The sequence below is a fragment of the Sturnus vulgaris genome, unplaced genomic scaffold (assembly GCF_052056855.1).
Source record: "Sturnus vulgaris isolate bStuVul1 unplaced genomic scaffold, bStuVul1.hap1 Scaffold_198, whole genome shotgun sequence".
Lineage (NCBI taxonomy): Eukaryota > Metazoa > Chordata > Aves > Passeriformes > Sturnidae > Sturnus > Sturnus vulgaris.
Genome location: NW_028276185.1, coordinates 3,938,583 through 4,080,168, shown reverse-complemented (window position 1 = coordinate 4,080,168; position 141,586 = coordinate 3,938,583). Strand labels below are relative to the sequence as shown.

Genomic DNA, 141,586 nt, shown 5'->3' with positions numbered 1-141,586 from the left:
AGAGTTCAATAGCTCTGAATCCATGTACTTACCTTCCAGAGAGACTTAAAACTCCATGAATTCCTCATCTTATCAACCCACAAAATGAAGTGGATAATGGCCACAGTAGCCTTTGTTATAGGACCCATTTTTAGATAAAGGGCTGCAAATGGGAGAGATGTAGCTGTGACCACGTGCAGCACAAACCAGGGTAAGCTGGACAACATGGTGCCACCTAAAACACAAAATCAGGTCACTCAAGAACTGTTATTGCTTTTCCAGCCTTTCCACTCAATGCCCACAGGTTCCACTGTTGGGTGCCAAAATCTGTCCTGGTTTGAATAAAAGACAGGTGTGTGCTAGGGAAAGCAGGGCCTTCCCTTGAAATGGAGAAAGCAAATCCCTCCCTCTGAATGAGTATAATTTTGAAATTAAAGGACTCTCAGGCCAAGATATGGGGATAGGAATGACAGTTCTTTACTAGTATATCTAAGAAGGCAAACAGAACAACAACTCAGGAATTAACAAGAAGCAGAACAGGAACCCAGTTCCAGTCCTTCTGGGCCTCAGGCTCTTTTCCCCTGTGCTGCAGTCACCGTCACCGCTGGCAGTGAGCGCTGGCAGATTCCCGGTGGACGGGGCAGATGTGACGATCCCGGCACCTGCAGGGGGCTGGGGGTGATGGCAGCTGTGTCCCAGATGGGAAGGGATGGAGGAGAGGCAGGATGCTGGGAAAACAGCAAGCTGAAGCAGGAGGGCGTCCAAGCAGGGCTGCGGGGTCCAAAACAGAGAGGCAGCTCCCGGCGTTGGGATGGTGGGGGGGTAGCAATGACCTTTCTGCTCCGAGAGCCAAAAGCGAGCGAGAGCCAGCAACTGCCCCCCACCCTCCTTTACCTGCTTCCAATTCCACAGTGTTCCCCCTTTCCCTCCCCCCGCCCTCCGAGAGAAACTCCCCAAAAAACCAGTGACGCTCTCCCTGGTGCTGGGACCCAACCATCAGTGCTTCTTAGCATGTCAATGGGAAAAAAATTCCACAGGCAGGGAGGAAAGGAAAAAACAACCCCCAACAGACGCTTATCCAGTTCTTCACTGATTTGAGGTTTATCAGCTGTTGCAGATACTGGGATGATGGTTTTAATGCTTGTTAATCATCTAATTTCACAAGTGTTATTATTTATATCTGTTATCAGAAATGTTTTGGATTGTTGTATCAGAATTATTCCCAATTACTTTAAGTTTTTGGTTTTACTACATGTATTGTTTTGTTTTGAACTTCCCTTCATGTTCATGGCAAGAATCATGCATGCTGTTTTTAAAACAAGGAAGGGAGAATTAGCTCCCAAATATTTATATATTTATAAAAATTTTTTTCGCAATAATTATACAAAAAATGTAAAATATTTTTATATAAGGCTCTTCAATTGAAGGTACAATGACAAAGTCTAATTAATTCATTAACTTAAGGAGAAGGTATGCATGTGTTTTTATCATCAACAAGTTCAAAGTAGTCACCTGTTCATTCAGCCAAACATCAGTTGCCTCCAAGAAAATGAAGCCCAGTGAGAAGAAAAAGAACCTAATCACCATGCAGCCTTCATGGCCATAACAAAACCAGAAGTAGGACTGCCAAGACATGGCTGTGTCTGGAAATTTACAGGCAAATTGCCAACAAAAGCCTTGTGTCAACATCATGGTATAGTGTTCCTACTAACCTTCTTCAGTTATTCCCTGTTCCAGGATCCAAGAGCACATTCAGTGATGTCCAAGATCAACATTTCCAGCTAATGGACTATTTGGACTTGAAAACAATGGTCATTTATTCCAATTTGCCTAGGAGACATTGGACAATATTCTTTTGTTTTCTCATGCTGTGAAACCCTGTGTCAATGACATGATAGAATTTGCTAAGTTTTGTTGATTGCAATCGGTCTTTTGTGTATCTTATCCCATATCTAACAGATAACCTTATCTAACCATATCTAACAGTAATAAACTTAATGAGATAACACCCTCACAAGAGAGAGCTATTTTAACATCAGAACATATGAACCTTCTTTGAATTAATTAAAAATTAATTAATTAAATTAACTTTGGGATTCTTCCCTGCACAAGCACGTGCAGTGCCTCAGTCATAAGTGCCTCAGAAATATCAGAAGTGTGTCTTCTTCAGAGTGTGGTCACAAGGGTTCAGAGTTGGAGCCAGTTCTGCGGGCAGGCTGATGAATAGTCTGGGGCTCCTCTGCAGAGCCCCATTCATTCTGGGGCTGCTTTCTGCTGGTTCTGCTGGACTGGCTCGAGTGAAACACACACCCAATTAACAGCAGTTAAATTACTCTGGCATGAAACAGTGGGGAACAGGCAGAGCAGTGAAGGGCAGCATGGACCAGTTGTTCTGGCAGGTCTGATGAGGTCTGGTTTGATACAGCACTCACAGAACTCTGCTCCACCTGTGACACTTCCACTTGCAGTAGATAACTGTTCCTCTTCACAATATCCAGCAAGGCAGGTCAAAGACACCTTTACCATTTTCATCCTCAAAAGGAAGAAGAAATCAGCAGCAAACATGAAGTAACCAGTCAGAGATCCCAGGAAGAAACAAAAGAACAAAGAGTGGGGGAAAAACCAGGTTGAGCAGTGATCCTTATTTCTGTGGGAGATATCCTCTGCTAATGGGCCATCTGGTAAAACCAGGTGGGGCAGTGTTCTTTATCTTTTCCACAACCCATCCTTCCTCCAGGAAGATATCTTCTGTTAATGGGCCATTGAGTGCCACTGCATGACTGATAAAATTCCATCATCCCATTGGGAGATGCTCCAGCCAGGGGGAGGAGCCAAGCCTTTCCTACCTAGATAAAATCTGACATTTGGAACACCAAGGCAGCCCTTACCCACTGGTTTCCAGAGGACAAGAGCTACCAGACCTTTCTACAGCATCACTACTACAACAAGACCACTTCATTGGGACTGCTACCACCACCCTAACTAGCGGGGAGTCAGGTTGTATTCTGATTCTGTCAGTTGTTTTCTTTTGTACTATTGCATGGATTTTATTTCTCTTATCTTTTTTCCTATAGAATTGTATTTCTGACTGATTCTCTCACAGGTTTTGCTTTCAAATCAGCACAATTTTGGAGTGGATTTTGGCTGAATCTTGATATTTGGGGAGGTTTTGATCTGTGTCTTAAACTTTGGAGGATTCTGGGTAGGAATCTTGTTGTTTGGGAGGTTATTAGAGACACAAGATGCTCAATGACTTCCAGACATGAACTTGGGCGAGGAAGAACACCCAGTTTATGGAGCTCTTTTCTTGTTATTTTCCCCTAAACCGGGAATTTTCATTCCCCAGGTGTACGCAGATGGAGGAGGCAGAAAAGCCCCGGAGATCTCTCACGAGGAGGGGCTGCAAACCCAGCCCAGGGAGCTGCGAGGAGGAAAGACCCTCCCTGAGCCGGGAAGGCGGCCGGAGATCCAGGCAGAGCTCAGAGCTGGTGGAGAAGCCTCCTGGAGGGGAGAAGCCCCACAAGTGCTTGGAATGTGGGAAGGGTTTCAGCCAGAGATCCAGGCTGATCCGGCACCGGAGGATCCACACTGGGGAAAAGCCCTATGAGTGTGGGGAATGTGGGAAGAGTTTTAGGGACAGCAACTACCTGATGCGGCACCAGGTGATCCACACAGGGGAACGGCCCTACAGCTGCTTGGAATGTGGGAAGAGCTTTGGATGGAGCTCCAACCTGAGAAAACACCAGCGCATCCACACCGGGGAGAGGCCCTACGAGTGTCCCAGGTGTGGGAAGAGGTTTCAGACCAGCTCCGGTGTCCTTCTACACGAGCGGATTCACACAGAGGAGAGGCCCTTCCGCTGCCCCGACTGTGGGAAGGGATTCAACCGCAACTCCCATCTCACTCTTCACCAGCGCATCCACACTGGGGAGAGGCCCTACGAGTGTCCTGAGTGTGGGAAGAGCTTCTCACAGAGCTCTCACTTGACCCAACACCAACGGAGGCTCCACTGAGGGAAGCCCAGTGAGTGCCCAAGTGTGGGAAGAGCTTTGTGATCTGTTCCAGCTCCAACCCCCATGGGAGGATCGGTGTTGGATGATCCCCAGTGACCCACGTTGGGCAGAGCCCTGGTGATCCGTGTTCCTGGTTATCCCCGTTGGGTGAGGGGGTAGGGGTTTGAGAGATTTCTGTCTCTTTTCCTTCTATTGCTATGATTTGGTTGGTAATAAATTTCCTTGCTGAGCCCAGGCTATGTCTGTGACATCCGTTTTGCTGTTTGCTGTGTTTGCTCGTCCTGTCTTAATCTGCTCCTGGAGCTCCTGGTTAAACTTTCTCTTCCCTTGCAGCTCGAGGGGTAGGGTCGGAGTGGCTCTGGTGGGTGCCTGGCATTGGTCCAGTGTCACCTTGTCTTGGTTTGAAAGACAGGTATTTTCTAAGGAAAGGCAAGAACCCCTTTCTGACACCTGTGTCCACAGGGACACGAGAGGGACCTTGTTCCCACCCCTCTCTTTGCAGGGACCTGCAGCAGGAGAAGGGATTTGGAGCCCCGAATACACCTGGGACTGGACTTGGCTCCTGACATCCATGGGGCTCCCAGAGCCTCTCACCCTGGAATATCCCAAAACCTCCCAGAGCCCTTGCTGCTCCACAGGGACACTGGGTGTCCCTAGAGCCCCCCAGTGCAAGGGAAGCCTTGGGGACAGCTCTGTCCACCGAACCCCAGCACATGGATCAGGGACAGCCCCCTCCATGTCCCTCTGACTTTCCCAAGCTCTGCCCACCCCAGAGGGCTCAAGAATCTGCCCTGGTCCCCGAGGATCTTTTGTGGGGCTGGAATCCGCCAAGATTTCTCACCAGGGCATCCAGAGGGGCAGCCGGGCATCACTCCTGCAGAAGCTCCACCTGCTCAGCCCCGAGGGGCTGGGGAGAAAGGGGGGGTTAGAGCCACACTGGGGGATACTGGGGCTGGTTGGGAGATACTGGGGCAGGCTGGGGTGTACTGGGGCACAGTGGGGTGTGCTGGGGTGTACTGGGGGTGATGACCAGGACAGGGGAAGCTCTGGGCCCAGCAGAACTGCGGGTACCCACCTCAGACCTCTTCACTCGTTGGACGCCGTTCTTCTTCTGCAGAGAGATGGGGAGATGTCACTGGTCACCGGGGTGTCCCCAGTCCCAGCAAGGCATGGGGGGACCCAACTGGCCCCCAGTTCCCACACTGGTGCCCCAATTCCAGGACTTACCGCAATGCATTCACCTGCAGCTCCTCCTATGACTACCTGCAGATGGAGAGCAAAGGTTTAGTCTGGAATGGCCCCTGTGGGAATTCAAGAGTCACAGGTGTCCCCACGCCCTGTGGCTGTCCCCAATCTGAGGGGGAAAATCCCTTCTGCTCCCCGCAGTCCCACTCCAGGCAGTTTCACCCGATCCCTGTTCCTGCAGGGACCACGGTGGGGATGGAGACGAGGAGAGCGAGGGGAACTTGGGCCCTCCAAGGAGGAGGGGATGGAGTGGGATGTGAGGGCCCCAAAGACACTGAACTGGGGGGAGTTTGGGGCCCCTCGGGATGGGGCTGGGGGTGCTGAAGGGATGGGAATGGGGGAATGCAGGTGGGGAGGCAGGAATTCCAGTGGGGGGACATGGGGGCTGAAGTGGGAGGTGGGTGGGACAGGGGAAAGAAGGGGCAGAGGACCAAAATTGTTGGGTTTGGGAGGGGCTTTGGGAGTCCAGGAGGGGGATTTGGGGATACTGTCATGGAGAATGAGAAAGGGAAGGGAGTGGAGGGAAAGAGGAGAGGAAGTGGACTGGGTATGGGGATCTTTGGGGTGCCTGGGGTGCACTGAGATGGGTGGGAATACAATGGGGACCCTGGGGAAGGGGCAGCCTTGGGAAGCTCTGGGATGTACAGGCACGCACTGGGGTGCACTGGGATGGCCTGGAGGGTCATGGCCATGAGAGGGGAGGCTCTGGTTCAGCAGAAAAATTCAGGATACTCACATCGCCAACAGCAATGCCACCAACTCGCTGTGGAGAGAGCATGAGATGTCACTGGGGTGTCCCCAGTCCTAGTAAAGATTGGGGGTGACCAAAGTTCCCCCCAGTTCCCACACTGGTGAACCCAGCTCCAGGACTTACCCCGACACATATAGCTCCACCACTGCCATCAAAGGTGGCCTGGGCAAAGAGAGCAAAAGGTTGGTCAGGATTGGCCCTTGAGGGGCTGGGGGGACACAGGAGTCCCCAGCCCCCCACCTCCCACCCATGGCTGTCCTCTGCTCTGAGCAGGGGGTGCCAGGGGATTTGGGAACATCACTGCAGGGTGGAAGGCAATGAACTGAGGGCAAAGATTGGAAAGAAGATCCTGGGAATCATCTGGGGGCTTGAGGGGACCAGGGGCAGAGGGGGAGGCATTTCCCAGTTTGTGCCAGCTCAGCCTGGTTTGGGACTGGAACAGTTCATCCCAGTTTGGCCGAGTTCAGCCTAGTCTGTACTTAAATGAGTTTGGACCTCTTGGTCCCACTTCAGCCTAGTTTGGGACTGGTCTTTGTTCTTGTGTGGGCAACAGAGGAGATGCTGGGGAGATGCCCGAGGGGATCAAGAGGATGGGATGGGATGGGATGGGATGGGATGGGATGGGATGGGATGGGATGGGATGGGATGGGATGGGATGGGGAGGCCCAAAAGGACGGGATTTGGGGATAGCAGCACAGGAAAGCTCTGGGGCCCTCGCAGGGAGGAGCCGGGTCTGAGCATCCGTGGGGAAGCCGGGCTCTGGCAGCGGGAGTTGAATTGCGGCAAGGGGAAGGACAGAGGCAATGGTGGCGAGGAGAAAGCGGCACGGCCCGGGGCCGGGGAGCCCGGCGGAGCCCCTGCATTGGGAAGAGCCCTCAGACCTGAGCCCAGCCCGTGGCTTTGGAGCCTCACCTCGCTCTGTGCCGGGAGGCACAGCAGGATGGAGAAGAGCAGGGCCACGCTGAGCACAGCCACCTTCATCTTCCTCTCGCACTGGGCAGCGCTGGCTGAGGCTGCAGCAGGGCAGGAGCACCTTTATCCCTGCCGGGACTCCTCCCTGCGCCCTCCCTGACAGCCCCCAGGCCAAAGCCCGGCTTGGCACAGCCCCAAGCCCTGGCCACAAGCCCAGCCCTGGCACAGAGTCCATCCCGGCTGTGGCACGGATCCAGCCCCGCTCCCCGCATCCCTGCAGCTTCCTGCACGGGGCAGCTGCCCCTGGAGGGGACCGGGCACCCGGGGGGCCGAGGGGGGCAGGCAGGGATCCAAAGGCAGCTGGGGACCCTGTGGGGACACCCCCACTCCAACACAATCCATCCTCCAACAGCCCCCAGCCCCACACCCCCCATCTCCCGGTACCCCTCCCCTCCCAGAGCGTTCCTTGCAGGACACCCCGGAGCTGAGCCCAGCCCCAAACCTGGAGTGTCAGAGCAGGATTGTCCCTGTTCCCTCTGCAGCCCCTGGGCTCATTGGGGCTGCACTGACCCCTCTTCCTGGGGCAGCAGCACCCCGGGATCAGGGAAAAGGGCAGGGGGAGCACAGCGGGGTCAGGGGCCATGGCAGCAGCTGGGGGACCGGGATCTCCAGTCCCTGCAGGTGCCCTGGGGAGCACTGGGCAATGGTGGCACTGGGACACCGGGGCTGGCCTTGTGGCAGTGCTGGGGTGGTGGCAGTGCCCGGCTCCAGCCCATTCCTGTCCCTGCAGCCCCAGACTGCTCCAGGCCCCCAGGGGAAGATCCCCGGGCAGAGCCCCTGGCACAGCCACGGCCACCGTGTCCTGCTGGATCAGCCCAACCCCGCTGTGCTGAGCTGGCCCAGCCATCGGCTCCCAGGGGCTCTGTGCCCAGCAGGGCTGTGGCTCCAGACCGGGCTGGCACTGGGACACAGCTCCCGCAGCTCCCCTGGCCCCAGGGATGGCCCTGCCCTGTCCTGCCCTGCTCCCAGCGCTGGCCCTGAGCTGGGGCTGACCTTCCCAGCCCAGGGTCCTGCGCTGCTCTCCCAGCTCAGAGGCCCCTGTCAGGGTCACCCCCGAGGACACAGATCAGTGACAGTCCCTGCCAGGGCTGCCACGAGCTGCCAGTGCCTCCATTCTCCACTGACATTCCGTGACATTTCCAGGAGATGTTCCCTCCTCACGGGACACTGACCTCACAGAAGGGACCTGTTGTGGCACAGGTCAGAAAATCCTTCAGGCACCTGACTTGACTGTTTGCATTGGATTTTCCTGCAGAGCCAGCAGTGACCTGGAAGATTTTCTCATCCCAGCAGGAATCACTGCCTGAGTGATTCATGGAGCTGGATCTGGCCCCTTCCCTCTTCCCAGGAAACCAAGAGCTGCCAGCACAGCTCATCCTGCTGCTCCCAGACACTCACAGCTTTTGCTAATGGATCCATTTCTGATTTTCCAGTATTTTAAATCCAAGAACCACAAATATTCACAATACTTCAGTTCTGGTGTGAAATTATCCTGCTTTGAGGCAATAAATCCTGCTTGGGGCAATAAATCCAGGTTCCTTCCTCCAGTGCCTGGCAGTTCCTCTCTGGGAGCCAGGAATGGGGACACTGGGGATAAGGATGGGGACACTAGGGGCAGGGTCGGGGACCGCAGAGTGGGATAAGGACAGCAGGGGCAGAGATGGGAACAGCAGGAATGGGAATGGGGACACCAGGAGTGGAATGGGGACAGCAGGAGCAGGATGGGGTCAGCAGGACTAGAATTGGGACTTGCCGACCACACCCAGCTCCATCCCTCAGGATTCATTTCCCACTCTGTGTCCCATGTCCGAGGTGTCCCCAGGAAGGTTTGGCCACGTTGGGCTCCTGGAGGGGCAGTGGGATGGGGGGAGGGGTCAGGCCAGGCCTCATTGTGCCCAAAGGTCCTTGAGCGTCCCAAAATTGGGGCTCAGGATCTTGGAGAAGTTCCCTGGCCATGACAGGAGCACGAGATGGCCGTAAGATGAGAGTGACCATGACACAACCACAACCCTGACCATGACATGATTTGGACCAAGAGATGACCATGGGTTGGCCATGGCAAAACCATGGCTTTGAGGTGACCCTGATGTGGTCGTGGCCATGAGATGACCATGAGGTGACCATGACATGATCATGAGATGACCATTACAGTGAGATGACCACAAGCATAAGATGATGGTGATCAGGAAATGACCATGACCATGAGATGGCTGTGACCATGAGATGACCACAAGATGACCTTGACACCACTATGGCCATGAAATACTGAAGGCTGTGAGATGACCATAACAGGATCTTGACCTAGAGGTGACCATGAGATGACCCCAACACACCATTGCTATGTGCTGATCAAGACCATGAGATGATCATGACACAACCATGGCTGTGAGATGATTGTGACCATGAGGTGGCTGTGAGATGACCATTAGGTGACCATGACCATGAGATAATGGTGATGACCATAACTGTAGGAAATAAGGAACGCCTTAGAGAATAAGGGCCTCTTCTATTTTTGTTAAATCCTGTTCACTATGTTCACTTTCATCCACCAAGAGGCACTCTGGGAAGGGCTCAGCTGCGGGTCAGATGGCCAGAGAGTGGCTTGGTGGTCACCTCGTGTGTGAGGCAGTGATGGGCTGGGGAGATGCGTGGACACCACATGATCAGAGAGCTGACTGGGTCAAGGGACACATCAACAGTGACACTGCAGTGACAGGCAGCCAATGTGGGCTTGTTTCAGTAAAGTTTGGGTTAAATTTCAGTTATGTTTGAATGACACAACATAAATGATGGGCCACCTAACCGGGGAAGGACAATTTAGCCAACCTGAGGAGCAAGCAGCAGCAGTCCCCAGGCAAGTATTCAATGAAGTTAAAAATTTTTGTTAAAAGCATTGGTCTATGTAGCAGATGGCAGCAATCCTAACTCAGAGTATACTAATATTAGGCAAGAGCCAGGAGAGACATACATGGAATTTATAGACCAGTTAAAACAAGCATTGGAAAAACAAATCCCTGATGATAGGACCAGCAACAAACTGTTAGAGACATTGGCAGTAGCTCATGGTAACTCTGAGTGTCCAAAGGTGTTGCACGCCCTGCCACGAGAAACACCACCAATGATCCTCCAGATGATCGAGGCATGCAATCGTCTCGGGATGAATGTGGCAGTGGTACAGGCCCCGGTCATGGGGCAAGGAGTTGCAAAAGCCCTGGTGGCTGTGCAGTTTCCTTTTAAAGCCCACAATCACAGTACCAACCCACATGCTTTGCATTTCTGAAAAGACTGTCCACAGAGAAAAGGGAGATACCCAGTTCCTGGTCAAAACGAACCCCCGGCTAAACAATTTTCTTTTAAAGGCAATTTCCCCAGGCTGCCATCAAAAAAACTTGCACTGGAGCATGAGCCGGCCTCGTGCTGTAACAGAAATCCACAAGCTGATGATGCTGATGACCACCAGTGTTAGTAAAAGAGCCTGAAACAAATCAAATTTTAGGACCATTTCAATTAATAACTGGGGGAAGGGATACAGTTGTGTCTCCACAGATAGAGGACCTCGGTGGATACCAGCCAAAACCATCAAACCTTACCTACAGCCATTAAAGGACTGCCCACCAGAAAATTCCAGTACTCACAACTCCTAACAGCAAGTCTTTAGCTAACATAACACACCAGGAGACTTTATGATTATCTGTTCCCACCCCAAATAACCCCTCTTCAACATGGCTGGTAGGTCTGGCAATAGATGAGTGGCCAGTAAATAAAAAGGCCATCTGTAATATGCAAAGGAACAGTCCCATGGGTAAGCTGAAATACAATCCTGTAGATTTTTGAGACTCGTGGCCTTGCAGCCTTCCACATGCACCATTAGAGGCTCAAGAATTGGAACTGTTTGGCTCAGCTCGAATGGATTACTGCTTTACCTTTCATTATAGAAAAAGAGTTCAATTGGTAACATCTAATGGTGCTAAGCCCCAAATTGTAAAACCAGATGAACCAGCACTGTGGGATGTTTCTCCCCACCATCCAAGGTATAAAAATGAGAGCCTATGGTGCAATTATACCTCATGACATCCATCTAAATCGATGCCCCTTTGCAATTACCACCAGGCACGTTTCTTATTTGTGGGGACAGAGCATGGCCTGCCATTCCATCTCGTATTAAAGGCAGCCCATGTAGCCTTGGTAGGCTTGCTTTACTAACTCCCAATGTCACAACACTAATTGGCAATGACAAAAATAGGGAAATAAACCGCTTTGCACATCAGTTCCAATTCGACTGTACCAGTGAAATAGAATTTTGGAATAGAGGACAGAGGATTGTTGCCTCTGCTTTTGTACCGTGGGTAGGTGCTGCACAAGCAATAACGCAATTAGGAAAATTAGGATGTTGGTTATGTAAATAAACCAATGCTACTTCTATCTCTAAATGACCTTTTAACAGATGTTGACAGCCTAAGACACACAACGTTACAAAACAGAGCTGCCATAGATTTCTTGCTGTTGGCACACGGATGCCAAGACCTCGAAGGCATGTGCTGCATGAACCTTTCAGACCATAGTGAGTCTATACACAAAAGTATTCAAGTCCTCAAAGATGGGAGTCAAAAAGTTAAGAATTTATGATGACAAAGACTGGTTTGATGGACTCTTTAAAAGTTGGGAAATCAAGGGGTAGGTGTTGTCTATAATGAATACGGGGTTACTTATCTTCATAATTGTTGTCATTATACTGTGAGTTGTTCCTTGTCTGTTAGGATGTTTTTACAGAGTTTTACAAAAATCTTTCAGTTCTATTTTTACAGTTAAACAGAAAGGGGGAGATGTGGGAGTCAGCCTGACCAGTATCCCAGGACAGGCAACCATCACCAAAGAAAAATTATATCCCAACCCTAAACTTTGGGAGGCATTTGTTTAAGTTGTGGTGACCTCAGAAGAATGTTATTAAGAGTTATGGGATTGCCTATGTTAATACCTCATGCATATTCCTAACCCTCATTTCCCCGTTAATTATCACCTCTCCCAGTTCCAGAATGTTCTCCCTTCCTTGTATCCCCATTGGCCCTCAGCTGATGCAATGTTCCACCCAACCTACCCCATTGGATCCTACCTGCCCTTACTCCACCTCTGCCCCACTTTCCCCTTTCCCCATTGGACCCTAAGCTCAACTCTACCCCCTCCCTTACCCCATATTTACACCTTGGACCTCCCTGTATCTTTGTCTTCAACCCCAGGCTCCTAAAGTGACCTTGTCCTCTCAGTTGTTGTATTTGGATTTTTGGGCCTCATCCCACATTTACTTTCATTATTAATAAATTTTTTTATGTTTCTGAGTTGTGGTTGTTGTTCCGCTCTTCTTTAATTTTTGCCACTTCTGCCCTGATATCCGCAAAGCCTAAAAAGGATTGTTGGGGACCACCCTCGACCCCTGATATGAGATGACCATGACAGAACTGTGGCCATGAGATGACCATGACCATGAGATGACCATGACACAACCATCACCCTGAGATGACTATTACAGTGAGACGACAATGGACATGAGATGATGGGGATCAGGAGATGACCAAGAACAAGAAATAACCATGATGCAACCATGACTGTGAACGAGATGATGGAGATCAGGAGATGACCATGAGGTGACCACAATATGACCACAGCTATGAAATAATTGTGGCCACAGGATGACCACGACCATGAGATGATGGTGATAAGGAGATGACCATGACCATGAGGTGACCATGACCATGAGGTGACCATTACTGAGAGTTGACCATGAAGATGAGATGATGGATATCAGGAAATAAATGACCATGACTGTGATGATGACATGACTGTGACTGTGAGATGACCAAGAGACGGCCATGACCATGAGAGGACTGTGACCATGAGATGATGATGACACAGCCATGTGGTGCCCAGGATCATGTAGTGACCATGAGATGACCATGACACAACCATGGCCATGAGGTGATCAAGAAATGTCCATGACTGTGACCATGACATGATGATGACTGTGAGATGACCATGGGCATGAGGTATTGTGACCAAGAGATGACCACGGCATGCCCATGACCATAACATGATCCTGGCCATGAGGCGACCATGAGCATGAGATGATGGTGACTGGGAGATGACCATAAGATGACCATGAGTGACCACGTGATGAACATGAGCTGACCACGATCTGGCAATGGTCTGGATCTCCCCAGATCCCATCACTCCTCTCACCTCCCAATTGTTATAAATGAGAGACAAAAGTCTCGATATTCAGCAAAATTTAGATTGCTTTATTTGATATAGAAAGAGCAAGCAGCGCGCTGGGGAACGTGAGGGGTCACCGCCCACTCCACGCTCCACCCAACCTTGGTTTGCAGCCTCTTCTTATACTATGGTTTCTCATTATAATCATTAATTTTGGGTTTTTTTCTGTCATAATTTTGCCAAGTAAGCAGTGGTGGTCGAATAAACATCTGTATCCAAACTCACAAAGCCTCTGGGCGATAGTCAGTCTCACAGATAAACATCTGGTCTTTGTAGACAACCACCAGGGAAATCTGGAAGTCTGGTCCTTGAGATAGGCAGCAGTGATCAAACAAAGGCAGGAAGGACTATCCGGAAGTGTGATTTTGCAAGCTGGCAGCAGATATAACTTATCTGGGAAACATAACACAACACAACATAACGTAACATGGTGATTTAAAACAGAACGATTTAATCATATATTTTCCTTTATCTAGCGTCCATGCTTCACTTCAGACCTTAGTATTCTGGTTTATACGAACCCCAAGACTTTTGTGATTAACACGAATCTTTTATCAATTACCACAACGGGAACCCCTGAACCCCCATTTTTGGCACGGGGACAGCCCCGTACTCCTTTCCCCTGCACCCCCTTATCCGAGACTGGGATTCCCCCGCACCCCCGTCAGTGCTCTGAGACACCCCTGCACTCCCATTCCCGGCCATGCTGCCCTTCCGAGACCCCAGATGCGCCCTCTTCCTCGGCTTTTGGACCCCCAGATCTCCAAAATTTCTGCGTCTCCCCAGTTCTCCATTCCCGGCGCTTCCTGGAAGGGCGTTTCAGAGGGTCCCCCGGGGTCCCGGGGGGTCCCAGGGGATCTCAGAGGAGATCCAGTGGGAACAGATGAATTCCCTGGAATTCCCCTTTCCTCCCGTCTCGATTTCCCTTCGCCCATCCTGTGTCCCCGGGATCCGCCCGCCTCTCCCAGCCCCAGCTCCCTCTTTCCCGTGACTCAGGGACCCCCTGGACCCCCATTCCTGCCTTTCCCAGCTCTCAAACTCCACTTTTCTCAAAACCGAGGACCTCTGGACCCCTTTCCTGGGCACAGTGACCCGCTGGAGCCCCCATCCCGCCTCTCCCAGTCCTTTCCTTGAACCTTGGAACCTTCCTGAATCTACCAGTTCTGCTCCTGACTCTTGAACGCCCCCAGACCCCCCAGTCTCTGCGTCCACCCCAGTTCTCCACCCTCTGCTCGTCCTGCGGGGGGTCCTGGGAGGTCCCGGAGGGGATTCAGAGGAATTCCCAGGGTTTCCTCTGTCTCCTCCCTCTCCTCGCGTTCCCCGATCACTTTCGCGTCTCCCGAGCTGCGGCTTCGGGATCCGCCCGGGGACCGGTGACCGCCCCCTGCACCGGGACCCCCCTGAAACCCCGTTGCTGGGAACAGGGACCCCCCTGCACTTCCAATTCCGGACGAACTCCCCTTCCTGGGCACAGAGACCCCCTTGAACGTTCATTTCGGGGCACCGAGACCCCCTGTACCCCCTTGCCCAGTCGAAAAATACCCTGAACCCCCTTACCTGGAACGTGGAACCCCCTGAAGCCCCATTCTCGTGCACGGAAACCCCCCCGAAACCCCATTTCCTGGGAACCGGGACCCCCTGAACCCCGAGTTACCGGCATGGGAACTCCTAGAAAATCCCATTTCTGGGCACGGGAACTTCCCTGAATCTTCATTTCGGAGGAACTGAGACCACCTTCCCCAGTTCCGGGACCCCCTGAACCCCCATATTCAGGACCGGAACTCCCCTGAACCCCCAATTCCCGCGCACCAGAACCCCCTGTATCCCCTTATCCAGCACCGGCACCCAACTGAACCCCTTCATCCAGCACCAATGTCCCCCCGCACCCCTTTCCCGACCCTCTCCCTCTCGGAGACCCCAGTCCCCCTTTTCCTCGACTCCGGGAGCCCCTGGACCCCCATTCCTGCCTTTCCCAGCCCCCACTCTCTATTTTCCTCAACCCGTGCCCCCCCTTTCCTGGGCACAGGGACCCTCTGGACCCCCCATTGCCCTCAACCCCCTTTCCTTGATCCTGGGACCCCCTGAACCCCCATTACTGGGCATGAGGACACCCCCTGCACCCCATTATTCGATACTGGGACCCCCTCCTGGATCCCCGTCACGTCTACTGGGACCCCCTGCACCCCCTTCTCGGGCATTTCGCCCTTCCCAGACCCCGGACCCTCCCTTTTCCTTCACCTTTGTACCCCTGGATCTCTCAAATTTCCGTGTCCCTCCAGTTCTCCACTCCCAGAGCTTTCTTAAGGAGGGTTTCAGGGAGTTGCAGATAGTTCTCAAAGGGCCGCCGGAGGTCGCAGCGGGGATCAGAGGGATCCAGAGGAATTCTCTGGGATTCCGCCGACCCCTCTCCCCACCGCGCTCCCTCGGTCTCTGTCGCTTCTGCGCCCCAACCTGCGAGACCGGGATCTACCCGGCGACTGATGACGTCACTGAGAGATACTGCTGCCATTGGCGGACAGGAACATGCGGCGCCAATGGAGGGGCCGGAGGCCGCCCTGGGGGCGGGGCCAGTGCTGGGGCGAAGCCGGGCGGGGGGAGCCGAGGGGAGCCGGGGGGAGCCGGGCGGGGGGAGCCGGGCGGAGCCGGGCGGAGCCGGGCGTGCCCGCAGCGGAGCAGCGCGATGGCTCCAGCGCTGGGTCTGGGGCCGCTTTTGGAGCTCCTGGGGCTCCTCTGGGACCCGGGGGGAGCGACGAAAGGTGAGTGGGACCCCTAAAACCGCGACCGCTCTGAACTTCCATTTCCGGGCTAAACCGTAAAACTTCATTCCTGGACTCGGGAACCTCCCATAGCCACATTTTGGGTTTTGTGACTCCCCCTTCCCCGGCACCGGGACCGCCCTGAACCCCCTCATCAGGCACCGGGACCGCCCTGAACCCCCATTCCTGGGCACTGGGACACCCCTGAATCTCCATTTCAAGGCCTGGGACACCCTGCACCTCCTTTTCCGCCATCCCCCTTTCCCAGACCTCAGTCTCGCCCTTCACCTTTGCCTCGGACCTCCCAACTTTCGTGTCTCCCCCGTTTTCCACTCCCGCCGCTATTTGAAACGGGGTCCCAGAGGGTCCCGGCCGCCCCAGGGGTCTCAGGGGATTCGCAGCGCGAATCCAATAAGATCCAGATGAACTCCCTGGAATTCGGCCTTTCCTTCCGTCCCCTCCCCCACCGCACTTCCTCGGTGTCTTTCCTGTCTCCCAGGCTGCGCCTCCAAGATCCGCTCGCCTCTCCCAGCCCCAGATTCCCCATTCCCCTGAACCAGGGACCCCCTGGACCCCCATTCCTGCCTTTCCCATCTCCGAAACCCCCCCTTTCCCTCAACACCGGGGACTCCTGAGCCCCGTTTCCAGGGCACAGGAATCCCCTGGAACTCCCATCCCACCTCTCACAGTCCTTGTATCCCCCTTTCCTTGATAGTGGGAGCCCCCTGAGCCACCATTCCTGGACACTGGGACCCCATGCACCCCCTTCCCGTCTCTCCCAGTTACCCTTTCATTGATCCATGACCCCCTCAATCCCCTCAAATCTCTGTGTCCCCCCAGTTCTTCACTCCCTGTATTACTTGGATGTGGCGGTGTCAGAGCCCAGCCCAGGGATCCCTCAGTTCATGATGATTGGGTACCTGGATGGGATCCCCTTCGTGCGCTACGACAGCGAGCGGGGCCGGATGGAGCCGCTGACGCAGTGGATAAAGGATAGAGTCGGGCCGGGATATTGGGATAGGGAGACCCAGATCTGCGTGGGGAACCAGAACATGGATGCCAGGAACCTGGATATACTGCGGGACCGGTACAACCAGAGCAGGGGTGAGTGGGGGGGATCTGTGGGGCTGGGATAGGATCTGTGGGGTTGGGGTGGCATCCATGGGGCTGGGATGGGTTTCCATGAGGCTAAGATGGGGATCCATAGGGCTGGAATGGGATTTATGAGGCTTGGATGTGGATTCACAAGGCACCAAGGGGCTGAGATGGGGATCCATTAGGCTGGTATGGGATATCTTGTGATCCATGGGTTGGGATGTGGATCCATGGGGCTGGGATGAGGCTCTGTGGGTCCCCATCAGACTCTGGGGCTCCATAGGGCTGGAATGGGGCTCTGTGGGACTGGGACTCTGTGGGTACAATTCCCCCAGGTCTCCACACCATACAATGGCTTTTTGGCTGTGAGCTCCTATCTGATGGGAGCGTGCGTGGGTCCTTCCGGAATGGCTACGATGGGCGGGAACTCATTTCCTTTGACCTGGGATCCAGGAGATTCGTGGCGGCCGACAGCGCTGCTGAGATCAGCAGGAGGTACTGGGAAAGTGAAACGAACGAGGTTGAGAGGCAGGCGAATTACCTGGAGCATGAATGCCCAGAGTGGCTCCAGAAATACATCAAATATGGACAGAAGGAGCTGGACCGCAAAGGTGGGAGCAGAATTCATGTGGGATTTGGGAATGGAGGACTTGGGAACGTGATAATTCCGGTGGGAATTCCACGGGCTGATCTCACCCCATCCTATTCCAGTGGAAATTCCATGGGCAGGTCTCACCCCCATCCAATTCCAGTGGGAATTCCAGGGGCAGATCTCACCCATGGACTCAATCGAATTCCATGGATGTCTCTCACCATTATCCCATTCCAGAGCCCCCTGATGTCCATGTGTCTGGAAAAGAGGAACACGGGACGCTGATCTTGTCCTGCCACGCGTACGGATTCTACCCCAGCTCCATCGCAGTCAACTGGATGAAGGGGGATGAAATCTGGGATCAGGAGACGGAGTGGGGCGGGATCGTTCCCAACAGCGACGGCACCTTCCACACCTGGGCCAGGATTGAGGCGCGGCCGGAGGAGCGGGAGCAGTACCGGTGCCGGGTGGAGCATCCCGGAATGTCAGAACCCGGGATCTACGCTTGGGGTGAGGCTGGGAATATGGAATGTGGGAATTTGGAATTCCCAAATGGGGATTCCCCTCCCCCTCCTCACCATCCCACATTTTTCAGAGCCAACATCTGGCAGGAATCTCACTGTGGTGGTCGCTGTGTCCATCGCTGCCATCATCATCTTCATTGCCCTCATTGGATTTGTCATCTGGAAGCGCCAATCTGGTAACACACGGGATGGGGGCCGGGAAGGGGCATGGATCCACCTGGCACTGTTCTGGGAATCCTGTGCCACCAACGCCGATCCCACTGTTTTTCCACAGGGAGGAGGGACAGGAATGGATGCAACATGGCAGCCGGTGAGTACCAGTGGTGGATCCAGCTCTGAATCCTCTCTGTTTGGATCCCAGGATGGATCCTGGAGTTATTCCCAGTGGATTAACTGGATCTGTGCTGGAATCTCATGGATCTTCTCTTTCTGCAGGAAATGACGTGGGAACCAACGCCTTGAGTGCAGGTACACAATGGGATCAGGGTGGGATTCCAGAGGAGAATCGGGGTAGGATGGACAGACTGGGATCAGGGAGGGATTCTGGATCAATGCAGGGGTCCAGAGCAGGATCAGATGGAATTGTGGAGTGGAATCGGGGCTGGATTCTGGAGTGGGATCAGGTGGGATGGATGGGGCAGGATTGGTGCAGGTTGGATGGAGCAGGGTGAGTTGGGGTGGATGGATGGATGGATGGATGGATGGATGGATGGATGGATGGATGGATGGATGGAGTAGGTGTGGGATGGATGGAGAGGGATTGGGTGGAATTCCAGAGTGGGATTAGGGCAGAATGAATGGGACGGGATCGCGTGGGATGGATGGAGCAAGATTGGGGCGGGATGAGGTGGGATTCTGAAACAGCTCCCACTCTCCATGGGCTCCAGCCAGGTCCATCCTGTGGGATGGGGACATGGAGAGGGTGACACCGTGACCCTCTCTCATCCCGACAGAAATCATTGCCTGAGCGATCCATGGAGCTGGATCCGGCCCCTTCCCTCTTCCCAGGAAACCAGGAGATGCCAGCAGAGCTCATCCCACTGTTCCCATCCACCCACAGCTTTTGCTAACAGATACATTTCCCATTTTCTAGTGTTTTAAAGCTAAGAATTACAAATATTCCCAATGCTTTTTTTCTGGTGTGAAATTATCCTACTTTGGGCAATAAATCCTTCTTGGGGCAATAAATCCGGGTTCCCTCCTCCAGTGGCCGACAGTTCCTCACTGGGAGCCAGGAGTGGGAATAGGGACACTGGGGACAGGGATAAGGACACTGGGGACAGGGATGGGGACACGGGGATTGAGACACCAGGATGGGATAGGGACAGCAAGGGACAGAGATGGGAACAGCAGGAATGGGAATGGGGACAGCAGGAATTGGGACGGGGACACCAGGAGCAGGATGGGAAGACCAGGACTAGGGTGGGGGACACATTCATGGGAATGGGGACACCAGGATCAGTGTGAGGACACCAGGACTGGGATGGGGACACATAAATGGGGACACCAGGACTGGGATGGGGACACCAGGAGCAAAATGAGGGCTTCTCAGCCACACCCAATTCCATCCCCCAGGTTTTGTTTCCTGCTCCATGTCCCATATCCCATGTGTCCCCAGGAGAGTCTGTGTAGCAGTCCATCCTGGAAGGGACGGGCTGGGAACCGGCCCCACAGCAGGTAACAACCCTGGACACTGAGGAGCCAAGACAGACAACATCCAGCCACACTATGGCGAGCAGTAGAGGAGAAGAAAAGGATTATGGGAACTACTGGGCATAACCATGCAAATAGAGACTGCACAAGGGTCTGTGATTGGCTGGAAGCTTTCTAGAACATTCCTTCATAGTCTGTATCAGTGTCTGCTCAACCCCATTTTAGGGTCTTCTAAAGGGGCCTTTGTGCACCCTTTTTATTTCTCCTTACACTTTCAGTTTCTAGCCCTTTAGTCATTCCTGTCCCTTTATTATTTATTTAGCCATTTCACTGACACCAGCCCGGGGTCAGGGCAGGCCAAGCCCTGACAGGTTTGGCCATGTCAGGCTCCTGGAAGGGCAGTGGGATGGGAGAGGGGTCAGGCCAGGCATCGTTGCCCCCAATGGTCCTTGAGTGTTCCAAAACTGGGGCTTGGAGAAGTTCCCTGGCCATGACCATGGCCATGACACAAGTACAAGATGGCCATGGGATGAGAGTGACCATGGCCATGATATGACCATGACACAACCACAACCCTGACCAAGAGATGATTTGGACCAAGAGATGACCATGGGTTGGCTGTGGCACAGCCATGGCCTTGGGGTGACCCTGATGTGATCGTGGCCATGAGATGACCATGAGGTGACAGTGACATGATCATGAGGTGACCATTACAGTGAGATGACCGTGAGCATAAGATGATGGTGATCAGGAAATGACCATGACCATGAGATGGCCGTGACCATGAGATGACCACAAGATGATGGTGACAATGAGATGACCACGAGATTGCCATGACACCACCACGGCCATGAAATGCTGGAGGCCATGAGATGATCATGACTGTGACCATGACACATCTTGACCAAGAGGTGACCACGAGATGACCACAACACACCATGGCTATGTGGTGATCAAGACCATGAGATGATCATGACACAACCATGGCTGTGAGACAATTGTGACCATGAGGTGACTGTGAGGTGACCATGACCATGAGATGATGGTGACCATAACTATAGGAAATAAGAAAAGCCTTACAGAATAAGTGTGGGAAGATAGGTTGAAAGGATAATGCAGAAAGCAATGTTTCCCAATGAATTACACCTGTACTGATTACTGAGAGGTAGAAACAGCCTTGCCTGCCCAATGGGGATGGGTGTTTTATAAAAGAGTGGGCTAGCTGGCCACTAGTCACAGTCACAGTTGGAGCTTGAGACTGAGGATCTGCTGCAGTTTGGGGTGGAGTCTGCTGGCTGTGCTGGGAGGAGAGAAGGGACAGGGGGTTGTGCCAGGGACAGATAAGGTAAGAAGTTGTTGTGACAGACAGGGTTAGGTGGCCAGATAAGGGACAGGCTGGGGTTTAGCCAGTGATGTAGAAGGAAGAAGGAAACTTGCAGAGAGGAGAGAAGGAGTCAGAGCTGTGTGGAGCTGCCTTTGAGGGAAGGAGTTAGGGTTGGCTGAGAGAAGTCCACAGAAAGAAGGAATGTAAAGTTTTTAATAAAGGATTGATGGTGGTATCAGTCCAGTCCGTCTCAACATAATTACTACATAATGGTGATGCCAACGTGGTTGGACTTGGGCTGTAGGGTGAGGTACAGCCAGAGACGGAGCCCAGGGAAGCTGAGAGCAGTGGGGGAAGCCGCTGGTCTGAACCTGATTGACTGTGACACCTGAAGGGATGGTTATCCAGATGAGCCACTGGCAACAGACTGTTTTATGTGTATTAAAAAACACTTGGGGGAAAAAAATATGTTATTAAGGTTGATGAAAGCACTTCCTGTAGTGTTAGAGTATGGAAAGAAGTTGGGGAAAGACCGTGGGATGCAGTATGCAAAGGGGACAAGGCAGCTGCAAATTTGACTGCCACCTGGAGATTGCTCTATGAGACTCTAAAAGAATAGAAAACAGAGCAGGAGGTAGAAGAAGAATCAGAGCTAGAAATTGAAGTTAATGGGGAGCAAGAGAAGAATGAAGTTCAGCTTGAGAATGTGCCTGTCCCTGAAGTAGAGCCTGCTAGAGCTGCCTCTGTGTCCCCCAAAAAGCTGAATTAAGAGCCGAGTTCCAATATGTAACTCCTGCACAGCAGTTAGCTAAAATAACTTTACAAAAGCAACTAAGCTGAAGAAGGAAAAAGTGAAGTAATTAAAGGAACAAGACACAGGAAAAGCTGGAGATGGTGGTTCTGCTGTTGAATGCAATGTGTCTATTTGATGCTGAAACATGTATATTGTGTTTATGAATTGCAGCTTTCTGCTTCTTGAGCTTTAATAGTATGTACTGTGAGAATCTGGGTAATGTATCAAGCTTAATTCACAAAGGCATTTCAGAGCTAAGAGAATCCTTAGGTTGATGTTCTGTACTGCTAAAAGCCAAACTAAACCAAAGTAAATTAAAAAAGAAAGCTAACAATCAATGAGAAAAGAATGAAGAATCAATCAGAATTAATTGGATGTGGTTGTTAATGCTGCTGTAAACTTTCACTTTGGGTAATGAAAATGGAATAAATTGGTTATATGTGAGGAGAAAAATAATAAGACTCTTGGCTCTGGGGAAAGGTAAATGTCTAATCAATCTACAGCATGCAGACAATTATTTCTTATATAAGAACTTGCTGAAAGAAACAATCATGAAGTAAAGCTAGGCAAACTACTTGTGATATTTGAGAACTGAGATTTCAAGTATATGTCCTTATTGTGATGTGTTGCCCAAACAATTGTATAACTGTTAGTCTGAGGTGAAATATGTGAATGTGTCATCATGTCAATTTATTTTAATTAAATAAAAAAGGGGGAATTTGTGGGAAGATTGCCTTCTATCCTTTCAACCTATCTTTCCCAGTGAAATACACCTGTACTGATTACCGAGGAGTGGAAACAGCCTTGTTTGCCCAATGAGCATGGATGTGTCCTGGTTTAGGACAAATTTGGGAGGAAACCTCTGAATGAGGTCCCTCGGGAAAAAAAGAAAAAAAGTTGGAGAGAAGTGGAAAAAAAGAAAACTGTTTCTTCAACAGGCAACACACCTCCCAGCACAACAATGAACAATATCAAACAGCAAAACCCCTCGCTGTTCCCAAGAGATGACAGATTTAGAAGATTTCTTTCCCTGGGCTGCCCGGCTCACTCAGTCTGTTCTCAGTCCCTCCTGTGCTGGGAAATGCCACGGCCCAGGCCAGGCCTGGTGGGACACAGGTGTGAGCTCCCAGTGCTCCCCTGGATTTTCAGTCCAGAGCAGGTTCAAACAGTTCCAGGAAAACAGAAAAAGGGAAAAAAACAATCCAGGGGGCTTCTCTGCCTCATCGAGCCAGAAAAACTAATCAAGAGCAAAGGAGAGCTCTCTCTCGCTGTCCACTGCAGACAACACAGTCTGTGAGCAGGAATGTGGGGGAGCCTGTGCAGTCTCTGATAACAAATTGTGCACTTCTTCTCCCCCCTCCGTTCATTCCTGGAACCAGTCTTAAAGTTGCAGAATTTAATATTCAACACCAACAGAACAGACGATTTGGGGATATAGACATCATACAGCCACGCCAAGACACCTGCCCATCTGTGCTCTCTCTCTTCTTAGTCCTCACAGAGCTTGATGACGCTCACTCCATCCCCCTCATCCTCTTCTTCTTCCTGCCCAGTGCACGCTTCCTCATGGGACTCTTCTTGATACAGGCTGGTTTCAGTGGGGGACAGCACCTGCTCGATGCAAGCTTCCCCTTGGGATGTTACCTGGTCATTGCTGGTTTCTTCAGGTTGTAGCTCCTTCTCAATGCAGCCTTCCCCTTGTGATTCCTCATTGTTATGGGTAAAATTTAGTTAGTGTGTTACAAGTTAAGGTTGTTAATTTTCTAAGTTAAGTGTTGTTCTGTGGCGATTTTATGAAGAAGTTGTGTTTCAAGTTAGTTGAAATGTTACAATAAGTTAATGTTTGTTAAACGTTTAAAGTGGTCCAGGATGGCGTGGGGGTCGTTCCTGAGGGCCGTGGTAACATCTCGAGAGTGAGGCCAGCGCAGTGACATCAGCGCTGCGAGATGAGATTGGTGGAAGGAGCAGTCCAGTCACTCGACGCCCCGAGAGAATGGTTGGGCAGGAATGAACCGTGATAAGGACCAATAAAAGCCCCCAAAACGGACAATTATCACGGGGATCCAAACCCCACCAATCCTGGACCCAAGGCGGGGGGTATAAAAGGGGCTGTCAGACTCCTGCCGGTTGCTCTCCTGAGGAGTTCGTTCCGAGGGAGTGCCCGCTGTGTCGGGTTCGACACATTTGTATCGTTTTCCGGCTTGCTGCGAGGGGACTCGAGCTTATCTCGGGTCCTCCGTTTTCTACAGCTCATTTTAATAAACGAGTGCCTCTTTTACAAGAAAGTTTACAAGAAAGTGACTCTGTTTTAAAAGACCGGGTGACTTTGGGCCAAAAGTTCTGGCCTCGTTTATTACACTGCTACAGGAAATTTGGTAACAGTTCGCTGATTTATAGCCCTCAAATCCTGTACCAATCTGTAATTCCCGTCTGTCTTTCTGACAGGCAGAATAGGAGTATTATGTGGGGACATGCATGGTTCCAAAGCCCCTTGTGGCAAAAGGTTTTCTGTGACAGGCTGAAGGCCCGGGCTCCCTTCTAATGATATTGGATATTGACAAACTCGGATAGGTAAATCGGGATCAGTGATTTTCACTTTGTTGGGTTTCATTTTTAACTTCCCTATTTCCCCAGGGGTGTGCTACCCCTCAGGACATATTTTTTCCTCATCCTTTTGGTGAAGGCATAAATTTTAAGTTGCCCTCGGGATACTTCAATTTTCAAATCCAATGCTATCATTAAATCCTTCCCCAATAAATTATTTTTTGTCTCTGACAGTAACAGCAGATCATTTAATCCAATTTTGCTTTGGTTCTCAATTTATACATTTTTAATAACAAGGATCCGAAACGGCTTACCCGGCATTTTCTTAAGGGGGTCCCAGGTGGTTCTCAGAGGGCTCCGGGGGATCAGAGGGATCCAGAGGGATCCAGAGGAATTCTGTGGAATTCCGACGTCCCCTCCCCCACCGCGCTCCCTCGGTCTCTTTCGCTTCCGCGTCCAAACCTGAGAGACCGCGATCTACCCGGCGACGGTGACGTCACTGAGACATCGAACCACCATTGGTGGACAGGAAATATCGGCGCCAATGGCGTGGCCGGAGGCGGCTCTGGGGGCGGGGCCAGTGCTGGGTACGGGCCCGCAGCGGAGCAGCGCGATGGCTGCAGCGCTGGGTCTGGGGCTGCTCTTGGGGCTCCTGGGGCTCCTCTGGGATCCGGGGGGCGCGACGAGAGGTGAGAGGGACCCCTGAAATAGCGACCACTCTGTACACCCCTCCCACCGGTATCCCCATTTTGGGTCCTGTGACCCCCCCATCCCATTCCCCAGCGCCAGGACCCCCTGTATCCCCTCATCTGGCACCGGGACCCCCTGAAACCCCATTCCTGAGGATCAGGATCCCTTTGAACCCCGAATCGCGGACCGGGAACCCCCCTGAACTTCCCATATCGGGCACCGGGACCCCCCAAACCTTCATTCCCGGGTACGGGAGACCCCTCCATAGCCCATTTTGGGTCCTGTGACCCCCCCCAAGCCCTTCCCCGGCGCTAGGATCCCCTGTACCCCCATTTCTGGGCACGGGGACTCCGTTGAGCACCAATTTCCGACCACCGGGACCCCCCTTGTAGTCCCTTATCTGGCACCGGGACCACCCTGAGCCCCCATTCCTGGGCACAGAGACACCCCTGAATCTCCATTTCCGGCCTTGGGACCCCCCTGCTCCTCTTTTTCCGGCATCCTGCCTTTCCCAGACCGCAGATCCGCTTTTTTCCTTGACCTTTGGACCCCCCGGATCTCCCAGCTTTCCGTGTCCTCCCCGTTTTCCACTCCCGCCGCTTCCCGAAACGGAGTCCAAGAGGGTCCCCGGCGTCCCAGGGCTCTCAGGAGGGTCGCAGCGGGGATCCAATGGGATCCAGATGAACTCCCTGGAATTCCCCCTTTCCCCCAACCCCTCCCCCACCGCTCTCCCTCGGTCTCTTTCCCGTCTCCCAGGCTGAGCCTTCAGGATCCGCTCGCCTCTCCCATCCCCAGATCCCCCTTTCCCGTGACCCAGGGACCCCCTGGCCCCCCATTCCTGCCTTTCCCAGCTCCCAGGGCCCCCGTTCCCTCAACACCGGGGACCTCTGGACCCTCTTTCCTGGGCACAGGGACCCCCTGGATCCCCCATCCCGCCTCTCCCAGACCTTTCCTTGAACCTTAGACCCTTCCCAGCTCTCCTGGGTCTCCCCATTCTGCTTCCTGCCCCCCCAATCTCTGCATCCCCCCCGTTCTTCACCCCCTGCTCGTCCTGCAGGGGGACCCAGGGGCTCCAGGAAGGCCCCTGGGGGGTCGTGGAGGGTCTCAGGGAGGATTCTGGGCTCTGGGACCCCCTGAATTTCCTGTCCTGGGCACTGGAACCCCCCTGCACTCCATTATCCAGTACCATTTCCCTCCTGCAACCATTTCCCATCCATCCCATCTTTCCCTTTTCCAGACTCCCCTTTTCCTTGACACTGAGACCCCCTGGACCCCCATTCCTGATTTTTTTAGCCCCTAGCTCCCCATTCCCTCTGCATCAAAGACCCCCTGAGCTTCCCATTCCATCCATCCCGGGTCTCCCTGCCTTGTGACTCCTCTTTCCTTAACATTGGGGACCCCTGGACTTTCTTTCCTCAGCACAGGAATCCCCTGGAACCCCCATCCCACCTCTCCCCATGCTTGTATTCCCCTTTCCTTGACACTGGGCATCCCCTGAGTGCTCGTTCCTGGACACTGGGTCCCCATGCACTCCCTTCCCACCTCTCCCAGTTCCCCTTTCATTGATCCATGACCCCCTCAATCCCCCCAAATCTCTGTGTCCCCCCAGTTCTCCACTCCCTGCGTTACCTGTCTGTGGCGGTGTCAGAGCCCAGCCCGGGGATCCCCCAGTTCATGTCCATGGGGTACCTGGATGGGATCCCCTTCACACGCTATGACAGCAAGCGGGGCCGGATGGAGCCACTGACACAGTGGATAAAGGATGGAGTCGAGCCGGGATATTGGGATAGAGAGATCCAGATCTGTGAGCAGAACCAGCACGTGCATGCCAGGAACCTGGAGACACTGCGGGACCGGTACAACCAGAGCAGGGGTGAGTGGGGGCATCTGTGGGGCTGGGATGGGATCTGTGGGGCTGGGATAGATCTATGGGTTGGGTTGTGGATCCGTGGGGCTGGGGTGTGGATCCATAGGGCCTGAATGTGGATTCGCCAAGGGGCTGAGATGGGGATCCATTAGGTTGTTATGGGATATCTTGTGATCCATGGGTGTGAGTGGGGATCCATGGGGTTGGAATGGGGCTCTGTGGGGCTGGGACACAATTCCATGGTTCTCTGTGGGTACAATCCCCCCAGGTCTCCACACATTGTTGGCAGTCAGCGGCTGTGACCTCCTGTCTGACGGGAGCATCCGTGGATCCCGCCAGGATGGCTACGACGGGCGGGATTTCCTCTCCTTTGACCTGGGATCCGGGAGATTCATGGCTGCTGACAGCGCTGCTGAGATCACCAGGAGGCACTGGGAACATGAGAACGTGGCTGAGACGTGGAGAAATTACCTGGGGCAGGTCTGCCCGGAATGGCTCCAGAAATACGTTGGATATGGGGAGAAGGAGCTGGACCGCAAAGGTGGGAGCAGAATTCCTGTGGGAATGTGGGATTTGGGAATGGAGGATTTGGGACCATGGGAATTCCAGGGGCAGGTCTCACCCCCATCCCATTCCAGTGGGAATTCCACGGACAGGTCTCACCCCCTTCCCATTCCAGTCGGAATTCCATGGACAGGTCTCACCCCCATCCCATTCCAGTGGGAATTCCACAGACAGGTCTTACCCCCATCCCATTTAAGTGGGAGATCAATGGGCAAATCTCACCCCTGTCCCATTCCCATGGAATTCCATGGGCCGATTTTAACCCCATCCCATTCCAATCTGAATTCCATGGGCAGTTCTCATCAATTTCCAGTGGGAATTCCATGGGCACATGTCTCCTCCATCTCGTTTTACTGGGAATTCCATGTCCACATCACACCCCCATGCCTTTCCAGTGGGAATTCCAAGGTTTTATGTTATCCCCATCCTATTCCAGTAGGAATTCCATGGACAGGTGTCACCCCCATCGCATTCAAGTGGGAATTCCAGGGAAAGATCTCACCCCTGTCCCATTCTTATGGAATTCCAGGGGTAGATTTTACCACCAACCCATTCCAATCCGAATTCCAGGGACAGATCTCACCCCCATCCCATTCCAGTGGGAATTCCAGGGGCAGATCTCACCCATGGACTCAATCGAATTCCATGGATGTCTCTCACCATTATCCCATTCCAGAGCCCCCTGATGTCCATGTGTCTGGAAAAGAGGAACACGGGACGCTGATCTTGTCCTGCCACGCGTACGGATTCTACCCCAGCTCCATCACAGTCAACTGGATGAAGGGGGATGAAATCTGGGATCAGGAGACGGAGTGGGGCGGGATCGTTCCCAACAGCGACGGCACCTTCCACACCTGGGCCAGGATCAAGGCACGGCCGGAGGAGCGGGAGCAGTACCGGTGCCGGGTGGAGCATCCCGGAATGTTGGAGCCTGGGATCTACGCTTGGGGTGAGGCTGGGAATGTGGAATGTGGGAATTGGGAATTTGGAATGCCCAAATGGGGATTCCCCCCCCCTGCTCACCATCCCTCGTTTCCCAGAGCCGACAGCTGGCAGGAATCTCACTGTGGTGGTCGCTGTGTCCATCATCGCTGCCATCATCATCCTCATTGTCCTCATTGGATTCGTTGTCTGGAAGCGCCAATCCGGTAACACAGGATGGGGGTCGGGAAGGGGCATGGATCCACCTGGCACTGTTCTGGGAATCCTGTGCCACCAACGCTGATCCTTCTGTTTCTCCACAGGGAGGAGGGACAGGAATGAATACAGCATGGCAGCCAGTGAGTACCAGTGGTGGATCCAGCTCTGGATCCCCTCTGTGCAGATCTCAGGATGGATCCTGGGGTTAATCCTGGTGTGTGATCAGTGCTAGAATCTCATGGATCTTCTCTTTCTGCAGGAAATGATGTGGGAACAACAGCTTGACCACAGGTATGGAGCGGGATGAGGGTGGGATTCCAGAGAGGGATCGGGGCAGGATTGGACTGATTGGGATCAGGGAGGGATTCTGGATCAGAGCAGGGGTCCAGGGCAGGATCAGATGGAATTGTGGAGTGGGATCACAGCTGGATTCTGGAGCGGGATCAGCTGGGATGGATGGGGCAGGATTGGTGCAGGGTGGATGGGGCAGGATTTGTGTGAGATGGATGGGGCAGGATTGGTTGGAATTCCAGAGAGGGATTGGGACAGGATGGGTGGGGCGGGATTACGTGGAATGGATGGAACAGGATTGGTGTGGGATGGATGAAGTGGGATCAGGGAGGTGTTCCAGAGCAGGATCAGTTGGATGGATGGAGCAAGTTTGAGGCAGGATCAGGTGGAATTCCGGAGCAGCTCCCGCTCTCCATGGGCTCCAGCAAGGTCCATCCTGCGGGATGGGGACAGGGACAGGGTGACACCATGACCCTCTCTCATCCCGGCAGGAATCACTGCCTGAGCAATCCCCAGAGCTGGATCCAGCCCCTTCCTGTGGTAGTCGATTTGGCTGAGATGGACTGGGATTTAGCCCAAATTCCCTATAAAGAAAGCACAAATTTAAGACCTTGGGAGGCAGGCTGTTAAAAAGCAAAGCCTTAGACATGAGGTCTGGCCCCTGCCCTGCAGATGCAGAGGCTTTAGCCTAAAACCATGGGCTTTGTAAGGACATGTCAGGCATGCCTAGGCACGTCCCTAATTCTCATTTGTCTTTGGACCTTTGCCCTCGGGTATCCCTGTGTATATCCCTCCCCCTGGTCTTTGGATGCAGCCTCTCAGATCACATGTTCACAGATGGATTAAAAGGATATCACAGGCACACCATCATTCCCATCCCGCTTATTATTATTATTATTATTATTATTATTATTATTATTATTATTATTATTATTACTAGCCACGCTGTAACCCAGTCAGGCTGGTGAAGTTGTCACAAAGGGAAAAACCCCATTGCATTACAACAGGCAGCCATATCAGATTCCACATGTTCCAGGTTAAATTCACATGAAGGGGAAACTGGATTTACAGAGATATCTAATGGCTTTAGGTTCCATATTGCAGAAGCTCCAGAATTACATCCTGCTATCCAGACCCATAGGACTGGACACACCTGCACATCCCTTCCAGCCTGGACACTGGGTCTATGTGAAGTGGTGGGACAGTGATCATCTGCAAGCCAAGTGGAGAGGACCATTCCAAGTCCTGCTGACCACCCTCATCTCAGTCAAAGTTGCTGGCAAAGGACCTTGGATTCACTGCTCCAGAGTTAAGAAGGGTTCTGCTCCTGAAACAACTGAAAATACAGAGACTGATGCAGATAAAAATATGTTTTAAATTATTCCTCTTCTGTGCCTAAAGAACTGTTTGTAATAATCAGGATTCGTCTTTGCATGATAGCCAACTGTGCAAGACATTACTACTGTTAGATATTTACTGTTAGATATTTATATATTATTAGATATTTATCTGTTGTTAGATGTTTACTGTTGTTTGATATTTATCTATTAGATATTTATTTACTGTTAGATATTTACTGTTGTTACATATTTATCTATTTATTGGGGGTTAGGTTTCTTTTCTTTTGTTCCTTCTTACCTATAGAATTTTTCCCATGAATTGCTAGAAAATTCTAACTGCAGCTACTGGTTAGTGCTTTAGAAAACAAAAGGTTGGCCTGGCCCAGGTAAAAAGGAGGGCGGGGGTGGGCAGCTACTCAAGGCTTTGGGTTTTGGAAGACACGTTTGGAGCTGCTCTTGCTTAAGGAGAGGAAGTCCCCATGACCCAGCACAGAGCTGCTGCTCCTTCTCCTCTGGGGTGAGCCTCTGCTCGTAAGAGCAGCCACTGACCTAAGGCCTTATTAACCCCTTCCTCACTAAAAGAGGCACCGATCACCCTCTGCTCACACCCAGCTGCCGCTGCCCGCTGCTCCTTCAGCGCTGCTCTGAGTTTCTCTGCGCTGAAGCCCCGCCCTGCCCTGCCCTGCTGGGACGTCCTGCAGTTCCAACTCCTGCCGAAAAATTCTCTGATACATCTCGTCCACCAGCCCAAGATCTTTTGTTCATTCCTGCTGTTCTAGCTTAGTGCTTTTCAGAGTCCTGCAGGGGCACTGGGATTGACTGCCCCAGGGCTTTGAGAAGCAAATCCTCTCCTCCATCCTTTCCCATCTCGGCCAGAAATGCTGTCACAGGCTCCCTGGTTCTGTTTGTTATTAATTTCACAGTTGTTGTTTTCTTGCCTTGTTATACATACCAGTAAGAAACTGTTATTCCTATCTCATATCTTCGATTAAAACCCCCTTAATTTCAAAATTATAATAATTCAGAGGGAGGGGGTTTACATTCTCCAGTCCGAGGGAGAGTCCTGCCTTCCCTAGCAAACACATGTCTTTCAAACTGAAAGAAATTTTGGTGCCCAACATTCTCTGCGGAGAACTTTGTTTGTGTTTCCAGGCCAATGGCGGCTCGGGCCCGGGCCCGTTCCAGGGCTGTTCCTCATCTCCGCCTTTGCCCTCCCACAGCCCGGGGGGCCCTGAGAGCGCGGGCCGAGGCTGGGCCGTGTGTGCAGAGCCCGGCTCTCGCTGCCATTGGCTGATTGTGCCAATGTCACTCCTGGTTCTCGCGCGCTGATTGGGCAGAGCGGGGACAAGCCCCGCCCATTAGGCGGGGTGCAGCAAAGGCGCCATTGTCGGACAGTTTGTGTGGGCCCGGCAGCGGCGGCAGCGGCCGGAGCCCAGGGAGGCGGCGGCGGAGCTCGGAGGCGGCCCCAGCGCAGGTGGGAGCCGCGCTCGGTTGTGCGGGGGCTCGGGGCTCGCTGCGGGCCGACGGGGCGGCAGGGGGCTCTGGCGGGTTGGTTGTGCCGGTGCCGGCCCGTGTTGGCGCTGGGCTGAGGGCGCTGCGGGAGCGGCTGCCCGCGGTCTCCTTCCCGCTGGGGCCTCGGCAGGAGCCGGTGCCGGAGCAGCGCTGGCTCGTCCCGGTTGCTGTGGGTGGCACAGAGGTGTCTGCCCTGTGCCCGGGGCTGTGCGGGAAAATACCCGTGGCCAGAGGTTTGTGTGCATAAAGGAGACAGAGGAGTCCTGTAAAAGTGACTTTATTGATGAACAAAGAGAGAGGCCATGCGGCATTTGCCATGCGGTCTCTCCAGTTGTTGTAGTACGCAGTCTCCTTTTTATTCTCATTTTCCCGGCTGCATTCCCCCTCTCCCTTTCGCCACCGACTGAGGTACTTTGAAGGCTCAGACTTCCCGATCCGACTACTGCATGTCCTCGTTAATGTGCACCTCTCCTTTTGTATAACATCCGATATTCCTGGCTTTGTTAAGTGTTTCTCCTTCTCGAAGGTCAGGCACTGAGCAGGATCTTGGCTGAGCAGCTGTCTCTGGAAATTAGTAACAGTTTCTGAAACCGATGGTTTCTCCCATTACTTCCTTTTATACAAATCCCTGGCCCTATCTCCAGGCATATTCATCTTACTCTACTCAAATCCTCTTCTTATTTTCTCAGTAATTATCTTTACTGACTTTAATGTCCATTGGCTTAGTCTCTTTTCCTGGATCCTCATTGGTTTGGGATTATTCTCAGTGACCTCATTCCCTGTCCTTTTGTAGCCGTTTCTGGATCAGGAGGCCTGGCTGCCACCTGCATCCCCTTGCTCACCTGCTGAATGAGCTGCACTCAGCAAGGTGTCGTGCATGGTAAAAAGATGAGAGTTGCTGCAGCACATCAGAGGAGGAACTGCATTCGTTTAACCCATGGCGCCCCAAAAACTTGTCTAATTCTCATCCTTTCTACATTTCTACCAGAATATGAGCTACTTTCATTTGTTATCTATTTCACCAGTTTTCCGTTATTATCTGTTTGCAAATAGCAGTTTGAATAATCTAATTTTCCACAAATGTCGCCTTCATCTTTGGCGTGGTTTGGTTGTCATGAAGGTCAGGAGCTGGGTCTGTCTGCTTCATTATTATTTCGAGGACATCTTGTCATCTAGTCCTGTAGTTGGAATGATAAATGGGTATTTTCCCCAGCAGTGTTAATCTGCGTTTCTAAAGCTCTTCTGACTGCCTGGAACCAAAGGTTCTCTTCCAGAGCAGGAATTGCATGACTCACATGTGGCCCCCCCACAATCTGCTTTTTACTTGATATCTTTAGTGTTAGAGAGTCAAGGCATTACTTGATTCTGGGCAGGATGTGCAACAGAAATCATTTCATCCACACATAGCCTGAGTGTGCAGAGAAAATCATTCCATGACAAGTGAGTCTTACTGGATTTTTCCTGAACTTTATACAGTCTTAAACCCTTTGGAATCCGTTGGTTTAGTGTTCATTGCTTCTACGTTGGATAGTTCTTAATATCTGGTATCCTATTGGCCCCGTATTACTTTTCCTCTGATGTTAATTAGGTCCACATTCCTGGATTTCCTTCTCAGCCTTTTCCAGACCAGGTGCCTCCATGTATGCCGGGGGCAGTGTCTGGGGTGGGTGTTCCTTGATGTTTGCTGGTGTTTCCTTGATGTTTGTTAGCCTTGTGGGTATCTTTTGGGCTATTCCCAGTCTGTTGAGATGTTAAACTCACGTTCATTTAGTGTAACATCCCTTTAAAAACACACTTAATAATTCCTTTCTCCAAGACAAATGCAAATCAAGCCTGCCTAGAGAAATAATTCTGAAAACATTTTTCAACTTGGTATATTTTGCAACAATGGAATCCCCGGCAGCCCAGTGTGTGAGTGTAACTGAGGGGCAGAGTGGAATTGTGCCGTTGTCTTCCCCAGCAGCTGTGGCAGTGCAGGCACAGAAAGCAGCGAAGCTCCAGCAGTGGCAGCAAGGATTGGCCCCAGTGTGTGGAGATGCCAAAGGAGGGTGCCCAGGCAGAGGATTTCAGCAGAGGATCTGTGGGCAGGCCCAGGGGCTTGGCCCGATGTGGAGCCCTGGCTGCTGCTGCGTTGCCTTCAGTGCAGGGTCAGTGGTGCCCTCCCATGCTGCTCCTGCAGCCAGGAATTCTAAATCTCCGGGGTTTGAGAGCCCCTGAGCCCAGGGTGAGGGGTCCCCCCGTGTTGAGCTGTGCTGGCGGCTGTTTCTGTGCTCAGGGACTCTTGGAATGGGCCACGGCACTTGGCCACCAGTGGTGCTTCTTTGCACTCCTTAGGCAGGACCCGATGTCCTGGGTGGATGCTGTGAACAGCAAAGTGCCAAGGCAGGCTCTGTGCCAGCCCAGCTTCCTGTGGCAGAGATTTCCCAAGAGACAGGATTCTGGCCACAGACTGCTTGAAATATACATCCCTTATCTCCACCCTGCACTAGGTGGAGAATTACCAGGGCAATGAATTGCCAAGATCACTTCCAAGGGAGATAATTGAATATCTGCCCTGGGTCTGGCTCTTATTCTTGCCCAAGCCAATGGCAAAAGCTGTATCCATTGCATCTTGGTTTCTATCACCAGCTTCCAAAGGAGTTTCTTTATTTCCCCATTCCTTCTTTCTACCTGCCCTGAGCTCTGGGGGTGCAAGGGCTTGTGGAGGTCCCATTGTATTCCTAAAGTAGCCATAACCCCCTGAAGGATCTTTGCTGTAAAAAGAGTTCCCCATCTGAGAGTCTGTTTTTTCCACAATCCTTTATCTTGGAGTTGTTTTAGAAATACCTTAATAAACGATCCAGAGATTGCTGAACAATGTCACAGTGTTAGCTGGCTTACACTGGGCAGTGAATTTGGCCACTGCTAAGAGAAGTGGCCTGGCCTAACAGACAGGCCCCCAGAGAGCAGAGATAGGCTGGAACTCATTGGGTTACATCCTTGTCTGTCTTCAATTCTGTCCTAAGCTGCAGGGGCTATTGGTCAGAGGGCTGAGCAGCCTAAACTTGGAACCAATCACAGGCGCTTACCTGGGAACATTAAGAAAGATATTTAAGAAAAAGTCAGAAAAATAAAGAGGACTTTTACATAAGGATCAGAGAGTGCTGTGTTTTCTCTCTCAAGTACAGCAGCAGTCGAGTCAACAGAAGAAGTCAGAATTGCGTTTGCCACCCTGTTAGCTGCCATGCTGTCACCAGCAGATATTTGAGCCTTCCTGCTCAGGGCATTTCAGTGCCAGGCTCTTCCAAGCACACCCAGCTCTGCCGGTTGAGCTGACCATGCAGGTGGTAATCTGAGCTTGGTCTAATTCCCTTTCCTTCATCAGAGCGTGTCTTGGAGCTCTTTTCCCTTCTCCTGCCCTTGCAGACCCATCCATAAACACATTTTGTCCCTCAGGCCAGGGAATGTCTCTTAAATCTCTCCCAGCCTGGCTCTGGAGCTCTGTCACTTGACTGCAGTCATGGGTTTGTTCCCAGCCCCCTGTGCAGGCTGTTCAATCAGGAGCCTGGGTTAAACCCTTGCCCTGTCCTCAATTCTAAATCCTCCTGTGCCACTGAACAAGTTTCATTCTGTAATCACCGAGCACTGCTCATCCATGTAGAGGCTCCTTTGGTTATCAAAGCTTTCACTTGGTGCCAGACTTGAACAACAGGAGATCCTCCTGCCATCAGTTTTTGGGCCTCAGGTCTCATTAAAGCTGTGGCTGCACAATTCTGCAGACAATGAGACCACTCTGGCCACTGGGCTAAACATTTTAGCAGAAGAATTCCTTTGGCATGGCCCTGTTTAACATCCACATCCAATTCAAATTTTTTTTCTGAGTCTGGTAGAGCCATGGCTGCAGCATCAATCATTTGTTTATTTCATTATCTTAAGTTTTGTTCCATTTCTTGTATCCATACCACAGCATTGAGACTATCTGGTGTTTAAAAGTCACAAAGTGTTCTGGCTAGAACAGAGAATCCTCAATCCAGATCCTGCAATTTCCTATTAGTCGTCATACTTCTTGCAACTCCTTTTTAATCCTGGGTTATTTCTGAGCTTCCCTGGTCTCTCTCTGGGTCAATACACCAGAAGCCTGCAGTCAAAATATGTCCCAAATATTTTACCTTTTTCTCCACCATTTGCCCTTTTTTTAAATCAAATATTTAAAGATGCTTTTTAGCCTGAACATTCAGCCATTTCACAGAGGCTTCTTCTACCACTTCTTGTCCTCCTGATTGCAGCAAGTCATCCACATCCTGCATTAACCCAATCCCTGGGGGTGGGGTAAATTCTTGTGATATTTTCTGCAAGGCTTGCCCCAATAAGGCTGGTGCTTCCGTGCATCCCTGCAGAAGGACCGTCCATGTCTTTCTCATTTTCCCTTCTATCTCTTGTTCCCACTCAAAAGCAAAATCCAGTTTACCATCCTGTGTGAGTGGGCATCCCCAGAAAGCATCTTTGCCATCAATTCCTGAATGGTGTCAGTGTGAGGAGGGCACCTGGTTGAAGATGGTGTAAGGATGTGAGAGCCCCTGGGTGCTGGGGCCCCCTTGGGCCCTGGGGTTCATCCCTCAGGGGCTGTAGAAACTCTGCCATGGCCTTTGCCTTCCCCTTGGCCTTTTCCTCCTCCCTTCTTGCATTCCCCTGCTGTGCCTTTGTGACCAAGTGCTCCAGGGGCTTCTTCTGCCCCTCCTGCAGCCCCCTCAGTGCCTGGGGGTGCTCATCCTCTGACAGCTGCTGAGCTTCCTGCTAAATCATTCCTTTCTGCAGTGACCCAAGGAAAATGCTGAAAAGCTGATCTCGATCCTTGCACGTCCAATGCCCATTTCCCAGCTGTTCCTTCGTGCTGCTCCTTGTGCTGTGGCTGCCGTGGCCAGCCCGTATCCCAGAGCCGGTGCCTGTCCTGCCGCAGTGTCCAAACGCGGCCCCCCCGGCGGGCAGGGCCGGCAGCTCCACGGGGCCGGGCAGCGGCCGGGGCGTCCCGCAGCCTCCTGGGGGCCGGGGGCCACTGCCGGGCCTGCAATTGCCGGGGGGTGCTGGGCTCAGGCAGCGCCCGGCGCTGAGCCCCGGCTGCCCCACAGCCCCGGCCCGGCCCCGCAGCTCCCCACAGGCCCCCAGCCCGTGCTCCCGGTGCCGCCCCTCTGCGCCCGCTCCTGCCGCTGCCCAGCACAGAGAAACCCCCTGCAATCCTGACCTCCTTGTGTGCCTGTCCTGGCAACCGGGGATACAAAGGATCTGCATCAGCTGGCAACTCTTGAGGATGAGAGCCTGCTGTATTTTTCTCTTCCTCCTCTTTTCCATTATCCTTTTTCTTCCCACATAGATTTTTCCTGCTGCCTCTTTCCTGAACCATATTCCTGCACACTCCCCTTCACCCAATCCCTTCCCAGCACACCAACACCATCCATTCCCTGTTGTCTAAATCCCTTCTGGACTTCCGTTATTGACTCCCTAGGTGTCCCTGTCCTCGATTACCTCTGGGAGAATGTGCAAACACCCTCACCATGCTCCCAAGGGACCCTTCAGAGATATTTTGAGATCATCATCCCTTTTTCCGGGAGCCCTTCCTGGCTTTCCTTTTCTACCTTCCATGGGTGCCCTTCCATGTTTAGTCCCCGAAGATCCCACTGTAGTCCCTGCTGAGATTTTCAGTGCTCTCTGGCTGCCGACTCTTCCCAGCCCCCCTGATCTGTCACTCGTCTGTCTCCTGGTCACTCTCGGGTACCCAATCCATGCCCGGCGCCGCAGCCACACAAGGGAGCCGATCACCCAAACTGGGTGAGGCACCTTCAGCTCCATTCACTGCCCCCCCGGCCCGGACGGGGCAAGGAATTCCGGTCGAGTCCCAAGGTGTGTGGGAAAATTCACATCACCAGAGGATTCTGTGCACAAAGAAGACAGAGGAGTCCTGTAAAAGTAATTTCATTCAAAAAAAAAGGGAGAGTCCATGGGCCATTTCCCAAGGGGTCTCTGCAATTGTTGGTAGACAGAGCATCCTTTTCATCCTAATTTTCCCAGCTGCATCTCCCTCTTTCTTTTCCCATTGGCTGAACTTCTTGAGAGGTACAGACTTTCCAATGCACCTGCTGTATTCCCCCCCCCCCCCCGTTAATATGCACCCCACTTTTGAATAGCTAACGATATTCATGGCTCTGTTAAGTGTTTGTTCTTCCTCTGGGAGTTCACGAATTGAGCAGGACCTTGGCTGAGCAGCAGTCTGTGTGGTCAATTAATAACATTTTCTGACCCTGATGGCTTCTGCTGTCACTTCCTTATGTCCACGTCCCCGGCCCTGTGTCCAAGCGGATTCGCAGCATGTGTTTGTAGAGACCCTTTGCTGTTGTTCCTTGCATGGGGGTCCCCCGTTTTGGGGCCATCCCCCCTGGAGCAGGATGTCCCGGCTTGGTGCAGCCCCGCCCCTCGGGCAGCGCTGAGCCAATGAGAGCGCGCGGCGGTGATGACGCAGCAGTGTCCAGGCAGAGCCGCAGCTCCCAGCGTTGCCCACCTGGAGCCACCTGCGCCCGGCCCGGGCCCCAGCGCCCCCCGGCAGGGGAATTTGGGGAGGTGGGAGGGGGGGAGCGCCAAGGCCGGGCCCCCCCGCGCTGTGGTGGCGGCAGCGGCTGCAGTGGGGAGCGAGTGCGGGCGGGAGCGGCCGAGAGCCCAGCGCTGCCCCAGCCCGAGCTGCCCCAGCTCCATCGCTGCCCCTGCGCTGGGATGCTGTGGGTTTGGGGGGAAGAGGGAGCCGGCAGTGGGTGCTGGGCCTGGGGGCAGCAGGAGAAGGGAAGGAGAAGCGGGGTTGAAGAACAAAATGGTCAAACGATGCCTGTGGAAGGAGCAGGTGGGATTGTGCAGGAGAAAGAAGAATAATGGGCGGGAGTGTGAGGAAGAGCAGGTACACCGCAGGAGGGTCAGAAATGGGAAGCAGCACAATGTTCCACTCCTCCCTGTATCTGTAGCCTCTCCCCCAGCCCCAGGAGCGTTGCTCCCCCCATATGCAGCAAGTGACCGAAGAGGATGATCCATGATTTTCACAGGGGTGAATCTTGCTGTTTGTGAGCTTTATAGGGCTAAATGTTGGTGCTTTGGTTTTTTGCAGGGGCTGAATCTTTATATTTTGGAGGGGATTTGGGCTGCAACTTACTTTTTGGGGAGTGTTTGATCTATGTCTTGATGTTTGGATAATTTTTGTGCTGAATCGTGGTGTTTTGGAGGTTCTTACAGACACAAGATGCCAAATGACTTCCTGAGATGAACTTTGGAAGGAGGAACCCCCAGCCCAAGGTGCTCTTTTTTCTTTTTCCCCTCAAACTAGGATTTGTCATTCCCATGCCGTGGGTAGATGGAGGAGGAAAAGCCCCAGAGATCCCTCACGAGGAGGGCTGCAAACCCAGCCCAGGGAGCTGCGAGGAGGAAAGACCCTCCCTGAGCCGGGAAGGCGGCCGGAGATGCAGGCAGAGCTCAGAGCTGGTGGAGAAGCCTCCTGGAGGGGAGAAGCCCCACAAGTGCTTGGAATGTGGGAAGGGTTTCAGGTGGAGCTGCAAGCTGATCCGGCACCAGATGATGCACACTGGAGAACGGCCCTATGAGTGTGGGAAATGTGGGAAGAACTTCAGGAGTATTTCTTATCTGATGCAGCACCAGGTGATCCACACTGGGGAACGGCCCTACACCTGCTTGGAATGTGGGAAGAGCTTTGGGCAGAGTTCCCACCTGAGAAGCCACCAGCGCATCCACACTGGGGAGAGGCCCTACGAGTGTCCCAAGTGTGGGAAGAGGTTTCAGACCAGCTCGGATTGCCTCAAACATGAGCGGATTCACACAGAGGAGAGGCCCTTCCGCTGCCCCGACTGCAGGAAGGGATTCAAGCACAACTCCACCCTCATCAGGCACCGGCGCATCCACAGTGGGGAGAGGCCCTACGAGTGTCCTGAGTGTGGGAAGAGCTTCGCCAGGAGCTCAACCTTGACCCGACACCAACGGAGGCACCACTAAGGGAAGCCCTGTGAGTGTCCCGAGTGTGGGAAGAGCTTCGTGCTGTGCTCCAGCTCCATCCCCAATGGGAGGATTGGTGTTGGATGGTAGAAAAAAACACAAAAACACAACAAACAAACAAAAAACCCCCCCAAACAAACAAACAAAACAACAAAAAAAACCCCAAAAAACCAAAACCAAAAACCCACCAAAATAGTGATACGCACAGAAGCAATATAAAAACACCGAAATCAAACAAAAGGAATAGTCAGCTTCGAAATAAAGAATGGAGAAAAGTCATGAACTAACATTTCTCTTTTTTTTTAAACTATGGAGAAAAAACTCTTGTTTCCTCTAAAACGTGTAAAAATATTTTGAAGTGAATATGACTGTTCCAACTGTACATATAAAGAAAAGCATTAATATTAAAGTAAACAAATGTTAAAATTGCAGTAATCTCCTAGGTTTAAATAATAAGAAAACCCCTGCTGTCCCCCCCAATAAAACAAAAAGGAAAAAACTCTATTCTCAAAAATGAAGTAAGGTTTTGTTTAAACTGTTATAATCCTTAAACTGTGCATCAGAAGTTAATATAGTCCTTAATAAAAGTTATGAGAAAAATTGTTAGTCTGTATAAAGGGTTTTTAGATAGTAATCAGATTTTCATTCTCCTGGGAAGCTAATCACTGTAATATCAAAACAAGAAGAATCCGTTTTCTTATGAAGAAATCTCCATAGACTGAAAAAAAGTCTCCTCTTTCAAGTAAATGAGTGAAAAACTATTTTAGAGATGGTAGACTGAGTTGTTTTTGTACGTGTTTAGTATTAAAAAAATGTATTGAAGAAAAAGCTGTAGCCTAAAGTTTTCTTCTAAGGGTTTTTTCTTATAGTTTCTAGTAATAAAATTTCTCTTTATACCATTTAAAGTAAAACCTGTTTTTTGTCTACTTCTTAATCCTCTCTCACAACAAAAAAATTCAAATTAATAAACCAAAACTACTACATTTAACCTCAGTGATTCCAGGATTTTGATTTCCTATTACTCTAGGGTATCTTCTGGAGCCAAATGGTGATTGACTGGGGCAAAGACCAAGATTTTGGAGACAGTGGGGTGGAAACTCCTCCAAAAATGTTCTTCCCTCCCTCCCAAGCACGTGGATCCTCAGCTTGCACAGACACAGAAATTCTTTTATTTTGGCCTTGATTTGCTTTTCATTTCTCTTCATCCCTTCAAAACATCCAACACTGGCTAAAAATAAAGACACAGATCTGAGACATGGGTGGGGACACGGGGGGACAATGACATGGTGGGACACAGACATGGAGAGTGACATGGGGACACATGGACATGGAGGGGGACGTGGCCATTCGTGGGGACATGGGGGGACACGGGCATGGATGGAGATGTGGGGGACAGTGACAGGGATGGAAACATGGTGGGGACACAGCCATGGGTGAGGACATGGTGGGACATGGCCAGTGACATGTGGGGACACGGCCACGGCCGGTGCCATGGGGGGAACTTGCAGGGGCTGTGGGGGATGCTGGCTTGGAGGGAGTTGAGGGTTCCTGGCAGGGACTTGGGGCTCGCTGAGGCCTTTGGGGACCCCAGGCCGAGCGGCTCCGGCTGCGCTGGGAGACCCTGGCGGAGGTTCTGGGGCAGCTGCTCAAGGACCCCCTGCCCTGGAGCCCCAGCCGGGCATTGGGCTCCTGGCAGGGAATGAACGTCCTTGTCCCCAGCAGGACAGATTTCTTATTTCTTGCAGGTACAAATGGTTCTCTTACCAGAATAGCTTGTTGTGTTAATTCTTTTCATGCTTAAGATTGTTTTCACATGGGTACAAGCAAGTTACTTAGCTGCACATAGAAGAAGTGACAGGCTAGCTATTAATTTAGCAGAGAGCAAGACCTGATTTTATGAGACCTTTTATAATTTGTCTACCTGACTGCAACATCTCACCCTTTTTCATTAATTCAAAGAAGGTTCATATGTTCTGATGATAAAATAGCTCTCTCATGTGAGGGTGTTATCTCATTAAGGTTATCACTGGTTATCTGTTAGATATGGGATAAGATACATAAAAGACAGATTACAATCAACAAAACTTAGCAAATTCTATCATGTCATTGACACAGGGTTTCACAGCATGAGAAAACAAAAGAATAATGTCCAGTGTGTCCTAGGGAAATGGAAAGAAATGAGCATTGTTTTAAAGTCCAAATAGTCCATTAGCTGGAAATGTTGATCTTTGACATCACTGAATGTGCTCTTGGATCCTGGAACAGGGAATAACTGAAGAAGGTTAGTAGGAACACTATACCATGATGTTGACACAAGGCTTTTGTTGGCAGTTTGCCTGTAAATTTCCAGACACAGCCATGTCTTGGCACTCCTACTTCTGGTTTTGTTCTGGCCACGAAGGCTGCATGGTGATTAGGTTCTTTTTCTTCTCACTGGGCTTCATTTTCTTGGAGGCAACTGATGTTTGGCTGAATGAACAGGTGACTACTTTGAAGTTGTTGATGATAAAAACACATGCATACCTTCTCCTTAAGTTAATGACTTAATTAGTCTTTGTAAATTCAATTGGTGAGGTTTACCTAAAATATTTTCTTTTTTTTGGTATAAATATTGCACTATTCATATTTCCTTAGGTGTTAATTTCCCCTTCTTTGTTTTAAAAACAGCATGCGTTACTCTTGCCATGAACATGAAGGGAACATCAAAACAAAACAATATATATAGTAAAACCAAACACTTACAGCAATCGGGAATAATTCAGATACAACAATATAAAACATTTCTGATAACAGATATAATTAATAACACATGTGAAATTACAGGATTACCAAGCACTACAACATTGTACCATCAGCCCAGCGTCTGCAACAGCTGATAAGCCTCAAATCAGTGAAGAAGTGGATAATCATCACCGGAAAATGATTTGGGACGAAATGAGCGCACAGCCGCCTGTGGCTGCAGTGCAGAGGCAGCTCCCAAGTCGGGCAGCAGACGGCGGGGGGGAAGCTCCGGGCCCCGCGGGGAGAACGGGAGCCTGAGCCGGCGGCGCTGAGCAGCGGGGGCTGCAGCCACCCGAAAGGGGGGTGGGAAAGCGCCACAGCGGGGAACGGGGGGGCTGTGATACCCCCTGAGCCGGGGCCTGAATCCTTAAAAACCGGAATAATCACGGACAGAGACCCTCTAACTAATTAAAGTTACAAAGTGGTGTGTTTATTCACCGGCACGGGAGTCACCTCCCAAAGGCGTGACCGCCCCGAACAAGGTTCTCTGCCCTCTATTTATTGCCCAAGATCTTACATACAATACATGTGCATAACCCCAGCACCTCCCATCCCCATCCCATATTAAAATGAGCCCATTCGTCCTTCACACGTGCGCAGTTCTTCTCTTGAATTGGGTCGGTGGTCTCAAAGGATGAAGTCAGGAGAGTCTTCATCAGGTCTCTGTGACCCCCCTGGAACAATCCAAGGCCTTGTGCTTTGTGATTAACAGTTTATTATTTTATGTTCTTCTATACATAAATTCATAATAGCAGATAATTATACCAATTAGCTCTAGCCTAAGCATCTAGTAATTATTAACTTAGCATTTACCTACCTAACTTACATCTTGGTCATGGAAACTACTTTTACCCTTAGCAAAAATCTTAACTTTTTAAAACCATGATTCACCCCTTTCTGTCTCTCTCTCTTTAATTCTCCTTCTATCACAAAACTGAGTTGTTGGCCCTCAATAAAGTGTAATATTTTTTGAGCAAACTGATTTGTCCTTCTGTTGTTGTCTTTTGTAACTCTGAGATCAAAACGAATCATCACGACTCCCGCCTCGATTAACCGCCGATTGGGACACCTTCCCGGCCCTCCCGCTCACCCGAGAGCTCCGCGCCCCCAGCCCGGGGGGCTCCCGGGGGCACCAGTAGGGCCCCAGCTGCCCCACACGCCCCATGGCCAGGGTCTGACACCCCCCCTCCCCAAATTCTCCTGGCGGGGGGCGCTGGGGGCGGGGCGCGGGTGGAGTCCAGGTGAGGAGCTCTGGGCGCTCTGGGACTGCCTGAGGGAATCATCAGCGCCGCGCGCTCTGATTGGCTCAATTATTTTGGTGCCTTCTCTAATTGGCTGAGGAGATACCGGTAGTTGAGAGAAGTAACGGGAGAGATCCCACCCCAAGCACCTGCATGGGAACAACAGACCCAGCCTGGGCACAGCAACGGAATTTATTACAACCAAATCACAGCAGCACAAGGAGAAGTGAAAGAAATATCTCCAAACAACTCCCCCACCCAATGGGGATAACCAGGACCACGGATCACCAGGGTTCTGCCCAACTGGGGATCATCCAACACCCATCGTCCCATGGGAGATGGAGCTGGAGCAGAGCATGAAGCTCTTCCCACGCTCGGGACACTCACAGGGCTTCCCTTAGTGGAGCCTCCGTTGGTGTCGGGTCAAGGCTGAGCTGTGTGAGAAGCTCTTCCCACACTCAGGACACTCGTAGGGCCTCTCCCCAGTGTGGATGCGCCGGTGCCTGATGAGGGTGGAGTTGACATTGAATCCCTTCCCGCAGTCGGGGCAGCGGAAGGGCCTCTCCTCTGTGTGAATCCGCTCATGCATGAGGAGATTGGAGCTGGTCTGAAACCTCTTCCCACACTTGGGACACTCGTAGGGCCTCTCCCCGGTGTGGATGCGCTGGTGGTTTCTCAGGGCAGAGCTCCATCCAAAGCTCATCCCACATTCCAAGCAGGTGTAGGGCCGTTCCCCAGTGTGGATCACCTGGTGCCACATCAGGTGAGAGATCCTTGTGAAGCCCTTCCCACATTTCCCACACTCGTAGGGCTTCTCCCCAGTGTGCATCCTCTGGTGCCGCATCAGATCAGAGCTCCACCTGAAATTCTTCCCACATTCCAAGCACTTGTGGGGCTTCTCCCCTCCAGGAGGTTTCTCCACCAGCTCTGAGCTCTGCCTGGATCTCCGGCCGCCATCCCGGCTCAGGGAGGGTCTTTCCTCCTCGCAGCTCCCTGGGCTGGGTTTGCAGCCCCTCCTCGAGAGAGATCTCCGGGGCTTTTCTGCCTCCTCCATCCCCGCACACCTGAGGAATGAAAATTCCTGGTTTAGGGGGAAATAACAAGAAGACAGCTCCATAAACTGGGTGTTCCTCCTTGCCCAAGTTCATCTCTGGAAGTCATTGAGCATCTTGTGTCTGTAATAACCTCCCAAACACCAAGATTCCCACCCAAAATCCTCAAAACATTAAAACACGGATTAAAAACTCCCCAAATATAAATATTCAGCCAAAATCCACTCCAAAATTGTGCTGGGTTGAAAGCAAAACTAGTGAGAGACTCCAAGTCACAAATACAACTTTTAGGAAAAAAAGATTAGAGAAATAAAATACATGCAAAGAAAACAACTGACAGAATCAGAATACAACCTGACACCCCGCTAGTTAGGGTGGTGGTAGCAGTCCCGATGAAGTGGTCTTGTTGTAGTAGTGATGCTGTAGAAAGGTCTGGTAGCTCTTGTCCTCTGCAAACCAGTGGGTAAGGGCTGCCTTGGTGTTCCAAATCTCAGATTTTATCTAGGTAGGAAAGGCTTGGCTCCTCCCCCTGGCTGGAGCATCTCCCAATGGGATGATGGAATTTTATCAGTCATGCAGTGGCACTCAATGGCCCATTAGCAGAGGATATCTCCCACACAGATAAGGATCACTGCTCTACCTGTTTTTTCCTATACTCTTTGTTCTATTGTTTCTTCCCGGGATATCTGACTGGTTACTTCATGTTTGCTGCTGATTTCCTCTCCCTTTTGCAGATGAAAATGGTAAAAGTGTCTTTGACCTGCCTTGCTGGATATTGTGAAGAGGAAGAGTCATCTACTGCAAGTGGAAGTGTCACAGGTGGAGCAGAGTTCTGTGAGTGCTGTATCAAACCAGACCTCGTCAGACCTGCCAGAACAACTGGTCCATGCTGCCCTTCACTGCTCTGCCTGCTCCACACAGCGCCGGGCGCTGCCTGAGCCCAGCACCCCCCGGCAATTGCAGGCCCGGCAGTGGCCCCCGGCCCCCAGGAGGCTGCGGGACGCCCCGGCCGCTGCCCGGCCCCGTGGAGCTGCCGGCCCTGCCCGCCGGGGGGGCCGCGTTTGGACACTGCGGCAGGACAGGCACCGGCTCTGGGATACGGGCTGGCCACGGCAGCCACAGCACAAGGAGCAGCAGGACAAAGGAACAGCTGGGAAATGGGCATTGGACGTGCAAGCATCCAGATTAGCTTTTAAGCATTTTCTTTGGGTCTCTGCAGAAAGGAATGATTTAGCAGAAAGCTCAGCAGCTGTCAGAGGATGAGCACCCCCAGGCACTGAGGGGGCTGCAGGAGGGGCAGAAGAAGCCCCTGGAGCACTTGGTCACAAAGGCACAGCAGGGGAATGCAAGAAGGGATGAGGAAAAGGCCAAGGGGAAGGCAAAGGCCATGGCAGAGTTTCTACAGCCCCTGAGGGATGAACCCCAGGGCCCAAGGGGGCCCCAGCACCCAGGGGCTCTCACATCCTTACACCATCTTCAACCAGGTGCCCTCCTCACACTGACACCATTCAGTCCTTGATGGCAAAGATGCTTTCTGGGGATGCCCACTTACACAGGATGGTAAACTGGATTTTGCCTTGGAGTGGGAACAAGAGGTAGAAGGGAAAATGGAAAAGACATGGACGGTCCTTCTGCAGGGATGCAGGGAAGCACCAGACTTATTGGGGAAAGCCTTGCAGAAAATATCACAGGAATTTACCCCATCCCCAGGGATTGGGTTAATGCAGGATGGGGATGACTTGCTGCAATCAGGAGGACAAGAAGTGGTAGAAGAAGCCTCTGTGAAATGGCTGAATGTTCAGGCTAAAAAGCATCTTTGATTATTTGAAAAAACAGCGCAAATGGTGGAGAAAAAAGTAAAATATTTCGGACATATTTTGACTCAAGGTTTGTGGTGTATTAACCCAGGGAGGGACCAGGGAATCTCAGAAGCAATATTACCCAGCACTAAAATGGAACTGGGACAATTCTGAGGATTAACAGGGATTTGCAGAACCTGCACTGAGGATTCTCTGTTCCAGCAAGAATATTGTACGACTTTTTAACCCCAGACAGCCCTAGTATTATGGTATGGACATAAGAAAAACAACAAAACTTGACAAAATGAAAAAACAAAGTGATTGACGCCACAGCCATGGCTCTACCGGACTCAGAAGAGAAATTGGAATGGGATGTGGATGTTACATAGGGCCATGCCAAAGGAATTTGGAATTCCCGGCTGCAGGAGCAGCATGGGAGGGCACCACTGACCCTGCACTGAAGGCAACGCAGCAGCAGCCAGGGCTCCACATCGGGCCAAGCCCCTGGGCCTGCCCACAGATCCTCTGCTGAAATCCTCTGCCTGGGCACCCTCCTTTGGCATCTCCACACACTGGGGCCAATCCTTGCTGCCACTGCTGGAGCTTCGCTGCTTTCTGTGCCTGCACTGCCACAGCTGCTGGGGAAGACAACGGCACAATTCCACTCTGCCCCTCAGTTACACTCACACACTGGGCTGCCGGGGATTCCATGGTCGGAAAATATACCGAGTGTAATTTTAAAAATCTATTTCTATACTCAGGCTTCATGTGCTTTGCATTGGGGAAACGAATTTGAAAGAGATTTCTAAGGAATGTTCCTCCACTCAACAGAGAGGAGTTTAACATCTCAATGGACTGGGAATAGCCCAAAAAATACTCACAAAGATAACGACCATTACGGCCCATCAGCAAACATCAAGGAACACCCACCCCAGACACTGCACCTGGCATAGTTGGAGATGCCTGGTCTGGAAAAGGCTGAGAAGGAAATCCAGGAGTGCGGACCTAATTAATATAGAGGGGAAGAAATTCGGGGCCGATAGGAAATTAAATACTCAGAACTACACAACTTGGAAGCAATGAACATAAAACCAATGGATTTCTATAGGTTTTGGACTGTAAACAGTTAAGGGAAAATCTAGTAAAACTCACATATCATGGAATGATTTTCTCTGCACACCCGGGCTATTTGTGGCTGAAATTATTTCCGTTGCACATCCTGGCCAGAATCAAGTAATGCCTTGATTCTCTAACAGTAGAAATGGTGTTGAAGAGTTTTGGGTCCTCCTGCAGTTTTGGTGACAAGATTACACCATTAGAATATCTTTTCTTAATAATCCTACTTTTATATTTTCAGTTAAGATTGGGCCAGGGTGTGAGAACCACATTTTAGTGTTAGGGGAATAAGCAGAAAAAATCTTTATTCCTTTGGGGATTTTTTGTGTATGTTTATGAGTGGCTGTTAGTGATGGCAAAATTTTGGTATGGAATTTGTAATGTTCACTGTTCACCTTTAGGCTGCATTTGGCAAAACCAGAAGCCCTGTAATATTTAATAGAATATTGTTTTAAAAAGAGACCAAAAAAGAAAAGCAGCGGGAGGGGGGAGGGGAGAGAGGAAGGAGAGAATATGTGAGTCCCCTGATGGGCTTTCGAGAAGTGCTTGAATTGGGGAAAAGGGGGTTGGATCCCCAGAGGTAGCAGGAGGGACCTGGAGCTGTCCGCTTTGAAACTACACCCCAAAAATACTGAAAATCAGGGATTCCTCCCAGAAAAAATCTGCCAGGAGCTGTCCAAAAGGAGTGAAAGCGGGGGTTGGGAACCCGAGATTGAGCAGGAGAGGTCTGGAACCCCCCAAAGCAAGCACGGGTTAGGGGGTTTGATGTTGCAGTGATGACTGGGAATGGGCCAAAGGATGGGGGAAAAGAGGGAGCTGGGACGCCCAAAGACTGGGGGAGGGGGCTGGGAAACCCACATTGAGTCGCGAGGGGTCAGTAGATTTGGGGAATGATGAGAAAGGAGGGGAGAGGGGAGGGAAAGGTAGATTTGGGATGGAAGAAAGGTGGTTCCCTGTCCCTTAGCACTCGATCCCTGGAGCGATTATCTGCGGCTTGGATGGGGGGGCAGATCCGCACTGGAGGGGCCCCCTGCCCATCCCAGTGTGTCCATCTCACTGCTTCCCTCGAGCTCCCAGCCCGGCCCCGGCTGCCTGCTCTGCTCCCTGATGGATTTCTACCCTGCCCACATCCAGCTGAGCTGGTTCCAGGGCCAGCAGGACCTCTCGGGCCACGTGGTGGCCACCGACCTGGTCCCCAATGGGGACTGGATTTCTACCAGCTCCTGGTGCTGCTGGAAACCCCCCCGGCACGGGGTCAGCTCCAGCTCCAGGTGGAGCACGTCAGCCTGGAGCACCCCCTGAGCCGGCACTGGGGCACGGCCCGGACCCCACAGCGCCGGGAGGGGCTGGCAGGACACGGAGGGGATTGGGGGCCCTGGGCTTAACGTGGACACCCTCCCTGGGAACCCTCTTCCCGCTCTCCCATCTCCCTTTATACCCCCTCTCCCACCCCTTTCCCACCAGTCCCTTTCCCGCCCCGCTCACCCGAGAGAGCTCCTCGCCGGCAGCCTCGGGATGGAGGAGAAGGAGCAGGAGAGGGAGGAGGAGGAGGATCAGGAGGAAGAGGAGGGGTAGAGGAGGAGCAAGAAGAGGAGGAGGAGCAGCGAGAGGCGGCAGCCCGTGCGTCCATCGCTCTCTGGATCTGCAGCCCCTTGGCGCCCGCAGTATCGGCCCCCCCGTATTGTGTAGGTGACCCGGGAGGGGGACCTCGACCCCAATATCTTGGGCGGTCCTGGCAGGGTTTTTTTGAGAGGGGGAGGGATATTTGGAGCTCACCCGAAGTATCTTTGGGTCTCCCTGTTTGTTTTTTTCGGGAGGAGGCGTGCGGAGCGATGTTTGCATCTTGCAGGGCTACAAAGGTGTCCCGAAATCCCCTTTTGGGGGATCCTGTGGGGTCCCCGGGTGGTTTTTTGGGGATGTCTGGGTGGTGGCTGCAGACAGAGCCCCGGCGGTGGGTGGGGGATGGAGGTCCCCGGAGCCCCGTGGCGATCGCCCGGGACTGGCAGGGCGAGGGGAGCAGCCTTGAGGGGGGGAAAGCGAAAAGGGGAGAGCCCCGGGAGTGCCGGAGCCTGAAATGGGGGCCTGGAGAGGGGGGACCCCGAGAGCCGGGAGTGAGGGGAGCCTGGAGAAGGGATGAGCCTGGAGAAGGGATGAGCCTGGAGACGGGGAACCCCTGGGACACCAACGTGGGGACCCCAAAGCCTCCCAGGGCTCTGGCCACGCCAGGGGCTACAGGGACACGAGGCCGGGGCTGCTCCGGGCCGCTTCCAGGCTGTCCCTCTGCTCTTGGGTGCCGGGGGTGGCCCTTTGTGACACGGGCGTGTGTCAGGGCCCTCGGTGATGCGGGACATTGTGGTGCTGTCATGAATGAGAGCGTTTGAGATCGCTTAAAAATCGGTGACAAATGCATGAACAAAGTCAGATTTAATATTAAGCAACAAAGTACAATAAGTTTGTTGGCAAGATTCACTCCACTGCCTACAGGACAGGTGAGGCACAACAAGGCAAGAACAACACCAAATAAAATCCATGCAATCAGAACAGAAATTAACGGGGAACTCCCTAGGGGAGTGTGGGTGGGTGTGTGCTGTGTTTAGGTGCATGCAGGGATTAAAAGGAACACGGCCTAAAAACTTAACAACTTAAAAAAAAACTTAAAAAAAGAACTTAAACAACTCTTTAACTTCGACCTTAATTTGTAACTTAACTTATACCTTAGGCCTAGCAATTCAACAGACAAACAACACCGAACTTATACCTAACTTAACTGATAACATGAACAATTCCACAGAGCAATAATACTTAACAGCGTTTAAGCTAACTTACAGCTATAACTTCCAAGTTGTACTTAGCAACCTAATACAAAAACAACCCTGATTACTTACATTTAAGAACTTAGCAAAACACTTAGCATTTAACAGCATTTAAGTATGTTCATAACTATAACTGAACCTTGCTTACAGGCCTAACTTAGATATCCAAGGTACTTCCACATCTAGGAAAGCTGTATTTCTCCCAGATTTGCTATAGCATATGTGCAGGGGCACACACACAGACAGGAACAGTCAGTGCAAACAATTCCCCCCAGAGCTCAGTGAAATCCTCCCTTCAGATGTTTTTGCATCTCCCACTGGCCGAAGGATGGGGCCTTGAGCAGTGAGGGTATGGGCCCAGGACACGTCGTGTTTCAGTGATCCTCCAGGCACAGCAAAGCCGAGGGTTTGCTGGCTCTGAGGCCACTCAGAGGGAGACTGCTGGTCACAGCACACGGTGGCCCAGGAGAGCTCAAAGGTCTCCTTTTGGATTTCTGCTGGCAGGGTCACAAGAGAGTGGGCTCCAGTCATAACCATGTTTCATCCTGGCCGCAGTTTGGGTGGGACTTTATCTAGAAGTGGGGGAATGCATCCCCACACTGGGATCTCAGGGGTGCCCATGGCCTGGGTGACGCTGGCCCGATGCCAGGCACCCACCAAAGCCACTCTGACCCTGCCCCTCCAGCTGCAAGGCAAGAGAAAGTTGAACCAGGAACTCCAGGATCAGATTACGACAGGGAGAGCAAACACACAAAACAGCAAAACGGGTGTAACAGACCCAGCCTGGGCACAGCGAGGGAATTTATTCCCAATCAAATCATAGCAACAGAAGGAAAAGAGAGAGAAATCTCTCCAACAACTTCCCCCCACCCAATGGGGTTCACCAGGACCACGGATCACCACGGCTCTGCCCAACGGGGGTCACTGGGGATCATCCAACAGCGATCCTCCCATGGGGGATGGAGCTGGAGCAGAGCACGAAGCTCTTCCCACACTCGGGACACTCACAGGGCTTCCCTTAGTGGTGACTCCGTTGGTGTCGGGTCAAGTTAGAGCTCTGTGAGAAGCTCTTCCCACACTCAGGACACTCGTAGGGCCTCTCCCCAGTGTGGATGCGCCGGTGGACAGTGAGGTTGCCATTCTGCTTGAATCCCTTCCCGCAGTCGGGGCAGCGGAAGGGCCTCTCCTCTGTGTGAATCCGCTCGTGTAGGAGGAGATTGGAGCTTCTCTGAAACCTCTTCCCACACTTGGGACACTCGTAGGGCCTCTCCCCACTGTGGATGCGCTGGTGGTATCTCAGGGAGGACATCCACCCAAAACTCTTCCCACATTCCAAGCAGGTGTAGGGCCGTTCCCCTGTGTGGATCACCTGGTGCTGGATCAGGGTGGAGCTGTTGCTGAAGCTCTTGCTGCATTCCCCACACTCGTAGGGCTTTTCCCCAGTGTGGATCATCTGATGCTGGATCAGCCTGCACTTGTAGCTGAAACCCTTCCCACATTCCGAGCACTCGTGGGGCTTCTCCCCTCCAGGAGGCTTCTCCACCAGCTCTGAGCTCTGCCTGGATCTCCGGCCGCCTTCCCGGCTCAGGGAGGGTCTTTCCTCCTCACAGCTCCCTGGGATGGGTTTGCAGTCCCTCCTCGTGAGAGATCTCCAGGGCTTTTCTGCCTCCTCCATCCCTGCACACCTGAGGAATGAAAATTCCTGGTTTAGGGGGAAATAACAAGAAGACAGCTCCATAAACTGGGTGTTCCTCCATGCCCAAGTTCATCTCTGGTAGACATTGATCATCTTGTGTCTGTAATAACCTCCCAAACACCAAGATTCCTGCCCAAAATCCTCCAAACTTTAACACACGGATGAAAAACTCCCCAAATATCAAGCTTCAGCCAAAATCCCCTCCAGACATGTGCTGGTTTGAATGCAAAACCAATGAGAGAATCAGTCAGAAATACAATTCTATAGGAAAGAAGATAAGAGAAAAAAAATACATGCAATAGTACAAAAGAAAACAACTGACAGAATCAGAATACAACCTGACACCCCGCTAGTTAGGGTGGTGGTAGCAGTCCCGATGAAGTGGTCTTGTTGTAGTAGTGATGCTGTAGAAAGGTCTGGTAGCTCTTGTCCTCTGGAAACCAGTGGGTGAGGGCTGCCTTGGTGTTCCCAATCTCAGATTTTATCTAGGTAGGAAAGGCTTGGCTCCTCCCCCTGGCTGGAGCATCTCCCAATGGGATGATGGAATTTTATCAGTCATGCAGTGGCACTCAATGGCCCATTAACAGAAGATATCTTCCTGGAGGAAGGATGGGTTGTGGAAAAGATAAAGAACACTGCCCTACCTGGTTTTAACAGATGGCCCATTAGCAGAGGATATCTCCCACACAGATAAGGATCACTGCTCCACCTGGTTTTATCCACCACTCTTTGTTCTTTTGTTTCTTCCTGGGATCTCTGACTGGTTACTTCATGTTTGCTGCTGATTTCTTCTTCCTTTTGAGGATGAAAATGGTAAAAGTGTCTTTGACCTGCCTTGCTGGATATTGTGAAGAGGAACAGTCATCTACTGCAAGTGGAAGTGTCACAGGTGGAGCAGAGTTCTGTGAGTGCTGTATCAAACCAGACCTCGTCAGAGCTGCCAGAACAACTGGTCCATGCTGCCCTTCACTGCTCTGCCTGTTCCCCACTGTTTCATGCCAGAGTAATTTAACTGCTGTTAATTGGGTGTGTGTTTCACTCGAGCCAGTCCAGCAGAACCAGCAGAAAGCAGCCCCAGAATGAATGGGGCTCTGCAGAGGAGCCCCAGACTATTCATCAGCCTGCCCGCAGAACTGGCTCCAACTCTGAACCCTTGTGACCACACTCTGAAGAAGACACACTTCTGATATTTCTGAGGCACTTATGACCGAGGCACTGCATGTGCTTGTTCAGGTAAGAGTCCCTAAGTTCTTTCATACTTCAGGAAAAATCCTGCAGCAGTGCACACCCAGCATCTGCTATCAGCACATCCTGGCTGCACGTGCAGGAGAAGCAGCAGCAGCATTGTACACGTGGGTTTGTTAAGCTGAAATCCCCTACACTTTGAACAGTGCTCATCACAAACATATTTCATGGCACACCGGTGCCATACATTTCTCCTAAAAGCCTCCCTTGTAACTAAACTTTGCTAGAAATTAATACCGAGGATGAAGGAGCAACTTCGGTCTCAGTCCGGAGGTGGAGGGGTTCTAAACACTGATTTTCCGCGAGCAGCATCTCTCCTGAAGCGCCCGGGGCCACCCGAGGCGCCGCCGGGAGCGCGGTGCAGAAGCCGGCCCGGACTCAGCCGCAGCGCCGGGCACCGCGCATCGCTGCTCTGCAGGGCGGCCCGCACGTCCTCCAGCAGCTGCCGCAGGCTGCCCTTCTCCTGCTGCAGCTCGGCCATGCGCTCCTCGGCCCGCTCCAGCGCCACCATCTCCTCGCAGCGCTCTCGGGAGCAGGGCCCCGGCGGCCGCCGCTCGGGCTCGGCGGGGGCTGCGCGGGCGGATGTGGCTCTCGATGTGCTCGCCCTCCCGGCGCAGCGGCAGCCGCGGCCCCGCGCGGGTGCTGAAGTGGCCGCAGAGCCGCGCGTGGAGCTGGCGGAAGGTGAGCTCGGCCCAGAGCCCGTCCCACAGCCCCGCGCACTCCTCGGGCTCCGCCGCCTCCTCCGCCCCCAGCGCCCGGCACAGCGTGCGGGACTCCTCGCCGGGGATGCGGCCCGGCCCGGCGCAGTCCCGCTGCTGGAAGATCTCCTGCAGGGACTGCTCCGGGCCGCTGGCCAGCACCACCATCTCGTTCTCCACGCCGCGCTCCAGCCCGTAGCGGTGGGCGAGGGCGCTGAGCAGCCACTGCGTGCGCCGGGCCGGCCGCCCGGAGGGGTCCCAGCCCTCAGGCGGCTCCATCGCGCCCGCCCGGCCCGCGCCGCTGCCCGAGCATCCTGAGCGCCGCCCGCCCGAGCGCTCGGCCCCGGCCCCGGCACGGAGCGCCCGGCTCGCCCCGCACGGAGCCGCGTCCGCCTTTGTCCGGCAGGAGCAGGGACTCGGGCAAAGCGGGCAGGTGCCGCCCTGATCCCTTTGTCTGACAAGCCCGAGCCCCAAGTGTGGTTCTTATTTCTTAGCTAATTTCTCCCTGGTTTCTCTCTGACACAAGCATGACAATAGCATCGCACAATCCAGTTTGACAAGTAAGGCGCTTCCACTAAATTAAAAACCCAATGTGTGTAGCCGTGGAATCGGGTTTTAACCCTTTAAGTGCGGCGGAAATAAGATGCACAGCTACATGGTCATCTTTCATGACAGGAAGAAAGAGACAAGTTTATTCAGAAATACACTTGGTTTATAGCATGACTCGTAATTCCCAGAGTAGAGAAAAGGTGATTGGTTCAGAGAGAAGACACCCCATTCCCAGGGCCTGGTCACACATCACAACAGCTGTTCTATCTTTGTTACTAATTCCTTTTTATTTTGACCAAATTATCACCCTGGGAGAAATTCTCCCCAGCCTTGAGCTGGACCAGCTTATCGGCTGGGAACAGAGCTGAAAAGCTCCAGCCTGGAATATTATTCAGGCTGTAATTTTCTTGCTTTCTCAATATGTGTCCTACAGGTCCCCCTTCTGAAATATATAAAAAAAGGAAGAGATAAGTGTTTGTGCTTCCCAGCAGGGCCAGGAAAAACAAACACAACCCAAAGACCTGAGGATATTTGAGTGCCAAGGGTTTGGTGTCTTTTTTCTGCCTAAATCCCATCAGTAAGTGAAGTAAAACAATGGACATTTCACCACTAAGTGATTATACTAATACAATTGTGAAAACTGCGACTATTTCACCCAAACACATATCAACAGATCAATGAACAGATGAATGTCCATCCCCCACATGTAGAGGGATCATCCCGTTGGTGTTTGGTTTGTTGTGCAGCATGGAAACTGAATAGTGACCACATTCTGCTTTTGCTGGCACAGGACAGAGTGAGCATTTCTTGCAGGTCACAGTAGAAACCCAGATGTGTCTCACCCAAAGCCTGTAATGAGGCAAAGGTGATTCACAAGAACAGGATTATTTTGATTTCTTTTTCTCTTTTTCTAATTTCTCTGTCCTGCCTTGGAGACAGCAACAGAATTTTGCTGTTCTGCATTTGAGACAGCAACAGCTATAGGAAAAACCTGTGCTTCTCCCATTTGACTGTCATTCATGCAATTTGTCAGGAATTCTCCTGCAGAAATTGACTCAAGCACAGAAATATCTGCCTGAGAATTCCGTTTCCCCATGCCCACCCCAAGAATGGACCGAGACCCAGCTCCTCCTCCTTTCGAAACGAGAGCAGGGTTGTTGCTGCTGTCAGCACAGGGCTGGAGCGATGCAGCGCGGTGGATCGGTAGGAGGAGACCCCCTGAGACCGGACAGACAGACAGGTCTCCTCTGGTCGATGAGATCGGTGCTGGGGTCAGCAAATTCGAGGAAAAAATTATCTCTTCTTGGCGAATGAATGATGAGGCTGAGGGGGAAAGAGAAAACACCCTTTCCTTTGCCGCAGCAGAGAAAGAAGGCGGAGACCCAGGCCCCACAAAGGAGCCAGGCTCTGACACCAGGGAGAGGAGAGGGGAGGAGCCGGCACCATCCCCGGGCTGGGGAAAGGTGCCCGCGTCCCCCTCTCAGCAGCAAGCGGGTCGGGATCCGATGTCATCGTGAAAGGTCGGGCCAGCACCACCGCTCTCTCTGAGAGGGAGGGCGACAGCCCGGCAGGGGAGGGGGGAGTTGCCACCGCCCCTCGGGCTGGGGGGGACGGCCGCATCTCCCTCCCAGCATCGGGCGGCCCCGGAGGGCAGCGCAGCCCCCGCAGGCGCTGGCCGTGAGGCTGCGCCCCCCGTGAGCGGCTCGGGGGGGGCTGCTGAGTTGGAGCGGCTCACGGCGAGCTCGAGGCTGCCCAGCAGCAGCCAGCGGTGTCAGCTCCGGGCGGGCGGCGGCGAGCGCGTCAGCCACTACGGCGACCGGAGCGCTCCCCGCCCCAGCGAAGGAGGGGGCGAGCGAAACGGCGCCCGGGCCCGTCCCGGGAAAGGACAGAAAGGGCGGGTCAGCCGCCGGCGGCCCCGCTGCAGCAGCGGTGGCGGCGGCGCCGGGGCTGGGCCCCGCCGGCGACCCCGAGCCGGCAGCCGCCGGTGCATGGGCAGCAAAAGCGGGCACAGCTGCCGGGGACGCGCAGTCCCCGGGAGCTGCCAACTTCTCGCTCGCGGTGCCCGGGAGCGTCTCGGGCACTGCTGCGCCGAGTTGAGTGGCTGTTAAAACTTCTAGTTCCTTATTTACAGCTTGCATAACTTGTTCTGTGATCACGGCCATGAATTGAGTGACCACGCCACTTGGAAAAAACTCTGTCTCTGCGGGCGAGGGGGACACGTGAGCGGGGAGCCGGCGCTGCGAAAGCGGCTCGGCTGCCTCATCCCGTGATGGGGGGGAATGGATGCCCCTCGGAGCGCGGCTGGGGGAGAGCAGCGGTCGCCGCCGCCTCCCCTCCCTTGGTTTGGGGAAGGTGGGGGACGAGGGGATTGATCACCGCCCCCGCTGGGCTGCGCGGGGCCCCCGGAGAGGCACGGACCACCGCGCAGCCGTCCCGGCCGCTCGCAGCGGCGGCAGGCGGAGAGGGATCAGCCGGCATTTCTGTGCGCCTGGACTCTGCGATCTTGCTCACAGCGAGAGCTCGGGCTTGTGCCAGCACAGCCCGCATGGGCGGCCGTGAGGCCCCGGCAGGTAGAGGGCCCCGGGACGCAGATGGGGAGACACGGAGAGGTAAAGGTTCCGGTGCAGTCTAAATCAATTAAAATGTCTCTCAGAGTTGAGAGCACAGTGTCCTGCTGTTTAGAATGTTGAATTCCCATACTTAAAGAAAAACCCGGTCCTCCCAGGAATAATCCTGGGGTTTCCGCCGCCTAAAGCGAGCTAAACAATAGCTCTGGAGCAAAAGTGCTCTCGTTACCTCTGTGATGGAGGCACAGCCGACGAATTCCGTGGGATGTCCTGTCCCGCTGCAGTCGGGTAAGGGTCCACGATCTTCCCAGACGGCTCTCTCGGTCCCGGTTGTCGTCACGGGTCCGATCCTAGCCCCAGAGACCGGTGTCCTGGTTTTCTGGGTATTCCAGCCTGCTCCAGCACAGCTCTGGATAGACAAAGCTCAGCTCTGAGCTCAGCCCCGGTTATCGACAGCCTCTCTGGGTATGCCCCGGTTCGGCAGGCTTCAGGCCCCGAATTCTTCAGTGCCCTTTTCGACAGAGGTCCCGTGGACCTTCAGATGTCCATCGGTGGAACCTTCCAAATGTAGCCATGGAAAGGGGTTTTAACCCTTTAAGTGCAGCGGAAATAAGATGCACAGCTACATGGCCGTCTTTCATGAGAGGAAAGTAAGAGACAAGTTTATTCACAAACACACTTGGTTTAATAGTATGACTCGCAATTCCAAGAGTAGAGAAAAGGTGATTGCTTCAGAGAGAAGACACCCCATTCCCAGGGCCTGGTCACACACCACAACAGGTGTTCTATCTGTGTTATTAATTCCTTTACATTTTGAACGAGTTATCACCCTGAGAGAAATTCTCCCTAGCCTACAGCTGGACCAGCTTATCAGCTGGGAACAGAGCTGAGAAGCTCCAGCCTGGAATATTTTTCAGGCTGTAATTTTCTTGCTTTCTCAATATGTGTGCCTACACAGCAAAGCCCAGGAGGCCGGGAGGAGAGCCCGGGGCCAGCGCAGCTGCTTGGGCAGTCGCTCCTTCCAGGACCTGGACCCAACCCATCCCTGAGCAGCCACTGCCAGCCCCGACCCTCCCTGCCCCGTGACAGCTCCCCCAGCTCAAGGGGACAGAGTCAGGCCCTCTCAGGACACATCTGGGCTTGGACCTCCTCCAATGGGACGCCAGGTAAAGAGGGAAACCATTGAGAGCATCTCCAGAGACACAGCCTGACCAGCAGTGTCAGCAGGCAAAACAAAGGTTTTGCTAAGCAATGGCCTTTGATGGAGCAAAACATTTACAATCAGGGCAATCCATTCGTGCAGATGGGAGTACACTTTGGGGGCACAGCTAAGGCCATGAGGTCACAGCAGGCTCTGGGGTCACAGCAGGCTGAGGTCACAGAAGGCTGTGAGGTCCCAGAGGTGCCAGAGCCCCGTGGTTGCACAGCACCACAGGCACCGAGCAGTCAGGCCTTGAGCACAACTGCTGCGGCAGCAGCGGCGGCGGCGGCAGTGGTGCTGACATTGGGACAGCGGTGTCAGGACAGCGGGGGCAGCAAGAGCTGCGGGACTGGCACAGGGCAAGGCACCATGGCCCTGGCTCTGCGCCTCTTCCTCCTGCTCCTCCTGGCACTGGCCCTGCCTGCCAGGGCTGCCCAGGCAGCTCCGTGGAGAGCACAGGGAGCAGGTGAGCTGGGGGCCTGGCTCCCCTTTCCTGGGACAGGGCTCCCTTCTCCCCAGGGAGCGTTGGGGATGGTTTTCCATAGGGCTTTAGGGAGGTTTTCCTCTGTGGGAGGGAGAGACCCTGCAGGGGCCCTGGGCTGTTCTGGTTTCCCCTCCAGGGATGTTGAACAGGGCATGGAAAGAGTGTGCAGAGTGACCAGAGCCAGCCCAGAGCTCCCCAGGCCCCTCTGCAGCTTTGGCCATGTCCATTCACATCTGGTTCCCACAGCCTCACCCTATGCATACACTTGAAGTGCAACTGTTTTGCTCTTAGGTCTTCCAAAAGCCAAGAGCCAAGACACAGGAGACCAGAAATCTCTGAAGGCAGCCAAACATCTGGACCAGATGCTAAGTGATCTGGAGAGACACCGTGGTGGGTGCATTTCCCTTCCTTGCACTGCCCAGTTCCCTAAGGCAGAAGGGGATCCCAGCACACCATGGAAATGCTTCTGATCTGTGCTCCCTTCTAGGTGAGGTTCCTGGGAAGGCTTCTCAAGGAAGTTGGGTGGAAGATGATTTGGAACTCTTGGGAGCTTCTGCAGGTAAGTTCTTAACTTCCCCTCACAGCACAATCATTGACAACCTGACAGGAACCAGGTGACAGAAGCTTGTGTGGCTGTTGAGTTACAGGTGTGTCTGCAGGGAGCACTTTGGCAGCTCCAGGGCTGGATGCTGTGTCCAAATCCAATTCCCATAGCAGGAGTGAGTAGTGTGTACCTGCTGACCCCACAAGCTGAGCACTGCTTTTGTGGAATCCATCTACATGAAGTTGAATTACTTGCTCTAAGATCCACCAACAGGCAAGGCCCAAGAAACAGGAAACAAGAAATCCCTGGAGGCAGCCAAACTGCTGGACCAGATGCTGAGTGATCTGCAGAGACGCCGTGGTGGGTGCATTTCCCTCAGCCTTCTCCTGACACTCAGCAGCCGGGGGCTTTCTCTGCACATCTGGACACGCCGTGCCCGGCACAGCGGGAAGGGATCCATGGCAGCCTCGCTGTCCCACTGCTGCTGTCACAGCCTGCAGGGCTGTTTCCCAGCCTGGCCTGGCTGCAGCTTCTCCCCAGCCTCTGCAGGAAGGCATTTGGCATCATCTGACAGGGATCCCAAAGTGTCCCACAGGCCATGCAGACCCTGAGGATCCCTGAAATTTCCTCGTCTCAGGCTAGATCAGGAGGGGTGGCTGTTTGGAGGAGGGAGGGCCCCGTGGCAACCCCAAGAGCCTGGGCCTTTTCCTGATCCTTATCCATGTCTTTGACAAATATTACTTACTGAAGATGCCCCCTCCCCAATGGGGAATGGTTCCATCTGATCCAGCTGCGCCTCTTCCCTTCTCCAGAGGTGGACCAAAAGGCCTTGGTGAAGGCAGCGCTTCCTGGAGGAAGCAATGGCTCCGTGCCAGCCCCTGGTACACAAAGGGAGGAGATGCCAGGCAGAGCCACAGAAGGTGATTGCTGTGCCAGCCTCAGCCAGGCTGAGCAATCCTGCTGGGATCCCTCCGTGGGAGACACCACCCGAAACCTGGGAGGGGCTGCAAGGGGTGACCATGGTGGGGAAAGGGCAGAGGGGGAGAGCAGGGCTCCAGTGTGTCCTGACCGGGCCTGGCTCTGTCCCCTTGGGCTGGGGGAGCTGTCACGGGGCAGGGAGGGTCGGGGCTGGCAGTGGCTGCTCAGGGATGGGTTGGGCGCGGCTCCCTGGAAGCAGCGACTGCCCAAGCAGCTGCGCTGGCCCCGGGCTCTCCTCCCGGCCTCCTGGGCTTTGTTGGGTGGCACAGCCTGTGCCAAGGGGTGCCAAGGTGCCTGCAGGCCCCAGCTCTGGGGCAAACAGAGAACGTCCTGGCCGTATGCAGCGAGCTGCCAGCTCAGCAGTGGAGCACAGCACGGGCTCACGCTCCCCATTGCTCCCACAGATGTTATCCCTGAAACAGGAATAGATGCTCAGGATCCAGAGCGCCTTCCAAGAATTGTCTGCCCCCAGGATGTGCGCTGGTCCTGCATGATCGGCACAGTAGTGACAATGTTCACTGTGCCACTTGTCCTGCTCTGCTGCTATTTTGGCATTCGGAAGCTCTATCAGATAGGACGGTAAGTTGCTGATTTTTCTCTGCAGTTTTATTAAAACTCTGCTCATTGCATTGGTAGCCTGGCTCATGGTCATGCTGCTGTGGAGCTGTGGCAAGTCCCTGTTGTCCCAATAACTCTGATAAGGGTTCTGCTGCTGCCCAGTGCTTTAATTGGCCTCTTAATTGCTGGGCCTTGTCCTGGGGAGCCCGCTGGGGCTGCAGCCAGTGCTGGCTCCCACTGAGGCTGCGTGGCCAAGAGCAGCCCCAGGAGCAGCGGCAGAGGCAGAGCAAGTTCACAACAATATTTGGGAATGCATTTCAGGATGGGAATGTGGTTATTTAGCAGCTCATGTAAAGTTTCATGGTAATAATGATGTTACAGGATGAGCAAACTTTCTACAATTCAGTGTTTAAACAAATCCAACCTGATGGAGGTTTGGCCTTGGCCTTGCGACTTTGCTCTGTGTGTGAGCCCTGTTCTCGACTGATTTTGGATTCACTTTTGGGTGAAGGCTCATCCCAGCCCTGATCCTTGGCAGCTCTGGGCTCAAAGGGACAGCTGAGGCTGCACTGCACATGACTGGGGTGCAGGGCTCCATCATCAAAGGGCTTTGAGAAGTTTAAATTACTGTATTTTTACTACATGGTTTTGTTTATGAAATGAATCCACTTTTTTTAAACCTAGCTTTAAAAACATTTCTATTGCTTTTATCAGTTATTTGATCTAGTGAATTATGGCATAATTATCCCATGGCTGAATTAGAAGACTGTAAGTACTAGAAAATGAACTAATTTTTACACTCTTCTGTCTTTCACAGACTTATGTTGGTTTGATGTGACCAACAGAAGAGGTTTTTGCTTGCTTTGAATTCAAACAGGGAGCAAAGCTGGAACCTGTTGAAATGAGTCTCTTCACTTCACAGCTAAAGCAAACTGCCAGGGTTCTTTTTTTTCAGCTTTGGGTGGGGATATAAAAATATACCAGCAGCATATACTATAAATAAATATATACTAAATATATAGCAACAAATAGTCCAGTAAAGGAACTGATCTAAATGAGGGGTTTGGTGTGTTTGCTCACCAAGCCCTGAGTTCCTCAGAGCTGCAGCTCCCTGCTCTCTGTGCAGACAGAGGCTGGCTATGGGTGACAGTGCTGTGTCTGGCCTGGTGCACACCAGCTCCACACAGGAGCTAAGGGATTATCCTTGCACACTCCATCCTGGAAGAACCGAGTTCATTGATGAATCTGACACAATTTATGGCATGGCAGCAAAAAAAAAAAAAAAAAAAAGGTTAGAATTGATTCCATTCCAAACACTTTACATTTTGCTGTGTGTAATGCAGATAGGAACTACAAGTTTCCTATTCATGCACAATTTGCTGTCTGAGAGCCCACAGTCCTCAAAGTCACAGGGGCTTGCAGAGCTGTGTGTGAGATGACTTTAAAAACAAAAACAACCTTTATGTGCAACACCTGTCTTCAAAACTTTACAATCCAAATCACAAGCTGATTCCTACTGGTAACTGGAAAAAACCCCAACCAAATAACAAAACCAAAACTGTGACCCAACAAAACAGGCAAACAAAACAACCACCAAGAAAAAATCAAAACCCATAGAAAAACCCCCACAAATCCAGAAAAATATAAAAATCAGGTGAAGGAGAGAGCGATCAAAGAGCAACAAATGGCCAGAGGAACTACAGAATGGACAGATAATTAGAAAGGACAGGTAATCAGTGGCTATGGCACCAAACTAGCCAAGGGATCTGAGATACAGTTCCCACCCTTCTGAAAACAAAATAAACAGAAAATAAATGGTGATGATTGTGAAATGGGACTCTGCATGTTTAGCTTTAATCTATCCATTGTGTGTAAATTCTGTTTGCCTTGTTAAGTCACATCATCTGGCAAAGGTGTTTTTCTCTCCACAGAAAAACACTGCAGTGGAAGAAGAGGCCAGCTTGGAAAATATTAAAAGCAAGAGCTAAAAATAAAGTACTTGTTTTTAATATATTGTTTGGTTGGTTTCTGTTTGTTCATGGGGTTTTTTGTCTGTCTTTGAAAGCAACCCCTTGGATGTTAATGCAAGTAACAAGTCCTTTTTAAAGGGCAAAACACCTGCCAATTTTGTGATGCAAGACAGAAACAGCTTCCCTTGGGCTACAGCTGGAAGGGCTTGAAAATGTGTTCCAGGAACTCGTGATATGACAGAGTCTGATTAACACAATTTACTGTCATGAAGTGCAAGATGTAAGTTATCAATAAAATACTCAGAGTGTACTCTAACTTTGGGGTCTGTGACTCGCACTGGTGTTGCTTGGGAACTGTTCCTCCTCCCCTCCTCCCTCATCTCCCTCATCTCCTCTTGGAGGCTCACAATTACAGCAGAGACATGAGCCTGCACTGGGCCATTGATCATACTCTCAAAATTTCTAAGCTTGTTGGTTGTTGGCAACAGAACCCACTGTCTCTGTTATTATCAGCATTAATTGTTGCATTAAAGGTGGTGTATTGAGATGGCCCCAGGTCTGTCAGATTCCACAACATCTGCCCTGTGCACCTGACCTTGTCAGGGTCATTGTCATGCTGTCCATCCCTCCCAAAGAGCACCTCCAGCACTGCCACTTCTCTCAGCTCTTGGATCCCTTCCTCAAGGGTCTTCCAGCACATTCTATGGTGGTGCTCCTGCATTCTCTCTCTCTTGACAAACCTCTCTCTTACACTCATTGAAAGCCACTCCCAGAGGGAAAAGGGCCCTGGCTCCCTTAGATATACCTGATCCACACCTGAGTCCTGGGTCAAGAGTACCAAATTCCTTGCCTCTATACCATCCAGTTGCACACCTGTACCCATAAGGCCTCACACCTGCAGTAACCAGGTGGTAAAAGCCTCACAGCCTCGTCACTCACTGTCTTTTTGCAGAGTATGGAGACTTTTGTATGACAGGGACTTGGTGATGATCTCAACCTCTGGCTCCCCTGCTGGTTGTGAGGGCCCTCCTTTCTTATCCTTATTTTCTAGGTGCCTTGTTTTCATCTTAGACTTCTTTGTTTCCACAGGGCCGACTATTGCTCTCTGTGAGTGCCCTTGCAGTTCAGCTGGAACCTGGACAGATGTAATGTCTGTGGGTTCCACTGCTGCACCATCAGACTCTCCCTCTTTAAGGCAGGGGGAGGGTTTCTCACCAGCTGGGTCAAGGTACTCCTTCAGCATCTGGCTCATCTCACACATCTCCTTCACTAAAACACCCACCCAATCCGGGTGTTTCATTTCTGAAGTGGGCTGTGGGGCAGGGTCAGTCTCTGCAGCAGCATCCCAATTTCCTGGGGTAGGTATCAGGGTTGTTATCCAAATCAATCTCCCCTTATCTCTGAATGTTAAATAGAACAGGTTTAGCAGGCATATCAGCAACACCAGCCACTGTAAATGCATTAGCATTTAGAGAAGATTTGAACCATTTGAAGCCTTTGAAAACGGGTGGGGTGGACCTAAACGGTGGACTGGATGAAGGGAAGGGAGAAAATTTCCCCTTCTGTCATTTCCTCACGGTAAGTACCATTATTGAATTAAACCCCCAAAACACACAGTTAGAGTGCAATAGCTCTGAATACACGTTGCCATCTCCCAGAGGAAGTTAAAAACCCATGAATTCCTCACCTTATCAACCCACAAAATGAACTGGATAATAGTCACAGTAGCCTTAGTGATAGGACCCATGTTCAAATAAGGGCCTGCAAATGGGAGAGATGTAGCTGTGACCACGTGCAGCCCAAACCAGGGTAAGCTGGACAACATGGTGTCACCTAAAACACAAAATCAGGTCGCTCAAGAACTGTTATTGCTTTTCCAGCCTTTCCACTCAATGCCCACAGGTTCCACCGTTGGGTGTCAAAATCACTCCTGGTTTGAATAAAATACAGGTGTGTGCTAGGGAAAACAGGGCCTTCCCTTGAAATGGAGAAAGCAAATCTCTCCCTCTGAATGAGTATAATCTTGAAATTAAGGGGCTCTCAGGTCAAGATATGGGGATAGGAATGACAGTTCTTTACTAGTATATCTAAGAAGACAAACAGAAGAACAACTCTGGAATTAACAAGAAGCAGAACAGGAACCCAGTTCCAGTCCTTCTGGGCCTCAGGCACTTTTCCCCTGTGCTGCAGTCACCGTCACCGCTGGCAGTGAGCGCTGGCAGATTCCCGGTGGACGGGGCAGATGTGACGATCCCGGCACCTGCAGGGGCACTGGGGTGATGGCAGCTGTGTCCCAGATGGGAAGGGATGGAGGAGAGGCAGGATGCTGGGAAAACAGCAAGCTGAAGCAGGAGGGCGTCCAAGCAGGGCTGTGGGGTCCAAAACAGAGAGGCAGCTCCCGGCGTTGGGATGGTGGGGGGGTAGCAATGACCTTTCTGCTCCGAGAGCCAAAAGCGAGCGAGAGCCAGCAACTGCCCCCCACCCTCCTTTACCTGCTTCCAATCTCACCGTGTTCCCCCTTTCCCTCCCCCCACCCTCCGAGAGAAACTCCCAAAAAACCAGGGACGCTCTCCCTGGTGCTGGGACCCAACCATCAGTGCTTCTTAGCATGTCAATGGGAAAAAATTCCACAGGCAGAGAGGAAAGGAAAAAACAACCCCCAACAGACGCTCATCCAGTTCTTCACTGATTTGAGGTTTATCAGCTGTTGCAGGCACTGGGATGATGGTACAATGTTTTAATGCTTGTTAATCATCTAATTTCACAAGTGTTATTAATTATATCTGTTATCGGAAATGTTTTGTATTGTTGTATCAGAATTATTCCCAATTACTCTAAGTTTTTGGTTTTACTACATGTATTGTTTTGTTTTGAACTTCCTTTCATGGCAAAATCATGCATGCTGTTTTTAAAACAAAGAAGGTGGAATTAGCTCTAAATATTTATATATTTATAATTTTTTTTTCAGTATTAATACCAAAAAAAAGTAAAATATTTCTATGTAAGGCTCCTCAGTTGAATGTACAATGACAAAGTCTAATTAATTCATTAACTTAAGGAGAAGGTATGCATGTGTTTTTATCATCAACAAGTTCAAAGCAGTCGCCTGTTTATTCAGCCAAACATCAGTTGCCTCCAAGAAAATGAAGCCCATTGAGAAGCAAAAGAACCTAATCACCATGCAGCCTTCCTGGCCAGAACAAAACCAGAAGTAGGACTGCCAAGACATAGCTGTGTCTGGAAATTTACAGGCAAATTGCCAACAAAAGCCTTGTGTCATCATCATGGTATAGTGTTCCTACTAACCTTCTTCAGTTATTCCCTGTTCCAGGATCCAAGAGCACATTCAGTGATGTCAAAGATCAACATTTCCAGCTAATGGACTATTTGGACTTTAAAACAATGGTCATTTATTTCCATTTCCCTAGGACACACTGGACATTATTCTTTTGTTTTCTCATGCTGTGAAACCCTGTGTCAATGACATGATAGAATTGGCTAAGTTTTGTTGATTGTAATCGGTCTTTTATGTATCTTATCCCTTATCTAACAGATAACCAGTGATAACCTTAATGAGAGAACACCCTCACAAGAGAGAGCTATTTTATCATCAGAACATATGAGCCTTCTTTGAATTAATGAAAAAGGGTGAGATGCTGCAGTCAGGTAGACAAATTATAAAAGGAAGGCTTCATAAAATCAGGTCTTGCTCTCTGCTAAATTAATAGCTAGCCTGTCATTTCTATGTGCAGCTAAGTAACTTGCTTGTTCCCAGGTGAAAACAATCTTAAGCATGAAAACAATGAACACAACAAGCTATTCTGGTAAGAGAACCATTTGCACCTGCAAGAAATAAGAAATCTGTCGTGCTGGGGACAAGGACGTTCATTCCCTTCCAGGAGCCCAATGCCCGGCTGGGGCTCCAGGGCAGGGGGTCCTTGAGCAGCTGCCCCAGAACCTCCGCCAGGGTCTCCCAGCGCAGCCGGAGCCGCTCGGCCTGGGGTCCCCAAAGGCCTCAGCGAGCCCCAAGTCCCTGCCAGGAACCCTCAACTCCCTCCAAGCCAGCATCCCCCACAGCCCCTGCAAGTTCCCCCCATGGCACCGGCCGTGGCCGTGTCCCCACATGTCACTGGCCATGTCCCACCATGTCCTCACCCATGGCTGTGTCCCCACCATGTTTCCATCCCTGTCACTGTCCCCCACATCTCCATCCATGCCTGTGTCCCCCCATGTCCCCACGAATGGCCACGTCCCCCTCCATGTCCATGTGTCCCCATGTCACTCTCCATGTCTGTGTCCCACCATGTCATTGTCCCCCCATGTCCACACCCATGTCTCAGTTCAGTGTCTTTATTTTCACCCCAGTGTTGGATGTTTTAAAGGGATGAAGAGAAATTAAAAGCAAATCAAGGCCAAAATAAAATAATTTTTGGAGGAGTTTCCACCCCACTGTCTCCAAAATCTTGGTCTTTGCCCCAGTCCGTCACCATTTGGCTGCGGAAGACACCCTCGGGCAACAGGAAATCAAAATCCTGGAATCACTGAGGTTAGATGCAGTGGTTTTGGTTTATTAATTTGAAAATGTTTTTGTTTTGAAATAGGAATAGGACAAAGGTAAAAAACAGGTTTAACTTTAAATGGTAGAAACAGAAATTTTATTAATAGAAACTGTAAGAAAAAAACTTAGAATAATGAACAGTTTTCTTGTGGTTTTGATGTTAGTGATTAGCTGCCCAGGAGAATGGAAATCTGATTACTATCTAAAAACCCTTTTTTCAGATTAACAGTTTTTCACATAACTTTTATTAAGTACTGTGTTAATTTAAAAGGCACACTTTAAGGATTATAACAGTTTAAACAAAAAAACAGTTTATTTTTGATTACAGAGATTTTTTTCTTTTTCTTGGGGGAACAGTAGGGTTTTTCATTATTTAAACAGGAGATTACAGCAATCTTAACATTTGTTTACTTTAATATAAATGCTCTTGTTTATATGTACAGTTAGATCAGTCATATTCACTTCAAAATACTTTTATGTGTTGTGGATGAAACAAGAGGCTTTTCTCCATAGTTAAAAAAAATAAATTTTAGCTCACTACTTTTCTCCTTTCTTTATTTCATATTTGACTTTTCTTTTTGTTTGATTTCGGTGTTTTTATAATGTTTCTGTATGTATGACTATTTTGGTGGGTTTTTTTTGGTTTTGTTTGTGTTTTGGTTGTTTTTGGGTTTTTTGGGGTTTTTTTAGGAGAGAGAATAAAGTATCTGTAAAGTTTTATTCTGGGCATTCCAAGAGTTAATACCTTGCCCGGGCAGCAGAGGGTTTTATGATTTTTTTCCATGTGGGGCAGTCAGAGTTATTTACAATAAAGAGTCTTTCAAGGCCACGCTGGGGGCTGGGTGAGGACTGTAGGGTTTAGTCAGAGGAGCCGTGATGAGTTTCTGGTTTCATGGCTGTTCTCCAGCGCCCGCTGCACTCAATTCCAGCCACGGGCCGGGGGTTCCTCCTCCACCCTGCCCAGCAGGGCACCACCAGAAGATAGGATTGAACACAGAAGATTTTCTGGGGTTGAATGGCAACAAATCCACTCTCCCCAAGGAATTGCCAAAGTTGTTTTGCATCCTGATGGACGTTCCTGCCCCTGCATTCATCCAGGTGCCCACAGGGAGACAGGAAGATGTGGAGCCCCCCCCAGCCAGGTGTCTTCCCAACACGGATCACCAGGGCTCTGCCCAAGGGGGGTCACTGGGGATCATCCAACACCGATCCTCCCATGGGGGATGGAGCTGGAGCAGACCAAGAAGCTCTTCCCACACTCGGGGCACTCACAGGGCTTCCCTTAGTGGTGATTCCGTTGGTGTCGGGTCAAGTGAGAGCTCCTGGAGAAGCTCTTCCCACACTCAGGACACTCGTAGGGCCTCTCCCCAGTGTGGATGCGCCGGTGGACAGCGAGGATGTCGTTGCGTTTGAATCCCTTCCCGCAGTCGGCGCAGCGGAAGGGCCTCTCCTCTGTGTGAATCCGCTCGTGTTTGAGGCAATCGGAGCTGGTGTGAAACCTCTTCCCACACTTGGGACACTCGTAGGGCCTCTCCCCAGCGTGGATGTGTCGGTGTTTCTTCAGGTAAGACATCCACCCAAAGCTCTTCCCACATTCCAAGCAGGTGTAGGGCCGTTCCCCTGTGTGGATCACCTGGTGCTGCATCAGATGAGAAATAGTCCTGAAGCTCTTCCTGCATTTCCCACACTCATAGGGCCGTTCTCCAGTGTGGGTCACCTGGTGCCGGATCAGGTCGGACCTCCAGCTGAAACCCTTCCCACATTCCAAGCACTTGTGGGGCTTCTCCCCTCCAGGAGGCTTCTCCACCAGCTCTGAGCTCTGCCTGGATCTCCGGCCGCCTTCCCGGCTCAGGGAGGGTCTTTCCTCCTCACAGCTCCCTGAGCTGGGTTTGCACCCTCTTCTCGTGAGGGATCTCTGAGGCTTTTCCTCCTCCTCCATCTGCCCACACACTGGGAATGAAAAATCCTGTTATTGGGAAAAAACAAGAAGAGAGAGCTTTGGGATGGGGGGTTCTTCCTTGCCAAAGTGCAACTCAGGAAGTCATTGGGCATCTTGTGTCTGTAAGAACCTCCAAACACCAAGATTCAGCACAAAGATCCTCCAAATATCATGACACAGATCAAAAACCCCCAAATATCAAGATTCAGCCAAAAGCCCCCCAAAATATAAAGATTCAGGCCCCGCAAAGAAACCAAAGCACCAATATTTAACCCAATAAAATCATGGATCCCCTCCCCAGTCACCTGCTGCACGTGGCGAGGGCAAGGCTCCTGGAGCTGGGCGAGAGGCTGCACATACAGGGAGGGGTGGAACCTTGCGATCCTTCCCGTTTCTGCTCCTCCTCCTACTATGTCTCTACTGTTGCTCACACTCCTCTTCCTCCTACTAACCCTCCTTCCTCTGAACAATCCCACCTGTTCCTCCCACGTGCAGTATTTGACCATTTGGTTCTTCAACCCTACTTCTCCTTCCCTTCTCCTGCTGCCCCCAGGCCCAGCACCCACTGCCGGCTCCCTCTTCCCCCCAAACCCACAGCATCCCAGCGCAGGGGCAGCGATGGAGCTGGGGCAGCTCGGGCTGGGGCAGCGCTGGGCTCTCGGCCGCTCCCGCCCGCACTCGCTCCCCACTGCAGCCGCTGCCGCCACCACAGCGCGGGGGGGCCCGGCCTTGGCGCTCCCCCCCTCCCACCTCCCCAAATTCCCATCCAGGGGGGCGCTGGGGCCCGGGCCGGGCGCAGGTGGCTCCAGGTGGGCAACGCTGGGAGCTGCGGCTCTGCCTGGACACTGCTGCGTCATCACCGCCGCGCGCTCTCATTGGCTCAGCGCTGCCCGAGGGGCGGGGCTGCACCAAGCCGGGACACCCTGCTCCAGGGGGGATGGCCCCAAAACGGGGGACCCCCATGCAAGGAACAACAGCAAAGGGTCTCTACAAACACAGGCTGCGAATCCGCTTGGACACAGGGCCGGGGACGTGGACATAAGGAAGTGACAGCAGAAGCCATCAGGGTCAGAAAATGTTATTAATTGACCACACAGACTGCTGCTCAGCTAAGGTCCTGCTCAATTCACGAACTCCCAGAAGAACAACAAACACTTAACAGAGCCACGAATATCACTAGCTATACAAAAGTGGTGTGCATATTAAGGCCCAAGCACCCAGGGGCTCTCACATCCTTACACCATCTTCAACCAGGTGCCCTCCTCACACTGACACCATTCAGTCCTTGATGGCAAAGATGCTTTCTGGGGATGCCCACTCACACAGGATGGTAAACTGGATTTTGCCTTTTAGGGGGAACAAGAGGTAGAAGGGAAAATGGAAAAGACATGGACGGTCCTTCTGCAGGGATGCACGGAAGCACCAGCCTTATTGGGGCAAGCCTTGCAGAAAATATCACAAGAATTTACCCCACCCCCAGGGATTGGGTTAATGCAGGATGTGGATGACTTGCTGCAATCAGGAGGACAAGAAGTGGCAGAAGAAGCCTCTGTGAAATGGCTGAATGTTCAGGCTAAAAAGCATTTCTGAGTATTTGAAAAAAAAGAACAAATGCTGGAGAATAGTTAGACATATTTTGACTGAAGGTTTGTGGTGTATTGACCAAGAGAGGGTCTGGAGAATCTCAGAAGTAATCCAGGACTGAAAAGGAGGTGCAAGAATTCTGAGCATTAATAGGAAATTGCAGGACCTGAATTGAGAGTTCTCTGTTCTATCCATAACATTGTATCACTTTCTAAACCCCAATAGCCTCAATGTTGTGGTATGGACAGAAGGAACAAATAAAATGAAAAACAATAGAGAAAATGAAAATTAAAAATAACAAAATGATTGGTGCCCCAGCTATGGCTCTTCCGTACTCAGAAAATAAATTTGAATCCTAGGTGTCTTATAAGTAAATATTATATTATTGGCTTTTTGCAAATATTAAAATGAATGCTCTCTGTTGGAAAACTTTCCTGTATGAACATAGTTTATTTTAGATCTGCGATTAACACAACTTAGAAATACTAGTGGTAAATATATTTCTTTGAAGTACAACATTTTGATGTAAAAAGCTTTTGTTCATGTAACTAACTCAGAGAATGGTAAAAAAGATAATCAGGAAATTCTTCACATTCTTGGATTATGGGACACCAGAACCCCAGGGAGGGAAAAATAATGATTTACAGGTTGGAGGGGAGTGATTCAGAATAATGCATGAAGGTCTATGAATATGCAACATGTTGCTGCATTTAGGAAGTGTTTTCTGAGTCAGTGTGTGCCCTTGGCTGAAGGCCAAGCATCCGGCCATTATAACCTTTGGCCAGAGCCAGGGCAGATATTCAATTCTCTCCCTTGGAATTGATCTTTGCAATTCCTTACCCTGGGAATTCTCCACCTAGGGCGGGCTGGAGATAAGGGATGTATATTTCAAGCAGTCTGTGGCCAGAATCCTGTCTCTTGTGAAATCTCTGCCACAGGAAGCTGGGCTGGCACAGAGCCTGCCTTGGCACTTTGCTGTTCACAGCATCCACCCAGGACTCTGCCTCTCAATTACACTCACACACTGGGCTGCCTGCAATTCCACTGTTGGAAAGTATACCAAATTTAATTTTTTTTACATTTCATTTTACTAGTCAGGCTCGGTTTGCCTTTCTCTCAGGAAAGAAATTTTAAAAGGTTTTTTCTAAGGAATGTTAGACCACTCAACAGAGATAAGTTTAACATCTCAACAGACTGGGAATAGCCCAAAAGATTCCCACAAAGATAACAACATTCAACAAAACATCAAGGAAACATCAGCAAACATCAAGGAACACCCACCCCAGACACTGCCCCTGGCCCAGATGGAGGCACCTGGTCTGGAAAAGACTGAGAAGGAAATTCAGGAATGTGGATCTAATTAACATCAGGAGAGGAGAAATCCGCCTGCAATACGAAACCAAACACTAAGAACTACACAACCTGGAAGCAATAAACACTAAACCAATGGATTTCAATGGGTTCAGACTGTAAAAAGTTTAGGAAAAATCTAGTAAAATTTACATCTCATGGAATGATTTTCTCTGCATACCCGGGCTATGTGTGGATGAAATTATTTCTGTTGCACATCCTGACCACGATCAAGTAATGCCTTGACTCTCTAACATTAAGATATTGTTAGAGAGTTTTTGTTTTTCCTGCAGTTTCAGTAACAAGACTACACCATTAGAAATTTTTTTCATAATAATCCTACTTTTATATTCTGAGTTAAGTTTGGACCAGGGGTGTGAGAGTCAATTTTTACTCCTAGGAGAAGAAGTAGAAAAATCTTGATTGCATTGGAATTTCTTTGTGTGTATTTATGGGTGGCTCTTAATGATGGCAAAATTTCAGAAAGGGTTTTTCGATGCTCACCTTTATGTTGCATTTTGAAAAACTAGAAGAGTATTAATGGTGAGGCTTTAACACATAAACAGTTAATACAAAATTGTTTTAAAAAAAGAAAAAATTAAAAAAAAAAAAAAATGTGGGGGTGCACTTGTGGATAATCTAATGGCTGCTCTGGAATAGAAGCATTGGATCCAGGCACATCCAGGACAGGAGCTTTAGAAATGCAAATTAACCCTGCTAGGGCAATGTGTGCACAATGAACCAGGATCTTCATGCCTGGGGGAGGAATTTCGGTGACTGCCTCTGTCCCTCACCGCAAGCTCTGCCTGCTTGCACAGATGGAATTTGCACAACTAAAGGCAGAGCCCATAGTGAGGATATCTGACTGCAACAGAAATTGGTTAAGCTGCAAAGGGAAACAGGAAACGGAGAATGTTGGAAAAGCTTTACTAAAAACAGTGGGGGGAAATCATCCCTCTCCCTGCTCCAACCTGTGCTGTCACTGTCCAGGTTATATAGGGTGTATTGGGGCACTGGGGTGTTTTTGGTGCCATAAGTTCAGGGAAATGAGTTGGAAATCCAAGTATGTGGTGATTTAATTAGAGAAAAGTGGTCAATTGATGCAGCCCTAGATGGAGGGAGCATCCAAAAACCCAAAAAAGATGAACAGACACGAGAGCCAATCCTACAACACCATGGACCAGCCCCTGGGAATCCTAACGAATTCATATCAGGACACAGAAAATCCATCCATAATTTGAGTGGCATAATTAGGGTAAAAAGCGTCTTCAAAATAATAACCAACCAGACAGCTCCACCTCCTGACCTTCCTGACGACCAATCCACTGAAATAAGGAAGGAGACATTTCACATGGGATAGGATCAGATTATCTATTAACAGAAGGAGGAGGAGTTTACGGAAAATTACATGACTCAAACTGCTGTTCACAAATAGATGATAACTGAAAAGTGGTTAAACAGATAACAAAGGAGATAAGAAAATAGCTCGTATTCCGGAGAAAGGATGGGAATGGGACACGTTTTCGTGGTTCCCTGGCAGACCATGGCTTAAACGAATGCTGCTCCTCCTCTGACGTGCTGCAGCAACTCTCATTTTTTACCATGCACGACACCTTGCTCCAAGGAGGACGCAGGAAAAGAGATTGAGTCAATGGAAATTAAAAGTTTGTAAAGGCAATTCTTGAGAAAATAAGAAAAGGAGGGATTGCAAGCAGTAAGATTAATATCGTAGTGGGGGGTGCATATTAACGAGGACATGCAGTAGGCGGATCGGGAAGTCTGAACCTTCCAAAAACGTAAGCCAGAGGGGAATGGGAGAGGGAGATGCAGACGGGAAAATGAGGATAAAAAGGAGGCTGCGCTTTAGAGACCGCATGGCAAATGCCGCATGGCGTCTCCCTTTGTCCATCAATAAAGTCACTTTTACAGGACTCCTCTGTCTCCTGCGGGCACACAAACCTCTGGCCACGGGAATTTTCCCGCACAGCCCCGGGCACAGGGCAGACACCTCTGTGCCACCCACAGCAACCGGGACGAGCCAGCGCTGCTCCGGCACCGGCTCCTGCCGAGGCCCCAGCGGGAAGGAGACCGCGGGCAGCCGCTCCCGCAGCGCCCTCAGCCCAGCGCCAACACGGGCCGGCACCGGCACAACCAACCCGCCAGAGCCCCCTGCCGCCCCCGAGGCCCGCAGCGAGCCCCGAGCCCCCGCACAACCGAGCGCGGCTCCCACCTGCGCTGGGGCCGCCTCCGAGCTCTGCCGCCGCCTCCCCGGGCTCCGGCCGCTGCCGCCGCTGCCGGGCCCGCACAGACGCTGCCACAATGGCGCCTTTGCTGCTCTGCCCAATCAGCGCGCGACAACCAGGAGTGACATTGGCACAATCAGCCAATGGCAGCGAGGGCCGGGCTCTGCACACGGCCCAGCCTCGGCCCGCGCTCTCAGGGCCCCCCGGGCTGTGGGAGGGCAAAGGCGGAGATGAGGAACAGCCCTGGAACGGGCCCGGGCCGAGCAGCCATTGGCCTGGAAACACAAACAAAGTTCTCCTCAGCTCCCGGCACGCCTTTCCCAGCCCTGCGTGTTCACTGGCTCCGGCTCAGTGGAAATCCCTGGAACCTCATTTCTCTTACCCCTAATTAGGAGCCTCAGTGTATGGCTTTGATTTCCCCCAAAAAGAGAAACTGCCCCAAACCCCTGTGGTTGCAAGGAGCAGTGTGATAAATGTTATTCGTGCTAATTAAGTTGTAACTATATTAACAAAATTGTATTTAGATCAATAAAAGACTATTGTTACAGAGTGAAAGGGGGGGAGATGGGTGAAACAGGACAAAAGACATCTTCCAGATGTTGGGAGTCGAAGAAGGAGGTTGGAAGAAAGTCAGATAAGAATAGAAGAAGGACGTAGGTCTGATAAGCAGCATCTAGAAATACAGCTTCGACCTTGAAATGGGCAAAAATGGAATAATTCCAAGCATGGGACTTAATTAAAGTCATGTTATGGAAAACATCTGCTCAGTCACACAGGGCGCCTGCGCTACCTGCAGGTCACACCTCGGTCACTGATGAAGATGATGAACCTTCACCGGAAATAAGACCCTTAAAAGGATAAGAGACCCCCTAACCCATTAGTAGAGCATGCGCCGTGCAGTATAGTTACGTAGATCTTAGGAATAGAAACTAGGAGGAGTTTTCTAGAAACTTCTGTAGCCTACAGTATATAAGTGGGATTGTTAGCCTGGATGCTTTGATACGTGAGGAATGGGAGCCACTCCCCGTATCCCCGGTCGGAGGGGGCCCCTCCCCGGTCGGTTTTGCTTATGCTTTATATGAACCTCAATTATACTAAATTACTTACTGCCAAATTTTGTATATTCTTAAATATATGCACTTTGATTGTTTCATCTCCAATACTTTAATTGTCATCTCCAATACTTTGATTGTATTCATTTTGTTACTATTAAAAACTTACTATTAAATTTAATCTTGTTGCTTGATAAATTGGAAAAAATAGAACATCATTCATAACAGGGTTTTTTAAAGTCTCATAGGTTTATTAAACTTTAGCATAAAAATGCAACAAAAGACTGAATAAGGAGAAAAATCAGCGCAGGTAGCACAGGACTAAAGCAGCAGACCCGGGTGTGATTTGGGGGCCCAGGGGGCTCCCCGGGCCGCCCCCGCCCCCCCGATCTCGGCCAACGGGTGCGAGCGGCGCGGCCCCGCTGCTGAGCACTGACCCCGCCCCGGGGGCCGCCGGGACCCCCCCGGAAAAAACCCGCACCTGCACCCCCCCTTCAGTCCCTCCGACCTTCCCAGTCCTGGGGGAAAAGGGGGAAAGGGGAGGACCTGGGGCGGGATCACCCGGAGACCCCCGGGGTGAGGAGCAGGAGGGGAGGGGTTGGGCTCGCTCTGAGTGGGGGTTCCCGCGCGAGGATTTCGGGGGGGTTCGCTCGAGGAATTTTGGGGGTCCTCGTGCGACGGATCCTCGTGCAAAGGGCTCCTCTCGTGCCACCGTCTCCTCGTGTCACCCAGACCAGTTTGGGGAGCTCTTTGTGTCACCCAGAGGAATCTGGGGGATCCTAGTGTCACTGAGAGCCCCACGAGTGTCACCAAGAGCTCCCCGAGTGCCACCAGGAGGAACGGGGAGATCCCTCGTGTCACTGAGAGCCCTGCGAGTGACACTGAGAGCCCTGTGTCACCAAGAGCCCCTCAACTGCCCCCAGCTCCTTGTGCCACCAGGAGCCCCTGGAGTGCCACCAGCTCCTCGTATCACCGAGAGCCCCTCGTGCCACCAGGACCTCGTGCCAGAGAATTTGGGCAGAGTCTCTGTGCCACCCGGAACCCCTGAGTGTCACCAGCCCCGTGCCAGGGTCCCCTGTGTCACCGGGGTCTCTCTCTGTGTCACACACCAGGAATCGACCCCCCCTCCGAGCACCAGGACCCCCGAATTTAACCGTCCTCGTGCTCCGGGACCCCTCAGGACCCTCGAGTTTCCTCTCTCCCCTCCTCGTGCACCGGCATCACCGGACCGCCCCCCCTTTCCCGAGGAATCGCCGGAGACCCCCTCCATCAATCACCGGGCACCGGCACCACCAGAGGAACTCCCCCATCAATCAGCACCGTCACCGTGCACCGGGACTCCCCCTCCCCATCGAGCAGTGACACCCCCTCATCGTGCACCGGGACCGCCGGACCCCCCTCAAACATCGCCAGCCTCGGGCACCGAGATCACCGGAGACCCCTCCATGAGTCACCGGGACCCCCCGTCATGCACCAGGACCAGCGGAGACCTCCCCAGGAATCACCGGACACCCCCTCACGAATCACCGGGCACCGGGACGCCCCCTCGGGCACCGGGACTGGACCTCCCCCCCCTCGTGTACCGACCACCCTCCGGTGCACAGGGCCCGGACCCTCCTTTGTGCCCCCCCTGCCCATCCCGGGGATTCCGCCCCTCCCCTTTGACTTCTCCCGGGAACAGGAGCGGGAATGGGGGGGGGCTGTGAGCTGGGGGGGCACCGGGGTGTCCCCAGCACCGGGGGGCGTCCCTTGGGGCTCGCTCCTTTCCCCTCTCTCCTCCTCCGGTTATCACCAGGGACCCCCCCCAGTTTACCGGGGTTCCCCCTATTCACTGCCCCCCCGTTCACCAACCCCCCCAAAGCGCTGGGACCCCCCGGATACTTGGGACCACCCCAGGGCGGCAGGACCCCCCCTCACTCACCGCCCCTCCCCCATCCATGGGACCCCCCCCCACTCACCGCTCCCCCCCCGTCACCAGGACCCCAAAATCCATGGGACTCCCCCCACACTCATCAAGACTCCCCCCAAATCCATGGGACCCCTCCCTCCCCCCCACTCACCACCCCCTTCTCAGCACTCCCCGGGCCCTCCCCATTGATCGAACGCCCCCATGGCCCCCCCAGCCCCTCGCCCTCGCATTGGGCCCCCCCGGGGCCGAGGCAGAGCCCTCCCTGAGGGACACCCCTCATCCCCGGCCTGCAGCCGCCCATGGAGCCGCTGACCACAACTCCCTGCCTGCGTCCATCCGGCCAATTCCTCTGGCCCCGCACAGCCCAGCCTGCAAAGCCAGCACCTGCTGGGCACCTGCTCCATGCCACTTCCAGGGGCTTGGGCTGCTGAAGGGGTGCTGGGCTGGGCCCTTTGTGACACAGGGCCGTTCTATCGGGTTCCTGGGTGCTGTTGGCCATTCTGTTGTCCTGGTGACATGGCACAGCCCCGCCCTGCAGGGGTATATACGGGGCACAGGGCCCTGCGCTGCCCAGGGCCAGGAGTGCCACTGGCTCAGGAGGAAGCAGCTCCTGGGATCTCTGTGCTCCAGACGATGGTACACATGGAGGAGGAAAAGGTGAACCCTGTGATAAACGAGAGACAAAAGTCTCGATATTCAGCAAAATTTAGATTGCTTTATTTGATATAGAAAGAGCAAGCAGCGCTGGGGAACGTGAGGGGTCACCGCCCACTCCACGCTCCACCGAACCTTGGTTTGCAGCCCCTTCTTATACTGTGGGTTCTCGTACACAAATTCACAAAGCCTTTGGGTGATAATCAGTCACAGATAGCCATCCGGTCCTTCTAGATAAGCACCAGAGAAGTTCTGGGAGTCTGGTCCTTGAGATAGGCAGTATTGATTAGACAAAGGCAGGAAGGGCTTTTTGGGAAGTCTGATTTTGCAAGCTGGTAGTCGATACAACTTATTTGAAAAACATAACATAATATATTATAATGTAAGATAATACAGCATAATATAACATAACAATGTGATTTTAAACAGAATTATTTTATCATATAATTTCCTTTGTCTAGTGTCCATGCTTCATTTCAGAGCTTAGTATTCTGGTTTATACAAACCACAATGCTTTTGTGATTAACACGAATCTTTTATCAATTGTCACAATTTCCTCCACTTCTCTTTTTTTATCCCATTGATTCGTGTTCTGGCTTCAGATTTTGTCAATACCTCTTTTACTAGATTTAATTCATGTACTGTCATTAATTTTGTTGCCTTCTCAGGGTCTCTTGGTATTGTAGCAACTTGCATTCCTTGAACCACCGACTGGATTAGTCGAATGAAGCATGGAACAAGACAAGGGATGAACAGTAGTCCTAATAATGCACATGTTAGCATAAACCTTAATTTTTTCAACCAAGCTCCCCCCCAACAGGTTATTCCACCAATTATCATTAAGCATATTGTTTCAGGTTTGTACAGTACATGGGCTAATCGTTTTATTTCTTCTGCAATTTTAGTAATTACTTGACCATTATCATCAATTTCTAAGCAGCATTCAGAATTATTAAACTTCCCACACACTCCCCCTCGATATTTCTGTTTGATTTCACTGTAGCAACTGCTCTGGCCCTAATCCTCCCCCGCCCTGCATGGCCATTGTTCAGTCATCTGCATTCCTCTACAGATCCAACAATGAGTTAAGTTCAGTAGTAATTTCTTTCATTAATTCTACAAATATTTTTTCCCGAAGTGGTTAATTCCCGTTCGCTGAGTTTTTGTTTTATTCTCTCATACAAGTTAAAACTTCCCCCACGGTTTGTCCTTTTTCCCTTGAACATTTTAGTTATTTTTTTTTTTAATCAATTCCTCCTTGTAGTGATCTTGCACTCCTCCCTGATCTGAATATCCCCACATACCTTCTTTTGGGAAGCAGAGGTGTGTCTCTCCTACTGGGCAACTTTGGTATGCTGATGGAGCCCACCCTCCTTTTCCCAAATTGGTGGCCACTTCTTTCCATAATAGTGCATAATGTGTTTATTACAGCAGGCCGAATTGATGTGTGTGTGGAAGGCAAGGGTGGATACCGTGCATCCCCGTACCCAATTGTCTGGTGACACTTGGAACAAGCATCAGCATTATTTCCTTTTATCATCATTAGCAATGGGATGACTCCCATGACCATTTTCATCCCTCTGCCTCCCTCAAGGCCTACGGGGTTGCTGCCAGTAGCCGAGGTTTGTTTGATCTTCTCGGCAGCAGGGAATATGTCCTGGGCTCTCCCACTTTGTCTTTCTCTTTTGGTAGTGTTTCTTAATTTTGTCCCAGCTTTTAGCTTTAACATTCCAGTACGAGGTACAGCAGTAACAGCTCGGTATACACAACCCTTCCGACACTTTCTTGTCAATACCGCTGTTCTGGTTTTCCTTCTTTTTTTTTTTTTTCCTTATTCCTCCCACCAGTTATGATCATCAATTTCGATTTCTCCTTGTGCTGATAGGGTATTAATACTTTAATAGTTTCCTTACATTCATTTCTTCTACACTGGACACATAATGGGAATGGGGGATACCCACCATAGGAATAACACCACAACAACTCAGTACAATATGGACACCTTTTCTTGATGAACAGGCTACAGCCGGGTTTGGGGCAGGTGACTTTCAGTCCTGATTAGGAGACCTTCGAGACGAATTGATCCGATATTGACATCAAGTCTTCCGAATTCGCCCTTTGAGGTCTCCAGGCTCGGATGTCACTGCCCAACCTGCAGTAGGAGGGGTTACAGGACCCTGGACTCTACTCACATGTGTCCATCCTTTTCAGCTGTCCTCACAGCTGTTTCAGTTGTCAACAGAACTAAATACGGTCCTTCCCATTTTGGATCTAGATTTTCTTCTTTCCATACTTTAATTAACACATGTTGTCCTGGCTTAATTTTATGTATGGCAAATCCTAGAGGGACAGTTTGAGCTAAAATCCCCTTCTCTCTTAATTCTTCCAAGTTTTTGCTGATTGTTATTATGTAATTCTGAAGAGAAGGGTCCTGAACTAAGGTCGGATCAAGGTGTACTCCTTTAGGGTCAGGCATACCATACAGCATTTCATATGGTGAAATCCCCGGTTTTGAATTTGGCATTGTTCGTATATTAGACAGGGCTAGTGGGAGGCACTTTGTCCATGGCATTTTAGTCTCAATCATTAATTTTGACAGCTGTTGTTTTAATGTTTGATTCATCCTTTCAACCCTCCCAGAATTCTGAGGGTGCCAAGGTGTGTGATACTCCCAGCTGATGCCCAGTGCCGGGGTCAGTGACTGCAGCACCTTTGATGTAAAGTGCGTCCCCTGCTCTGAGTCTATGGCTCGAACCAGGCCATACCTTGGGATTATGTGTTCCATCAATATTTTGGCTACCACTTGTGATGTGGCTCTAGCTGCAGGGTATGCCTCTACCCAGTGGGTTAATTGGTCTACTATCACTAGTAAGTATTTCCACCTTCCTATTTTTGGTAATTCTGTAAAATCTACTTGTATTCTTTCAAAGGGTCTGTAAGCAGTTTTCCGTCCTCCTGACGGACCTTGTCACATACCTTTTTTATTAATTTTCTGACAAGTTAAACAACCCTGTACGCTCTGCTTTGCAATATCAAAAATGCCGATGCATCCAAAAAATTTTAAAAATTGGTCTGCTAGTGGTCTGGTTCCCCAATGTGTTTGTTGGTGTAATTGTTCAATAATTTGTCTGGCCTGGGTCTTAGGTAAAATTTCCCTGCCATCTGGTAAAACCCATTTGTTCTCATGCTGTTCTGTCTTTAATTTTTTTATTGCTTCTTTTTCCTGAGGAGTAAATAGCTTCTGTAATTCCTGGTTGGGGCTGAGATTTCTAACTCTAGTACTTAATACAGAAACCGGTTTTTGCTCCAATGCTGCTTTTTTTGCTTCTTTGTCAGCCAGATTATTCCCCCTTGTATGGTAGCTTGTTCCTTTTTAGTGCCCTCTTATGTGTACCACAGCAATTTCAGTGGGGCCCCTAAGAGCCTCTAGTATTCTAACAATTAACTCTTGATGTATCAACCCCCGTCCTTGAGTGTTAATTAACCCCCTTTCTTCCCAAATTTTACCAAATGTGTGGACTATGCCATAGGCATACTTAGAATCCGTATATATCGTTCCTTTTTTACCTTCTAAATAAGACAATGCCCTATAAAGAGCAAATAGTTCACAAGCCTGAGCAGACCCTGCTGCGTTTAAGGGTCCGGATTCAATTAATTTCAATTCTTCTCCTCCTACTATGGCATGTCCTGATTTTCGTTTTCCTTCCACCACTCGAGAAGATCCATCTATAAACAATTTTACTCCATCCTTAAATTCAACTTCTCCCAAGTCAGGTCTAATTTTTGTTTGTAATTCTATAACATCCACACAATCATGTTCTAAATTTTCTCCCAGTTCCCCATATAGGAATTGTGCAGGACTTTGAGCAGTTGTTGCTTTTATCTCCAAATCTGGGGAAGTGATTAGAATAGCTTCATATTTTAATATTCGGGCATCAGTTAACCATTTCTCAGCTTTTTGATTCAGAATTCCCCTTACGTTATGAGGGGTGTGGACCACTAGGGCTGCCCCAAAGGTAATTTTTCGGGCTTCTTCAATTAAAAGTGCTGTGGCCACTGGGGCCTGCAGACAGGTGGGCCAACCCCGACTGACAGGGTCGAGCAGTTTAGAATAAAATCCCACTGGCTTTCGACTGCCTGCCCATTCCTGGGTGAGTACCCCATGTGCTGTTTGATCAGAGGTGTTTACAAATAACTGAAATGGTCTCTCCAAGTCTGGGAGACTGAGTACAGGGGCTTGAATTAAAGCAGGTTTGACCTTTTCAAAACTTTTATCATCCTCTTCTGTCCATTTCAGGCGATTAGTGGTAAGTTTTTCATATAGAAATTTTACTTTCTCACTAAATCCCTCTATCCATTGGCAACAATATCCCAGCAATCCCAAAATTTTCCTCACTTCTTTTTTAGTTTTTGGAGGTCCCAGACTTAATATTCCAGAGATTTTGTTAGGATCCAATTTCTTTTTCCCTTTACTTAGCCAATGTCCCAAATATTTTACTTCTGGTTCTGTGAACTGTAATTTGGCTTTGGATACCTTCAATCCCTGTTGTCCCAAAAAGTTTAAAAGTTTTATAGTTCCATTTCTCGTAGATTTCTCGTCTTTTCCTGCTATTAATAGATCATCTACATATTGTAACAATTTCACCCCGTCGGGTGACTCAAAAGATTGCATTAATTCTTCTAGGGCTTGTCCAAAGAGATTGGGGGATTCTGTAAAGCCCTGAGGCAATAGTGTCCAACGCAGTTGTTGTTTCCTGCCCTTATCAGGATCTTCCCATTCAAAGGCAAAGCAATCTCTGCTACTTTCCTCTAATGGGCATGCCCAGAAGGCATCTTTTAGATCTATTACACTATACCAAGTGTAGTCAGGGGACAACTGGTTTAAGAGTGTGTAAGGGTTTGCTACTACGGGAAATTTGGTAACAGTTCGCTGATTTATAGCCCTCAAATCCTGTACCAATCTGTAATTCCCGTCTGTCTTTCTGACAGGCAGAATAGGAGTATTATGTGGGGACATACATGGTTCCAAAGCCCCCTGTTGCAAAAGGTTTTCTATGAGAGGCTTAAGGCCCCGTCTCCCTTCCAGAGATATTGGATATTGATGAACTCGGATAGGTAAATCGGGATCAGTGATTTTCACTTTGATAGGTTTCATTTTTAACTTCCCTATTTCTCCAGGGGTGTACCACACCTCAGGACATATTTGCTCCTCGTCCTTTTGGGTTAAAGCAAGAATTTTAAGCTGACCTTGGGATACTTCAATTTTCAAATCCAATGCTATTATTAAATCCCTCCCCAATAAATTATTTTCTGCCTCTGGCAGTAACAGCAGATCTTTTAATTTAATTTTGGTTTGGGTCTCAATTTGTACATTTTTAATAATAGGGACCCGAAATGGTTCACCTTTTGCTCCAACCACGAGTGCTGTTTCTCTACTAGGCTCACACCCTTTTGGTAGGTGTTTAATTGTGGATTTTTCGGCTCCTGTATCTACTAAAAATTCCACCTCCTCTCCCTGGGGACCAATCTTTAAATTTATCAAGGGCTCTTTGGATGGTATGGTCCCTAATACATACAGCCCTTGCCACCTCTATTCGTCTTCTTGGAACAATTTTTCATCCCGTATCCGTTCTTTACAGTTTTTCTTTATATGACCTTTCTTGTTACAGTAAAAGCAGGTTCGCCTTGGTGAATTATTTCCTGCTTCATTTCCTTGTTTCGGTGGGGGTTTTAGTGATTTCCCTCCCCCTTTCTGCTGGGTTTCTTTCTGTGTTTCACGAACTGCAGCTATAAAGATTTTTGCTTTTGCTTTCTGCTTTTCTTCATCCCTCCTTACATAAACTTTTTGTGCTTCTCTTAGCAATTCTTGTAACCCCCGATCTTGCCAATCGTCTAACTTTTCTAATTTCTTTCTAATATCTCCCCATGATCGAGCAACAAATTGGGTTTTGAGGAGTGCCTGACCCACTTGTGTATCAGGGTCTATCCCGGAGTACATTTGGAGATCTTTCCTCAGCCTCTCCAACCACTCAGTCGGGGATTCGTCCTTTTTTTGTTGTTCACTAAAGGCTTTATTAATATTTTGTCCTTTAGGAACTGATTCTCAGATACCTTTAACGAGTATCCATCTTAAGTCCATCATATTCTGGCGATGGACATCATTTTGATTATCCCAGTTAGGATTATTTAATGGCCATTTCTGGTCTCCCCTAGGTCCAATCTGATGCTCCCGGTCCCATACCCTCATTCCAGCCTGTCTGATCATTTCCCGTTCCTCCGTGGTGAATAGGATACTTAATATAGATTGTAATTCCATCCAAGTATACATACTTGGTCCGAGGAATTGATCTAGTCTCTCTCTGACACTCCTATAGGATCTTCTAATAGTTTCCCATTTCTTTTTTAAAGTTTCTCACTTCCCCTGTGTTCAAGGGAACATTTACAAATCCAATTAATCCAGCCTGTTGTCCTGCTAATGGCACTTCCCTCAGGGGGTAAAGGCGAGCCTTTGTGTCGTTATCTCCCTCCTCTCTGGTGATACCATCTCTCCTGGTATTCCTTTGACTGGAGCGAGTTCTCAGAGCTATGGGAGTACCAGGAGGAGAAGTGGGTGCGTGGGGGGGTCTCCTGTATTTTCTGTATTATACGGAGGTGGGAGATTATCAAGGGGTTCCCAGGTAACCTTATTTTTATCTTCATCCTCTTTTTCTTTTAAAGTATATATCAAGGATGGCTTGGACTGTTTTGCCCACAGGGCAGCACACTCACATTCCTCTCTGTTAAATGGTTCTTTACAAGCCACATATGTGTTTAATGCCCGACAAATCCAACCCTCAAATGATACGAACATGGGCCAGTATAGGATATCTTTATGGATTATTTCTTTGGTCCATTCCACCATGCAATATTGAATCAATTTTTCTTTACTTCTTCCTCTGTATACCACCCCTGTGTCCCAACATCTTAATATTACTCCCAAAGGGCTGCCTGGTGCTATTTCTGGTAACCTACTTGTCTTTATTTTCCCGGTCTCCTTGTGGACCAAATGAACTTGAACCTCTTCGTGGGTCCCTGGGACTCAGAATCTTACTCTCTCTTTGTCCCATTTTTACCTCAAGGGACTGTCTTGAGGTGTTTGTACTCCCCGATGTGTTCTGCCCGAACCCCTGTCTCTCCTTGGGTCAGGATGGACTGGAACCCGCCTCTACCTGGGCTGGGATGGGAAAAGCAGCTTTTCCCTTCTCCCTCCGTGACTGGTGTGTTGCCATCTGCTTTTCTTTTCCTCCCCCTTCACCCCTCCCCGGGTGCCGCCTCTACCTGGGCTAGGATGGGAAGGACCCAGCCTCTACCTGGGCTAGGACAAGAAAAGCAGTCTCTCCCTTTGTGCTCACTCGCTTCGTCCGGTCACCGGCCAGGTCCCTCGCGGGATGCTGGAAACGCGGATAGAAGGACTCCACTCTCGCTTCGCAGCAAAGGCCACGTCTCATTCAGGCAAGCACACAGTCATCCCCACCAAACCACACAGATACTCACAGTCCGATGCTCCTGTCTGGCTCTTCGTGCACGAGAATTACAGGTGATTTTGCCGCGGTCTTCCGGGGAGATTTTCCTTGCTCAGTCTCTATGGTGCGGGACGTCGATGGGTCCCGAGAATCACTGACGAACCGGGGCCACAGCAGTGGGGCGCCTCCCCGAAATCGCAGTGCCTCTCAGGGCTCCAAGGACGTCCTGGGTTTCGGCACCAAATTGTTATAAATGAGAGACAAAAGTCTCGATATTCAGGAAAATTTAGATTGCTTTATTTGATATAGAAAGAGCAAGCAGCGCTGGGGAACGTGAGGGGGTCACTGCCCACTCCACGCTCCGCTGAACCTTGGTTTGCAGCCTCTTCTTATACTGTGGGTTCTCGTTGTAATCAATAATTTTGGGGGTTTTTTTGCTGTCATAATTTTGCCAGGTAAGCAGTGGTGGTCGAATAAAAATCCTTACACAAATTCACAAAGCCTTTGGTTGATAAGCAGTCACAGATAGCCATCTGGTCCTTGTAGATAACCACCAGAGAAGTTCTGGGAGTCTGGTCCTTGAGATAAGCAGTATTGATTAGACAAAGACAGGAAGGGCTTTTTGGGAAGTCCGATTTTGTAAGCTGGTAGCCGATACAACTTATTTGAAAAACATAACATAATATAACATAATGTAATGTAACATAATACAACATAATATAACATAAGGTGATTTTAAACAGAATTATTTAATCATATAATTTCCTTTATCTAGTGTCCATGCTTCACTTCAGAGCTTAGTATTCTGGTTTAAGCAAACCTCAATGCTTTTGTGATTAACACGAATCTTTTATCAATTGTCACACCCCCAAAATGGGAAAACTGCCCCAAACCCCGGTCGATGAGTGGACGGGAGAGATTTCTGGCAGAAAACTCCCAAAACTCAGAGCAGCATTATGAGAAGTAAATGGAGACCCTTCAAACCAGCTTTCCACACGCCTCCCTCCTTCCAGCTGCACCTCCTACCTCGGCAGTGCAGGGTGGGAGAAACGGCGCTTGCTCTTTTAAAACTTTCAGCAATTTCTTAAACCTTAGAAAAATACAGCAAAAGACTGAATTAGGAGAAATATCAGCGCTGGGAGCACAGGACTAAACCCCCACGTGCTCCCCTACAGAATGGATGTTCTGCCTTTTATGGCCCTGGCCCCTCCCAAAGTCTTGTCACTGAACTCCTTCCCTGCCGTCCATTGCTGGAGACTCCTTTCTTACATCTGCACTGGAGGTCAGGTGTAGGAACAAGCCGGCCCTCCCCAAATGCCCCGACTGCCTGAGCCATGTCGTGACAACAATGCAAGGGGGAGGGGAAAAAGGACTATGGGAGGATATATTACAATAACATCATTATACATCCACAAAACTTATCTTAACATACACACACTGTTCATCCTTTAATTGTGAGAGCCAACCACCACATTGCTCATCTGTAACAACAGCGACTGCACTGGCCCCCCTAGATCAGAGGGGGATGGAGCCAGTGCCAGTCCACCCGAATCGGTGAGGGCAGAGACTACCCCCTGCCCACCTGGGTATTGCATCAGCCCAATACATATTTACAAAAGGCTATACATATTCAAACACTTAAACAGAGTTTCTCCCCTGTCCTACCTTTTTCAAGCATGTGCAGTTTTCCCAGTCCTCATCATTTGTTACTTTTCAATACATTCAACAGGTGTGAATTCCTTCATTGGTTAAATGTTAACATTACAACAACTCTTCACCAACATTCACAACACAACATTTGCATTAAAAGATCTCTAAACTTTAGGAAAACTTCTTTTACAGAAGTCAACCTTATGAAACACATAGTATTCCCTCTAACAATTGCTAAAGCCGACAGTGTAATATATTTATCACAGTGGCCTTGAGATTAGAGCCAGGCTTGGGCTAGGGAGTGTGACTGGGGCTGCCATTGGGTTTAGGACTAAGAACGGTGTTGGCCTTAGGGCAGGAATTGGGGCTGAGCTTGGGAATTCAAGCTAAAGCTGGCATTGGAGTGTGGGCTGGCACTCAAAGCTGCACTTAGGGCTTGAGACTGCCATTGGGATTGGGCTTAGAGTTGCAATTGGGGCTGGCTTTGGGCTTAGGGCTAAACGTGGCATTTGGTTTAGGGCTGAGCATTTGGCAAGGGGCTGGAACTGGGGCTGGGTTTTTCAGTTAGAGCTGGGTTTTAGATTAGAGCTGGAATTGGGGTTAAGGCTAAATGTGCCATTTGCCTTAGGCCTGGCCTTGAGATTGGCTCTGGGACTGCATGAGTCTGGCACTGGGATGAGATTGAATCCAGGAGAGTGAGTGTGTCTCAACATGGAGTGAGATTGAGATCAGGATCAGGATGAGCTTTGGGACCGAGCGCACGCCCAGACGGACAGGGGAGATGTCACTGCAGGATGTCCCTGGCATCGTCACAGCCCTGCTCAGGCACCACCAAAAGGCAGCAGGAGCTGGCTGGTCCCACATCCAGGTGCTCCCAGCTCCGAGAATATCCCTCTGTCCAGTCCCTTTGGCTGTCCTGGACAGGCTCCCTCCGGGCTCTTTGTCACCTCCTCGATGGCAGAGCATGGGATATCGAGTGGCTTCTAGGACCCTGCAGAGTCCTTGAGGAGGGCAAGCCTTGCTTAGCCACAACCAAATTCTCTCCCTGTCATACACAGCATTCCCATCCTGCATCCCATCCCATCCCTGTGCCACTTTCTGGGAAGAAAGGAAGCCCAGTCAAATCCAGAACAGTGGGAACATTCAGACAGTTCTTGAGAAAATCCTCATTTATTTAACACTAATGTTCCTAAGAAATCAGATCTTGATCTGTAAAAACATTCCTGGTAGTCCAGCTTTGCTTTCAAGGACCTGTAATTGTCTGTCGGGAATGCAGCTTTTGTTGTGAGAACCAGTGATTGGCGGGAAGAATGGGACTAAGAGCAAGGAAGGAATTCACTAGGGGAAAAAGAAATGGAAATATGTCAACAGATATACCCTTAAATAGCCCCCTGGGAAGAAAACTAGCCCGGTGGAAATATGACTCCATCACCAAAGAACTTAAGATGATATAGAGTTGTGTAATAGACTGAGAGAGTAATTAAGTCCAACTATGTTTACTGGTCATGGGACGAGTCACATGAGCAAAGGATATGTCAGGTTTTAAACATCCATGTAAAAGCTAAAGAACAGCTCTTGTACAGATCTGGGAGAGGGGATTTCTCACTGAACAACCTTTCTAGCTCTGGCCTCTCAGTCCTGAATCTCAAGGGAAAGCTACTCTGCACCCCATTCCCTACAAACAGAAAACCCTGGGTTTGGGAAAAACACTGGCTTGGGGTGTGCTTTCTTTTCCTCCTCTCTTTTGCTACCTCCTGACTTTTCTCTCTCTCTGTGAACACTAATTTTGCTGTACACTTTCCCTCAGATAATTGAACTGCTTACCACATCAAATGTAACAGTTGTTCTTCACCCAAATTAAACACAAGAAGGTGCTACTTCCCTTTCAGGTTAAAATAAGAGCCTGAATGCAGTGATTTCCAAGTGAATAAATTACCTTTCTCTCTTTCAGTCGGAAATGAGCTACTGCCACCTGCACTTCCCCTTCCCTTCCTCTCCTGAACCACCGAGCAGCCCCAATGGGATGGCAGGAGCTGGGCCTGGGAACTGCTGCCTTTGGAGTTGCATCTCCTCCTCCCGTGGCCGCTGCTCAGAGCCCAGAAGTGCTCTGAGAACTGGAAGTTCTGGCAGCTGGGTTAGAGCCTACATGGGAGGAGGAGAAGGTTCACCAGAGCCCTTCTCCTGCCGTGCCAGCTCCAGGGCAAGGAGTGCAATGGAAGCCAGCCAATGTCCAAAGCCCATCTGCTCTGCCAGTTCCTGTGGGAATGAGCTGCTGCAGAGGGGAAGATTTGGGTGGGAATGTGGTTCTCTAAGAAGGCCATAACTAAATGCTTGCATGGGGGTTTTGGCTTCTGGAGCAGTGGGGTAGGGCTGTGGTTGGTTCCTACCCCTCCATCCCATGATGATCTAAGGGGTGAGGGATGCCATGTGTGCTGTGCCCTGGCAGTGATCCTCAAGAAATCCTTCTAATCCTCTCCTTCAAACTAGTCAAGCTCCTGGGAAAGACAGGACCGAAAAGAAAAAAAGCATTCTCAGTTTTGTGCCCTCCTGCCCTTGTGGGGTGAGGGGCAGGAGGCAGAGGTCCAGCTTGGTCTCTCTCTGACCTTTCCTTTGAGACAACACTGTCTGCTCCCACCACAAAGGCACAGAGGGTGCTCTTTGCCCCCACCAGTGGGAAGTGGCTCTGCTGACCCCACTAAGAGTGCTGGAAGATGAGTCTGTGAACTAAACAGTTGAATATTGCCTAGAGGGGGGTAGCAGGCAGTAGATGTGCCACCATTCTCTTTCCAGGAACCCACTGGGAGTACTTGAACTATCGACGATGAGAGAGAGAAGGGGACACTGAATGGTGATCAAAATCCAAATTTACTGAGCACTACATGTGCTTATATACCATTTACAGGAAGGCTGGTAATATTTTACTGCAATCACATAGACAAACCTTACATAGACAAACTCTCACACAGACAAACTTTACATTTGGACTTAGTAAAATCTTATTTCCCATAACCCAGACTTGATCCAGTCCTCTTGCAGTCAGGTCTCTGTTTGCTCTTGCCAGGCATCCTCGTTGTCAGGCTGCATTTGCTGATTCAATCTGCAGTACTATCAGTCTCATTTGCATTACCCATATCCACACCTCCCCCGTTTCTTTTAACTAAAAATACACTCTTCAGCGATTTGTCAATTAAATTCTTAACACACTGTAAAATACAAGGAATAACTACTACAATGCAGAATATGATGCCTAATACATACAAACCTATTTTAACTAAATTCCTGACCCAGCCAGTGAGTCCCCAGTGCCCTAAGAGCCAGTTCAGCCAGTCGTACCCATGATCTACCCGAAGTTTATTCACACCTTCTTTCAGGGCTTGAATGCTGGCATAGATGGGCTGGGAGTGGTCAGAAAGGTTAAGGCAACACATCCCATCGAATTCCTCAGCCACAGGCGGCGGCGGAGCTCGGAGGCGGCCCCAGCGCAGGTGGGAGCCGCGCTCGGTTGTGCGGGGGCTCGGGGCTCGCTGCGGGCCGAGGGGGCGGCAGGGGGCTCTGGCGGGTTGGTTGTGCCGGTGCCGGCCCGTGTTGGCGCTGGGCTGAGGGCGCTGCGGGAGCGGCTGCCCGCGGTCTCCTTCCCGCTGGGGCCTCGGCAGGAGCCGGTGCCGGAGCAGCGCTGGCTCGTCCCGGTTGCTGTGGGTGGCACAGAGGTGTCTGCCCTGTGCCCGGGGCTGTGCGGGAAAATTCCCGTGGCCAGAGGTTTGTGTGCCCAAAGGAGACAGAGGAGTCCTGTAAAAGTGACTTTATTGGTGAACAAAGAGAGAGGCCATGCGGCATTTGCCATGCGGTCTCTAAAGCGCCGCCTCCTTTTTATCCTCATTTTCCCGTCTGCATCTCCCATTCCCCTCTTTCTGACGTTTTTGGAAGGTTCAGACTTCCCGATCCACCTACTGCATGTCCCTCTTAATATTCACTCCTACTACGATATTAATCTTACTGCTTGCAATCCCTCCTTTTCTCATTTTCTCAAGAATTGCCTTTACAAACTTTTAATTTCCATTGACTCAATCTCTTTTCCTGCATCCTCTTTGGCGCAAGGTGTCGTGCATGGTAAAAAGCTGAGAGTTGCTGCAGCACGTCAGAGGAGGAGCAGCATTCGTTTAAGCCGTGGTCTGCCAGGGAACCACGAAAACGTGTCCCATTCCCATCCTTTCTCCGGAATACGAGATATTTTCTTATTTCCTTTGTTATGTGTTTCACCACTTTTCAGTTATCATCTATTTGCGAACAGCCGTTTGCGTCATTTAATTTTCCACAAACTCCTCCTTCTTCTGTAAGTAGATAATCTGATCCCATCCCATGGTGAAATGTCTCGTTCCTCATTTCAGCGGCTTGGTCAGCAGGAAGGTCAGGAGCTGGAGCTGTCTGCTTGGTTATTATTTCAAGGATACTTTTTAACCTAATTATGCCACTCAAATTATGGATGGGTTTTCTGTCTTCTGATATGAATTCGTTAGGGATCCCAGGGGCTGGTCCATGGTGTTGTAGCATTTGTTCTGGTGTCTGTTCATCTTTTTCCCTTTTTTGGGTGCTCCCTCCTGCCACGGCTGCATCAATTGACCACTTTTATCTTATGAAATGATAAAATGTTTGGATTCCCAAGTGATTTCTCTGGACTAGCAAAAACACCTCATTGCTTTGGGGAGAGGCATGATCCCCCCCACACACACTTTTTTTTTCATGAAATTTGCTCAATATTCTCCGTTTGCTGTTTCCCTTTGCAGCTTAACCAGTTTCTGTTGCAGTCAGATATCCTCACTATGGGCTCTGCCTTTAGTTGTGCAAATTCCATCTGTGCAAGCAGGCAGAGCTGGGGGTGAGGGGCAGATGGACTCAGGGAAATTCCTCCCCCTGGCAAGAAGGCCCTTGGGCATTGTCCACACTTTTCCAGAGCAATGTTAATTTGCATTTCTAAAAGTCCTCTCCTGGCTGCCTGGAACTAGGATTTTCTTTCAGAGCAGCTATTAGGGGATTCACACGTGCAAGCTCACAATCTGCTTTATTTTTCTTTTCTATTTTTTTAACGATTTTTTATTAACAGTTTATGCGTTAAAGCCTCACCATTAATACTCTTCTAGGTTTGCAAAATGCAACTTAAAGCTGAGCTTCTAAAGATCCATTCTGAAATTCTGCCGTCATTAAGAGCCACCACAAATATATAGAAAAATATTCCAATGCAATCAAGTATTTTCTACATCTTCTCCTAGGAGTAAAAATTGCTTGTCACACCCCTGGCCCAAACCTAACTGACAGTCTAAATGTAGGATTAATGTGAAAATTTTTTCTCATGGTGTAATCTTGTCACTGAAACTGCAGGGACAATAAAAAACTCTCCAGCAATATCTTTAGTGTTAGAGAGTTAAGGCATTACTTGATTGTGGTCAGGATGTGCAACAGAAATAATTTCATCCACACATAGCCCGGGTGTGCAGAGAAAATCATTCCATGAGATGTGAGTTTTACTAGATTTTTCCTGAAATTTTACAGTCTGAAACATTGAAATCCATTGTTTTAGTGTTTATTGCTTCCAGGTTGTGTAGTTTTTAGTCTTTAGTTTCCTACTGGACCTGGATTTCTCCTCCTGTGATGTTAATGAGGTCCCACTCCTGGATTTCCTTCTCAGCCTTTTCCAGACCAGGTGTCTCCATCTATGCCGGGGCAGTGTCTGGGGTGGGTGTTCCTTGATGTTTGCTGATGTTTCCTTGATGTTTTGTTGATGTTTGTTATGTTTGTGGATATCTTTTGGGCTATTCCCAGTCTGTTGAGATATTAAACTCATCTCTGTTGAGTGGTCTAACAGTCCATAAAAAATACCTTTTAAATTTTCTTTCCTGAGAGAAAGGCAAACCGAGCCTGACTAGTAAAATGAAATGCAAAAAAATTTAAATTTGGTATATTTTCCAGCAATGGAATCTCAGGCAGCCCAGTGTGTGAGTGTAATTGAGAGGCAGAGTCCTGGGTGGATGCTGTGAACAGCAAAGTGCCAAGGCAGGCTCTGTGCCAGCCCAGCTTCCTGTGGCAGAGATTTCACAAGAGACAGGATTCTGGCCACAGACTGCTTGAAATATACATCCCTTATCTCCAGCCCGCACTAGGTGGAGAATTACCAGGGTAAGGAATTGCAAAGATCAATTCCAAGGGAGAGAATTGAATATCTGCCCTGGCTCTGGCCAAAGGTTATAATGGCCGGATGCTTGGCCTTCAGCCAAGGGCACACACTGACTCAGAAAACACTTCCTAAATGCAGCAACATGTTGCATATTCATAGACCTTCATGCATTATTCTGAATCATTCCCCTCCAACCTGTAAATCACTATTTTTTCCTTCCCTGGGGTTTTGGTGTTCCATAATCCAGGAATGTGAAGAATTTCCTGATTATCTTTTTTACCATTCTCTGAGTTAGTTACATGAACAAAAGCTTTTTACATCAAAATGTTGTAGTCCAAAAAAATATATTTATCACTATTATTTATAAGTTCTGTAAATAGCAAAGCTAAACTAAACTGTTCATGCAGCAAAGTTTTCCAACGTAGACCATTCATTTTAATATTTTCAAAAAGTCAGTAATATAATATGTACTAATAATACACTTAGGATATAAATTTATTTTCTCAGTCGGGAAGAGCCATAGGTGGGGCACTAATCATTTTATTTTTCATTTTCTCAACTTTTGTTCCTTTTCTTCTGTCCATACCACAACATTGAGGCTATTGGGGTTTAGAAAGTGATAAAATGTTATGGGTAGAAGAAAGAATCCTCAATCCAGGTCCTGAAATTTCTTATTAAAGCTCAGAATTCTTGCACTTACTTTTCAGTCCTGGATCACTTCTGAGATTCTCCAGACCCTCTCTAGGTCATTACACTGCAAACCTTCAGTCAAAATATGTCCCAAATATTTAACATTTCTCCATTTGCTCCTTTTTTTTCAAATACTCAAAGATGCTTTTTAGCCTGAACATTCAGCCATTTCACAGAGGCTTTTTCTGCCACTTCTTGTCCTCCTGATTGCAGCAAGTCATCCACATCCTGCATTAACCCAATCCCTGGGGGCGGGGTAAATTCTTGTGATATTTTCTGCAAGGCTTGCCCCAAGAAGGCTGGTGCTTCCGTGCATCCCTGCAGAAGGACCGTCCATGTCTTTCCCATTTTCCCTTCTACCTCTTGTTCTCACTCAAAGGCAAAATCCAGTTTACCATCCTGTGTAAGTGGGCATCCCCAGAAAGCATCTTTGCCATCAAGGACTGAATGGTGTCAGTGTGAGGAGGGCACCTGGTTCAAGATGGTGTAAGGATGTGAGAGCCCCTGGGTGCTGGGGCTCCCTTGGGCCCTGGGGTTCATCCCTCAGGGGCTGTAGAAACTCTGCCATGGCCTTTGCCTTCCCCTTGGCCTTTTCCTCATCCCTTCTTGCATTCCCCTGCTGTGCCTTTGTGACCAAGTGCTCCAGGGGCTTCTTCTGCCCCTCCTGCAGCCCCCTCAGTGCCTGGGGGTGCTCATCCTCTGACAGCTGCTGAGCTTTCTGCTAAATCATTCCTTTCTGCAGAGACCCAAGGAAAATGCTTAAAAGCTAATCTGGATCCTTGCATGTCCAATGCCCATTTCCCAGCTGTTCCTTCGTGCTGCTCCTTGTGCTGTGGCTGCCGTGGCCAGCCCGTATCCCAGAGCCGGTGCCTGTCCTGCCGCAGTGTCCAAACGCGGCCCCCCCGGCGGGCAGGGCCGGCAGCTCCACGGGGCCGGGCAGCGGCCGGGGCGTCCCGCAGCCTCCTGGGGGCCGGGGGCCACTGCCGGGCCTGCAATTGCCGGGGGGTGCTGGGCTCAGGCAGCGCCCGGCGCTGAGCCCCGGCTGCCCCACAGCCCCGGCCCGGCCCCGCAGCTCCCCACAGGCCCCCAGCCCGTGCTCCCGGTGCCGCCCCTCTGCGCCCGCTCCTGCCGCTGCCCAGCACAGAGAAACCCCCTGCAATCCTGACCTCCTTGTGTGCCTGTCCTGGCAACCGGGGATACAAAGGATCTGCAGCAGCTGGCAACATTTGAGGACAAGAGCCTGCTGAAAAACATCCCCATCCTCAGTATTCTTCTCTTCCTCCTCTTTTCCATTATCCATTTTCTTCCCACATAGATTTTTCCTGCTGCTTCTTTCCTGAACCATATTCCTGCACACTGCCCTTCACCCAATCCCTTCCCAGCACACCAACACCATCCATCCCCTGTTGTCTAAATCCCTTCTTGACTTCCCTTATTGCCTCCCTAGGTGTCCCTGTCCTTGATTACCTCTGGGAGAATGTGCCGACTCCCTCAACATACTCCCAAGGGACCCTTCACAGATATTTTGAGATCATCATCCCTTCTGCCGAGAGCCCTTCCTGGCTTTCCCTTTCTACCCTCCATGGGTGCCCTGCCATGTTTAGTCCCCGAAGATCCCACTGTAGTCCCTGCTGAGATTTTCAGTGCTCTCTGGCTGCCGACTCTTCCCAGCCCCCCGTGATCTGTGACTTGTCTGTCTCCTGGTCACTCTCGGGTACACAGTCTGTAGGAATTACTGCGTTGGGATTGTAGGGACAAACTGAGGCGCTCTGGTCTTGAAGTTTGCAGTTTATTTGGTAGGGCGTGGGTATATATAAGGCCCTGCTAGGAACTCCAGCTGCAGCTCAAAGCAGGACGGAGAGAGAGGGATAGAGCAAGAGTTAGAGCAGAGAGCGTAAGAGAGTAAGAAAGATGGCAAGAGTAAGTGCATAAGAGTGAGATTTTCCCGTTTACGATACAAGAAATTTCCTTCTATGTTGAATATTCTAGTTTCCACTAACCACTCTTATAGAAGATACAAATTGTCTAACATTTGTATGCAACCTATAGGAGTGACTGTATTACCATGTTTTACTGCTTTTCTTATCTCTAAATTTTACCTGGGACCTTTCGTGCCATGCCTAGGGAGGATGTCTGTTTGCTTTTTGGTATTCGCAGCATCTAACATTATCTAAACAAAGGGGCCTTCAGGCATTCAGTTGCTTTCAGCCACACAGTCAAAAATGGCTGTCATTTCTATTTTGCTTATATTTTTCCTATTCTCAAAGTCTTTTGTTAGGCACTCGTATTGATAAGGTTTCCCTAATTCATCCTTCCCAACCCCAATCCATACCCGGTGCCACCGCCACCCAAGGGAGCTGATCACCCAAACTGGGTGAGGCACCTTCAGCTCCACTCACTGCCCGCCACCCCGGACGGGGGAAGGAATTCCTGCCGACCCCCAAGGTGTGTGGAAAAATTCACATCACCAGAGGTTTCTGTGCTCAAATAAGACAGAGGAGTCTTATGAAAGCAATTTCATTCATAAAACAAGGGAGAGGCCATGAGCTATTTCCCATGGCGTGTCTGCAATTGTTGGAGAGCACAGCCTCCTTTTCATCCTAATTTTTCTAGTTGCATCTCCCTCTCCTCATTGGATGAAGTATTTGAGAGGTACAGATTTCCCAATGCACTCACTGCTTCATCCCCTGAATATGCACCCCACTTTTGTATAGCTAACGATATTCACGGATCTGTTTAGTGTTTGTTCTTCTTCTGGGAGTTCATGAATTGAGCAGGACCTTGGCTGAGCAGCAGTCTGTGTGGTCAATTAATAACATTTTCTGACCCCGATGGCTTCTGCTGTCACTTCCTTATGTCCACGTCCCCGGCCCTGTGTCCAAGCGGATTCGCAGCCTGTGTTTGTAGAGACACTTTGCTGTTGTTCCTTGCATGGGGGTCCCCCGTTTTGGGGCCATCCCCCCTGGAGCAGGGTGTCCCGGCTTGGTGCAGCCCCGCCCCTCGGGCAGCGCTGAGCCAATGAGAGCGCGCGGCGGTGATGACGCAACAGTGTCCAGGCAGAGCCGCAGCTCCCAGCGTTGCCCACCTGGAGCCACCTGCGCCCGGCCCGGGCCCCAGCGCCCCCCTGGATGGGAATTTGGGGAGGTGGGAGGGGGGGAGCGCCAAGGCCGGGCCCCCCCGCGCTGTGGTGGCGGCAGCGGCTGCAGTGGGGAGCGAGTGCGGGCGGGAGCGGCCGAGAGCCCAGCGCTGCCCCAGCCCGAGCTGCCCCAGCTCCATCGCTGCCCCTGCGCTGGGATGCTGTGGGTTTGGGGGGAAGAGGGAGCCGGCAGTGGGTGCTGGGCCTGGGGGCAGCCGGAGAAGGGATCCATTAGCGAGGCTGAGGAACAAAATGGTCAAACGATGCACGTGGGAGGAGAAAGTGGGATTGTGCAGGAGAAGGAGGAGTAGGAGGTGGAAGAGAAGTGTGAGGAAGAGCAGGGATACTGGAGGAGGAGGGGCAGAAACTGGAAGCAGCACAAGGTTCCACCCCGCCCTGTATCTGCAGCCTCTCCCCCAGCCCCAGGAGCGTTGCCCCCCCGACATGCAGCGAGTGACCACAGTGGGGTTCCACAATTTTTAGAGGGGTGGATATTGGTGTTTCTGAGCTTTAACTTTCCAAATATTGGGGCTTTGTTTTTTTTCAGGGGCTGAACCTTAGTATTTTGGAGAGGGTTTTGTCTAAATCTTGCTGTTTGGGGGTTTTTGATCTGTGTTATGATGTTTGTAGCATTTTTAGGCTGTATCTTGTTATTTTGGAGATTTTTACAGACACAAGATGATCAATGTCTTCCTGAGTTGCACTTGGGGAATGAGAAATGCCCAGCCCAAGACTCTATCCTCTTGTTTTTCCCCCTCACCACTATTTTTCATTCCTAAGGTGTCAGTGGAAGGAGGAGGAGGAAAAGCCCCAGAGATCCCTCATGAGGAGGGGCTGCAAACCCAGCCCAGGGAGCTGCAAGGAGGAAAGACCCTCCCTGAGCCGGGAAGGCGGCCGGAGATCCAGGCAGAGCTCAGAGCTGATGAAGAAACCTCATGGAGGGAAGAAGCCCCACAAGTGCTTGGAATGTGGGAAGGGTTTCAGCAGGAGCTCCCACCTGATCCGGCACCAGGTGACCCACACTGGGGAACGGCCCTATGAGTGTGGGGAATGTGGGAAGAGCTTCAGAGACATCTATGACCTGTTGCCACACCAGGTGGTTCACACAGGGGAACGGCCCTACACCTGCTTGGAATGTGGGAAGAGCTTTGGATGGAGCTCTCTCCTGAGAAAACACCAGCGCATCCACACTGGGGAGAGGCCCTACGAGTGTCCCAAGTGTGGGAAGAGGTTTCAGACCAGCTCCAATCTCCTCCTACACGAGCGGATTCACACAGAGGAGAGGCCCTTCCGCTGCCCCGACTGCAGGAAGGGATTCAAGCACAACTCCAACCTCATCAGGCACCGGCGCATCCACACTGGGGAGAGGCCCTACGAGTGTCCTGAGTGTGGGAAGAGCTTCTCACAGAGCTCTAACTTGACCCAACACCAAAGGACCCAGCACTAAGGGAAGCCCTGTAAGTGCCCAAGTGTGGGAAGAGCTTCGTGCTCTGCTCCAGCTCCATCCCCCATGGGAGGATCGGTGTTGGATGATTCCCAGTGACCCCCATTGGGTGAGGGGGAAGGGGTTTGAGAGATTTCTTTCCCTTCTTCTTGTCCTGCCGTGATTTGGTTGGTAATAAATTTCCTCTCCATGCCGAGGCTGGGGTTGTGATGCACATTTTGCTGTTTGGTATGGGATGTTTCTCCTTTTTACACCAACCCAGGAACTCTTGGTTAAACCTTTTCTCCCCTGTTGCAGCTGGGTGGGGCAGGGTCAGAGTGGCTTTGGTGGGTGCCTGGCATTGGGCCAGTGTCACCCAGGCCATGGGCACCCCTGAGATCCCAGTGTGGTGATGCATTCCCCCACTTCTAGAGAACGTGCTGACCCAGACTGAGGCCAGGATGAAACATGGTTATGACTGGAGCCCACTCTCTTGTGACCCTCTCAACAGAAATCCAAAAGGAGACCTTTGAGCTCTCCTGGGCCACCGTGGGCTGTGACCAGCAGTCTCCCTCTGAGGGGCCTCTCAGAGCCAGCAAACCCTCGGCTTTGCTGTGCCTGGAGAATCACTGAAACACGACGTGTCCTGGGCCCATACCCTCACTGCTCAAGGCCCCATCCTTCGGCCAGTGGGAGATGCAAAAACATCTGAAGGGAGGATTTCACTGAGCTCTGGGGGGAATTGCTTGCTCTGACTATTCCTGTCTGTGTGTGCCCCTGCACATATGCTATAGCAAATCTGGGAGAAATACAGCTTTCCTAGATGTGGAAGTACCTTGGATATCTAATTTAGGCCTGTAAGCAAGGTTCAGTTATAGTTATGAACATACTTAAATGCTATTAAATGCTAAGTGTTTTGCTAAGTTCTTAAATGTAATCGTAAGTGTTGTTTTTGTATTAAGCTGCTAAATACAATTTGGAAGTTATAGCTGTAAGTTAGGTTAAATGCTGTTAAGTGTTATTGCTCTGTGGAATTGTTAATGTTAAGTTATAAGTTAAGTTAGGTACAAATTCACTGTTGTTCATCTGTTGCTTTGCTAGGCCTAAGGAATAAGTTAAGTTACAAATTAAGGTAGAAGTTAAAGTGTTGTTTAGAGTTGTTAAGTTTTTAGGCCGTGTTCCTTTTAATCCCTGCATGCACCTAAACACAGCACACACCCATCCACACTCCCCTAGAGAGTTCCCAGTTAATTTCTGTTCTGATTGCATGGATTTTATTTGGTGTTGTTCTTGCCTTGTTGTGCCTCACCTGTCCTGTAGGCAGTAGAATGAATCTTGCCAACAAACTTATTGTACTTTGTTGCTTAATATTAAATCTGACTTTTGTTCATGCCCTTGTCACCGATTTTTAAGCGATCTCAAACGCTCTCATTCATGACAGCACCACAATGTCCCGCATCACCGAGGGCCCTGACACACGCCCGTGTCACAAAGGGCCACCCCCGGCACCCAAGAGCAGAGGGACAGCCTGGAAGCGGCCCGGAGCAGCCCCGGCCTCGTGGCCTTGTAGCCCCTGGCGTGGCCAGAGCCCTGGGAGGCTTTGGGGTCCCCACTTTGGTGTCCCAGGGGTTCCCCGTCTCCAGGCTCATCCCTTCTCCAGGCTCCCCTCACTCCCGGCTCTCGGGGTCCCCCCTCTCCAGGCCCCCATTTCAGGCTCCGGCACTCCCGGGGCTCTCCCCTTTTCGCTTTCCCCCCCTCAAGGCTGCTCCCCTCGCCCTGCCAGTCCCGGGCGATCGCCACGGGGCTCCGGGGACCTCCATCCCCCACCCACCGCCGGGGCTCTGTCTGCAGCCACCACCCAGACATCCCCAAAAAACCACCCGGGGACCCCGCAGGATCCCCCAAAAGGGGATTTCGGGACAGCTCTGGAGCCCTGCAAGATGCAAACATCGCTCCGCCCGCCGTCTCCCGAAATACACAAACAGGGAGAACCAAAGATACTTCGGGGGAGCTCCAAATATCCCTCTCCCTCTCAAAAAATCCCTGCCAGGACCGCCCAAGATATTCGGGGCGAGGTCCCCCTCCCCGGTCACCTACACAATACGGGGGGGCCGATACTGCGGGCGCGAAGGGGCTGCACATCCAGAGAGCGATGGACGCACGGGCTGCCGCCTCTCGCTGCTCCTCCTCCTCTTCTTGCTCCTCCTCTACCCCTCCTCTTCCTCCTGATCCTCCTCCTCCTTCTCCTGCTCCTTCTCCTCCATCTCTCGGCTGCCGGCGAGGAGCTCTCTCGGGTGAGCAGGGCGGGAAAGGGACTGGTGGGAAAGGGGTGGGAGAGGGGGTATAAAGGGAGATGGGACAGGGGGAAGAGGGTTCCCAGGGAGGGTGTCCACGTTAAGCCCAGGGCCCCCAATCCCCTCCGTGTCCTGCCAGCCCCTCCCGGCGCTGTGGGGTCCGGGCCGTGCCCCAGTGCCGGCTCAGGGGGTGCTCCAGGCTGACGTGCTCCACCTGGAGCTGGAGCTGACCCCGTGCCGGGGGGGTTTCCAGCAGCACCAGGAGCTGGTAGAAATCCAGTCCCCACTGGGGACCAGGTCGGTGGCCACCACGTGTCCCGAGAGCTCCTGCTGGCCCTGGAACCAGCTCAGCTGGATGTCGGCAGGGTAGAAATCCATCAGGGAGCAGAGCAGGCAGCCGGGGCCGGGCTGGGAGCTCGAGGGAAGCAGCGAGATGGACACACTGGGATGGGCAGGGGGCCCCTCCAGTGCGGATCTGCCCCCCCATCCAATCCGCAGATAATCGCTCCAGAGATCGAGTGCTAAGGGACAGGGAACCACCTTTCTTCCATCCCAACTCCACCTTTCCCTCCCCTCTCCCCCCCTTTCTCATCATTCCCCAAATCTACTGACCCCTCACGACTCAATGTGGGTTTCCCAGCCCCCTCCCCCAATCTTTGGGCATCCCAGCTCCCTCTTTTCCCCCATCCTTTGGCCCATTCCCAATCATCACTCCAACATCAAACCCCCTAACCCTTGCTTGCTTTTGGGGGTTCCAGGCCTCTCCTGCTCAATCTCGGGTTCCCAACCCCCTCTTTCACTCTTTTTGGACAACTCCTGACAGCTTTTTTCTGGGAGGAATCCCTGATTTTCAGTATTTTTGGGGTGTAGTTTCAAAGCGGACAGCTCCAGGTCCCTCCTGCTACCTCTGGGGATCCAACCCCCTTTTCCCCAATTCAAGCACCTCTCGAAAGCCCATCAGGTGACTCACATATTCTCTCCTTCCTCTCTCCCCTCCCCCCTCCCGCTGATTTTATTTTTCGGTCTCTTTTTAAAACAAGATTCTGTTAAATATTACAGGGCTTCTTGTTTTGCCAAATGCAGCCTAAAGGAGAACAGTGAACATTACAAATTCCATACCAAAATTTTGCCATCACTAACAGCCACTCATAAACATACACAAAAAATCCCCAAAGGAATAAAGATTTTTTCTGCTTATTCCCCTAAGACTAAAATGTGGTTCCCACACCCTTGGCCCAATCTTAACTGAAAATATAAAAGTAGGATTATTAAGAAAAAACCTTCTAATGGTGTAATCTTGTCACCAAAACTGAGGGAGGACCCAAAACTCTTCAACACCATTTCTACTGTTAGAGAATCAAGGCATTACTTGATTCTGGCCAGGATGTGCAACAGAAATAATTTCAGCCATACATAGCCCGGGTGTGCAGAGAAAATCATTCCATGATACGTGAGTTTTACTAGATTTTCCCTTAACGTTTTACAGTCCAAAACCTATAAAAATCCATTGGTTTTATGTTCATTGCTTCCTAGTTGTGCACTTCTAAGTATTTAATTTCCTATTGGGCCCGGATTTCTTCCCCTCTATATTAATTAGGTCCGCACTCCTGGATTTCCTTCTCAGCCTTTTGCAGACCAGGCATCTCCAACTATGCCAGGGGCAGTGTCTGGGGTGGGTGTTCCTTGATGTTTGCTGATGGGCCTTAATGGTCGTAATCTTTGTGAGTATCTTTTGGGCTATTCCCAGTCTATTGAGATGTTAAACTCCTCTCTGTTGAGTGGAGGAACATTCCTTAGAAATCTCTTTAAAATTCGTTTCCCCAATGCAAAGGCACATGAAGCCTGAGTAGAGAAATAGATTTTTAAAATTACACTCGTTGTATTTTCCGACCATGGAATCCCCGGCAGCCCAGTGTGTGAGTGTAACTGAGGGGCAGAGTGGAATTGTGCCGTTGTCTTCCCCAGCAGCTGTGGCAGTGCAGGCACAGAAAGCAGCGAAGCTCCAGCAGTGGCAGCAAGGATTGGCCCCAGTGTGTGGAGATGCCAAAGGAGGGTGCCCAGGCAGAGGATTTCAGCAGAGGATCTGTGGGCAGGCCCAGGGGCTTGGCCCGATGTGGAGCCCTGGCTGCTGCTGCGTTGCCTTCAGTGCAGGGTCAGTGGTGCCCTCCCATGCTGCTCCTGCAGCCGGGAATTCCAAATTCCTTTGGCATGGCCCTATGTAACATCCACATCCCATTCCAATTTCTTTTCTGAGTCTGGTAGAGCCATGGCTGTGGCGTCAATCACTTTGTTTTTTCATTTTCTCAAGTTTTGTTCTTTTTCTTATGTCCATACCATAATACTAGGGCTGTCTGGGGTTAAAAAGTCGTACAATGTTCTGGATGGAACAGAGAATCCTCAATGCAGGTTCTGCAAATCCCTGTTAATCCTCAGAATGTTCCCAGCTGCTTTTTAGTGCTGGGTAATATTGCTTCTGAGATTCCCTGGTCCCTCCCTGGGTTAATACACCACAAACCTTGAGTCAAAATATGTCTGAAATATTTTACTTTTTTCTCCACCATTTGCGCTGTTTTTTCAAATAATCAAAAATATTTTTTAGCCTGAACATTCAGCCATTTCACAGAGGCTTCTTCTGCCGCTTCTTGTCCTCCTGATTGCAGCAAGTCATCCCCATCCTGCATTAACCCAATCCCTGGGGTGGGGTAAATTTTTGTGATATTTTCTGCAAGATTTGCCCCAATAAGGCTGGTGCTTCCGTGCATCCCTGCAGAAGGACCGTCCATGTCTTTTCCATTTTCCCTTCTACCTCTTGTTCCCACTCAAAGGCAAAATCCAGTTTACCATCCTGTGTCAGTGGGCATCCCCAGAAAGCATCTTTGCCATCAATGACAGAATGGTGTCAGTGTGAGGAGGGCACCTGGTTGAAGATGGTGTAAGGATGTGAGAGCCCCTGGGTGCTGGGGCCCCCTTGGGCCCTGGGGTTCATCCCTCAGGGGCTGTAGAAACTCTGCCATGGCCTTTGCCTTCCCCTTGGCCTTTTCCTCATCCCTTCTTGCATTCCCCTGCTGTGCCTTTGTGACCAAGTGCTCCAGGGGCTTCTTCTGCCCCTCCTGCAGCCCCCTCAGTGCCTGGGGGTGCTCATCCTCTGACAGCTGCTGAGCTTTCTGCTAAATCATTCCTTTCTGCAGTGACCCAAGGAAAATGCTTAAAAGCAAATCTGGATGTTTGCACGTCCAATGCCCATTTCCCAGCTGTTCCTTTGTCCTGCTGCTCCTTGTGCTGTGGCTGCCGTGGCCAGCCCGTATCCCAGAGCCGGTGCCTGTCCTGCCGCAGTGTCCAAACGCGGCCCCCCCGGCGGGCAGGGCCGGCAGCTCCACGGGGCCGGGCAGCGGCCGGGGCGTCCCGCAGCCTCCTGGGGGCCGGGGGCCACTGCCGGGCCTGCAATTGCCGGGGGGTGCTGGGCTCAGGCAGCGCCCGGCGCTGAGCCCCGGCTGCCCCACAGCCCCGGCCCGGCCCCGCAGCTCCCCACAGGCCCCCAGCCCGTGCTCCCGGTGCCGCCCCTCTGCGCCCGCTCCTGCCGCTGCCCAGCACAGAGAAACCCCCTGCAATCCTGACCTCCTTGTGTGCCTGTCCTGGCAACCGGGGATACAAAGGATCTGCATCAGCTGGCAACTTTTGAGGATAAGAGCCTGCTGAAAAACATCCCAATCCTCAGTATTTTTCTCTTCTTCCTCTTTTCCATCATTCTTTTTCTTCCTACATAGATTGCTCCTGCTGCATCTTGCCTGAACCATATTCCTGCACACTCCCCTTCACCCAATCCCTTCCCAGCACACCAACAGCATCCACCCCCGTGTTGTACCAATCCCTTCTGGACTTCCCTTATTGCCCCCCTGGGTGTCCATGTCCGTGATTACCTCTGGGAGAATGTGCAAACTTCATCAACATGCTCCCAAGGGACCCTTCAGAGATATTTTGGGATCATCATTCCTTTGGCCAGGAGCCCTTCCTGGCTTTCCCTTTCTACCCTCCATGGGTGCCCTGCCATGTTCAGTCCCCGAAGATCTCACTGTAGTCCCTGCTGAGATTTTCAGTGCTCTCTGGCTGCCGACTCTTCCCAGCTCCCCTGATCTGTCACTCGTCTGTCTCCTGGTCACTCTCGGGTGCCCAATCCATGCCCGTTGCTGCCGCCACCCAGGGGAGCCGATCACCCTGGGTGAGGCACCTTCAGTTCCACTCATTGCCCCCGCCCTGGATGGGGGAAGGAATTCCGGCCGAGTCCCAAGATGTGTGGAAAAATTCACATCACCAGAGGTTTCTGTCTACTAGGAAGACAGAGGAGTCCTATAAAAGTAATTTCATTTAGAAAGAAAGGGAGAGGCCATGGGCCATTTCCCATGGCGTCTGCGATTCTTAGAGAACACAGCCTCCTCTTCATCCTAACTTTCCCTTCCTCATATTCCTCTCCATTTCCCCTTTGGCTGAAGTACTTGAGAGGTACAGACTTCCCAATGCACCTACTACATCCCTCCCTTAATATGCACGCCACTTTTGTGTAGCTAACGATGGCCAGGACTCTGTTAAGTGTTTGTTCTTCCTCTGGGAGTTCATGAATTGAGCAGGAGCTTGGCTGAGCAGCAGTCTGTGTGGTCAATTAATAACATTTTCTGACCCTGATGGCTTCTGCTGTCACTTCCTTATGTCCACGTCCCCGGCCCTGTGTCCAAGCGGATTCGCAGCCTGTGTTTGTAGAGACCCTTTGCTGTTGTTCCTTGCATGGGGGTCCCCCGTTTTGGGGCCATCCCCCCTGGAGCAGGGTGTCCCGGCTTGGTGCAGCCCCGCCCCTCGGGCAGCGCTGAGCCAATGAGAGCGCGCGGCGGTGATGACGCAACAGTGTCCAGGCAGAGCCGCAGCTCCCAGCGTTGCCCACCTGGAGCCACCTGCGCCCGGCCCGGGCCCCAGCGCCCCCCGGCAGGGGAATTTGGGGAGGTGGGAGGGGGGGAGCGCCAAGGCCGGGCCCCCCCGCGCTGTGGTGGCGGCAGCGGCTGCAGTGGGGAGCGAGTGCGGGCGGGAGCGGCCGAGAGCCCAGCGCTGCCCCAGCCCGAGCTGCCCCAGCTCCATCGCTGCCCCTGCGCTGGGATGCTGTGGGTTTGGGGGGAAGAGGGAGCCGGCAGTGGGTGCTGGGCCTGGGGGCAGCAGGAGAAGAGAAGGAGAAGCAGGGTTGAAGAACAAAATGGTCAAACGCTGCACGTGGGAGGAGCAGGTGGGATTGTGCAGGAGAAAGAAGAATAATGGGCGGAAGAGGAGTGTGAGGAAGAGTAGGGACACCGCAGGAGGGTCAGAAATGAGAAGCAGCAAAATGTTCCACCCCTCCCTGTATCTGTAGCCTCTCCCACAGCCCCAGGAGCGTTGCTCCCCCCACATGCAGCAAGTGTCCGAAGAGGATGATCCATGATTTTCACAGGGGTGAATCTTCGTGTTTGTGAGCTTTATAGGGCTAAATGTTGGTGCTTTGGTTTTTTGCAGGGGCTGAATCTTTATATTTTGGAGGGGATTTGGGCTGAAACTTGCTTTTTGGGGAGTTTTTGATCTGTGTCTTGATGTTTGGATAATTTTTGTGCTGAATCATTGTGTTTTGGAGGTTCTTATAGACACAAGATGCCCAATGACTTCCTGAGTTGCACTTGGGAAGGAGGAACCCTCAGCCCAAGGTGCTCTCTTGTGTTTTCCTCCAAACCAGGATTTGTCATTCCCAAGGCGTAGATGGATGGAGGAGGAGGAAAAGTCCCAGGGATCCCACAGGAAGCGGGGCTACAAATCCAGCGCAGGGAGCTGCGAGGAGGAAAGACCCTCCCTGAGCCGGGAAGGCGGCCAGAGATCCAGGCAGAGCTCAGAGCTGGTGGAGAAACCTCCTGGAGGGGAGAAGCCCCACAAGTGCTTGGAATGTGGGAAGGGTTTCAAGTGGAGCTCCGAGCTAATCCAACACCAGATGATCCACGCTGGGGAAAAGCCCTATGAGTGTGGGAAATGCAGGAAGAGCTTCAGCACTATTTCCTATCTGATGCAGCACCAGGTGATCCACACAGGGGAACGGCCCTACACCTGCTTGGAATGTGGGAAGAGCTTTGGATGGAGCTCTGCCCTGAAATACCACCAGCGCATCCACACTGGGGAGAGGCCCTACGAGTGTCCCAAGTGTGGGAAGAGGTTTCAGAGAAGCTCCACTCTGATCAGACATGAGCGGATTCACACAGAGGAGAGGCCCTTCCACTGCCCTGACTGCGGGAAGGGATTCAAGCACAACTCCATCCTCACTGTCCACCGGCGCATCCACACTGGGGAGAGGCCCTACGAGTGTCCTGAGTGTGGGAAGAGCTTCTCAGACAACTCAGTCTTGACCCGACACCAACGGAGTCACCACTAAGGGAAGCCCTGTGAGTGCCCCGAGTGTGGGAAGAGCTTCGTGCTCTGCTCCAGCTCCATCCCCCATGGGAGGATCGGTGTTGGATGATCCCCAGTGACCCCATTGGGCACAGCCCTGGTGATCCGTGATCCTGGTGATCCGTGTTGGGAAGACACCTGGCTGGGGGGGGTCTCTGCATCATCCTGTCTCCCTGTGGGCACCTGGATGAACACAGGGGCAGGAACGCCCATCAGGGCTCAAACTGGCATTGGGAATTCCTTGTGGAGAGCAGATTTGTTGACTTTGATCCCCAGAAAATCTTCTGCGTTCAATCCTATCTCCTTTTCGCATCCAGGAATACTGAACAGTCTTGGAGATCTTTTCCAACCTCACTGATTCCAGGATTTTCATTTCCTATTGCCTAAGATTGTCTTCGGCAGCCAAATGGTGATGAACTGAGGCAAAGACCAAGCTTTTGGAGACAGTGGGGTAGAAAGTCCTCCAAAAAATGTTTTTCCCTCTCACTCAAGCACATAGGACCTCAGCTCACACAGACACGGAAATCCTTTTCTTTTGGCCTCGATTTGCTTTTCATTTCTCTTCATCCTTTTAAAACAACCAACACGGGTGAAAATAAAGACACTGAACTGAGACATGGGTGGGGACACGGAGGGACAAAGACATGGTGGGGCACAGACATGGAGAGTTGAATCATGGTTTTAAAGAGTTAAGATTTTTGCTAAGGGTAGAAGGAGTTTCAATGACCAAGATGTGAGTTAGGTAGGTAATTACTTGATCCTTAGGCAAGAGCTAATTGGTATAATTATCTGCTATTATGAACTTAGGTATAGAAGAACCTAAATAATAAATAAAATAATAATGCGTTAATCATGAAGCACGAGGCCTTGGATCGTGCCAGAGGATCACAGAGACCTGATGAAGACTCTCCTGACTTCATCCTTTGAGACCACTGACCCATTTCGAGACCGACCCAATTCAAGAGAAGAACTGCGCACACGTGAAGGACGAATGGGCTCATTTTAATATGGGGTGGGGATGGGAGGTGCTGGGGTTATGCACATGTATTGTATGTAAGATCTTGGGCAATAAATAGAGGGCAAAGAACCTTGTTCGGGGCGGTCACGCCTTTGGGAGGTGACTCCCGTGCCGGTGAATAAACACACCACTTTGTAACTTTAATTAGTTACAGCGCCTTTGTCCGTGATTATTCCGGTTTTTAATGATTCAGGGGGACAAACTGTGGTCACGTGGGGACACTGCAGGGACATCGTAGTGACCCAAAACAGGACAGGCGACCTCAGGGTGGCCCTGATGTCCCCAAGGCAAGGCACCAAGGTCCTCAGTGTCCCTCGGGGTGACAGTGTCACTTCCATGTCCCCACCCTGTCCCTGCATCCCGGGCCGCCTCCAGCTTTCGCATCACTTCCTTGTGTCCCTCCACCGAGGTCCCCAAGGCCACCATGATGTCCCTGAGGGCCTGGGCAGCTCTGGGGAACCCCTGTTGCCATGTCCCACATGTGTCACCATCATGTCCCTGTTAACAGCGTCTACCAAGTACCTCAGGTGCCATGTCATCGTGTCCAGCTGCCCCTGGACATTGTGGTGACCTTGCTGGTGGCCACGGTGGCCTCGGCACTGGCCCTGGTGGTCACCACCTGCTGGGTGCGGTCTCGCAGATGCTGGGCCATGGCCCGGTGCTCACAGGCGGTGGTGGCCAGGTGTCACTGCGATGTCACCGAGGCCTGCAGGATCACCTGGCAGGACACAGTCACCATGCCCAGGGCCAGCAGCAGGTGACTGTCCTCGGCCACCCCCAGGGCAGCGCACGCCAAGTCCAGGGACACTGTGGGGACATGGGGACACCGCACAGGTGGCACTGGGGACACAGCAGCAGGGCAACCAGCACAGTGGCACCTGAGCAGTGGCACCAGAGACACCCCAGAGCCACCAGCCCAGTGTCCCCAGGGCTGCCCCAGTGTCACCCGTTCAGTCTCAGTGTCAGCAGCCCAATGTCACCAACCCAGGGCCATCCCAGTGTCCTCAGCCCTGTCCCAGTGTCATCCGCCCAGTGGCACCAGGGCTACCCATGTATCACCAACCCAGTGTCCCTAGTTCCATCCCAGTGCCACCAGTTCTATCCCACTGTCACCAGCCCAGTGTCACCAACCTAGTGCCACCAAGCCACTCCCATTCCAGTGTCCCCAGGCCTGTCCCAGTGTCACCAGCTCAGTGTTCCCAGTTCTTTCCCAGTGGTCCCAGTGCCAGCCCAGTGTCACTGCCCCATTGCCACCATACCAATTTCACCATCCCAGTGCTTCCAGTCCCTCCCAGTGTCTCCAGTCCCATCCCAGTGTCGCCCATCCTGTCCCAGTGTCCCTGTCCCAGTGCTCCTAGTTGTGTCCCAGTGTCACCAGTTCCATCCCAATGCCACCAGTTGTGTCCCAGTGTCACCATTCAGTGCTCCCAGTTCAATCTGTCTCCAGTTCCCTCCCAGTGCCACCACCCCGTTGTCCCCGTACCAATGTCACCATCTCAATGTCACCAAACCAGTTCCCTCCCAGTGCTCCCAGTGCCAGCCCAGTGTCACCATCCCAATGTCACCATCCCAGTGTCCCCCGTGCCAGCCCAGTGCCACCAGACCAATGTCACCAATCCAGTTCCCTCCCAGTGCTCCCAGTGCCATCCCAGTGTCCCCCATCCTGTTCCAGTGTTCTTGTCCCAGTGCTCCCAGTTGTGTCCCAGTGCCACCAGTTCCCTCTCAGTATCACCATCCCAGTGCTCCCAGTCCCATCCCAGTGCCACCCCCCATTGTCACCATACCAGTGTCACCAACCCAGTGCCACCAGTTCTGTCTGTCACCACCCAAGTGCCACCAGCCTGGTGTCACTAACCCAGTTCCAGCCCAGTGTCCCCAGTCCTATCCCAGTGCCACCAGTCCTGTCCCAGTGTTCTTGTCCCAGTGCTCCCAGTTGTGTCCCCGTGCCAGCCCAATGCCACTCCCTCCTTGACCCATACCAGTGTCACCAGCCCAGTGCCACCAGTCCTGTCCCAGTGTCACTAGCCCAGTGCTCCCAGTGCCAGCTCAGTGTCACCATCCCAGTGTCCCCAGTTCCATCACAGTGCCACCAGTTCTGTTCCAGTGTCACTGGTCCTGTCCCAATGTCCCCAGTGCCATGTCAGCGTCACCAGTGCCACCCATGGCACCACCCCAGTGTCCCCAGTTCAATCTCAGTGTCCTCAGTCCTGTCCCAGTGCCACCAGCCCAGTGCTCCCAGTTCCATTCCAGTGTCCCTGTCCCATCCCAATATCCCCCATCCTGTCCCAGTGCACCCAGTTGTGTCCCACTGCCACCAGTTCCATCCCAGTCCCATCCCAGTGTCACCAACTCATTTTCCCCATACCAATGTCACCATCTCAATGTCACCAAACCAGTTCCCTCCCAGTGCTCCCAGTGCCAGCCCAATGTCCCCATCCTGGGACAGGGGAAGGTCTGTACTGGTCCGTACTGGTCTGTACAGGTCTGTACTGGCCCATACTGCTCTATACTGGTCCATACTGCTCTATACTGGTTTATACTGGTCTATACTGGTTTATACAGGGTTTTACTCATACACAGCACCATCAGCCCTATGGCCAGCCCATGCCCAGCCTGGAGCTCAGCTCACGCAAACTGGTCTCCACTGGTCTGTACTGCTCTATACTGGTCCATACTGGTTTATAGTGGTCTATACTGGATTTTACTGGTCTATAGTGGTCTGTACTGGTTTATACTGGTTTTTACTGACACACAGTCATCAGCCCTATGGCCAGCCTGTGCCTGGCCCAGAGCCCAGTTCACCCAAACTGCTCTATACTGGTCCATACTGGTTTATACTGGTCCATACTGGTTTATACTGGTTTATACTGGTCCATACTGGTTTTTACTCACACACAGCAGTGCACAGCACCATCAGCCCCATGGCCAGCCTGTGCCCAGCCCATAGCCAGCTCTGGCACTGCTGTGCCCCTTCCTCCTCCCACTCCAGCATCATCACCACTGCTGCCTCAGCCAGGACCCCTTGGAGCCACAGCTCCTGCTCGTCCTCGTCCCCAAGGGTTTGGAGTTTCCCAGGTGAGGGTCCAGGGGGAGTTTGGGGTTCCTAGGTACCCAGGTGAGATTTTGGGGGTCCCACCTGAATCTCCCCAGGAATCTAGGGGGTTCCCCCCCTTTTCCCTTTCCCTGGCCCCTCTGAACTCCACAGACTCTGGAACTTTCCACTTCCCCTTTTCCCTCCCTCGGCGCTGGGGGGTCCCAGACTTGCCCCAAACGCCCCAAAATCCCCCCAGAAATCCCCCCCGACTCCCTCTCCCAGGATAGTAACCCCGCGGGATTTTGGGGTTCCCACCTGTGGCTCCATCCCGGTCTCCATACGGAGGCTCTGCCTGGAGCTGTGTGGGACGAGGGTGTTGAGGCTCGGAGGAGGGAGGGCCCTGATCCTCCCCCGAGGGCTTTGTTTACCCTGCCAGGACCTGGGTGACACTTTCGGAGTGGAGTTTAACCCCCCGGGGCCCAGATCCTCCCCTGAGGGCTCTGATTTACCCTGACAGCACCCCCTTGGAGCCCATTTTCCCCAACCAGGGATCTCTTTACCCTGCCAGGACCCTGATTTGGAATCGAATTTAGGATTGCTTTTGGGGATCCAGCAGGATTTGGGGTCTGGGATTTGGGATTTTGGGGGGATCTGGGATTTGAGATCATTTAGAATTGGATTTTGGGGATCCAATAGCATTTGAGATCTGGGATTTTTTGGGATGCAGGATTTTTTGGGATCCAGGATTCGGGATTTGAGATCATTTGGGATCATTTCCTGGATCCAGCAAGATTTGGAATAATTTGGGGTAATTTTAGAACTGGATCGGATCCCAGATTTGAGATCATTTGGGATTATTCCTTGGGATCCAGCAGGATTTGGGATCATTTGGGACCCCAGGTGTCCCTAATCCCCCCCGCCATGTCCCCAAGGGGTCCCATTTTAGCCCCCATTGATCGCTCCGCCCCTTACCACGCCCCATTGATGGCCCCACCCCCTCTCCCCCGCCCCATTTCTTGCCCGCTCCTTCCCGTGCTCCCCTTCCCGCCACACCCAGGCCCCGCCCCCTCCTCTCCCCATTGGCCGTCTCTCCCAGGGCCCGGCCCACTGCTCCACACACCATTATTTCCTGCGCCCTCTCCATCCCCGCTACGCTCCCGCCGCTTCCCATTGGCCGCCACGCTCGGCCCTGCCCCTCACTGGGCGTGGCTAAAAGACCGGTGGGCGTTTACTGAAAGGCTCCGCGCAGTGGCGGCCCCGGGGGGCGGAGCCAGTCAGGCCCCGGGGGAGCCATGGGAGCGTTCGATCAATGGGGAGGGCCCGGGGAGTGCTGAGAAGGGGGTGGTGAGTGGGGGGGAGGGAGGGGTCCCATGCATTTGGGGGGAGTCTTGATGAGTGGAGGGGGGGGGAGGGTCCTGGCGCCCTGGGGTGGTCCCAAGTATCCGGGGGGGACCCAGCGCTTTGGGGCGGTCGGTGAACGGGGGGGCAGTGAATAGGGGGAGCCCCGGTAAATTGGGGGGGGTCCCTGGTGATAACCGGAGGGGGGGGGGGGGGGGGGAACGGAGCGAGCCCCAAGGGACTGACCCCGGTGCTGGGGACACCCCGGTGCCCCCCCAGCGGACGGCGTCCCCCCCCCATTCCCGCTCCTGTTCCCGGGGGAAGTCAAAGGGGAGGGGCGGAATCCCCGGGATGGGCAGGGGGGGCACAAAGGGGGGTCCGGGCCCTGTGCACCGGAGGGTGGTCGGTACACGAGGGGGGGTCCAGTCCCGGTGCCCGAAGGGGCTTCCCGGTGCCCGGTGATTCGTGAGGGGGTGTCCGGTGATTCCTGGGGAGGTCTCCGGTGGTCCTGGTGCATGACGGGGGGGTCCCGGTGACTCATGGAGGGGTCTCCGGTGATCTCGGTGCCCGAGGCCGGCGATGTTTGAGGGGGGTTCGGCGGTCCCGGTGCACGATGAGGGGGTGTCACTGCTCGATGGTGGGGGGGAGTCCCGGTGCACGGTGACGGTGCTGATTGATGGGGGAGGTCCTCTGGTGGTCCCGGTGCCCGGTGATTGATGGAGGGGGTCTCCGGCGATTCCTCGGGAAAGGGGGGGCGGTCCGGTGATGCCGGTGCACGAGGAGGGGAGAGAAGAAACTCGAGGGTCCTGAGGGGGTCCCGGTGCACGAGGACGGTTAAATTCGGGGGTCCTGGTGCTCGGAGGGGGGGTCGGTTCCTGGTGTGTGACACAGAGAGAGACCCCGGTGACACTGGGGACCCTGGCACGGGGCTGGTGACACTCAGGGGCTCCGGGTGGCACAGAGACTCTCCCCAAATTCTCTGGCACGAGGTCCTGGTGGCACGAGGGGCTCTCGGTGACACGAGGAGCTGGTGGCACTCCAGGGGCTCCTGGTGGCACAAGGAGCTGGGGGCACTTGAGGGGCTCTTGGTGACACAGGGCTCTCAGTGTCACTCGCAGGCCTCTCGGTGACACGAGGAATCTCCCCGTTCCTCCTGGTGGCACTCGAGGAGCTCTTGGTGACACTCGCGGGGCTCTCAGTGACACGAGGAGCCCCCAGATTCCTCTGGGTGACACAAAGAGCTCCCCAAACTGGTCTGGGTGACACGAGGAGACGGTGGCACGAGAGGAGCCCTATGAACGAGGATCCGGCGCAAGGGGACCCCCAAAATTCCTCGAGCGAACCCCCCCGAAATCCTCACGCGGGACCCCCCACTCACCGCGAGCCCAACCCCCCCCCCCCTCACCCCGGGGGTCTCCGGGTGATCCCGCCCCAGGTCCTCCCCTTTCCCCCTTTTCCCTCAGGACTGGGAAGGTTGGAGGGACTGAAGGGGGGGTGCAGGTGCGGGTTTTTTCGGGGGGGTCCCGGTGGCCCCCGGGGCGGGGTCAGTGCTCAGCAGCGGGGCCGCGCCGCTCGCACCCGTTGGCCGAGATCGGGGGGGGCGGGGGCGGCCCGGGGACCCCCCTGAGCCCCCAAATCACACCCGGGTCTGCTGCTTTAGTCCTGTGCTCCCAGCGCTGATTTTTCTCCTTTTTCAGTCTTCTGATAATTGATAAAAGATTCGTATTAGTCACAAAAGCATTGGGGTTTTTATAAACCAGAATACTAAGCTCTGAAGTAAAGCATGGACACTAGATAAAGGAAATTCTATGATAAAATAATTCTGTTTGTTATAATATGTTGTATTATGTTGCATTATGTTATGTTATGTTTTCCAAATCAGTTGTATTGGCTACCAGCTTGCAAAATCGGACATCCCGAAAAGCCCTTCCTGTCTTTGTCTAATCAATACTGCCTATCTCAAGGACCAGACGCTCAGAACTTCTCTGCTGGTTATCTACAAGGACCAGATGGCTATCTGTGACTGATTATCGCCCAAAGGCTTTGTGAATTTGTGTAAGGATGTTTATTCTACCACCACTGCTTATGACAACAAAAAACCAAAAATTATTGATTACAACGAGAAACCACAGTATAAGAAGAGGCTGCAAACCAAGGTTGGGTGGAGCGTGGAGTGGGCGGTGACCCCTCACGTTCCCCAGCGCTGCTTGCTCTTTCTATATCAAATAAAGCAATCTAAATTTTGCTGAATATCGAGACTTTTGTCTCTCATTTATAACAAACTTTTGTTGTATTTTTTTTGCTAAGGTTTAATAAACCTTTAAAATTTTACAAAGTGACTGTCGTTTCTCACACCCTGCACTGCCGAGGTAGGAGGTGCAGCTCCAAGGAGGGAGGTGAGTGGAAAACTGGTTTGAAGGGTCTTCATTTACTTCTCATCATCCTGCTCTGAGTTTTTGGAGTTTTCTGCCAGAAATCTCTCCCGTCCACTCATCCACAGCTGTTTGGGGCAGTTTTTCCTTTTTGTGGGGGAAATCAAAACCATGCACTGACGCTCCTAATTAGGGGGTAGGAGAAGTGAGGCTCCAGGGCTGCCCGCTGAGCCGGAGCCAGCGAACACGCAGGGCTGGGAAAGGCGTGCCGGGAGCTGCGGAGAACTTTGTGTTTCCAGGCCAATGGCGGCTCGGCCCGGCCCGTTCCAGGGCTGTTCCTCATCTCCGCCTTTGCCCTCGCACAGCCCGGGGGGCCCTGAGAGCGCGGGCCGAGGCTGGGCCGTGTGCAGAGCCCGGCCCTCGCTGCCATTGGCTGATTGTGCCAATGTCACTCGTGGTTGTCGCGCGCTGATTGGGCAGAGCAGCAAAGGCGCCATTGTGGCAGCGTCTGTGCGGGCCCGGCAGCGGCGGCAGCGGCCGGAGCCCGGGGAGGCGGCGGCGGAGCTCGGAGGCGGCCCCAGCGCAGGTGGGAGCCGCGCTCGGTTGTGCGGGGGCTCGGGGTTCGCTGCGGGCCTCGGGGGCGGCAGGGGGCTCTGGCGGGTTGGTTGTGCCGGTGCCGGCCCGTGTTGGCGCTGGGCTGAGGGCGCTGCGGGAGCGGCTGCCCGCGGTCTCCTTCCCGCTGGGGCCTCGGCAGGAGCCGGTGCCGGAGCAGCGCTGGCTCGTCGCGGTTGCTGTGGGTGGGACAGCGGTGTCTGCCCTGTGCCCGGGGCTGTGCGGGAAAATTCCCGTGTCCAGAGGTTTGTGTGCCCAAAGTTGAGAGAGGAGTCCTGTAAAAGTGACTTTATTCCTGAATAAAGGGAGACGCCATGCGGCATTGCCCATGCGGTCTCTAAAGCGCATCCTCCTTTTTATCCTCATTTTCCCGTTTGCATCTCCCTCTCCCATTACCCTCTGGCTGAGGTACTTGGAAGGTTCAGATTTCCCGATCCGCCTACTGCATGTCCCTCCTAATATGCAGTCCTACTATGATATTAATCTTACTGCTTTCAATCCTTCCTTCTCTCATTTTCTCAAGAATAGCGCTTACAAACTTTTAATTTCCTCAATTCCTCAATCTCTTTTTCCGCATCCTCTTTGGTGCAAGGTGTCGTGCATGGTGAAAAGCTGAGAGTTGCTGCAGCACGTCAGAGGAGGAGCAGCATTCGTTTAAGTCATGGTCTGCCAGGGAACCACGGAAACGTGTCCCATTCCCATCCTTTCTCCGGAATACGAGCTATTTTCTTATTTCCTTTGTTACCTGTTTCACCACTTTTCGGTTATCATCCATTTGCGAACAGCACTTTGAGTCATTTAATTTTCCATAAACTTCCTCCTTCTGTGAATAGATAACCTGATCCCCTCCCATGGTGAAATGTCTCGTTCCTTATTTCAGTGGATTGGTCGTCAGGAAGTTCAGGAGCTGGAGCTGTCTGGTTGGTTATTATTTTGAGGACACTATTTAACCTAATTATGCCACTCAAATTACGGATGGATTTTCTGTCTTCTGATATGAATTCGTTAGGGATCCCAGGGGCTGGTCCATGGTGTTGTAGGATTTGTTCTGGTGGCCGTTCGTCTTTTTCCCTTTTTTGGGTGCTCCTTCCAGCCAGGGCTGCATCAATTGACCATTTTTCTCTAATTAAATCATCAAATGTTTGGATTTCCAAGTGATTTCTCTGGACTAGCAAAAACACCTCAGTGCTCTGGGGAGAGGGATGATTTCCCCCTCCCACTTTTTTTTCATGAAATTTTCCCAACATTCATCGTTTGCTGTTTCCCTTTGCAGCTTAACCAATTTCTGTTGCAGTCAGATATCCTCACTATGGGCTCTGCCTTTAGTTGTGCAAATTCCATCTGTGCAAGCAGGCAGAGCTGGGGGTGAGGGGCAGAGGGAATCAGCCCAATTCCTCCCCCAGGCAAGAAGATCCTGGGGCATTGTCCACACTTTGCTTCAGGTCATTTGCATTTCTAAATCTCCCCTCCTGGCTGCCTGGAACCGATTCTTCTCTTCCAGAGCTGCCGTTTGGTCATTCACATGTGCACCCCCACAACCTGCTTGTTTTGTTTTGTTTTGCTTTGCTTTTTTTCTAAACGATTCTGTATTAACTGGTTATGCATTAAAGTCTCACCATTAATACTCTTCTAGTTTTGCCAGATGCAACCTAAAGATGCGCATCCAAAAATCCATTCTGACATTCTGCCATCATTAAGAGCCTCCTGTAAATATGTACAAAAATATTCCAATGCAATCAAGTTTTTTCTGCTTTTCCTGGGAGTAAAATCTGTCACAACCCTGGCCCAATCCTAACTGATAATATAAATGTAGGATTATTATGAAATGTTTTTCTAATGGAGTAATCTTGTCAGTTAAACTGCAGGAAAAACAAAACTCTCCAATAATATCTTTAGTGTTAGAGAGTCAAGGTTTTACTTGATTCTGGTCGGGGTGTGCAACAGAAATCATTTCATCCACACATAGCCCGGATGTGCCAAGAAAATCATTCCATGACACGTGAGTTTTACTAGATTTTCATAAAGTTTTTACAGCCGGAACCCATAGAAATCCACTCGTCTATTCCTCATTGCTTCAAAGTTGTGTGGTTCTTAGTATTTTGTTTCTTAGCAGACCCGGATTTCTCCTCTTGTGATGTTAATTAGGTCCGAACTCTTGGATTTCCTTCTCAGCCTTTTCCAGACCAGGAGTCTCCATCTATGCTCTATGCCGGGGGCAGTGTCTGGGGTGGGTGTTCTTTGATATTTGCTGATGTTTCGTTGAGGTTTTGTTGATGGGCATTCTCTTTGTGGGTATCTTTTGGGCTCTTCCCAGTCTGTTGACATGTTAAACTCATCCCTATTGACTGGTGTAACACCCCTTAAAAAGTTCTTTAAAATTTCTTTCCCCAGTGCAAAGGCAAAACAAGCCTGAGTTGAGAAATAACTTTTAAAAATTTAAACAAGGTATATTTTCCAACAGTGGAATCCCGGGCAGGCCAGTGTGTGAGTGTAACTGAGAGGCAGAGTGGAATTCTGCCATTGTCTTCCCCAGCAGCTGTGGGAGTGCAGGCACTCTTTTGGTTATCAAAGCTTTAATTTGATGCAAGACTTGACCAACAGGAGATCCTCCTTCCAGCAGTTTTTGGGCCTCAGGTCCCATTAAAGCTGTGGCTGCACAATTCTGCAGACAATGAGGCCACTCTGGCCACTGGGTTAAATATTTTAGCATGAGAATTCCTTGGGCATGGCCCTGTTTAGCATTCTCATACAATTCAAATTCTTTTTCCCTTTGTGGTAGGGCCAGGGCAGGAGGCTCAGTTAATCTGCTTTTTAACACTTGAAAATTCTGCTTTCCTCCTGGTGTCCATCCCTCCAGTTTCTTGACTGGCAAGATAGGAATGTCTTAGGAAGAAATCCCTGGCTCCAAGAGCCCTGCCTTTAGCAGGGACTCAATAGGAGGCTGTAAGCCCTTCCTTCCCTCCCTTGGAATAGGGTATTGCTTTCAGACGCCACTTGTCCTGGTTACTTCAAAGAGCTTTGGAGAGGCTCCATATCTAATTTCCCTATTTTCCTGGAGCTGCCCACACTTCTGGTTTCACTTCAGCATAGGCCTTGCCAGACATTTGATACAAAGGCACAACAGAACTAGCCTCTGTATCACCTTTTACAATATCAATTTGCATTCCCAATTTAGCCATCAATCCCTTCCCAGCAAATTACAATCACAATTAGGAGGAAATAAAAATTCCTAAATTACAAACCCATCCCCCACAGCTGCTAACAGCGGTTGAATAAAACACACCAGCTCACCTTTCCCATTTATCCCCTGAATAATTTTTGGCGTTTTGTCGCCTTAAATCTAAGATTGGGAGTGGATGGAGAGGTCTCTGTGTCCATCAGGAAAGGCCTCCTCTCGATCCAGATCCACCCTGAATGTTCTCAAGGGCCCCAGTGCTCTGTGTCCCTGGTGTAATGGGAGCTGTGACACCCCTGACAATGTATGTCCATCAAGGGCTGGACTTGCTCCTCCTGAGGGTGCTCCTGTATCTGCTTCCAGTGTCCTTCTGCCCTGCAAATGGAACCCTGATTCCTTCCCAGTGTTATAAATGATGTTCTATTTTTCTCAATTTATCAAGCAACAAGATTAAATTTAATAGTAAGTTTTTAATAGTAACAAAATGAATACAATCAAAGTATTGGAGATGACAATTAAAGTATTGGAGATGAAACAATCAAAGTGCATATATTTAAGAATATACAAAATTTGGCAGTAAGTAATTTAGTATAATTGAGGTTCGTATAAAGCATAAGCAAAACCGACCGGGGAGGGGCCCCCCTCCGACCGGGGATACGGGGAGTGGCTCCCATTCCTCACGTATCAAAGCATCCAGGCTAACAATCCCACTTATATACTGTAGGCTACAGAAGTTTCTAGAAAGCTCCTCCTAGTTTCTATTCCTAAGATCTACGTAACTATACTGCACGGTGCATGCTCTACTAATGGGTTAGGGGGTCTCTCATCCTTTTGAGGGTCTTATTTCCCGTGAAGGCTCATCATCTTCATCAGTGACCGAGGTGTGACCTGCAGGTAGCGCAGGCGCCCTGTGTGACTGAGCAGATGTTTTCCATAACATGACTTTAATTAAGTCCCATGCTTGTGATCATTCCATTTTTGACAGCTTCAAGGTTGAAGCTCTATTTCTAGATGCTGCTTATCAGACCTCCGTCCTTCGACTATTCTTATCTGACTTTCTTCTAACCTCCTTCTTCGACTCCCAACATCTGTAAGATGTCTTTTATCCTGTCTCACCCATCTCCCCCGTCACTCTGTAACAATTGTCTTCTATTGATCTAAATACAACTTTGTTAATATAGTTACAACTTAATTAGCACGAATCACATTTATCACATCAGTTTGGGTCCCAATGGACGTTCCTGCCCCAGCATTCATCCAGGTGCCCAGAGGGAGACAGGATGATGCAGAGCCCCCCCAGCCACGTGTCTTCCCAACACGGATCACCAGGACCACGGATCACCAGGGCTCTGCCCAACAGGGGTCACTGGGGATCATCCAACACCAATTCTCCCATGGGGGATGGAGCTGGAGCAGAGCACGAAGCTCTTCCCACACTCGGGGAACTCACAGGGCTTCCCTTAGTGGTGACTCCGTTGGTGTTGGGTCAAGGTTGAGCTCTGTGAGAAGCTCTTCCCACACTCAGGACACTCGTTATTGCTCTGTTGGATTGCTAAAGTTAAGTTATAAGTTAAGTTAGGTATAAGTTCACTGTTGTTCCTCTGTTGAATTGTTGGGCCTAAAGTATAAGTTAAAGTTACAAATTAAGGTAGAAGTTAAAGTGCTGCTCAGAGTTGTTAAGTTTTTAGTCCATGTTCCTTTTAATTTTTGCCCGCACTCTCTTTTGTCCCATGCACCTCAACACAGCACACACCCACCCACACTCCCCTAGGGAGTTCTCAGTTCATTTCTGTTTTGGTTGCCTGGATTTTGTTTGGTTTTGTTGTTGCTTGTTTTCCCTTGTTGTGCCTCACTTGTTCTGTAGGCAGTAGAGTGAATCTTGCCAACGAACTTCTTGTATTTTGTCGCTCAGTATTAAATCTGACTTTTGTTCATGCATTTGTCATCGATTTTTAAGCGATCTCAAACGCTCTCATTCATGACAGCACCACAATGTCCCGCATCACCGAGGGCCCTGACACACGCCCGTGTCACAAAGGGCCACCCCCGGCACCCAAGAGCAGAGGGACAGCCTGGAAGCGGCCCGGAGCAGCCCCGGCCTCGTGGCCTTGTAGCCCCTGGCGTGGCCAGAGCCCTGGGAGGCTTTGGCCACGGTGGGAGCCGGCAGCCCCAGCCCCGGCCTGCAGAGCCCTGGGGCTGCAGCCCGGGCTGGCCGGGGCAGGAGGAATTGGCCGGGCCGGACGTGCCAGGGCCTTGTGGGCAGTGGCTCCGTGTCCCGCGGGAGGCCGGGGACGAGGGGTGTCCCTCAGGGCTGTGCCCGGGCACCGGGGCTCGTCAGTGCCTCGCTCAGTGACACCCAGGGGCACCGAGCGCAGCCTCGGCGCCTTTGCAGGGCACGGGGAGCTGAGCGGGGCAGGGGCACCACGGAAACACCGAGTGCCTGCCCGGGGCAGAGCCGGGGCAAAGCCGGGCTGGAGAGCCGGGAGAGGCTGCTCAGAGCTGGCCCGGGCACTTGGGCACCTGGGAGACAGAGCCCGGCTCGGAGCTGACACTGAGCCCAATACCTGAGAAATCACAGCCGGCTTTTTTAAACACAATTCGTTATTTTCTGTTTTCTCAACATGACTTTTTATCAGAAACATTTCCAATATTCATTTTACTTTACTTTTTACTCTTTAGAAAGAATTCCATTGTTTTTTGTTATGTGTGAGGAGGGATGTGCTGGGAAAGGTTGCAGGTAATGGCGTTTTTTATTCAATATATTTTGAAATCTGAGATGTGACAAGTCCAGACTTTGACTCCAGCAGCAGTGTCTGGTTCCAGACTGCTCTGCTTTTCACAGTGACATCTCAGTTCATTGAAATCCAGCAGTCAAAGCCCTTGAAACATGAAAAAGCTGGGAATCAGGTTAAAGACCTTGGAGGGTTTGCTGTGTCCGTACATTCCCCATCTCCCCTGGTGTCCGTTCAGCCTCTCCACTCCTGTCCTAGAGCACATTGCTGGATCCAGAGTTCAGTACATGCTTTTATAAACAGATAGATACATGTGATTATTGTGTACACGATTCTCTTGCAGTGAGTTATTGTGATGGTAATTCCATGATCCTCTGCTTTGTGCCCAAAGAATGGTTATTGTATCTAAACCCCGGCAGCCCGGGAGGGGATGTGTGCGGGGCCGGGGCGGGGAGAGGCTCCTTGTTCATTCCGCGGGCGTTTTGAAGCCTCGCTGCTCGGGTTTTCCGCGGCTCTCTCTGTGCACCGTGGGTTTTTGCTCGGCTCGAAACCCCCCGGTCCAAGCCTGGATAGTCTGACCAGTGGTTTCCCTGGGAAATGGATCTAACGACTTTTATGGAGAGAGACAGCTTTGATCCAATTGTTCAGAAAAAGAACTTTAATGAGGTGAATACAACAAACAGGAAGGCGTGCACTGTACTGGGAATGAACTGGAAAAAAGCAGGGTCCAGGGTAGGGTCGGATATTTATACACTTGGGTGCAGGGAGGGATTAAGGCAGGGTCTGAGGGAGCGATCCAATGGGAAAGAGCAGTTAACAATATTATAATTCCTGCAGAGAAAAGTAAGCAATAGGAACAACAAGATCTGAGAACTTTCTAGTAACAGTCTACACAGCTGAACAGGGGAAGGTTGGGAGGCTTATACAACCTGGTTACTTTGGGTCTGAGGCCCTATGGGTGCAGGTGTGCAACTGGATGGTACTGAGGCAAGGAATTTGGGACCTTTGACCCAGGACTCAGATCCCTTTCCCTCTGGGAGCGACTTTTAATGAGTGTAAGAGAGATGTTTGTCCACAGAGAGAGAATGCACTGGAGCACCCTTGAGGAAGGGATCCAACAGCTGAGAGAAGTGGCAGTGCTGGAGATGCTCTTTGGGACAGACAGCATGACAATGACCCTGACAAGGCCAGGTGCACAGGGCAGATGCTGTGGGATCTGGCAAACCTAGAGCCATTTCAATATAGCACCTTCATTGCAACAATTAATGCCGGTAACAGCCGAGAAACAGTGGATTCTGTCACCAACAAGATTAGGAGCTACAAGAGTATGATCAATAGCCTGATGCAGGCTCATGTCTCTGCTGTGATTAAGAGCCTCCAAGAGGAGATGAGGGAGGAGGTGAGGAGGAACAGTTTCCCATATGGCACTTGTGCAAGTCACAGGCCTCAAAGTCAGAACCCAACATCCCCCAGCTAGAGAGAGTATACACCCCACAAGCTGCCTGTGGTTCTTTCTGCGTGGCCATGGGGAAGACATGAGAAGGTGGGATGGGAAACCCACTTCTGTCCTGGCAGCACAGGTGTGTCAACTCAAGGAGGGAAACACTAACTGAGGGAGCTCCACTAAAGTGAAGGTAGCCTCAACCTCCCATGACCGAGGTGTTGGGTATTACAGAAGAGAGGATGATCTGTCAGATCCCCTTGAAGGAACCTCTGGTATATATGCCCAGGAAGGAAATAATAACCAGGGGTAGAGGGGCCTTGCCTCTAGCCAGGGAGAGGCACAGGAAAACTGGATCATTTGGATGGTGTGGATCCAATGTCCTGGCACATCAGAGCCACAGAAATATAGAGTGTTACTTGATCCTGGTTCAAAATGTACCCTAATGCCATTGGGACATGTGGGGGCAGATCCTGTTTCCATTGCTGGGGTGATGGGAGGATTGCAGGAATTGACTCTGCTGGAGGCTGAGGTGAGCCTGACTGGGAAGGAATGGCAGAAACATTTCAATTTTGACTGGCCACTTCCCAGGTCGGCGTTGCCCATGGTGTCTCTGTTGCAGCTCTTGCAGCTGTGTCCAGTCCATGGCTCTGAGCCCCTTCTCTTTCTTCTCTGGAAAATCACATTCCTGTATCTCCATCTGCTTCTTCTTTTTGGAAGAATCTTCTATTTACAAGGGTCCCCAGCAGGTTCTTCTATTTACAAGGTCTGGACCTCCACAGCTCTCGACTGCTGGCAGCTCTTCCCAGTCACCTTCCCCCACTGGGGTTCCAACTCCACCACTATCCCCACAGCCGGGCTATTGCCTATCACATCGGGGTCACCACTCATTGCAGTTGAGACAGAAGTGATGACAAAAACCTCTGTGTTCATGCAAGAAAAGCCAACTTTTATTGAGGGCTGTTCTCCCTATATAGCCTTTGAAGTCTGCACGCTTAGCTCTGCTTGGCTAAATTAGTTGCCACCTGGCTAACTGGCCAGTGTCTGCCCGTGTCCCAGATGGCCTAGACCTGCTCCCCAACAGCCCAGACTGCTCAAGTTATATCATTACAGTAGTTATAGAATTATTTACATTATAAAATTACAATTGGGATTAGTTATAACTGGAAGGCCTCCAGGCCAGCTGTTAGCTACTACAGGTTTAGTGCTGGCCAAATCTTCCACTAGAATTATTTACTCATTTCCTGCTGTGAGACAGGATTAGGAGGAAGGCAAAGCAGGCTCAAACTTTAAAGGGTATAAAAGAAAGAACTTTATTAACAGAACTAAAAGAATTATAAGAATCAGAATAAAACCTTCAGAACATTTCTCCCTCCACACCCTCTTTTCTTTCCCACTGGCAATGTGCAGGAACAATTCAGCCAGTTTACCATCTCTAAAATACTCTTTTTCCGGTTCACTTAGGGAGAGGAGTCTCTCTTTTGTCATGCTATGGAGACTTCTCCACAAGAGACAATTCTCTCGTGGCTTCAAAGTCACAATGAATCAGCTGCCCAGGAGAATGGAAATCTCATCAATTTATAAAAGTCCCTCCCCTCGACCTACAGCTTTCCCCACAATTGTATTTGAGGGCTCAATCTTTGGGTAATGGGGTACACTTTTAAGGATGAGCTGTTCAGAAGGAAAGGTTCTCTTCATCTGTCTCTGAGATCATCTTCATCTCTGGGAACAGAGATTCTCTTCTTCTTCCCTGGGGTAAAGGGTCTTCATCACTCTCATCTCTCTCTGTTCAAGCTACTTCAATATCTGCTTGTTCAGCATGGATGCTTTTGCTCACGTCTACAATTTGAACACTTCATCCTCCACGTGCTTTTGTACAAGTTACAGGGAAATAGAGTCTGACATATCAACTTTATCTTTCCCATAGACTTACAAGAGGATTTCAGCCCAAGAGTGAGGCATCTCCTCAATCCCTCCCATCTGGGACCTGAATTCTACTTCTCTAACCTTGGGGTCCACATGTTGTTCCTCTACATGTCTTCACTCTGTCCTGTTCTCTCACTCGAGAGAGAATTGAAGGTCTGCAAGTCTCATCTGTACAGTGAAAGAGATAATATCTTGTTCCAAGGCCTGCAGATAATCATATGATCCCTGCTGGTGGTGGCCAGAGCTGTTTACAGTGGAGAATTCTGGGGGGCTGTGCCAGGATTTTTAGGGGGCCCAGCCAGAACAGTGTGGCCGCTGTGGCTGCACAGCTTTTTCAGTGGTTTAACAGGTTGTCAGTTGTCAAAACTAATCACTGATTAGATTTTGTCAGACATAGAGGAAGCTCTTAGCAGCTCCTGTCCAAAAAAAAAAAATAAATTTCTGGGGGTGGCTTCTTCCCTCCTCACAAAATGTCAAATGTGCAAAACCAGCACAGAGGGTCCCACCTTTCTGTTGTGAGGTCTCGTGTTGTCACCCTTGGCTCCATGAGGCCCTGTAAAGTCAAAATGGATCCTTCATTCCAGGAGACCCCACAATGTCATAATGATCTCTGGACACCATAAGGCCCTGAGGCATCACAATGGCTGCTTGGTTCCAAAAATCCCTGCAGAACCATAGGGGCCTCTGGATTCCATGAGACCCCACAGTGTCACAGGATCCCTTTCATTCCCTGAAGCCCCAAAATATCACAAAGGATTCTTGGTCCCATGAGGCCCCACAGAACTATAAGGGCCTCTGGATTCCACAAGACCCCAAAGTGTCACAGAGTCACTTTCTTTCCTCAAATCCTGAATGTGTCACAATGGCTTCTTGGATTCAAGAGACCCCACAGTGTCACAGTGTCCCCTCAGTTCCATGAAGTTGCAGAGAACGACAAGGTCTTGTGGGATCACAATGGATCCTTGGTTCCATGAGGCCCTGCAGAATCACAGGGGCCTCTGGATTCCACAGGACACTGGAGTGTCACCATGGCCCCACGGTTCCATGTGACCCCTGAGTGTCACAATGGCCCCACAGTCCCACATGTCCCCTCAATGTCACAATGTCCATTCAGTTCCAGGAGGCCCTGCAGTGTCACAATGGCCCCACAGTTCCATGTGTCCCCTCAGTGGCACAATAGTGCCAGCGTGCCATGTGACCTCTCAGTGTCACAATGGTCCCACAGTTTCAAGAGGCCCTGAAGTGTCACAATGTCTCACAGTTCCATGTGTACCCTGAATGTCACAATGGCCCCATGGTTCCATGTGTCCCCTCAAAGTTACAATATCCCCAAAGTTCCACGTGTCCCATTAGTGTCACAATGGCCCAGGGTCCCATGTGTCCCTTCACTATCTCCATGGTCCCACGGTTCCAAGAGACCCTGCCATGTCACAATGGTCCCATGGTTCCATGTGTCCCCTCAGTGTCACAATGGCCCCACAGTTCCATGTGTCCCCTCAGTGTCACCATGGACCCATGGTTCCACGAGCCCCTGCTGTATCACAATTGCCCGACAGTTCAGTGTGTCCCCTCATGTCACAATGGCCTCAAGGTTCCACGTTTCCCCTCAGTGACACAATGGTCTCAGGCTTTCATGTGTCCCCTCATTGTCACAATATCCGCACGGTTTCGTGTGTCCCCTGAGTGTCGCTTTGGGCCCAGGGTTCCATGTGTGCCCTCAATGTCACAATAGCCCCACAATTCCATGTGTCCCCTCAGTGTCACAATGGCCCCACGGTTCCATGTATCCTCTCAGTGTCAGAATGGCCCATTGTTTCATGTGTCCCCTCAGTGTCACAATGACCCCACAGTTCCATGTGTCCCCTCAGTGTCACCATGGTCCCATAGCTCCAAGACACCCTGCCATGTCACAATGGCCCAACGGTTGCATGTTTCCCCTCAGTGACACAATGCCCCACGCTTCCAGGAGGCTCTGCAGTGACACAGTCGCCCCAGTGTTCCATGTCCCCTCAATGTCACAATGGCCCCAAAGTGTCATGTGTGCCCTCAGTGTCACAAGGGACCCAGAGTTCCATGTGTCCCCTCATTGTCACAGACAAGCAGCACTGGAGTGGGAGCAGCACCACTGGAGGGGTTGCAGCTGCACTGGAACAGGAGCAGTGGCTGTGGAACAACAGGGGAGAAGCTGTGGAACACAAGTCCTGTGAGGAGCAGCTGAGGGAGCTGGGAATGTTTATCCTGAGGAAGAGGAGGCTCAGGGGAGACCTCATCACTCTCTACAACTCCCTGACAGGAGGGTGCAGCCTGGTGGGGGTCGGGCTCTTCTCTTAGGGAACAGGGACAGGACAAGAGGACACAGCCTTAACTGCACCAAAGGAAGGTTTATCCTGAACATTAGAAAGAATTTATTCACAGAAAAGGTAGATTGGGCATTGGAATGGGCTGCCCAGGGAAGTGATGGAGTCACTTGTAAATGGGGTAACTGCACCACCTCATTAGTACCATGTCTTCATTTTCTCTTGTTTTTACTCAGAGTCAAGATTAAAAACATGAAGGAGGTGAATTTTCTGGAGTTTGGGCTTGGTTGTTTGATAAATCTTAATTAAAGTACAGAGAGTTCTGCAACAAGTCTAGCCACCAGCTAAAAGCCAGCAAAATGGAGGCATATCAAGCTAGTTACAAGGTTTTTTAAAGTTAAAAAGTTCAATAAAGAACTAACACCTATATTATTTATACTTTTCACTAAATAATCAAACTCCTGTGACCCACTGTGCAGCATTAACTGCCCAAGCAGAATCTACTACCTGAAACCATGAAGACGAAGGAAGAAGACAGAAAGAGACAACACTTAAAACCTTCCATCTTGTTCCATACTTCTTACTATATTCTAAAAACCCCAAATTCCAAACACTTCACCATGTGAAATCACACACTTTAATTCCAATAGCAAACCCATGACTCCAACTCTATCATTCAAATTTGGAAGCCTTCTCCAAGGCCTCAAGTCAAAAGCAGTGTTCTCCTGGGGGTCAGTGTCAGAAAGTACCAAAACTTCAAAACTCCCAGGTTTCTGGGATCCAACAGTCACCGTCCCTGGAAGTGTTTAAGGAAAGACTGGATGTGGCACTCAGTGCCATGGTCTGGTGACAAGGTGGTGTTAGGTCATCGGTTGGACAGGATGATCTCAAATGTCTTTTACAACACAAATTCTGTGTTTCTGTGATTCAGTGGAGCATCAATGGCAAATGGGTGGATAAAGAGTGGAACAGGCCTGGCAGCTGTTCTGGGAGCAGTGCTGGAGATGCCGAAGGGAACGGCGGCGGAGCGGGAATGGAGCGGCGCCGGAGATGCCGAAGCTGCGGGACACAGAGCGGCTCCGAGCGCTGTGTCCTGCAGGAGCCAGCCCTGCACACCAGAGCCGAGCCCGTCAGGCTGACCCAGAGCAGGGGGCAGGGGCAGGAATTGCTGCTGGGCCATGGGAGCTGTGGATCGAGTGCATTTAATGCTGACTTGGAGCTTTGATTCTTGTCACTGCAGCCACATTCTGTGGTGCCAGGACCCTTCCAGTTCATCTGAAGTCACGAACTCAGGACAAAAGCAGAACAAAAGGAATCAAACTGCCTTCTCGGCTGCAGGGGAACACATCTTGGTTTAATGATTTCTGATACAGGAGCCAAACTGGGTCAGTTATTGGCCTGTGGTTGGTTCTAATCCAGGAACAATTTCCAAAGTAATGGCATTTGGCATTAAAAACGAGAAACATGCCTCATCATCTGGATAATGCATACAGAGGAGAGAGTTATTTCTGGTTGTTTATATTGCATTTTATCTTCTTTTTTCTCCTCTGCCAGAGTTAGAATTAAAAGCTCAAGAGACAGTATGTTGTGTTCAGACTCAGATGTTTATTAATTTTTATCTAAATTACAGTGAATTCTACAGCACGTCTAGGTAACAAGCTAAAAATGGTGATGTATCTCTGTCTTTACAAGGCCTTTTAAGGCCTAACTGTCCAATTAAGAACAAACATCTAAATTATTTTTACTTTTAACCCAATAACCAATCACCTGTGACTTGCAATACGGAATTTCCAGTCCAATTAAACAAGATCCCACCTAGACCCATGAAAAAGAAGGTGAAGAAGAAAGAAACCTCCTCCCTAAAACCTCCCTCTTGCCTTCTACATATTACTATATTCTAAAACCCTAAATACCAAAATTTCCACCATGTGATATTACACACTTCTATTCAAACTTCACACCAGTGATCCCAGTTTTATCATTCAGTTTTGGAAGCCTTCTCCACAGCCTCAGGTCAAAAGCAGTGTTTTCTTGTGGGTCAGTATCTGTCAGCACAGAAAGTCTAAAACTCTCAGTGTCCAGGGTTCCAACAGTTATGATCAAGAAAAAAACTGGAATTATTTTCTTTCCTGCTTTCACTTTTTCTTCCTCTCTCTGGGTTTAAGCCTCCACCACTCCCTGCAGGTCTGCTTTCCATAATCTGCTCTTGTGGAGTTGGGATGTGACAAATGAGCAGTGGAAAGAGGGAGGATAATGGATAATGGACCATTCCTACTGCAAACTCTGCATTAGCAGCCTCTGGATTTCCAGTGTTTAGAAATTCTCATGTTTTAAACTACCTGACCAAATCCCACTTTTCTCACTTTTGCCCTGGCTGAAATCCTTCCTTTGGCCTTGTTTATGAACCAACCTTCAGAAACACCTCATTGCAGACGCTTTTCTGTTGGTTTTGATAAGAGATAACAAGAAAATCAGCAGGAGGGGGAGGGATGAGGGAGAGGGAAGAAACAATTCCTTCCTTCTGTCTTCCTTGTGGAAAGTCTCCTCTAGAGGTTGTGCTGCAGCTGGAGACTTGGCCAGAGGGAAGTGATTGAGCTGAGGCAGCAGAGGCATCTCCTCCCTGGTTTGTAGCCCTGGGGCTGGGAGGGGACACAGGTGCCCCCCTTGCACCCCACAACCCCCTGGAATGGGGGATTCTCCCTGCCTCTGCCAGGTGCTCCTTATCCATGCCTGGCCTGGGTGTTCCTGGTCTGAGCTCCCTCCCATGGTCATTCCTGATGGTGGGGAGTGGGAGGGAGGAGTTCAGTGCCAATCTGGGAGGTGCCAGCAGGGTCAGAGATGTGGGGAGGTGACAGTGACAGAGTGACAGGATGTGCAGATGGACACAGGGACAAGACAACACCTCTGGGGGAAACCTCTTGGAGATTTGGGCAGTTTTTGTTTGTAAAATACACACGGACACAGAGCAAAGCTTTGCTCAAAGGGTTTATTGATTATTCAGGGGAAATGGCCCTGGGCTCAAAGGGTTCAGGGGGTTCCTCCAGGGATGATCATCTCCTCATGCCACCAGAGGGGATCAGGACACCGGTGTCCCCACAGCTTGCAATCCTAAAAATCAAAACCTAGAAGGTGACCTCTGGTGCCCACTGGGAAATGAGAGGGGCCCTGTCCCCACCCCTTTCCCTGCAGGCACGGCTCACCTAGACACCCAGAGAGGCAGCCAGGCGCTTCTGCCGCAGAACAGCCTCCAGCTTCTCAACAAGAGGGGGCTGGGGACAAACACAGCATTAGAGACACACTGGGGGCACTGGGCTGCACTGGGAGGTGGGGAAAAGCACAGGGGTCCTTGGGAAAGGGGCCTGTGTGGAGAAATGGGGGGCAGAAGCTGCTGTGCTCCTGCCCAGAAGCCCTGGGGTCCTGCCAAGAGGCACAGCTGGGGCAGGGGCTGCGTCCTGGGTCACCCAGGGGGGTGCTGGGGGAACAGGGATGGGAATGCAATGGGGGCCTGGGAAAGGGGCGCTCTGGGGAGGATCTGTGGGGCAGGGGAGTTGTCTGGGGTGTCAGTTGGGGTTCACTGGGCTGTGCTGGGACAAACTGGGATGGTCTGGGGTGTGGTGGCCATGCAACGGGAGGGTCTGACACTGCCAGAACTCGTGGTACCCACCAGGGGCGTCTCCAGGATCGCGACATCGTCTACATCAATCTGCAGAGAGACCAGGAGACCTCGCTGGGCACTGGGATGGCCCCGGTGCCAGCAAAGGATGGGGGGACACAACTGTCCCCAAATTCCCAGAGGGAATGCCCTCCAATCCCAGCACCCCACTCACCTCCCGCAGATCATCTTGGGTTCCTTCCAGGAGCGCCTGGGAAACAAGAACAAAACTTTAACCTGGATTAGATCCAGTGGGGCTGTGGGGGGACAGGGAGCAGGGTGGAGGTGATGGGGTGGGAATTCAGGGCCTCCAAGGAGATCTGTTTGAGGTGGAGGGAGAGCCAAAGACACTGAACTGGGGTCAATGGAGGGCCCAAGGGACTGGGCTGGGTCTGGGGAAGGGGCTCGGTGTGAGGTACAGGGGAGGAGAAAGGAATTGCAGGGTAGGGACATGGGAATGCAAGGGAGGGGCTGGGTGGGGACAGAAGAACGAGGATGGGTGGGGACAAAAGCGACAGGACCGAGTGAGGATTTGGGAAGGGGGCATGAGTCAGGGCATTGTTGAAGGGGACCCTGCTGCAGTAGCCAGGGAGAAAAGGAAATTATTGCGGGGGGGGGGACATGGAAGAAAAGGCTTCGGGAATGGTCAATGGGAGGCGTTTGAGGACCCTGGAGAAGACACAGAGGAGGGAGCAGGGACGGAATTCCTCAAGGAATCCAAAGGGTGGGACGGGAGGGGACAAAGGGCAGGGTGTGGGGACAGCGTTTGGCTGGTGCCTCACCTTGGCCTGTGCCGGGGGGCACAGCAGGATGGAGAAGAGCAGGGCCACGCTGAGCACAGCCACCTTCATCTTCCTCTCGCACTGGGCAGCGCTGGCTGAGGCTGCAGCAGGGCAGGAGCACCTTTATCCCTGCCGGGACTCCTCCCTGCGCCCTCCCTGACAGCCCCCAGGCCAAAGCCCGGCTTGGCACAGCCCCCAGCCCTGGCCACAAGCCCAGCCCTGGCCACAAGCCCAGCCCTGGCACAGAGTCCATCCCGCCTGTGGCACGGATCCAGCCCCGCTCCCCGCATCCCTGCAGCTTCCTGCACGGGGCAGCTGCCCCTGGAGGGGACCGGGCACCCGGGGGGCCGAGGGGGGCAGGCAGGGATCCAAAGGCAGCTGGGGACCCTGTGGGGACACCCCCACTCCAACACAATCCATCCTCCAACAGCCCCCAGCCCCACACCCCCCATCTCCCGGTACCCCTCCTCTCCAAGGGTTTTTCCTTCCAGACACCCCAGAGCTGACCCCAGCCACTCACCCAGTGGGTCTGAGCAGAATTGCCACTGTTCATCCTCCTGCCCCACGGAGAAACAGGAGATGGACTGACCCCCTCTTCTTGGGACAACGAGACTCTGGAATATTGGAAAATTGGGATATGATAGGACAGAGGTGTCATGAACCTGGGAAATAGCCAGGTGATTTGGATCTCCAGGCACTGGAGACACTGGAGAGAACTGGGAAATTATCACCTCAAGACAAGGCTGAAGCTTGAGGAATTGTTCAGGTGTGGCACTTCCCACATCCACACCACCCATTATTTCCACAGCTCTGGGCTGTCCCACGGGGAAAGCTCTGGGAGAAAACAGGTAGCGAGGGAATCACAGCCATGGACAGCTCTCAGGAACCACTTCTCAGGGGATTTTCACTTCTTGGATGCCCAAGATGTCTGAATGTCTTCCTGGTGCTTCAGGCCCTGGGTAAACAGGGCTTATCAGAGATTCTGACAGGACCAACATCCCTCCCCTGACTGGGCACCTCTGCTTGTCCAATTAGATCCCAGTGGCTGCTCTAGGAGAAGTGCCAACTTCCCCATATTCCTTGGGATGGGCACATCCTGCTCAGGGCCAGTGCTGGCTTGGGCAAAGGCCAGGGCATTGCAGAGACCCTGTATGGGGACAAGGGCCTTGGGGAGCTGTGGGCAAGTCCCAGGCAGGGACAGAGCTGGAGTGGGAGCTTTGTTGGGGATGGGGTCGCTGGCCCCGGCTGCCTGCTCTGCTCCCTGATGGGTTTCTACCCTGCCGACATCCAGCTGAGATGGTTCCAGGACCAGCAGGAGCTCTCGGGACACGTGGTGGCCACCGACCTGGTCCCCAACAGAGACTGGATTTCTACCAGCTCCTGGTGCTGCTGGAAACCCCCCCCGGCACGGGCTCAGCTCCAGCTCCAGGTGGAGCACGTCAGCCTGGAGCACCCCCTGAGCCGGCACTGGGGCACGGCCCGGACCCCACAGTGTGGGGGGAGTGAGGGAGGTATTGGGGGGACTGGTAGGGGAATTGAGGTGTGCTGGGAGTAACTGGGAGAGAGTTTAAGATAGCCTGGTTTAAACTGGGAGTAAGGCTGGGGGTTCTAGAATGGCTGAGGAGTCTGAAGGATGTTGGGGAGGGTGGGATGGGGTTCCGGGGGTCCTGGTGGGCACTGGGAGGGAGTCTGGGGATGCTGGGTGTAACTGGGAGGGATTTGAGTGAGCCTGGAGGGGATGGAAGATCAGGAATGGAAAAGCAGGGGTTGGAATGAGGTTGGTCGTGCTGGAAAGAGACTGGGAGGAGATTTTAAGGGGTCCTACGTGGGCTGGAGGCAATTGGGAGGGTGCTTAGAGGGGTTTCGGGTATCTGTGACAGGTCTGGGGGGGTTCTGACCCTTGTGAACCCCCAGAGATGTTGCCAGACACCGTCGACACCAAGGTGCTGATTGGGATTGGGGACTCCGTGCTGGGCTTCATCTTCCTGGCACTGGAGTTCGGCTTCTACCTGTGCAAGAAGGTGAGAGGGGGTCCTAACGAGTCGTGGGCCCCCTCCTCCAGAGCCTGTGTGCTCCCCCTGGGGAACCCTGGCTCAGTGTTACCCCCTTTTCTCTGCCCACAAAGCTCCTGTCCCAGCAGCCGCTGCAGACCCTGCTGTCACCATCCGCTATTAATGCAGAGTGGGGGTCGTGATGGTTCTTTTGATCTCAAAGGTGCAAACAGGCAAAATGCAGGGGACAAAATCAGTTTATTCAACAGCAGAAAATCAGTTTATTCAACAACAGCAATGCATTTCATCAAATGCCAACAATTCAGTTACGGTAAAGGGGAGAGGTATAGGAAACAAAGTATAGGGAAAGGGGAAGGAAAGGAAGGGATGGGAGAATAGCTACCAACAGATGAGACGGGCGTCCTCACGGGTCATCCGATAGACGAGTCTTCGTCCGTGGGGAGATCTCAGGGGTCTTCTCCAGGGGGTCTTCATCAGTGGAGAGATCTCAAAGGGTCTTTCCCAGAGGGTCGCTCTTTTATAGCCCTTCTCCAAAGCGAGTGGCCTCTGGCCAAGAGGTGGGAAGTTTTATGGACCATTGTGTGGTGCTGCAGGAGACAAGTACGGACAAGCAGTCCTCAGTTGGTACAACACAGTCTCTGGTTGGTGCCACGACAGCACGGTCCAGTGAACACAATACACCAGCACACAGTCATGAGCATCCACCTTGGCCCGGCCAGTAAACCATTGTCCAGAGTCAGCCTGGGTGGGGTCCTCGAGGTCTCCTTGCGACGGTCGGGAGGCAAAATCGAGGGGAATTTCGGACCGACCCTTACACCTGCCCAGGTGGGGAACACTGGGTGCTGTGAGTCTGCCCGGCAACCGGTGAGTCATCACAGCTGCTCTCTCTCATTGGCTGAATCTTCTTCATCGCATTCTCTGATTGGCTGAGGACAGCCCCGGGAGTTGAGAGAAGGAACAGGAGAGATCCCGCCCCGAGCACCGGCACGGGAACAACAGAGCCAGCCTGGGCACAGCGAGGGAATTTATTATAACCAAATCACAGCAGCACAAGGAGAAGGGAAAGAAATCTCTCCAACCCCTTTCCCCTATCCAACAGGGATCACCAGAGCTCTGCCCAACGGGGGTCACTGGGGATCATCCAACACCGATCCTCCCATGGGGGATGGAGCTGGAGCAGAGCACGAAGCTCTTCCCACACTCGGGGCACTCACAGGGCTTCCCTTAGTGGTGACTCCGTTGGTGTTGGGTCAAGGTTGAGCTCCTGGAGAAGCTCTTCCCACACTCAGGACACTCGTAGGGCCTCTCCCCAGTGTGGATGCGCCGGTGGACAGTGAGGGTGGAGTTCTGCTTGAATCCCTTCCCGCAGTCAGGGCAGGAGAATGGCCTCTCCTCTGTGTGAATCCGCTCATGTACGAGGAGATTAAAGGTGGTCTGAAACCTCTTCCCACACTTGGGACACTTGTAGGGCCTCTCCCCAGTGTGGATGCGCCGGTGGAGAGTGAGGGTGGAGTTGCGGTTGAATCTCTTTCCGCAGTCGGGGCAGCGGAAGGGCCTCTCATCTGTGTGAATCCGCTCATGTCTGACGAGAGTGGAGCTTCTCTGAAACCTCTTCCCACACTGGGGACACTCGTAGGGCCTCTCCCCAGTGTGGGTGCGCCGGTGGTTTATCAGGCCGGAGCTCCACCCAAAGCTCTTCCCACATTCCAAGCAGCTGTAGGGCCCTTCCCCTGTGTGGATCACCTGGTGCCGGATCAGGCTGGAGCTGTAGTTGAAACTCTTCCCACATTGCCCACACTGGTAGGGCTTTTCCCCAGTGTGGATCACCTGGTGCCGGATCAGGCTGGAGCTGTCGGTGAAGCTCTTCCCACATTCCCCACACTCGTAGGGCCCTTCCTCTGTGTGGATCATCTGGTGCCGGATCAGGCAGAAGCTGTCTCTGAATCCCTTCCCACATTCCCCACACTCGTAAGGCTTTTCCCCAGTGTGGATCATCTGGTGCTGGCGCAGGTTGGAGCTGTTCCTGAAGCTCTTCCCACAATCCCCACACTCATAGGGCTTTTCCCCAGTGTGGACTCTCTGGTGCCGGATCAGGCTGGAGCTGTTGATGAATCCCTTCCCACATTCCCCACACTCATAGGGCTTTTCGCCAGTGTGGATCCTCTGGTGCTGGATCAGCTGGGAGCTGTACCTGAAACCCTTCCCACATTCCGAGCACTCGTGGGGCTTCTCCCCTCCAGGAGGCTTCTCCACCAGCTCTGAGCTCTGCCTGCATCTCCGGCCGCCTTCCCGGCTCAGGGAGGGTCTTTCCTCCTCGCAGCTCCCTGGGCTGGGTTTGCAGCCCCTCCTCAAGAGGGATCTCCGGGGCTTTTCCTCCTCCATCTGCCAATGCCTTGGGAATGACAAATCCTGGTTTGGGGAAAAAACAAGAGAAGAGTGTGTTGGGCTGGGTGTTCCTCCTTGTCCAAGTGCAACTCAGGAACTCATTGGGCATCTTGTGTCTGTAAGAACCTCCAAAACACCAAGATTCAAACCAAAAATCCTCCAAACATCATGACGCAGATCAAAACCCCCACAAACACCAAGATTTAGCCAAAACCCTCTCCAAAATAGAAAGATTCAACTGCTGCAAAAAACCAAAGCACCAACATTTAGCCAAATAAAGCTCAGAAATACCAAGATTAACCCATGTGAAAATCATGGATCCCCCTCTCCGGTCACCTGCTGCATGTGATGGGGACAATGCTCCTGAGGCCTGGGGAGAGGCTGCAGATACAGGGAGGGGGGAACCTTGTGCTCCTTCCTGTTTCTTCTCTTCCTACTCCTGTGTCCCTACTCTTCCTCCTATTATTCCTCTTTCTCCTGCACAATCCCACCTGCTCCTCCCACGTGCATCCATGGCTGCTTTAGGAATACAATGGGACCTTCACAAGCCCTTGCACCCCCAGAGCTCAGGTCAGGTTGAAAGAACAAACAGGAAATAAAGAAACACCTTTGGAAGCTGGTGATAGAAGCCAAGATGCCATGGCTACGGCTTTTGCCATTGGCTTTGGCCAGAAAAAGTGCCAGATCCAGGGCAGATATTCCATTATCTCCCTTGGAATTGGTGTGTGAAATTTTTTACCCTGGTAATTCTCCATCTAGTGGAGAATAATCCTACTTTTGTGTTGTCAGTTAGGTTTGGGCCAAGGATGTGACAAGCAATTTTTACTCCTTGGAGAAGAAGTAGGAAAATCTTGATTGCATTGGAAATTTTTGTGTATATTTTTGAATGGCTCTTAATGATGGCAACATTTCCATATGGGTTTTTCCATGTTCACGTTTAGGGTGGATTTTGCAATACCAGAAAAGCTTTAAAGGTGATGCTTCAATGCATAAACATTTAAGAAATATTGTTAAAAAGGAAAAAAAAATGGCAAAAAATAATGCAGATTGTGGGGGGTGCACTTGTGGATCACCCAATGACTGCTCTGGAATAGAAGCATTGGATCCAGGCACAGCCAGGAGAGGAGCTTTAGAAATGCAAATTAACACTGATAGGGGAAATTGTGCACCATGTACCAGGGTCTTGTTCCCTGGGAGAGGAATTTCGCTGATTTCCTCTGCCCCTCACCCCAAGCTCTGCCTGCTTGCACAGATGGAATTTGCACAACTAAAGGCAGAGCCCATAGTGAGGATATCTGACTGCAACAGAAATTGGTTAAGCTGCAAAGAGAAACAGCAAAGGAAAACGTTGTGAAAACTTCATGAAAAATGTGGGAGGGGGGAATAATCCCTCTCCCCAGTCCAACATGTGCTGTCACTGTTCAGAGAAATCAGTTGGGAATCCAAGTATTTGATGATTATTTAGAGAAAAGTGGTCAATTGATGCAGCCCTGGCTGGAGGGAGCACCCAAAAATGGGAAAAAGATGAACGGCCACCAGAACAAATCCTACAACACCACGGACCAGCCCCTGGAAGCCCTAATGATTTCGTACCAGGAGACAAAAAAAATCCATCCATAATTTGAGTGGCATAATTAGGTTAAAAACTGTCCTCGAAATAATAACTAAACAGACAGCTCCAGCTCCTGACTTTACTGCCCACCAATCCAAGGAAATGAAGAATGAGACATGTCACCATGGGATAGAATCAGATTATCTATTAAAAGAAGGAGAGGAGTTTGTGGAAAATTAAATGATTGAAACTGCTATTTGCAAACAGATGATAACCAAAAAGTGGTGAAACAGATAACAAAGGAAAGAAGAAAACAGCTCATATTCCAATCCAAATGTAGAAAGGATGGGAACGGGACACATTTTCGTGGTTCCCTGGCAGACCATGGGTTAAACGAATGCTGTTCCTCCTCTGATGTGCTGCAGCAACTCTCATCTTTTTACCATGCACTGAGTGCAGCTCATTCAGCAGGTGAGCAAGGGGACGCAGGTGGCAGCCAGGCCTCCTGATCCAGAAACGGCTACAAAAGGACAGGGAATGAGGTCACTGAGAATAATCCCAAAATCAAAGAGGATCCAGGAAAAGAGACTAAGTCAATGGTAATAAAGTTAGTAAAGATAATTATTGAGAAAATGAGAAGAGGGTTTGAACAGAGTAAGATGAATGTGCCTGGAGACAGGGCCAGGAATTTGTACAAAAGGAAGTAACAAGACAAACCATCATTTTCAGAAAATTAATTGGTACGGACAACTGCTCAGCCAAGATCCTTCTCAATTCCTGAACTTCGAGAAGGAGAAACACTTAACAGAGCCGGGAATATCGGATGTTATACAAAAGGAGGGGTGCATATTAACGAGGGCATGAAGTAGGCGGATCGCGAAGTCTGAACCTTCCAAGTACCTCAGGCAGTGGGGAAAGGGAGAGGGAGATCCGGCCGGGAAAATGAGGATAAAAAGGCGGCTGCGTTTCAGAGACCGCATGGCAAATGCCGCATGGCCTCTCCCCTTGTTCATGAAAAAAGTGACTTTTACAGGACTCCTCTGTCTCTTTTGTGCACACAAACCTCTCGCCACGTGAATTATCCCGTAGAGCCCCAGAGACAAGGGCAGCTACTTCTGTGCTACCCACAGCAACCGGGACGAGCCAGCGCTGCTCCGGCACCGGCTCCTGCCGAGGCTGCAGGTGGGTCTGGGCTCCATCCCGGACTCACCCCCAGCTCCCAGCGCCCTCAGCTCCCGCTCACCCCGAGCTCCCGGCGGTTCAGGGCAGCAGCGGTTCCTTGGCCCCTCGCCCGCTCCTCAGGCGAGGTTTCCGAGAAATGGCGGAGCTCGGGCAAAGGGAGCAGAGTCCGTGCCGCGTGCAGAGCCCGCCCCTCGCGGCGATTGGCTGATTCCGCTGTCACTCCTCGAATTCGCGCGCTGATTGGGCAGTGCCGGGGAGAGCCCGGCCCCGGGGCCGCCGCCACCAGGAGACAAAGAGCGAGCGAGGGGGACGGGGCTTGTGTGACTTAGAGCAAAGGATAAATCCATCTCAAACAAAAGATGTTCTTAACAAGCAAAAAGATTTTCACAGACAAACAAGAAAGCTGGTGTGGCAAGTAGAGAAAAGATCTCAGAATTTTCCAATGCAAGAAAACTGAGAAAGTACTTCTAGCTTAAAGTGTGTCATACTAACCTTTGGTGATTGGACAATAGTAACATGAATATGGTTATGTTAGTAGTAAGGATAGGCTATAGGTAACAGTAAAGGATGCTCTGTAATGGAAAGTATAGAATGCACTGTAACCAGAACTAGAGATGCTTCAGACCAACCTACAGCTGTGGCTGAAAAGGCTCCACGACCTGTGAATTGCGGTATCATCTGGATACAAAAAACAGCATTTTAAAGAGCCGTCTGGAGCCCCACATAGCTCGTTTTGGCTCTTACAGACGGGCACACACAGACACACAGACACACACAGACACACAGACACACAGACACACACACACAGACACACACAGACACACACACACACGCACAGACACCCCCCAGCACATCCGTGCTACACACACACCCACCTAGGCACAGTCTCCACTAATGCTCACCTGCCCACAAGCACAAGACCTGTTGTCCTTAGAGAGCTCGTGCACACGAATACGTGCAGTGTCATTGACACACGGATGTCCCACACAGAGCCGTGCTCACCCTTGCGGAGCTGTGCACACCTACAAGCACAGAGCTGTGCACAGACTCCACACACGTGTACACAGCAGTGCACAGATGTGAACAGTGCTGTGCACACCCGCACACATGGACACTGTGCAAAGCGGGACGGGCACTCTTACATCTGGACACGCTAGAAAATATCCGTGTGTGCAGCTGTGCACACTGACACACGTGTGCACTTCGGTGTCTGTGTGTGCACACAGAGCTCTGCACACTGGCACACGTGTGCACTGCACTTTTCTAGAGCCCTCCTGGCCTCGACCCCCCTGTGGGTCTCTCTGTGGGATCATGACACGGTGGGGATGGGGACAGGAGAGGGGAGTATGGGTGGGACACTGTGGCACAGTTCATGCCTACAATTAGTTAAAATATGTCACTAGAAGTTCTTCTTACTTCCCCAACCCTCCCCCACAGACATACTCGAAGACAGGTCCCGCATTCCTGCAGGCAGCACAAGGCTTCACAAAACCCGGTCTTTGGGGACAATTTCTTGGTTATTTCCCTCTGGCGAGGCTCAGGGGGGGACAATGGGACTGTTCCTCTCCTCTCATGTTCTTAGGGACAACCAACCCTGTTCCTTTCTTCATCTCACTCTCTGCAGAGCTCTGCCCACCATCATTCGCCTTTAATGAGGAAACAAAAGACAACCTAGAAATCTCCCTCCCAGTGCAAACAACACGCAGAGAATCTGTGCTGGAAAGAGAACACCCGTGGTGAACAGTGAGCTTGTTCTGCACAAACAGGAAAGGCCAGGCCAGTGCCCACATGAGACGAGTCATATCCAGTGCCTGCCACCCTCCCAGGCAATATTCAACCTCTCAGCCTCACAGACCTCTGTTCTAGTACTCCCAGTGGGGTCCTGGAAAGAGAATGGTGGCACATCTACTGCCTGCTACCCCCCTCTAGGCAATATTCAACTGTTTTGTTCACAGACTCATCTTCCAGCACTCTCGGTGGGGTCAGCAGAGCCACTTCCCACTGGTGGGGGCAAAGAGCACCCTCTGTGCCTTTGTGGTGGGAGCAGACAGTGTTGTCTCAAAGGAAAGGTCAAAGAGAGACCAAGCTGGACCTCTGCCTCCTGTCCCTCACCCCACAAGGGCAGGAGGGCACAAAACTGAACACTTTTTTTTTGGACCCATCTTTCCCTTGAGCCTGACTAGTTTGAAAGAGAGGATTCATAGGATTTCTTGAGGATCACTGCCAGTGCACAGCACACATGGCATCCCTCACCCCTTACATCATCAT

The 141,586-nt window shown here is 51.4% G+C and overlaps 4 protein-coding genes and 2 long non-coding RNA genes across 9 annotated transcripts; 2 read left to right on the top strand and 4 right to left on the bottom strand.

Annotated features, from left to right (window-relative positions):
- Positions 1–13,229: 13,229 nt before the first annotated feature.
- LOC148217913 (uncharacterized) lies at positions 13,230–15,831 on the bottom strand. The gene is made up of 2 exons (XR_015800687.1): positions 15,463–15,831; positions 13,230–13,617 (listed from the first exon to the last, which is right to left on the bottom strand). It is a non-coding gene; the product is annotated as an uncharacterized LOC148217913 (long non-coding RNA).
- Positions 15,832–15,840: 9 nt separating this feature from the next.
- LOC148217912 (class I histocompatibility antigen, F10 alpha chain-like) lies at positions 15,841–19,379 on the top strand. The gene is made up of 8 exons (XM_088158428.1): positions 15,841–15,980; positions 16,821–17,084; positions 17,411–17,686; positions 17,905–18,177; positions 18,263–18,367; positions 18,466–18,501; positions 18,627–18,659; positions 19,145–19,379. The coding sequence occupies exons 1-8, from the start codon at positions 15,905–15,907 to the stop codon at positions 19,156–19,158; spliced, it is 1,077 nt and encodes a 358-aa protein (XP_088014554.1). The 5' UTR covers positions 15,841–15,904; the 3' UTR covers positions 19,159–19,379.
- A 3,255-nt stretch (positions 19,380–22,634) lies between these two features.
- Positions 22,635–24,979, bottom strand: LOC148217911 (uncharacterized). The gene is made up of 2 exons (XR_015800688.1): positions 24,820–24,979; positions 22,635–23,668 (listed from the first exon to the last, which is right to left on the bottom strand). It is a non-coding gene; the product is annotated as an uncharacterized LOC148217911 (long non-coding RNA).
- Positions 24,980–25,086: 107 nt separating this feature from the next.
- Positions 25,087–30,738, top strand: LOC148217910 (class I histocompatibility antigen, F10 alpha chain-like). Of its 4 annotated transcripts, none has more exons than XM_088158429.1 (8): positions 25,087–25,194; positions 26,805–27,068; positions 27,331–27,603; positions 28,303–28,575; positions 28,667–28,774; positions 28,871–28,906; positions 29,026–29,057; positions 30,162–30,738. In XM_088158429.1, the coding sequence occupies exons 1-7, from the start codon at positions 25,119–25,121 to the stop codon at positions 29,049–29,051; spliced, it is 1,056 nt and encodes a 351-aa protein (XP_088014555.1). In that variant the 5' UTR covers positions 25,087–25,118; the 3' UTR covers positions 29,052–29,057; positions 30,162–30,738. The 4 variants fall into 4 exon arrangements, 2 of the variants coding, with proteins under 2 accessions (XP_088014555.1, XP_088014556.1); XM_088158430.1 differs by having other exon boundaries at positions 30,148–30,738; XR_015800686.1 differs by having other exon boundaries at positions 28,667–28,906.
- Positions 30,739–44,136: 13,398 nt separating this feature from the next.
- LOC148217909 (uncharacterized) lies at positions 44,137–57,077 on the bottom strand. Its single transcript, XM_088158327.1, is given in 3 exon segments — positions 44,137–44,853; positions 51,751–52,341; positions 56,651–57,077. Coding segments are annotated over 3 exon segments (1,614 nt in total). The 3' UTR covers positions 44,137–44,257.
- An 11,980-nt stretch (positions 57,078–69,057) lies between these two features.
- LOC148217908 (uncharacterized) lies at positions 69,058–139,438 on the bottom strand. Its single transcript, XM_088158326.1, has 3 exons — positions 139,380–139,438; positions 135,437–136,608; positions 69,058–69,490 (listed from the first exon to the last, which is right to left on the bottom strand). Exons 2-3 carry the CDS (start codon positions 136,579–136,581, stop codon positions 69,058–69,060), a joined length of 1,578 nt encoding a protein of 525 aa, XP_088014452.1. The 5' UTR covers positions 136,582–136,608; positions 139,380–139,438.
- Positions 139,439–141,586: the final 2,148 nt, after the last annotated feature.

Bases quoted from the DNA above. Each gene is read 5' to 3' on its own strand.
- LOC148217910 (XM_088158429.1), top strand. From the start codon at position 25,119: ATGGCTGCAGCGCTGGGTCTGGGGCTGCTCTTGGGGCTCCTGGGGCTC. The intron at 27,069-27,330 runs GTGAGTGGGGGC...CAATCCCCCCAG, and splicing joins CCGGTACAACCAGAGCAGGG to GTCTCCACACATTGTTGGCA. The intron at 28,576-28,666 runs GTGAGGCTGGGA...CTCGTTTCCCAG, and splicing joins GCCTGGGATCTACGCTTGGG to AGCCGACAGCTGGCAGGAAT.
- LOC148217908 (XM_088158326.1), bottom strand. From the start codon at position 136,581: ATGGAGGAGGAAAAGCCCCGGAGATCCCTCTTGAGGAGGGGCTGCAAA. The intron at 69,491-135,436 runs GAGTCACCACTA...CCGGCACCAGGT, and splicing joins ACCTTGACCCAACACCAACG to GACCCACACTGGAGAACGGC.
- LOC148217912 (XM_088158428.1), top strand. From the start codon at position 15,905: ATGGCTCCAGCGCTGGGTCTGGGGCCGCTTTTGGAGCTCCTGGGGCTC. The intron at 15,981-16,820 runs GTGAGTGGGACC...GTGTCCCCCCAG, and splicing joins CCCGGGGGGAGCGACGAAAG to TTCTTCACTCCCTGTATTAC. The intron at 17,085-17,410 runs GTGAGTGGGGGG...CAATTCCCCCAG, and splicing joins CCGGTACAACCAGAGCAGGG to GTCTCCACACCATACAATGG.